The 144,179-nt window shown below is 39.2% G+C and overlaps 2 protein-coding genes across 2 annotated transcripts; both read left to right on the plus strand.

Annotated features, from left to right (window-relative positions):
* Positions 1–36,329: 36,329 nt before the first annotated feature.
* On the plus strand, positions 36,330–91,014 carry LOC149753673 (uncharacterized). Its single transcript, XM_089930360.1, has 2 exons — positions 36,330–37,641; positions 90,859–91,014. The coding sequence occupies exons 1-2, from the start codon at positions 36,577–36,579 to the stop codon at positions 91,012–91,014; spliced, it is 1,221 nt and encodes a 406-aa protein (XP_089786486.1). The 5' UTR covers positions 36,330–36,576.
* Positions 91,015–112,080: 21,066 nt separating this feature from the next.
* Positions 112,081–113,238, plus strand: LOC148703737 (uncharacterized). Its single transcript, XM_089930351.1, has one exon. It carries the CDS (start codon positions 112,244–112,246, stop codon positions 113,102–113,104), a length of 861 nt encoding a protein of 286 aa, XP_089786477.1. The 5' UTR covers positions 112,081–112,243; the 3' UTR covers positions 113,105–113,238.
* Positions 113,239–144,179: the final 30,941 nt, after the last annotated feature.

Here is a 144,179-nt window from a genome sequence, read left to right on the forward strand (position 1 = left end):
ACTTCCTTACTTGGTGTTTTCTTAGTCTTCTGCTTCTTTGCAGGCTTCTTCTTCTTTCAAATAGACTCTCTCTTGAAAGTAGAAACCAACTTGACAGTGAAAACGATGCTCCTTGAACTTCTTCAAGGTCCCTAAGGTAGTTACCAATTTATTTAACAATTCTATTTTAGTGCATACAACCTTGTTCATATGGTAGTTTACTATAAACTATTCATATGAAGCTGGAAGAGATTGCGGGATCAAATCCGTTTGCAATTCCTTGTGCATGGTCATGCCAAGCTTCTCAAGCTTCTCTAAGTCCTTTATCATGGTCAAACCATGATCATGGACAGACTGCCCATCGTGCATCTTGGCTTTGAAGAGCCTCTTAGACACTTCAAACTGAGCTGCGTGACTCTGATCACCATACAACTCTTGCAGGTGATTTAATATGTCCCTGGCAGTCTTCATGTTCTCATGCTGGCATTGTAATGCATTGGACATGGATGCCATTGTGCAGCACCTAATTTTATTGTCATTGTTCGTCCACTTAACAAGCGTTTTACGCTGATCAGTGATCGGACGGATTGGTAACACGGGGATTCCATGGTCTAGCATATACCCGAATTTCTCACAATTCAAAACTATTTTGAAATTTGCTGAGCCAATCTTTATAATTGGGTTTGGTCAAACGGTTGTTCTATAGGATATGATTTAAGAGTCTAGAAGCTGACTTTATAATCCTCAGAGAGTAAAGATTCTAGTTAGACTTTTGTACTTGATCCTCATCGGTTCTAAGGTCTTTTAGAACAAATGTAACTCCCACTATTTTCTCAAATTCCTCATACTCCCCTGGTAGGAAAACGGAAATCCCACACGACTAGGGTTTCTAGTGGGTACTGTGGTCCCACCGATTTACATGCCACCTCACCTAACAGTTATTGGTGACACATAGATTGATGAATGTACAACTCTTGTACAATGCTTCTCAAGCATGTTGCAGTGTAACTTGGTCTCTAAGCCATGAAGACCTCACCTAACAGTTATTGGTCCCATTTCTTAGTTAAGTCAGACCCACCGTATAACCGTAGGAATAAAGTCGTCATTGGGTCCTCACCTAACAGTTATTGGTGCCCAACCCCACCTTTACCCTACAACATCTCATGTCTATAGAGAGGTCCAGCCCCTCGATGCAACTTGACCACTGTATCCAGCCGAGACAAATCAACATCAGAAAGGCCTTAGCAGCTCTACTACAGTGGAAGACCTATTGACTTAATATTGGTTAATCAGGTCTTAGTGTTTGCAACTTGAGCTCTTCATAAGAGGTAATCGAACAATTGGCCAGGTAAGCAGGTGGGAGGCTCCCCTCACTCAGAGAGTAAGGTTCTAATTAAGTAACCACCTTTCATGCTTTCCTAGACACCAATTAGATCAATTAATCTAATATGACTTGCTCATGTCGGTTCACTCTCGACTTGATTGAGGAGGTTTTTAATTTAGGTCTCAATTGGGTTTGTTACATCACATGTAAACCTATCTACCCCTCTTTCATTCACATCACATGCAAATGGCACATCACAGGCAGTTATAATCGCAGCATCAAAATAAAGCTAAACTTTAAATAGGTGATGATCATGGATTCTAATTAGGTCGTATTACAAGCACATGCACGTCAATCGATCAACTGGTCTTCAACTCTTGAATTGGTTCCAAGCCTCCTTGATTCGATCCTTGACCAACTCTTGATCCAATCGCCATCAACCGCTTAGACCCCTGTTCATCTCATGCCTTGTCTTCAACTTGATCGTTGACGTACATCACATCACAGAAATACAACCAGATGTAAAATAAAAATAATAATAAATTACATCTTCTTTTAGGAGGCACGTAGGCCTCTCAAAACATCCAATAAGATGCATGCAAGCATCTGAAAAATTACATGACATCACAGATCACATCGCAGGTCATTACATTTGATACCAAAAGGGTTTGAATCCTATGATCATCACCATATGCAGCAATTATAATTTTCAGATCTGAAAACTAACTGATTATCTCATGACATAGGTTGCTGATCATGCTAATCATGATTCTAAACTTTGTAATCTCATTAACAATGCAATTAGAATCATCATCTTATCATATAAAAATCAGCATGCAAAAATCAGCATCCTAGAAAAAATCTGCATGCAGAAAATTTTCAGCATGCATAATCTTTCAATTTTCAGATCTAATAAGCCTATTAATAATTAATCCTTACCTTAATCTACGAAGCCTAGGCTCTGATACCACTGTTAGAAAACCCCGATCATGCCGCTGAAATTTTAAAAAATTCAGATGTAGCGGAAGAGGCATGCGCGGGATGAACCATTCATCACATGAACGTTGTTCAAAAACCGTTCGTAGATAGATAAGGATTAAAAACTTTTTAAAAACATTAGAAGATCAGATCTTCACCTTGTGCGGGTAGATGATCACCGCAAACTGAAGTTCGTGGTTTAGGATGAAGGTTCGCTTGAAGCCGTTCAAGTGCCCGGCCTCTACAGGTATCCACATGAAGCAAGATCCGATCCAAGCTCTCTATCTCACCGGGGTGCTAGCTCCCTTGCAGAGATAACTTTTAATGGCTGATCTCCTCTCTTTCTTTCAACTCTTGAATGTACTTGAGAGGAGGAAGAAGAAGGATGCAAGAGGATGAAGAATCAAAAGGTTGCTTGCAGCCTTTTCAATTTCCCTTGCGTTGGAAGAAGGAAGGGAGGAAAGGAGTGCCGCCAAGCCTTCTTTTTCTTCTTCTTTGCTTGCGGCTGAAGACCAAGGGGAGAAGGAGGGTGGCCATGGCTGCAAGGAGGAGAGCATCATCCCATTAGGGCGTCAGCCCCTTTTCACCTCCTTTTAAAGCATCTAGGGCTCCTACAAGTTAGGAGCCCTAGACTTTTTTCCAAGAGGGGCGCCGGCCCCTCTTGTGTTGCCGCACCAATGAAGCAAAGGAGGAGGGGCTTGAGCCCCTCCTTCTTGTGTTGCCCTAATCCTCATCTAATGAGGATTGGAAGCCCCTAATATGGTTTAGCCCTAATCCAATTAGGCTTAGCCCAAGGGTGAACCAATTTGGATCCAATCTAGGTAAGTCCTAATCCAATTAGAACTTAAATCAATTTTGACTCAATTGAACTCTTCAATCCTAATCCAATTAGGAGTCTTATTGATTCATTTGATTAATAATTAATTGTGACTTAAGAAACCCTAATCCAAATTAGGATATATTTAATTTTAGTCCTAATCCAATTAGGACTCTAATTTGAATCCGAAGTCCTAATCTGATTAGGACTCTAGGAATCCTACTCCAAGTAGGAATCCAATTTTAATTCAAAACTCCTAATCTAATTAGGATTGTAGGAATCCTATTCCAAGTAGGAATCCCAGTCCTACTCCAACTAGGATTCCCAGTCCTAATCCAATTAGGACTCTAGGGATCCTACTTGAAGTAGGATTTGTGTTTAAGTCTAATTAATTAATTCCCTTTGTTCCTTCTTCAACTTAATATCAATCTAATTGATTACTTGTGATTCCTAATCACGATTCAACCATCGGATCGATCAATACTTCTAGTGTGTGTGACCCCATAGGTTCTACTTTGACTGGTAGTGAGATATATTATGATCTCTATCACAATATCATTGAAAACTCCTTTCAATGGATTGGAACGATTCCAACTCTACTCATTAGGGTTTATCGATCATCGAGATAATCCCTGTGAGTCCCACCATCCACCAGTGACACCTAGCAGCATGTAGTGGCTACCCAGTAGAATAGAATGATGAACCTCTAGGTGCAGTTATCATGTGATACAGTCCTACTATCGTGGATCCCTACAGGACGGAGGTCATGGATAACTCGTCAAACCCCTTCGTCTGTCATATGTCAAGATTTATTCGACTCGAGTTCGTTAGTGGAAAACTCATTCTCCACTTTATATTACTGCCCTGGCCAAGGTCTTAGAACTCCGTCTAACAAATCACATAGGATCACTCCTCTTCTATCAAGGTCGATAGATTCTATGTAAGTGCATACCCTACTCCTACAGTGAACTTACTGCAGCCAATCTACACTACAAGGACCCATATGACCAGAGACCATGTATACGTGTAGTCAAACTACAATAACCTCACTGTGAGTAGCTGAAGCACCGCAGGTCAAAGGACCAGTCATACTACTGCAACATCAAGCAAGTCACTGACGAGTGGATAGACATCCAAGTGACTTCTTGTCTTGGTCACGCTCAGTACCCTTGTTCTCTAACAAGCACCTGCACTATCACTTCAGTGTCCCTACACTGTGGACTCAAGTCTCGTCCATCCAGAAGGAAAGTGATCTGTGCACTGATCGGATCAATCACCATCCTCGTGATGATCCATTGATCAGGAGCATTTAGAAATTAATCACCAATGATACATGGCTCAAATTCTCAACTCTTGAGAATATGCATCATCATCTTATTAATTTCTTGGACGATTCATAGACACATAAATAATATGAATGAAAAGATGCCTTTTATTTATTCAATAATAAAGAGTCAAGTACAAAATTATGTCCCTAGAATTAACAATGTGTCAGCCAGATTGGCTTCTAGGGCATACATCTAACAGTACCTACTCACTACTCCTAGTGAATACGCCACATCTGGTCTAGTACATGTCATAGCATACATAATAGATCCCACAGCAGAGGCATATGGAATTCTACTCATACGTTCTCTTTCTTGAGGAGTTGTCAGGCAATCTCCTTTAGAAAGAGTGATTCCATGACCTATCGGAAGATAGCCTTTCTTGAAATTTTCTATGCTGAATCGTTTCAGCACAGTATTTATGTACGTGGACTGGGATAACCCAAGCAACCTTTTAGACCTATCCCTATAGATCTTCAACCCTAGGATGTAGGATGCATCTCCTAGATCTTTCATGGAGAACTGTGATGACAGCCAGATCTTTATTTCCTATAGTGCAGGAATGTCATTTCCTATTAAAAGAATATCATCCATATACAGGACAAGAAACATCGCTACTGAACTATTTACCCACTTATATATGCAAGGTTCCTCTCCATTTCTAACGAAGCCATACGTCTTGATCACCATATCAAAGCGTATGTTCCAATTCCGAGAAGCCAGCTTCAGTCCGTATAAGGACTTCTGAAGCTTGCATACCTTAGATTCATCTGCAGAAATAAAACCTTCAGGCTGTATCATATACACCTACTCCTCTAAATCTCTATTCAGAAAAGTGGTTTTAACATCCATCTGCCAAATCTCTAAGTCCAGATGTGCAGCTATCGCAAGCATGATCCGAATGGATTTCAGCATTGCCACAGGAGAAAACGTCTCATCATAGTCTATGCCATAACGTTGGCGAAATCCCTTGGCAACCAGACGAGCTTTGTAGGTTTCCACATTTCCGTCTGCGCCTCTCTTCCTCTTGAAGATCCATTTACACCCAATGGGTTTGATTCCTTCAGGTGGATCAACCAATGTCTATACATCATTGACCTCAATGGACTCTATTTCGAATTTCATGGCATTAAACCATTTCTCAGAATCAAACCTTTGCATAGCATCCATGTAGGTGACGGGATCCTCTGTGTTCTTATCGAGACCAATAGGTTCACCGTCCTGGACCAGAAAACCATAGTATCTGTCCGGCTGATGCGGTACTCTACCAGATTGCCTCACGAATGTCTCTATAATGGATTCTGGATCTGATCTAATTAAATCCGGTTCTTTAGTCTGTACTGGTTCTTCTATACGTTGAACTTCCTTAAGTGCAACATCAGAGCTGTTCGCTCCTTCACGAAGGAACTCCTCAAGGAAAACAGCCCTATTACATACAAACAACTTTTGCGTATCAGTATTATAGAAATAATACCCTAAGGTTTCTTTTGGATATCCGACGAAAAAATAATTATCAGACTTGGATTCCAGCTTATCTGCTTTCAAACGCTTGACATAGGCCTTACACCTCCAAACTCTTAGGTGAGTGATCCCTGGCTTACGCCCAGTCCACATCTCATGTGTTATTTTAATTACAGATTTACTAGGAACCTTATTTAAGATATATTAGGCAGATTTTAGAGCATATCCCCAAAAGGATAAAGGCAGGCTAGCGAAACCCATCATGGACCGGACCATGTCTAACAGAGTCCTGTTCCTCCTTTCAGATACACCGTTATGTTGAGGTGTTCCAGGAGGGGTCCACTGAGACAGAATCCCATTCTCTTCCAGATAAGTCAAGAAATCACTGGAGAGATATTCTCCTCCTCGATCAGATCGAAGAATTTTAATATACTTTCCAGTTTGTTTCTCTACTTCATTACAGTATAATTTGAACATTTCAAAAGACTCGAACTTATGCCTCATAAGAAACACATGCCCGTACCTAGATAGATCGTCTATAAATGTAATGAAATAGCTGTACCCTCCTCTGGCACTTGTACTCATAGGTCCACATACATTCGTATGTACGAGTCCTAGAGTATCTATGACTCTCTCACTTTTTCCAGTAAAGGGTGATTTGGTCATTTTACCAAGAAGACAAGACTCACAAGTTGGAAATGATTCAAGGTCATTAATATTCAGAATACCCAACTTGGCCAACTTGTTGATCCTGTTCTTGTTAACATGTCCTAGCCAGCAATGCCATAGGTAGGTATCAGAGACATTATCTATCCTTGGTCGCTTACTTGATGTGTACATTACACTAACAGGATGTGATATTGTGTAAATACCATTTATTAATTGTCCATCAACCATAATAATACCATTCACAATGATATTACAAGAACGATTCTTTATTGATATTTCATAACCGTTTTGGGCTAAAAGTCCTACAGAACTGACGTTCATTAAGAACGACGGACAAAAGTGACAGTCACTTAAGGCGATTACATGATAATTGAAAACTAACTTAAGATCTCCCAATGCTAGAACTGGAACAGTCCTTCCATCTCCAACATTTAGGAACCTCTCATTATCCTCAAATCTCTTATTGACATGTAGTCCCTATAATGAATTGCAAATATTATAAGGACTTCTGGTATCCAATACCCAGGTCAATTTATCACATATGGAGAAATTACGAGGAGTTATCATATAAGTACCTTGCCCAGCAACTGTTTGCTCATTTCTCCTGGGCCTATTTGGATCAAGGGTGGCTACATACAGAGGATAGTTCCTTTTCTAGTGTCCCGATTTCTGACAGTGGTAGCACACCGCCTTTCTAGGGTCAGCCCACTTTCTTATCATCTGATAAGATGTCCCGACACTTAGCACCTTTCTCTTCCTTTCATTTTTATTTTTAGTTTTATTTTTGTTTTTCCCTTTCCAAAAGGGACAACGTCCTGCCTCACCACCAACCACATTAACCGGCCCTTTCCTGAGCTGGTTATCCTTCTCAAAGTTCTGCAACAACCCTAAAAGACCATGGAAGTTGAGTACAGGCTTTGTCATTCTATAATGAGTGAGGAATGGTCGGTAGGAATCAGGCAGGGAATTCAAAATCGCACCTTTCTCAATTGTTCATGCAGGAAAAAGCCGAGTTTGCTCAGGCGATCTATCAACTCGATCATGTACAGTACATGGTCCGTAACAGAGGCTCCTTCCCTGAGTTTGGCGTTGAAGATACAGCAACTGGTACTATACCTTTTATCATCATCAGGGACGCCAAATGATTCATTCAACACTTGAATGATCTCGTTCGACTGAGCACTCTCGAATCTCTGCGAGAATTCATCGCTCATTGCTGCTAGCATAATGCACCGGACAGTGATTCGATCACTCGTCCATTTCTGGTAAGCGTCACGGACTGCTACCCGTGCATTAGCAGGAGGCAATTCAGGTGCTGGATCAGTAATTATATACATGGTCCTCTCATGTTCCAGGACGATCTTTCCAGGACAATCTTAAGCTTTCTAAGCCAGATTGAAAAGTTGGAACCGGTCAATTTATCATTATCTAATAATGACCTAAGTGACAATTAAGTGGCCATTTCTACAAAGAATGACAACAAAGCCTAATCAGTAAATGAATCAATATAATCAAGAAATTTGGATTTTAGTCCAAAGATCCTCCCACCATTTTGTACGAATCAATAGCCTCTACTTTAATCCGAAGAATTACTCCTAATTCTTTAGTGGGTATCAAAATCCACATAGACTACAGATGGGCCCGAGTGTGTCTCGGCTAACCCATCTATTTTTAAGGGTTGGTTCATAACCAATTGTTTCACCAAACAACTCCCAGTAATATCCTTTTGCCACAGGCCACTTCAGCAGGTGTGTGTCACCTCCACTGAAAAACCTGGTCAGGTCCAACCATCAACTTGCTGCAATAAGTTCATCACATTAGTAGATGACCAAGCCCGAGTGTGGCTCGGCTCACCTGACCACCTATTTAATGGATGCAACCGATTCAACATTAATTGAGTGACAATCCCAATAGCCGATGAGCACCAGGCGTGTATCGCCTCCAATGATCATAAACATATTGGACTCATTATCATTTCAACGCAATGGGAGGCTATGACATGGTCATCTTCCATTAACCGCACCATTTTTAAGAACCTGATAATTTAGAGGATTTTTATGAAACAGAAAAAGTTGACTAACCTTGATCCTCCCACTGACTTCTTCAAATCAAAGGTTAATAAGAACAGGTTTGAGTCAGTGCACCTAAATCAGTCCGACCGATTTTCTTATTTGGCATGGGTCAACAAGAGTTAATCAGAGATCTAATCAAAAGAGATTTACCTAGATAGCCAGGTAAGTGAAGTCAGCGGAAGGGTATGCCATTAACTTGACTGGACCAAAACCCAGCAAGTAGCTCCCAATTAAAAACCTACTGATAACAGTTGCCTTAGGCACCAACTGGTTCATCAATTTCAATTCGATCAATATTAAAACTCAGTGCTTAACTGCGGAGCCCAAATCAACATCCATTTGGTCTTATCAAGAGACATGGACTTGATCAACTACAACTATTGCAAAGATCAAGAGTTACCTTGATCGAATCCAAAGTAAACATTTTAAATTAGATTTGACTAGTTATTCTTCCATATTTTGATTTTGACCATTGGGTCTAACCCAACCAGATTTGATTAGATAACCAATTACCCCCATGATTTGTGCAATGTCTTAGATGTTTAAATCATATTTAAAATCTACATCAATACTTAATTCACAATTAAGTGTATTGCATTATTCATGTCTTATCTTGGTTTTGCATGCATTACAACTTTGAATCATTAAAACCCCTTTTAATGTTCAAGTTAAATGGTTTCCATATGCATACAAACATGTCTATTCATCATATGAATAACATCATAAAATAATATAATCAGTTTACATCATATGTAAAAGATCACATCTTGCATAGATATTTGATATCACAAAGAACCTAGACGGGCTCTGATACCACTGATAGTGTGCGTGCAGAGGGCTAGGCATGAATTTCAGAAAATTTTATGCGGAAAGAACGGGTTAAACATTTTAACCCAAAACATACTTGATATTTTAGATATTTTAACTCTAGTACCAGTCGAAGACAGTTTTCAACTGCACATCACATGTGGCGTGGGCTCAGTCCCAATACATAGGATGATACCACGCATGCCTATCAAAGCACTCATCATATGAGCCCCCGAGTGGAGAGCCACGCTTCGTCATACGATCACGCGTGAGAGTTTCCGAAAATCGGATAGTCTCCACTAATCCTTTGCTTTGACACCAAATATCACAAAGCCCTCAGATCCCGAGAATTGTGTGATTCAAATAAATATGCATAAATCACAACTTCTTGTGATTTGAAGATTGAGATTATATCTCAACCGTAAAAGAGATCAGATCTTTTACCTTTAGAAGGGGGTTCCTTCAAGGATGCTTCGCAGCCGCACAAGCGTCCGGCCTCGATGACTCGTCCACATGAGGCTCCGAAATGATCAGCTTTTCGGGGAGTGCTAGCTCGCAGAAAAGCAGAAGGATGGCTGAAAGGGAGAAGAAGGAAGAAGATGGACCTTCACAGCTCAAGAACTCCTTCTTGGGCTTTCACCTTCAGAGCTACTCTCTCCTCTCACTCTCTTTCTCTGGTGCTCTTCATCTAAAGAAGAAGAAAGAGGGGTGGCCTATTTATAGGCCAAGAAGAGGGTGAGGTGTCCCTATGAGGTGTCCGATGAGGTGTCCTGCCAGGATACATGTCACACATGCAAGAAAAAGAGGTGTCCTGCTCCGCTACGTGTCACGCATGCAAAGGGGTGAGCTGGCCTGGAGGGCGATGTCATGGATGACCTCATGAGGCAGATGAGGTCATGGATGACATCAGGAGGAGTGTGAGGTGTCCAGGCACATGTCACACATGCAAGCAAGAATATGCTTAAGAGCAGGCGGTTGGGATGTGGGTCCCACATACAGTATGTGGATCCCATAAATGCAGGAAGTGGGTCCCACATACAGTATGTGAGTCCCATAAATGCAGTACTGTGGATCCCACAAATGCAGGATGTGGATCCCACAAATGCAGTACTGTGGGTCCCACAAATGCAGGATGTGGGTCCCACATACAGTATGTGGATCCCACAAATGCAGGATGTGGGTCCCACAAAGAAAAGGGATTCCTAGTTATACTAGGATCATAATTGATTTCAATCTAATTTGACTCAAGCCAAATCTGATTTGGTTGGGACAAATTAGATATTTTCGCCAAACTAATTTTGGTATTAATTACGGTTTTACCAATTTCAAATCATATTTGAATTTGGTCAAGCCCAATCTCTATTACTCAATCAAATTGAGTCTAATCAGTGATCCAATTACCAATTAACTTCTCCAAGCAACAATTGCTTAGGGCAATCAGTCAATCACATTGACTATTTTATCTCTAGACGATTCTCAATCGTCAATCAGCCATTTGATCAATCCAGAAACTTATAAGCGTGTGACCTCACAGGTTCGAACCTAAGCCGGTAGTACAAGAATACTTCCTGCACTAATCGAAGTAACCATCTAGCAATGGGACCCGACAACCGAATAGGCCGAATAGATGCAAAGCAACATTCTAGAACCTTTTGGACTATGGTTACCGCATAATTTATCCTCTTGACCAGATATTGTCCAGAGTGGGTTCAGAGTCTGTCTACCCTAAAACGATCCATCCGGAAATATGTTTCAATTCAATAAGTCAAATGATAGATATTTGACTTTTTCTGGCCAGGGTACTACTTAATTGAAAACACAAGGCATTCACCCTTATTCCTAAAGGAGGTCAATCCCATCTTGATCTGCTACTGACTACCACAAGTACTTGATTGGACCTAGAAACCTTTCTTCGCTGGATTAGAAATCTAGGTAGTCCGGCACCAAAGTACAGTGAGTTGCTTGCAAGCCACCGATTGCAATCTTAGGTCTAAAGGATACATATACCCATATCCACTCGGAACAACTCTTGACAAGAGAGAGTCCGTTAATTGGTCACGTTCAGTGAACGTACACTACCATTCACCTGTATACCATACTAGTATCTCTATGCTCTTTGGTTTGGAAGACAACCAACAATTATGATACACAATGACCTACGCCTGATAATACTATCGTCCTATTAATAGTATATCATACGGTCATGAACATTTAAGGACTTGTGTGACAAAATCATATTTAATTACACAAAGCAGTCCTAAGGACTTCATCACATCGGAGTTTGTGAAGATATTCTGGTGATGAATAGATACCATGTTATTTATAATTGATACAAATACATTTACAATCAACAATTGATTGGATTTAGGACATAATTCCCAACACTTATTTCACAAGTCTTTAACTATCATGAGTTTATAGCCCACCATTAGCATATCCCATCTCATTCATTATTATCATGAGGTGTTGACACTAGTAATACTTTTGGATAGTTTAGATTTCCTTTTCTTATTATCAATTGTTAAAAATAGTTCATTATTACTTCTACATTTCTTACATATCCATATTTCTATTTCATATCTTGATTTTCATTTTTGCCCTTTTCTTAGTATCCCCCCAACTATAATATTTAACTTGTAAATATAAGTTCATTGTCTTTTCTTGAACTGAAAATAGAAGAAACTATTATCTTGTAATCTTGTCTTTTAACTTGAAGATGCATGATGAATTTATCTCAGTCAAACTAATCTAGATTTGAGATTCCAGTACATGAATTCCTTAAATTCTTTCTAATTTGTGTATTTTAGTAATTGATATTTATTCAAAATATTAAGTATCATGGCCACATATGCTATCTTGCACAGAAATCTAGATTGCCTGCAATTGGTCCCAACACGAGAGAAATTAGAAAAAATCCAATAGGTCTCCCTACAATTTTTAGGATTATCAGCTAGTGATAGGAAGAGGGTTCAAAGGTTTTATGGACAAAAAGAATTATAATGTGTTTTTGAACCTATTTTAAATTTGGAAGCCATATGCATTATTCAGAAATCACTCATAGATTGCTTGCAATTATGGTGAAAAAAAAAGCGTGAATACATGGTTAGTGTATCTTGAGATGACCAATCTAAAGAACTATGGAAAGCAATTATCAAACCAAAGTAAAATATTCAACGCATTTTGCCATGATGTTGATAAATTAGTAAATTAGTAAATCAAAAACATAAGAACATGCAAAACTAGGAATTAGTTTGTGATCGCAATTTGATGAAATTGCTAATTGCCAGATATAACTCTTTATATTGATCTTGCAAGAATTCTAGACAAGATCTTTGCATAGTAATTGTTGCTGCCGATCCTAGGTGCTGATGTGAACCACCTCTGTAGATCTGTAACGCAACAGACAAGGGTCAGAGAGCTCACCAGATTGGCTTTGGTTGGGCCCTCCAATGTTTAATTCAAAGAGAGTTTTTTATGAGAAGTACAGAAAAAGGATGAAGAATCAATGAGGTAGAGTGCTACTCCATTAGAGAGTAATTTTTAAAATACCTCTCTTAGAGAGGCTTTAGGCCTCTTTATAGCTGGGATTCCGCATCATCAGTAAATCCTATCATAACAAACTTAGGGTCATGATGTAATAAACTATTGAGGTCGTGTAACAATCCAAGGACATGCCATAACCGCCTAGCCCGTTATGGAATTTCCAGAGCTATCTACACATCCAGGTGCTTGAGTCACCACATAAACGATGAGCTGGATGAATTGGCCTGGAGCTTAGTCACCTTAGCTCGGTCCTCAGCAACTCTTGGCTTGGCCTTCACCTTAGCCACCTTCCAATTGGTATTAGCATCCAAGGGAACCATCACAATTGCTAGCCTTCTTTGGAGGAATCCCAATTTGGCCTCATCCTCGACCACCTTCTTGATGGCCCTTCGGAAAGCCAGCTAGAGCACCTCAACATGATGTTGAAGACCTCCTTCCCATGGAAGATCCATGAGAGTGTTATCCTATAAAGAAAGAGGAAGATCCGCAAGAAGAATCGACCTCCTTATGGAAGAAGAAGGAGAAAAAGCTATAGAACCACCACACTAAGATGGTCAAGGATGATTTAGCAAGCTGGCTTTGAGAGAATCTTTCAGAGCAATTGAAAGAGCGCTCAAAACTTTTATAGTAGTGGCAGATTCACAAGAGGCCATCTTTCTCTTTTTATAAAGTTTTTGACAGCTCAAATCAATCCATCCAACTGGATTAGCAAACGTGTGTCGCATTTTCCTTGTCCTTGACGATCAATGACCCCTTAGGAGACTTAGAGTCAAGGCTTGCCCTTCGGGGGACCACCACCTATGAGTTAATGTGCTTCTCGAAATAGCTGGCAAAATTGGTTACTTCTTTCATTTGAACCAAGAAAGATGCTTCGGACTTGAAAGTGAGGGGGGCTACTATTGTGGCAATAAATGATCAAGGTGATGTGGCATGATCAGATTCATCTAGTTGATCATTTATGTGGTGATCTAGGTACCCACAAAAATTTTCCAAGGCATTTTGATCGATACTTTGAGTCAACCTAAAAGTTGAGATGAGCAAACCATAAGCAAGCAACTTGCAAAGCTGAAGTCTCTTAGCTTGATCGGTTCAGCGACCTCGCCGACCAACCCAACCATACTAGAACCACTACGTGGTAGAGTCGACTAGGTCCTTTCACCTAGATGGCACATGTAGCTCCAAGAATTCCATCACATATGAGATGGTTGTGGCACATCCTTGAGTTGTTACTCCATGTTAGCAGTTTATTACAGTATGACCCCAAGATGGATAGGATATGATTTGTTGAAGGCATAGAATCATAGCTATAAGTAGGCCTGAAGCCCCTTTAAGAAAGGCAATCAAAAATTCTCTTTAATGGAGCGGCATTCTACCTCATTGATTTTTCATTTTTCTTCCTTACTTTCCACCAAAAATTCTCTGACTTAAGCATCAAAGGGCTCGACCGGAGCCAATCTGATGAGTTTTCTAACCCTTGCCTCTTGCCTTGCAGTTCCACAGAGGTGGTCTGTGTCGGCATTTCAGATCAGCCGCAAAGTAATAAATAAGTAGCTCTGATTTTATTTAGGAAAGAGATGAGAAGGGGCATTTTGAAGTTAGTTATGAAGAAGTCATAATATGTTATAGTTAGTGGTTGAGGAATTGCTTTTGGATTTTGCTAAATTTTCTTGAGTATTGTTGGGTGAAATTAGGTAAACAAGCTACATATATGGATTCTTATTATGATAAATCATAGAAAAGGATATAGATAGTTCCACATTTTAAATTATGCTATCATATCTATAAAGATCAAACTTATCCTACTACTTCTTGTGCTAGAGTGAATTGTAATGATTCCTCCCCTATGCACAACTAATATAGGACTGAATGCATGATGGTTTTCCTACGCATATTGTATATTTTGTTGTCCAATGATGGATAGGCTAGAGACCATCAAATATATATATATATATTGGTTTCTAGACATTTTTAGTAGTATGGATTATGATTGATGGTTTAGATCTTCAATTCGGATGCCCGATTATTGATTTTGAATTCAAAAAGAGTACTCTCTCCTCCCGAGAGGAACAAAGTCTATTACTTGTTTATTTATTTACTCATTTATAATTTAATCGCCACCATTTAAACTAGTTATAGTTTCTCTAGGGAGGTATCACATATAACCATCAAATCATAACTATTTGAGTTCAAATTTATGGATTCTCATTAACTAAGCAATCCTATTAAATACATTATCATATGTTATTCAACCCTATCCATATTATTTTCATAACCTCCATCTAGGCTAACTTAGTCCTTTCTCTCTATTTTATATATCCTTCAACCCAACTTAAAGTACTTTTTATTAGAGTCTCTTCATAAGTTTGTTATACATGGCCTACCATCTTAATTGATCCATGTTTACTTTGTTCTTAAATTATGCAATGCCTATAACTCCTCTTAAGAGGTGCAATAACCAAAAAAATGTCACAAAACTTTTTTTTATAAACATATATCATATGAGATGCTTGGATATCCAAGTTTACTTTGCTAAGATGAATAACTGTATTTCTTTTCTTTAATAGAGAAAATAACCTTGTTGAGCTATAAAATGTTGTGATATATCCATAATTTTAATAGAGGAAAATAATAGCATGAAAGGACATTCTAAAGAATAAAAAGAATAGAAGGGTAAAAATGAAAGGAGAAGAATGAAGAGAAAAAAAAGGTTCATCAATTGTTTTACCAAAACTTTATTTTTTCCTTACATAAACAATAAAAGGAACGAACAAAAACTTAAGGCTAAATAAGCTTCAACATGTTGCTATTATCAACTCCTAATATTTGTTACATTTTCTATAATGGTGTATGCATGGACTTCTTTTAAGAAATTTATGTTCAATTTATCAAAGGTTTCTATATCTAAGTTTAAAATAATAGTTGAAAACAAAGTTTTTGAATTGTTTACCATGATATCAAATTGACTTACCTAATTTTATATTATTTGAAACTTTTGTTTGTTAACAGTATGAATATTCTTGGATGGACAATTATGGTTGCTATGGGAGCTAATGCGGCAACAAGGCTTGAATCTAACTATGATTTGTAAATCAAATTATTTTATAAAATTTATGATTAATTTAATTATGCAGATAATTTTTTTTTTCTTTTGCAGTGTTAGGGTGTCTAATGAACTTGGGGCAGGTCATCCAAGGACGGCAAAGTTTTCTGTTGTTGTAGTTGTTATAACTTCATTCTCAGTAGGTGTTCTCCTTTCTCTTATTTTGATAATTACAAGGAAGCAATATCCATCTGCATTTACAAATAGTAATGATGTGAAAAGAGTGGTTTATGCTCTCACTCCATTGCTTGCAATATCTATTGTAGTCAATAATGTTCAACCCGTTCTCTCAGGTATTTAACTCACTTTCTCAATTTCAAAATTTTTTAGCTTCCTTTTACTTGCAAATTATGTGACAATTTCTTATGCTTATGCCATCAAGTTTTTACTAATATTAACCTTAGACTTTGCAATAAAAGCATCTTTGAAAGATAGTATGAACCATATCCATAAACATACCAAAATCCAAAAATATGAGAAGTAAGTAGGATGTACAACATGTTCACAGTAATCATAAAATTACTTGACACTTTTTTTTAAACTATGTTCAATCAAGTGAACAGTTTGCTAGGAACATGAAAAGCCCTCAGTAGTGTTTGAGTTTATAAATAAATATTCAAGTTCTAGATAAGTTGTAAGGCAAGTGCAATGCCCATTGGTGACGAAGGTGAGGAAAAAAGAATATAAGTGAAATTCTTTCTATGTGCATGGAACACTAATCTATCATCATTAAAATTTATCAGTATATTCATCTTCTATCATGATTCCATTTGAATGATCAAATTTTAACATCACTATTATAATCGTTGCAAGATAAATATTGTTAATAGAAAAACTAGAGAAATGTAAATTACCAAAATTGCTTTACTTTGACTTGATTAATGCCATGGACTAAAAGGAAATAAAATATAATAATCAAAATGTAGAGTATGCTTTTTCATATGTCTCCAACTATTTTTGATCATCAAAATGTAATAAGTAACAGAAAAAATATTTCTAACACATAGTAATTCACTTTTTAGTGATAAATTCAAATCTTACACTAAAAAATAACTACCTTTAGATTTGGTTAGGATATAAAACTGGAATTTGCATATTTAAATGACTTATTCGAGTATTCAATTTGAGTATAAGACCTTCTAATATGTGTGTGTCAGGGTTGCCAATGCTTAACCATCTAAACCATTTAACTTGATTCGATCCATTGTAAGTTGGATTAGGTTAATTGTTTAATAAAATGGTCAGGTTGAAGTCCTGATTTTTGAGCCGTTTAATAGATAAGCCGGGTTTGGGTTGATAGATGTCTGATCTATCTTATATCTGACTTGATCCATATCAAATCCTTCCTGACCCGATTAACTCCCCTAGCGTGTGTAGACATCATAATATTTCTTCTTGATTTTCTTATACTAATGATTGTTTTTGGAAGCCACTAGATTTTGATCTACTACTTTTTATCAGATGCCCATATATTACTATTATGTTGCTCTATTTAAGCATTTCCAAAACAATGCTCAGTTGGCTGTATTAAACTATAACATTGTTGCATAAGATATATTGCAAGCTCTAGAATTTTTTAACCTCTTGCATAACTATTATGAGTTTTTTGCAACCCCTGTGGTCAATGTTTTGCTTGTCAAATTCTTTATAGCCTATGATGTATACTAAATTCCATTTTCCTTATCTAAGTATATCTTCAATAAATTTATTTAGTTATTCACTCAAAAAATTTTCTTGCAGCAAATCTGAAAATAATTGGTAAGAATTGGTTAAGTACTTATAGTATTAATAATGTGGTTAGCATAATCAAAGAGTTAAGCAAGTTCATGATTGAAACAACATTATTTTGAGGATAAAACAAGACATTATTGAGATCTTAAAATAATGCCTCTACTTGACACTTATTTAAGTACATCAAGTTTAGGAAGAATTTATGGATGGATGATAAAACTAGTCTCCTTGACTAGACATAATTTGTTGACAATGATAATCTTATGGAGTTGTAAAACTTATTGATTAATGCATTTTCTTTGCCCAAGTGTGTTAAAATAAGATTAAGAAAGTTAAGAGTTGCTGGAGGAAAATTTTAACCATTGGATGATAACATTGGTCGCTTGAGAAATTTAGGCAATATAACGGATTTTTTGTTATCATAATGATAGATATTAATAAATCTCAACATGATATTTGTCACCAATGTAATGGTAAGAAAATTGAAACTAATCTTACACTGGTTGAAAGGTATAGGTTCTAGCATCATTGATCTTGCATTAACATGTCAAAAAATTATAATATATAGATACATACCTATACATACATAATATATGTATTTATATGTATGTATACCTATACACTTGACACAACATAATTAGGAACCTTATATGCAAGGTAAATTGATAAGTCCTTGGTAGAAATATTTAGCGGTATGCAATTCATTAGGTGGCGAGCCCCTGTTCAAATAACACTGTAGAGATCCAATAGAGTTTAACAAATTGATATAGAAATGGATAGCAAAGTGATGGTAGGGTCACCTCTACCTTTACAAAGCGCAAACTATGGTTGTCTTGAACCAAGAATAGAACAAAGCATCTTGAAAAAAATTGGTAGTCCATAATCAAAAAAATTGGCTGCAAGTCATTTAGTTCACATAGAATCTCTATCAACCATCTGAAAAAAATAAAAAAATCGAAGAAGGTTAAGAAACTGTAAGTTTCATCCATCTTTATAAAAATTTTGGAGCAGCTCGACATGGATGCTAATAGCCTTTGTTATGTACCATATTTATTCAGTCCTAACTAGAGTCAGATTCTCTTTTAGTTAACAAAGATTGGTTCAACTACATATTTTAGACATCCACATTGGGAGTGAGTGTGTGAAAGGATATGGGTGAAAAGAAGTGACACTTTAGGAAAATTCGGGGTTTGCGATTGTATGAAATGAGATTTCTAGGAAATTGCAAAGCAAGTGCAGCACCTTTCCTAGAAGATTCAATCCAGTAGGTATAAATAGAAGGATGGATTTACTATATGCAGTAAAAGGGTGCGCTTTTAGGTGAAATCAGCTAGGGTAGCTAGATGACATTTTTGTCCACTTTCATTTTTGTACTATCCTTGAATCCCTTCTAAATTAGGAACTGTGTTCCAATCAAACTTAAAAATGTATAATGAGTTGAGCTTTGATAAGCATTTTACGACAACAATCTAACCCAATTGTGATGAAAATAGCACCAACAGGTTTGCAGAATTGATGCTGTCATGTTGCTCATTGAGGTCACTAATTGATACCTAGGATGTCAAAATCAGATGTCGTGTAATAAAGTAAAGGTTTCCGAAATATGCACTAGTGATAAAGGGATTGATGTGCTACCTTGCTTTTGGACCAGATCTGAATACGAATGATGTATACTAATGGATTGAAAATAATATGATTCTCCTAGATCAGATTATTACACTGTTAGTTATTTAAAGTAAGCAGTAGAAGATTGAATTTACAGTATTACACTTTGTTATGTCATATCTGATGCCACTCATGTAGGGAGCCTCATAACCCTTTTTCAATGAATTTTATTGCTAAAATCTTCAAAAGCAAATTGCAAATCGCTGTTTTGATCTTCATGTTTTTCGTACTTTGATATGTAGGTAATATCCAACTAGGAAAATCATTCATCAGAAGAAAATTAAAATACAAGGAAACTCCAAATTAATCATTTTATCTTATTTTATTTGGGATGAAGAATTTTAGTACATATATGTAAGAGTGAAATAAAAAGATATTCATACGACGCACAAAACTGATTTTCCAGCTTTATTCTAATCTTATCAAATCCAAGAGGACCAAGATGTTATAGTCACTAACAAGCAAATGTTGGAGAGCTTTGCTGAACAAAATGGATTAAAATGACATGGTGAATTGGTTAAACAATATTATCTGGTAGTAAAAATATATTGATGGGGATATAGATGAACGTGCAAATACATGGGAGGTTTGCTTAGATAGAAAGTTAATGGTTGCTAGCAGTTTTCCTTCAAAGATCTGAATATAGATAAATGGCTTTAGAAATACTAGGATCGGTAATGATTGAATTGTAGTGAAATGTGTTTTGGGAACAAAATAGCGTCATACAAACTATCCCAAGAGATCTTGAAGGGTTATTTCATTGGGCTGCTATATTTGCATTAATAAATAAGTATTGTAGCAGTTGGTCATCAAGCAAGATATAAATGGTTAACTGATGAGACTGCATGATAGATGTGATATGTTAAAAGAGCTTCAAACAAGTACTTAACAAGATTATCTAGCCTATGTTGAACCAATATTATTGACCTTTTCTTTGCATCACATGGGTGCACCTTTGTCTCTTGCAAACTTATTGTGCATGAGAGTATTTCTTGTACTAAACTTTGACAATCTAACTCATTTCTTGACATATTGATTAATCTCTTTACTATCAGATTGAGCTATTTATAGAACTGTTCAAACCATGTAGTTCTCTAATGAACATTTGTTTTAAAACGATAGTATTCGCAAATTTGTTGAGTTTCTTATGTAGATATCATCCATGTTTTCCTTTATTCATTAAAAAATATTCATATAATTACCTAATGATAGCAATGACCGATCATAACAGGTGTGGCCATTGGAGCAGGATGGCAAGCGTTGGTTGCATATGTGAACATTGGTTGCTATTATATATTTGGTATTCCCCTAGGCCTTATAATGGGTTATAAGCTTGAAATGGGAGTTCGGGCAAGTACTCTTCTCTTGCTCTGATTGATGCAAATGGCTATTAGCTGTCACAACCAGCATTAGTAGATTTCAAGATTGAACATATTAGCTATGTGCACGGTTGAGCCTCTAGCTCAAAGTTTCTGAGACATGAAAGAAAACTAATGATTGTTACCCCAAAGAGTTTCCATATTTATACCTTATTCACATCACTTTAATTTTGAGGCATATACCTGTATTTTCTTATTTTTGCCTTTGATTAACTTCAATTTCAGGGCATTTGGTATGGAATGTTATCAGGCACTATGGTACAAACACTAATCCTATTCTGGATGACTTATCGGACAAATTGGAACAAAGAGGTATATAGGTTATATGTTTTTTTGTATTATCAATACTTAAAAAGAGTATTCACACGACGGGTGTTCTTTAACATCCTGCCAAGAAATATGCAATTTGAGATCTTATCCTAGTAGCAGATCCAGTAATAAGAAGAAAAAAACTCATAAAGTTTATTCAAACCTAGGTGATTTAGTTTGGCCCTCTAAGCCAGCAATGTCTGGTTTCTTGCACAATTAATGAAAGTAATCAATAAATTGTTCTATTTATGCTCATATTTCATTACCATTTCTCACTAAGATATCAGGTTTTGTAGAATCTCATGTTTACCAGCTATACGTATCATGAAAAATGATATTGCATCGCAGGCTTCAATGGCTGGGATAAGGATAAAGAGATGGGGTGGTGAACCAGAAGTGAAGACAACGTTTTAGAGAAGTAAAATAGTGGGCAAAATACGGCACACGGCCGGTAGCCTTCAGGAGTTCTCTTTAAAGCTTTAATTATTTTATTTCTAGGAGTAGCAAACAATGTTTAACAAACTTTTCATTCCGAATTCTTGAAAAGGAACAACTTCCAAGTATCATTACTTGTAGATTGTGTATTGCTTATTAACTGTGATTTTTTGGTATCAATAACTTGAGATTTTTTGGACTTAATTGATGGAAAGATTAATCTTAATGAATCATAAACCATACCTTGACTCGCTAAATCCATCTTGAATTAAACTCTGAGATGCGTGCAATCTAATCCGCAGCAGCGATCAACCGAGATTTGCTCTGATCTGGACAGAGATTAGCGAGAGACCTTCTAGAGAGAGAGCTCCTAATACGTGTATTAGAAAAGGGGTATAACAGGCTATTTATAGCCCTCTCCAGGGACCAAATGCTGCAGGTGGTTACACTCGTGAAGAGTCACCCCTCATCAAGGTAACCTTTTACTGCTGCGAAATTACCTCAATGCCCTTGTGAATATCAGGATTTACAAGTGACACTTGTCAAGATATGGGTTCTAATTAAACGGAATCAGGGTTTAATTAAACGGGATCCAATATTCTCCCACTTGGACCATATTGACACCATTTGTCAATGTGGGCCACAACTTGACGGGATCCCAATATTTTCCCACTTGGACCAGATTGACAAGTGAAATATTCGTAGCACTTGAATTTTATAATCTTTATACGCGTATTCTTTCTATTCTGATATCAATTTGGGCAAACTTTATGTTTGACTACTTTGAGAATAATAATACAAACCATGGCGAAAATAACACCTATTTGGTTAGCATATAACCTTCCATGATCACTAAATTACTAAACCATCATAACCAAACCCTTATGAATGAACTTCTGATGAAATCCATTCTTTGGTCACAATTTCTGCTACCATAGTATGCATAAACCATATGAATTCATTAAAGCAGAAAATACAACAAATATGATTTACAACCATCTAAAATGTTTACAATAATACATCAATTAATTTATACAGAAAGGCCCATTTGACCGACATGGTCCTTATGCAATCCTGGGGCTATTGCTTTGGTCAAAGGATCTGCCAACATAAATACAGTATTGATGTATTGAACTGAAACTTTATGGTCATCACATTTTTTCTTTATAACAAGATATTTCACCTCTAGGTGCTTATTTTCATTGAATATCTTGTTATTCTTTATTAAGGAAACTGTTGCTAAATTATCACAATATAACTTTATGGGCCTTGAAATAGTATCCACGATCTGTAGGCCCATGATAAAGTTCCTCAACTAAATAGCCTGTGTAACTGCATCATAGCATGCTAATAACTCAGCTTCCATTGTTAAAGCAGTTGTCATCTTTTGCTTCGAACTCTTCCACGAGACTGCACCACTAGTTAGTAGAAAGATATAACATGATGTTAACTTTCTACTATCTGGACATCCCGCAAAGTCTGAGTCTGAGTATCCAACTTGTTGCCCAAGAAGACAACCCAAGAGGGGGGGTGAATTGGGTTTGGATTAATTCTCGACCAATTAAAAACTATGATTAGTAATTAACTAATTCTATTGCAAGCAAACTAGTTAAGTTACTAGATGAAATGAATAAAGAGAGAGAGAGAGGACAGCACCAATACAAACACAAACCAATTTATAGTGGTTCGGAGCTAACCCTTGCTCCTACGTCCACTCTCCAAGCTTCACTTGGGAGTTCACTATAATTTCTTGGATTACAGCTGGTTGTTTTACAAGTTCACAACCCAACTTGTTATTTTCGCGAGATCACAACGAATTCGGTCGGTTTTCATAGGCTCACCGACTAGAACCATCCGATTGTTTTTCCGGGATCACAATCGAACCCTTACACCGTTGGTTTTAACTTCGGCTCACCAACAAACCTTACAACCCTTGATTCAATCCCCTGATTGAATCAAGTAAGAAAACAGTTTGAAAAAAGTTACAAGGAAAGCTTCTTTATAAGCAAATATTAATCAATATGAATAGAGTAGAGTTAGAAGCCCTCAAACAGATTTTGAAAGAGGAAGAAGGGGCTTCTCGAACTCTGAGTCTCCTCTTTGAGTGCACTTGAGATCTGATGTCAGAGGAACAGTCCCACTTGAAAAATAGCCGTTAGACACTGATTTGTGGCTGTTCTACACAGTCTACACCTTCTGACAATGTATCCGTTGGGGTCGGAGTCGACTCGCTCGATCTGGAGTCGACTCGGCTGTTGCTGGAGTCGACTCATACTTTACTGGAGACGACTCGCCCACTATTCAGGATTTGAATTAAAGTGCTGTCCCATCCTGGAGTCGACTCGGGCCAAACCTGGAGTCGACTCGCCAAGATCTGGAGAAGACTTGGCATGTTGGAGATTCTCAGGATTCCAGAGATCTATTTTTCTGCATTTCTTTCTCGAGTCGACTCGGATCATCTTGGAGTCGACTCGACTCTCAGAGCCCGAAAACTGATCCTCTGTCTTTTGAGTTGAACTGCCTCGGAGTCGACTCGGATTATCTTGAAGTCGACTCGGCTGACTTGGGATCGACTCTCGTATTTTCGGAGTCGACTCGTTCACAGAGTCACTTTGTTTGATTTTCTGCCTTTCAGTCTGCTTTTCTCTGAGAGTCGACTCTTGCTTGTTTAGGAGTCGACTCGAATTCTTCTGGAGTCGACTCGGTAACAGGGTCCAAAGAACACTTCTCTGTCTTTCTGTCTGTTACTCCTTGGAGTTGACTCGAAACTGTCGGGAGTCGACTCGGCAAGCATCGGAGTCGACTCGAATCCTTCTGGAGTTGACTCAGTTACAGGGTCTGAAATTCATCTTTCTGTCCTTCTGTTTGTTCTCAGTCGGAGTCGACTCGTAGTGTACCGGAGTCGACTCGAGCTTATGCCAGAACCTCTGAAACACTTAGAGTCGACTCGCACTCTTTCGGAGTCGACTCGAGCTTCAGACTATGGCTTAATTTAGTTCAACACTTAGCCAAATGACTTAAAACAAAAGCTCGATGCTCTTAAAGATAAATTCACATATATTTGCCTGAAACACTAGATTGAATTCATTAGTACAACATGAAATATACTCAAATACTTTGAGCTTATCAAAATTAAATAGGGGTATAACCAATCACTCCACAATCTCCCCCTTTTTGATGATGACAAAACATTGAGTATTTATAAAGTGAATTGCTCAACCAAAAGAATATTTATAGTAAAGTTTTGAAATGAATTCAAATGTCTAGTCATTTAATTTATCCAAAATTGAAAGGTATGAATCAGTAAATCCTGAAATTAAAGCTCCTCCATTCATTTGGAATTATATAAGCCTTTATATCATGCAATCAATTGTTTGGCTTATATGTGTTTAATGAATTTGCTTTCTTAAGATTTCAGATTCTCCCCCTCAACATATGCATTCAATTTTGTTTAGGTTCTCTGAATTTTCTTTTAATGTCTTGAGTTTAAATTCTTACTTTCAGAGAAAAAATCTGTCAATTTGTTCTTGAGTATGATTCAACTAATCTCCGAATATCCCTTGAATAGATTCTGGAGATTACTTCTTGAGGAGCCCCAACAGAGAGATAATGAGCCTCGAGGTATCGAATCCACTAAGAACAAATTACTTTTTGCTTTAAGGATTTTCTTTTTAGTGATTCCCTTTACATTTCAATTCATCATATTTTCTCCTGCTTTTTGTCATCATAGCAAAAAGGCACAAAACACAGAAAAGTATGCATAATTTTGAAAGAAAATTTCTACTCATTGTATTAAATTCAAATTTGAGTACAAGTGTGATTACATATTAGAAAAAGTCCTCAGGGAACTGTACATCATAAAATCAAATAAAAATACACTAGGTTTTCTTTGTAGTGGAGGATGTGGCTCCTGTACTCAGTCTAGTATGTTTGATGACCATGCTTAGCCCCTCAGAGATGTTCCCTAGTTGTTCGATGATCTCCGAGGTGGCCCTAGACTGTATCGAAGTGAACTGGGTCAGACTTTCTTGGAGGGTGTTAAGCTTGGAGATCAAGGCATTTGCTAGCCTTTCTGTGCCCTAACCTTGGCTACCAAGCTCGTTTCTGATGCTACCTCGCATCTTCCTGGTGTCATCCTTTACGTCGCTAATATTCCAGTATTGAGCTTGGACTAGGCTCCTGATGTTGTAGATTTCCTCCTTCAGGTCTGCAACCATCTTGGACACGGCTGCTAAGGAGGGAACAACATCAGAGGAGGGAGCACTGAGTGGACCTCGGAGCTCTCTCGACAAATCATCTCTCAGCTCCCTCACAATCTTCTGTCTCATATCCCGGAGCTGCTCAGTGCTGATCCGGACTTCGAAAGGTTGCTGAGGTGGTGGAGCTGTAGATGGTGCAGCAGAAGTAGATGGGAATGATGGACCAGATGTGGAAGAAAAAGTGGGAGGAGCTATGTAGTGGTCCTGGTCATGATCAGGACTAGGTGAGTGATGAGTGGTAGGGTCGGATGGTGTGGATGAAGAAGTTTTCCTAACCCAGACATTTTCGACTTTATGAAACCCCATTCTGTGGAGAGTCCCCTCACCCATGTGATCAATATTTCGAAGTGAATGAGAGGGTTCCCCCTCAGGGATAGGGACCTCTAACTCCCTAAAGAAGAGTGTGAATAGCATGCCATAAGGGAGACTCAACCTAGGTTTATCTAGGGGTTCACAGATATATTTGTAGATGAGTTTTGGAAAGTTGATGGGAGTGTCTTGGAGAATGTGGAACAGCAATGCTAGGTCTCTCTTGGAGATGAAGTCAAACCTACCTGTTTTAGAAAAGAGAGTCCTAGAAATGATACTTAGGAGGAGCTACATTTCAGCTAAAAGCTGATTTGCAAACACCTCCTCTATTGGGGATTGAGGTGGGTTCCCTAAGATGGCCGTAAGGGCCTTAGTCCTATCATGGGGATGAGTGGGAAAGATCCCTTCTCGGAAGAGATGGAGGATTCGAGCAATGAAGTCCTCCGAGATAAAAACAGGGGCACCCGCTACGGTTCCCTGGATACCACCACTACCTCGGGCTACAGTCCCATAAAATTTCCTAACTAACCCTGGGTAGGTAGGGAGGTCTAAAGAACAGAACAACTCTAACCCTTGAGCCCTAAGATGATGCCCTAGGGTGAACCCTTCTCGGAAGAGGAAGTCAAAGTTGACTTTCCTCCCGGTAGAGACTGCCCTCCCGGCGCACGGACGCGAGGGAACCGGCCTAGGCGGGGAAGGAACCGGAGGTGGTGGCCTCACGGGTTCGTTCCGTGCCTTGGACCGTCGCTCGGCGCCGCTCGCGGAGAGAGGTCTCTTCCGGCTCGGGACAACGGCTTTCCTAGGCATTTTGACCTAAAAACCGAGGGATGGACAAGAGAAATGGAAGAAAACTCGAGGAAGAGGACCTAGAACGGGTCGGAGACGAGGTCGGAGACGACTCTAGGGTTTTGGAATAGTGGCGGTCGAGAATAGAAATGAGGAATAAACGTTTTGATTAGGGTTAAAAATTAGATTCCCGACCTCGAGTCGACTCCGGTAAGTCGCGAGTCGACTCGCCTATGAGCCGACTCTAAAATCTATTTGAGTCGACTCGAACTCTAGCACATAACCAAAAAACTTGTTATTACCGTGCCAAAGGAGAGAGTTATGAAAATATCTAAGATTTAAGAACTGATTTGATGACTATAGATAAGAAATTCTATGTCTAACATAAGCTATTCATCAAAATCAATCAATTAGAGGGGAGTATCACAAGAATGGATCAATCACTCCTAACCCTCTTCTAAGAATACAAAATCGATCTTCACTCAAGGGTTTTGTGAAGATATCAGCAAGTTGATCATCAGTGCAAACAAATTCAAGCATTACATCACCATTTAACACATGATCTCTTATGAAGTGATGTCTTATCTCAATATGTTTAGTTCTTGAGTGTTGAATTGGATTTTTAGTTAGATTTATGGCACTTGTATTATCACAATTTATGAGAATCTTATCTTGTTTAATGCCTTAATCTTTAAGTTGTTGCTTGATCTATAAAATTTGAGCACAACAACTCCCAGCAGCAACATATTCGGCTTCAGCCGTAGATAGTTGTTGCCCAAGGTGACAAGCCAAGAGGGGGGGGGTGAATTGGTTTCTCTTAATTTTTACTATCTTACTTTAGTCAATTGATGAGTGAGTGAAATTAGAACAATGCACAATACAAACACACAAGAAGTATAGTGGTTCGGTGCTCTCCTAAGCACCTACGTCCACTCCCCAAGCGACCCCTTGAAAATTCACTATAATCCCGCGAATTACAGTTGGATTGTTTTCCGGGCTCACAATCCAAAAATCTTTACACTTTGGTTTTCCGGGATCACCAAGAACCTATGTTGGTTTTACGGGCTCACCAACGAACCTTCACAATTGGTTTTACGGGTTCACCAATAAACCTACATCGTTGGTTTTACAGGCTCACCAACAAACCTTTACAAGGTGATTAAAAAGAAAGAAGAATGTTGAAACTCCTAGATGAGCAAATATAACATTTATAAGCTACAAAGAAGAGTTTAGAGAATAGTTATCGCTTGATGAAACTTCTCTCTTCTTTGTTGGGAATGCTTCACTCTTCAAGGGTGGATGGAGCTCTTAATATCTCTTGGAATCTGCTCAACCACTTCCTTTTGACTCTTGAATGAAGCACTTGGATGAAGAAGATTAGGGCATTTGTCTTTCTTGTGTAAGCTTTGATATTTTGCAAAAGGATGTTTCCTCTGATGAATAGTGTCACTTTAAATAGTTTCCTTCATCCATTGGACAAGCCCCAATGGTTAGAATTCAAAAACTAGCCGTTACTCACTATTGGAAGGTCTGAAAGTACTTCTGCAGAACTAGCCGTTATGCTTCTGTCCGTGCTTGGGTCGACTCAACTTTTACTGGGGTCGACCCAACTTTCACTTGGGTCGACTCAAGCAACATTGGGGTCGACCCTCTCAGAAACCACAGAATCTTGTATTTCAGCCTTCCTTCACTTAGGTCGACTCAACACTTTTTGGGTCGACTCAAGGTTCAGTTGGGTCGACTCAACTTCCACTTGGGTCGACCCTCTCAGGGTTTCCAGAGAACCTATTTTTGAATGTCATTGCCTTTGGATCGACTCATGTTAACTTGGAGTCGACTCAAGTTTGGGTCGACTCAAGTTTCATTTGGGTCGACCCTCTCAGGGTTTCCAGAGAACTGTTTTCTTGAGGCTTGAGGATTGGGTCGACTCATCCTTTGCTTGGGTCGATCTAAGTACTGTTCATCCGTGCCATTTTTGCAGAAGTGTGCCAGATGGTTTCTTGATGTGCTGGGGTCGACTCAATCAATCTTGGAGTCGACTCAATCCACACTTTGCTGCAACTTAAGGTTAGATTCATCCATATAATCAATGAAATAAATTTTAAACAATTTTGAATATATGTCATGGTAGTGCTATCCCTTTCCTATCATAAATTTTATCTCATTAATAATCACTGAAATACATCTTAATCTCATTATACTAATGTATCGAGAGTGACGGACTTATTAATGATGTATCGAATTAACTTGTAACATACTCTTAATCATTGTATTAATCATCAAAATACCACTATCATCCTCAATAGTGCAACCGAGTTTTGTTTCTTGCTAAACCATGAAATTAGGTTTTCTCCTAAAAATTGACAAGACCCGCTGGTGCTTTTTCTATCAAGTTTACAACCAGCGAAGTTTGAATCAGTGTACCCTATTAAATTTATGCTTGATTCTTTAGAGTACCATAGACCTATGTTTTTTGTTCCTATGAGATATTTAAAAATTCTCTTAACTGCAATTAGGTGTGATTCCTTAGGATTAGATTGATATGTAGCACATATGCATACACTAAATATAATATCAGGTCTACTTGCTGTAAGATATAGTAAATATCCTATCATACCTCTATACAGCTTTTGATCTACTGATTTACCTGATTCATCTTGGTCTAGTTTGCATGATGAGCTCATGGGGGTGCCAATTGACTTATTTCCATTCATATCAAACTTCTTTAGCATTTTCTTGATGTATTTAGTTTGATTGATGAAAATTCCTTCCTTGGATTGTTTGATTTGAAGTCCGAGGAAGTAGTTCAATTCTCCCATCATGCTCATCTCAAATTCACTCTGCATTAACTCAGCAAACTCTTCGCAAAGGCGATTGTTAGTAGCACCGAAAATAATATCGTCTACATAAATCTGCACTACCAACATATTTTTGTTTTCCTTTTTCAAAAATAGAGTTGTATCAATATTTCCTCTAGAAAATTCATGGTCTAATAGAAATTTGCTAAGTCTTTCATACCACGCTCTAGGGGCTTGTTTTAAACCATAAAGTGCTTTGTTTAGTTTATAAACATGATTGGGGTATTGATGATTCTCAAAACCAGGAGATTGTTCTACATAAACTTCCTCATTAATATACCCATTCAAGAAGGCACTTTTTACATCCATTTAGAATAATTTGAAATCTTTATTTCATGCAAATGCTAGTAACAATCTAATTGCCTCAAGTTTAGCTACAGAAGCAAAAGTCTCATCAAAATCTATACCTTCTTCTCGATTATAGCCCTTTGCTACTAGTCTAGCCTTGTTCCTAATCACTTCCATTTTCATCAAGTTTATTTTTGTACATCCATTTAGTTCCTATTATTGAGTATTCAGTGGGTCTTTCAACTAAGTTCCATACTTTATTTCTTGTAAATTGGTTAAGTTCCTCTTGCATAGCATTTATCCAATTTACATCACTTTCAGCTTCTTCTATACTTTTAGGTTCTAAATGTGAAACAAATGCAAGATGATTATTTAAGTTCCTAAGAGAGGCTCTAGTTCTAACAGGTTGAGATGGATCATCTAAGATTAATTCTTTAGGGTGGCTATGAGCATACCTCCAAGCCTTAGTAAGCCCATGATCAACAATTACCTCTTGGTTTGTTGATGTATCTCCAATCTATTTCGGTTCATTTTCTTGTAATGTCATGTCATTCATCTTTTCCTCAAATATCCCTGCATCATCATTAAGAGCTACTCTCTTGCTAGAAGAGACATCATTAGTATCATCAAAAATAACATGTATAGACTCTTCAATAACAAGGGTTATTTTGTTGAAGACTATAAGCTTTACTTGATGTAGAATATCCCAAAAAGATACCTTCATCAGATTTGGAATCAAATTTGCCTAAGTTATTTTTGCCATTATTATGAATGAAACACCTACACCCAAAAACATGAAAATATTTTACTTTGGGCTTTCTATCTCTCCAAAGTTCATAAGGTGTTTTCTTTATAATTGGTCTCAATAAAACTCTATTTAATATATGACATGATGTGTTAATGGCTTCTCCCCAAAAATACTTAGGGAGGTTACTTTCACACAACATGGTTCTAGCAATTTTCTCTAGGGTTCTATTCTTTCTTTCCACAACTCCATTTTATTGTGGCGTCCTAGGTGTAGAAAAATTATGAGTTATCCCCTTTTTACTACAGAATTCATCAAATAGATGATTTTCAAATTTCATTCTATGATCACTCCTAATAGCTATAATTGAAGCATTTCTTGAGTTAGTTACTTCCTTATGAAATTTCTTAAATACTGAAAATGCTTCATCTTTATGAGCTAAAAATATGACCCATGTGTATCTAGAAAAATCATCTACAATGACAAGACCATACTTGTTTCCACTAAGGCTTGTGGTTCTAGTTGGTCCAAAAAGATCCATGTGAAGTAGTTCAAGGGGTCTAGCAGTAGAGACCCAATTTATGGATTTAAAGGAACTTCTAGATTGTTTGCCATATTGACATGCTTCACAAATTTTATTTTTCTCAAATTTTAGTTTTGGCAAACCAATCATAGAATCTCTTTTAACTAATTTTGATATTATATCTATACATGGATGACCTAATTTACGGTGCCATAACCAACTTGCATCATTGACTTTAGAATCACTAGCTACTAGGCAACGACTATTATTGGCGAGATCTTCAAGATCTACTACATAAACATTGTCATGTCTTATTCCTTTGAATACTAAGCTATTGTCAATTGAGTTGGTTATGATGCATAGAGATGGCTTAAACAGAACATCAAAACCTCTATCATATAATTGACTAACGCTAAGTAAGTTATGCTTAAGATCATCTACAAATCGTACATTATCAACGAAGGTTGAAGAGATGATTTGTACATTACCTATGCCAACGATGTGACCTTGGTTATCGTCTCCAAAAGTCACAGCACCTTCCTTTTTAGGCTCTAGGGTGAAGAATTGCTCCTTGTCACCCGTCATGTGTCTTGAGCAGCCACTATCCAAGTACCAACAGTTTTTGTCGACCTTGGCTACAAGACACTCCTACACAAGAAAATCATACAATTTTAGGTACCCAAGTTTTCTTGGGTCCTTCAAGGTTAGTAATGTTGGTTCCTTTTGAAATCCAAACCTTTTTAATTTTTCTTTTAGCTTCTATTTTCCTATGGTCACATACATTAGCTTTATGTCCTACTTTTTCACAGCAAAAACATGTTATATTTATAGTTTTACTTTCCCCAGCTTTTACAAAAAAGTTTTTAAGAAACTTTTGTTTATTCTTAGGCTTATACCCTAAACCAGCTCTATTAAACACAGCTCGTTGATTATTTAGGATCATCTCCAATTTTTCAAAACTATATATAAACTTTTCTACAATAGGCTTGTATTTTTCTAGTTCTTTTGTTAACTTCAGTTTTTCTATTTTTAGTAAGTTCAAGTCTTTTGTAAGATTATCTTTTATAGTTTGGTTACTATTTTTAAGTTCTGAAACTTCCTTAGTTAGTCTTTTGTTATCTTTAATTAAGGTATTAATTTTTTAAGTTAGCAATTGGTTGCTTGTTTTAAGTTCTAAGTTTTCTTTGATGATAGAATCCTTGTCCTTAATTAATTTATCGTACTTATGAGTGTGAGATTGAGTAGTTAGTTTTAATTCTTTATTTTTAAGGTTTATTGTCTTATATTCATCCATTAGTTCATTAAAAGCATCATACAATTCATCAAAGGTAAAATCTAAATGTGTTTCAGATATTACCTCATTATCATTCGCCATGAAGCAAAAATTTTGGTTTTTCCTCTTGTTCCTCATCTGATGATGATGAAGTTTGATCGAAGTCTGTCAAGGTGGAGACAAGAGCTTTCTTCTTCTTGTATTTGCTGTCCTTCTTCAGCAAAGGATAGTCGATTCTGAAATATTCCGGCTTCTTGCATTCATAGCAACCGATTCCCTCACTTTCCCTTTCCTTACCTTTGTCCTTGTTGTAGAAACTTGAGGAACCACTCTTCTGATGAAAGAACTTCTTTCGGTTGATGAAGCTTCTGAACTTTCGCACTAGAAGAGCCTCATCTTCATCTCCCTCATTGTCTTCTTCTTCACTGCTGCTATTGCAAGAGGGATTCTTGTTAGAAGAAGTAGACTTAAGGGCAATTACCTTTTTCTTATGGGAGGACTCTTCTTCACTTTGTTGCTTCATTGTGAGCTCATGTGTCATCAAAGATCCAAGGAGCTCTTTGAGTGCCAGCTTGTTCAAGTCTTTGGCTTCTTGGATCGCCGTTACCTTGGCTTCTCATGACCTTGGTAAAGATCGAAGAACTTTCCTGACAAGGTCACTGTTAGTATAACTTTTGCCAAGGCTTTTTAGGCCATTGACAATATCAGTAAATCTAGTAAACATACAAGTGATAGTTTCTGACGCGCTCGAAAAAATGTTTTCGCGAAACTAATCTTCCAAGTATAGGAAAATCGTACAAGTAGTAAATTCTCGGAAGTCCGAGGTCGAATCCTCAGAGAATGAAATATATATAAGATTATTTAATATAATTTTAGATTAATTAATTCAATGAATTTACGGCTTAAAATAATGTTTTGCAAATAGAAAATAAATCAGTAAACAGAGAATCAAAGTTGGATAGATTAAGATGGTGTAGGGATCTAGAATCCCCCTTGATGATATTATTTTCAACAATTAAATTCCGTGATTCTTGATTAAGGATCAATCAGATAGAATAGTTCTAATCATGGAGTATATAATTTGAAAACATGAATTCAAAATCTAAGTATTTATTGTGCCGATTACGTCTATGACAAATCAAACATCATAACAATCCATGAATCAAGAAATATAAATCATAAAAGATCTATCTCATAAATAAGCATGCAAGAATCAAAAACATTTTAATAGATGTAAAGCAAAGAGATCAATGTTCAGAATTTACTTGAAAGAAAATAAGACATCAAAGGTTCCTCCATCACCCTTCACAAGATATCAGCCCTTCATTAAAATATTAGCCTCTCTTTTTTTTTTATTTCTTTTCGGAAGAACAGGGGATGCCTTGTTTCTTCCTCTCTTTCTTTTTCTTTCCAAAATGGCTGAGGCTCTGTTTTTCCGAATGAAGGATGATTTCCTTCCTTCCCAACCGAGAGAGAGATAACCCCATCGCCTTCGACCTCCCCTGATCGCACGCGGTGGAGACACGTCGGCTGGATGAGGCTGTGGATGCGGGAGAATCGGATGCGAAAACCTGACTGGGACTCGGATGATTGCGAATCCGGGAGGCTGCTGGGATGTGCTGTGATCGTAGATGCTAGGGATTGGTTAGGATGCGTGGAAGCTAAACCGTGGATGGCTGGGAAGCTCTGGGATGCAGGCGCGGAAGCTTGAACGCGGACGGATGCGGATGAGATGCTTCATGGGATGCTGAACGGCTGGGCTTGATCGTTGGAACTGGGACGCGTGGATGGCATCTAGATCTTTGCTGGGGACTGAGATGCGGATGAAATCGGATGCTGGGAAGACGCTCCACGGGATGCTGGGGGATCTGATGCACAAAATCATCACGGACGGCTGGATTTTGCACGCGGACGCGATGGAGGAGGCTGATAGCAGAAGATTCACACGCGGACGTGATGGTCTGGGACTCGGATGATACGCTGGATGGTTACCGAGCTGAAGATGAAGCTTGGACTCGTGAGGCCTGGACGAATGAAGCTTGATCTTGAAGAGTGTTGGAGCGTGGAAGCTTCGGAATGCATCACGGGAAGGAGCTAACGGACGGAAGCTGAGATTCAGGATGTTGGGAGGCTTCGTGGATGCACGGGAGAAAGAACTGATCGCGGGTTCCAAGAGATGAAATCGTTGGGGAATCCAACGCTGAAGAGGCAGATGGATCGGAAGGGAGGAGCGTGGACGCTGGGATGAAGTCGTAGACGGTTGCACGGGCTATTTGGAATTGGCTACGGTGAACCTGAAAGGTTGAACTTAACCTCCTTCTAGTATGCAACTGGGGTTGACCCATATGGTTGGTTGGTCACCTGCAGTGATGCATATTTTTGAACCCGATGCACATTTTAACTTTGATTTATGTTGACCCCCTAATGGATTTTGATGAATACAAAACACTAGAGTATAATTCCCTTTATATTAACAACTTATTTGAGGATTTCAGGTGTTTAACTAAGAATATTGTTAAGAATTGTCAAGGCATGTTCCCATATTTTTCAAGAATTTATTGAAGATTTTTTGAGATAAAGAAAATAGATTAGGGACAGCCGAGACGTCTCCGATTTGTCCCAGAGACGTCTCTGGCACGTAGAGGAAGAACTGGCACGTCTGGAGACGTCCCCGGCACCTGGCGAGGTGTCTCGCAGGGTCGGAGTCGACTCCCGACTCTGCGGAGTCGACTCTCTCAGAGATGGCAGAAAGGCCGATTTCAAGGGATGCGCGCGAGTCGTCTCCGAAGGACGCGGAGTCGTCCCCACGCATAAAAAGCAAACATCCCGAGACGTCCCCAGAAAGCACGGAATCGACTCTCTCAGGGATTCCAGAGGACTTGTTTTTCGTTGATAAAACTACGGAGTCGTCCCCGACGTCGCGGAGTCGTCCCCATGCATAAAGCACAAACATCCCGAGACGTCCCCGTAAAGTGCCGAGCCGACTCTCTCAGAAAAATAGAAAAACAAGAAGTCGAGCTGTTCTTCTTCAGAGTCGACCGCAAAAAGCGCCGAGTCGACTCCAAACATCGTCAAAAGAATTTTTATATAGCCGAGACGTCTCGCGGTCAAGCGGAGACGTCTCCGGAGCGCCTGGGACGCGACTGACACACTTTTGCAGGTTTGTTTGAATTTCAAACGGTAATATCTTTGTGTCTATCGGATCTATTGCTTGTAGGGCTATAAAAGGAAGCTTTTAAGTGCCTTTAAACAACTTCTCACCAACCAAACACAAGATCATTCAAGAGAGAAGAAAGAAAAAGAAGTTCAAGGGAGTTGGTGCTTTCAAGAGAAGAAATCAAGTGCATTCAAGTTTTCTTCATCTGATTTCGTGCTCAACTACTCACTCCCACTCGGCATTCAAAGCTCGCATTCAAGCCAACGTGATCCACATCGGAAGAACCACTATTACCCATGCTTCCAACGGCAAAAAGGGTTCTTCCGGTTTTGTTGCTTTTCATTGTTATATTTGCTTTCATAAGAGCTTTTAAATCTTTGTAAAACTTGGAACAAGGGATAGGCGTCCCAAGCCTAGGTTAAATTGGGGAATTGTTGGGTTCGTTGTTAGCCCGGGGTAAAACAACGAGTTGGGTGGTGCACTCGGAAAACTACCGGACTATAATCGCTGATTATAGTGGAAATTCCCAAAGGTGTTTGGGGAGTAGATGTAGGAGTAGTGGAAGCTCCGAACCACTATAAATCTTTGTGTTTGCGATTGACTGTGCTTATAACTTTATTTTTACTTTAGCACATACACTTGTGTGTCTTGTTTGGATTAGACAAAAAGTTTTAAAACACCCAATTCACCCCTCTCTTGGGTGACCATCTCTGGGCAACAAGTGGTATCAGAGCGGGTGCTCTGTGTATTCTTGAAGACTTAACCGTCTTTGCCAAAGATCAAGATGGCAACACCCTTCAACAATGTCCCTGCTGAGGGGCAGGCAACCAATAGACCTCCACTCTTCAATGGGACAAATTATTCCTATTGGAAGACTAGAATGAGAATTTTTATTCAAGCACAAGATTATGCCTTGTGGAGGGTTATAATCAAGGGACCACACGAACCATCTCACATAGTTAATGGCATTCAAGTTCCCAAACCTAAGGAGGATTGGGATGAGAATGATAGTAGGATGGTTCAACTCAATGCTAGAGCCATGAACTCATTGTTTTGTGCTCTAGATGTAAATGAGTTTAATAGAGTCTCCACCTGTAGTTCCGCCAAGGAAATATGGGATAGGCTTGAAGTTACCCACGAGGGTACCAATCAAGTCAAAGAGTCTAAAGTGAACATTCTAGTTCACAAATATGAGTTATTTAAGATGGAACCCAACGAAACTATTTCATGCATGTTCACACGCTTCACTGATATAATAAATGGTCTAAAGAATTTGGGTAAAACTTACACTAACTCAGAACTTGTGAGGAAAATTCTCAAGTCCTTGCCAAAAGTTTGGGAAGCGAAGGTCACGGCGATCGTAGAAGCTAAAGACCTCAACACGTTGGCACTTGAACAACTATTGGGCTCATTGATGACGCATGAGCTTACAATGAAGCAACATGAAGAAGATGTGCCAAAGAAGAAGACAATCGCCCTCAAGGCTACTTCAAGTGTTTGTGAAGAAGAAAGCAGTGAGAGTGAAGAGGAAAGTGAAGATGAAGACTTGGGATTAATAGTAAGGAAGTTCAAAAAATTCATGAGAAGAAAGAAACCCTTCCCAAGAAAGAAGTTTGGAGGGAGAAATGATTGGGAAAAGGAAAAAGAAAAAGAAAGAGACCCAATTATATGTTATGATTGCAAGAGACCGAGACACATCCGCTCCAAATGCCCTCAACAGAAGAAGCACTATGGAAAGAAGAAGAAGAAGGCGTTGAAAGCAACTTGGGATGATAGTGACATATTCTCCTCCGAGGAAGAGAAGGAAGAGACCGCCAACTTGTGTTTCATGGCATTCGATGACGATGAGGTATGTCAAAGCTCAACTACAGATTTTACTTTAGAAGAATTATATGAAGCTTTCCAAGAGCTCATGAGTGATTGTAGTATATTAGGAGCAAAAAATAAAGAATTAAAGGCCTCCAATCAAAAACTAAAGGATGACATTAAAAACCTATTGATTGAGAAGGAGAGCTATGAAAATGATAACATCATTGACCTAAAGAATAAAAATTCAAAATTTAGCATTGAAAATGAAACGGCAAAAACACTCATTAAGGAATTAAGTCTAAAAGTCAAATTTCTACTCAATAGTAATACCTCACTTGCACAAAATGTTGAATCCCTTAAAAATGATAAGGAAGAATTGGCTAAAGAAAATTTGGACCTTAAAGATGAGGTACACAAGTACAAACCAATTATGCAGAAATTTACACATAGCTCTGAAAAATTAAATCTTATTCTATCCAATCAAAGAGCTGTTTTTAATAAAGCCGGATTAGGATACAAAACTAGCAAACAACAAAAATATCTAAAGAACTTTTTTGTGAAAGCAAAAGATATCAAAACTGAAAAACCTACATGCTTTCATTGTGGAAAAAGTGGACATAAAGCCTATTCTTGCATTCAAATTCAAACTAACAAGAATACATTTGTAAAGCGTAAAAACACAACTAAAATGTGGGTGCCTAAGGGAACCAACTACACTAACCAAGAAGGACCCAAGAAAACTTGGGTACCTAAGAGCTTCACATGATTATTTTGCAGGTATGCCTTGCAGCCGGGAGCAAAAAGAGAATGTGGTATCTTGATAGCGGTTGCTCAAGGCATATGACCGGTGACGAGAGTCTTTTCGTCACCTTGAAATCAAAAGAAGGAGGAGTAGTCACATTTGGAGACAATGCTAAAGGTCAAATCATTGGCGTTGGTAAAATCTCCATATCACCCTCCTCATTTATTGACAATGTATTGTTAGTTAATGGATTAAAACATAATTTATTAAGTATAAGTCAATTTTGTGACAAGGGGTTTAAAGTGTCATTTGAATCTTTTCTATGCATAATTAGTAGTCCAATTGACAATGAGATCATACTTATGGGACATAGGCGTGGAAATGTTTACATGGTAAATCTTGATGATCTCACCATGAAAGATGGCCAATGTCTTGTAGCCATGGATGCCAAGGTCAATGAGACTAGCTGGTTATGGCATCGTAGGTTAGGGCATGCTAGCATGGATTTAATTTCTAAATTGATTACAAAAGATCTAGTCAAAGGACTACCAAAAATAGACTTTGAAAAGAACAAAATTTGTGCTGCATGTCAACTAGGAAAACAAACAAGAAGTTCTTTCAAGTCTAAGAACATAGTTTCAACATCAAAACCCCTAGAACTAATTCACATAGATTTATTTGGACCCACTAGAACTGCTAGTCTAGGGGGTAAGAAGTTTGGTCTTGTAATTGTTGATGATTTTTCACGTTTTACATGGGTTTCATTTCTTGCCCACAAAGATGAGTCTTTTTCCGCTTTTATCAAGTTTCATAATAGGATTTCGAATGAACTTAATCTTAAACTAAAAGCAATTAGGAGTGATCATGGTACCGAGTTTGAAAATCAGCATTTTGAAAAATTTTATGAAGAAAACGGTATCAATCACAATTTCTCGGCTCCTAGGACACCCCAACAAAATGGGGTGGTAGAAAGGAAGAATCGCACACTAGCAGATATAGCTCGTACCATGTTGTGCGAATCGGATCTACCAAAGTACTTTTGGGCTGAAGCAATAAATACTGCTTGTCATATCTTAAACCGTGCTTTAGTTAGATCTATCTTAAAGAAAACACCTTATGAGTTGTTGAAAAATAAGAAGCCCAATATAAGCTATCTTCATGTTTTCGGTTGTCGCTGCTTTATTTTAAACAATGGAAAGGACAATCTAAGTAAATTTAGTGCTAAATCAGATGAGGGGATCTTCTTAGGTTATTCCTCATCTAGTAGAGCATACAGGGTCTTCAACAAGAGAACTCTCGTTGTTGAAGAATCCATTCATGTTGTTTTTGATGAAGCTAATGGAGATTCTTCTAGAAAAGAAGAAGATGGTGATGCAGGTATACTTGAAGACAGAATGAAGGAATTCTCCATACAAGACAAACAACATGAGGATGAAATCAAAGAAGATACAATTCAGCAAGATGAAGAAGATCAATCTCCAGCAAGAAATCAAGATCTTCCTAGGGAATGGAGGTATGCACATGGTCATCCAAGGGATCTAATCCTTGGTGATCCTTCACAAGGGATAAGGACAAGATCCTCTTTAAGAAACACTAGTAATTATCTTGCATTCGTTTCACAGATAGAGCCTAAATCACTAGAAGAAGCCGAAAAAATGAAAATTGGATAAATGCTATGCAAGAGGAATTAAACCAATTTGAAAGAAATCAAGTTTGGACTCTAATGAAAAGACCCCCTAATGTTTCAATTATAGGCACCAAGTGGGTATATAGAAATAAACTAGATGAAGATGGAATAGTAATAAGAAACAAAGCTAGGCTAGTAGCCAAAGGATATAATCAGGAGGAAGGAATAGATTTTGATGAAACTTTTGCTCCTGTTGCTAGGTTAGAGGCTATTAGACTACTTTTGGCATATGCATGCTTCATGGATTTCAAACTCTATCAAATGGATGTAAAAAGTACCTTTTTAAATGGTTATATAATGGAGGAAGTTTATGTAGGACAACCTCCAGGTTTTGAGAACCACTTACATCCAGATTATGTTTTTAAATTGCATAAAGCATTGTATGGACTTAAGCAAGCCCCTAGGGCATGGTATGAAAGATTAAGTAATTTCCTAATTGAAAATAAATTTAAAAGAGGAAATGTAGACAAAACACTCTTCATTAAAAGAAAAGAGAATGACTTATTGCTTGTGCAAATTTATGTGGATGATATAATTTTTGGTACTACTAATGATAGTCTTTATCAAGAGTTTGCTAAGCTTATGCAGGGAGAATTTGAAATGAGCATGATGGGTGAGCTCAACTTCTTCCTTGGGCTACAAATAAAACAATCAGAGGAAGGCATCTTCATCAGTCAGTCCAAATACATCAAGAAAATGTTGGAGAAGTTCAAGATGAAGGATGCAAAGGAAATCAGCACACCCATGGGCTCAAGTTGCAAGCTTGACAAAAATAAAAAAGGTAAAAGTGTAGACTGCAAATTGTACAGAGGTATGATAGGGTCTTTACTTTACCTTACTGCTAGTAGACCAGACATATTATTCAGTGTTTGCATGTGTGCTAGATACCAAGCATGTCCTAAGGAATCACACTTGCAAGCTATTAAAAGAATATTCAGATATCTAGTAGGGACATCTAATGCAGGCTTATGGTATTCTAAACAATCTGATTTAAATTTAATTGCTTATTCCGATGCTGATTTTGCCGAGTGCAAACTCGACAGAAAAAGCACAAGTGGTACTTGTCAATTCTTGGGTGCTAACTTGGTTTCTTGGTTTAGCAAGAAACAGAATTCAGTTGCATTGTCCACAGCTGAGGCTGAGTACATTGCGGCCGGAAGCTGTTGTGCCCAAGTTCTTTGGATTAAGCAACAACTTGAAGATTTTGGTATCAAAATGGACAACATACCAATTAGATGCGATAATACAAGCGCAATTAATTTAACAAAAAATCCTGTCCAACACTCTAAATCAAAACACATAGAGATTAGGCATCACTTTATAAGGGATCATGTGCTGAAAAATGATGTATTGATTGAGTATGTATGCACTGAAAATCAATTGGCCGATATCTTTACAAAGCCCCTTTGTAAAGATAGGTTCAATTTTTTAAGGAATGCTTTGTGCTTGTATGATCCTAACAAATAGATTGAACTTGTAATGCAATGCTTTGTAAGCTCTAGAGATACATATGAATGCTACTCAAACTAATAATACACTTCAAGGTCACATATAGCAAACCTAGTGCCTAATAAGTGAAAACATGAATCTATCAAAGTTAGATGACGAATTGTTTGACTTTCCGGAGGATGGTTACCCTCCCTTGGACTCTTCATGGAGATATTTTCAGAGCCTATTTCATAGGCATTCGAAATTTGGTCAAACATTCCTCATTTCAATATTGATAATTCAAAAATCATTATCAAACTTTTATAGGATGTATTATTAAGGGGAAGGATCACAAGCAAGCTCACTCTATATTCACCAAAAGAAATCACACTGATTATTGTAGTTGAATAAAACAAATTGGGAAAAGATAGAAATCATTCTGAAATTTTTCAGTGCCGGAGACGTCTCTGGCAAATCACAGAGACGTCCCCCCGGAGAGACGTCTCGCATTAGTCGCGGAGATGTCTTGGGGACCGAATGAAAGTTTTTAAAATAGGTCGAAATAGCTCGAGCCATCCCGAGCTGCCTTCTTTCGTCCCCAACGAAAACCGAAACCCTAGCCTCCATCTTCTCTCCACCACAAACCAAACCAAAATCTCTCCCCATTTCCCTAGATTTCCAATCCATGGCACCTAAGAAAGCTAGGCGAACGGGTGGGAGGCATCCTAGGGTAGCAAATGACGACGAAGAATGGAGGGAAGAGCCCTCCGCGCCGTCTCCTCCGGTTGCTCCGCCAACCGTGACCCCCTCCTGTGCGAATCGCACAGTAACCACAGGTAGATACATAGATTTTCAGTTTCTAGCTAGTGAGGGGTTCTCTATTGGAGAGAGACTCCGTGCCCAAGGTTGGGAACATCTATGTTCCCTAAATATGTCAACCTATCCCGGCCTAATGAGAGAAATTTTTAGCAATATGGCCTTAGGGAACTCGGGGTACACCGGATATGTCCGAGGCACATTGGTAGAGATCAATGAAGATATTTTATCTAGTGTGTTACAAATACCCAAGTACGGTGAGGCTCCGACCTCACATCCCCAAAGGGAGATTGCCCTAAACCTAATTTTAGGTAGAGAGGACTGTGGTCCTCTTGACATAGTTAAGTCCCAAGACCTCAATGCCGAAATGAGATTGCTTTTGAGCATAGTTAACCGGGTCTTGTTTCCAAAAATCAGTCGCTTCGATTTCGTTTCGGAGCGAGACTTAGCCATCATGCACCACATCTTGCTAGGGATTCCCCTAAACCTCCCTAGGCTCATGATGAACTACATCTCCATATGTCATAGGTATTCTAGATTTAGCATCCCATATGGGATGGTCTTCACCCTACTGTTCAAATACTTTAAGGTTCCAATCCCTGAAAATGAGCCAGAAAAACCTTTAAGAAACACTGATTATTACAATGAGAGCACATTACATAGGATGGAGTTTCACAAGAAAGATGGGTCTTGGGTTAAGGTCTCTAAAAGAAAATCCCAAACCATAGAGCCTGAGATCCAACATCAGGAGCCTGACCACCTCTCTCCTCCACATAGCCCTATGGCCTTTCCTGATGTACCTTCCAGCTCGGCTGGACCATCCACTTCAGTGCCTCCTCCTCCAGCTAGTGGATCATTGTCCTTATCAGATGAGCAGATGCACACCCTAGCATCCGTGATGTGCCAGCAGATGAGGGAAGAGATGAGATCAATAATCTCTGCTGAGTTAGCTCCCATCCGCACCTCACATGAAGCACTCCTAGAACAATTGAAGGAGATCAAAATTCAGATGGAAGCTATAGGGTCAGAATTGGTTCGTGTGGCAACAAACCAAACTATAAGATCAATGGAGATACAGGCTGAATTGAAGATCATATCGGATGGTCTTCAAGAGTTGACGAGCCCTGAAGGCAATGTGGGCAGTGTGGCTGCCCAACTTAGAGGAAGGATTGACAGGGCAACTCATGAGTTTGAAGCACTAGTGACAGCCCTCAATCAATCTCAGGGAGATCACTTCAGAAGCCTAATGGATGCAATAAATGGATTTATAGAGGCTGCTGCTAGGGCTATTGAGCGTGGTCGCCGGTGAGGGACATTTTGTGGACATCTAGGGTTTATCTTTTTGTAAAACCCTAGGCTTATTTGAAACTTCTTCTTTTGTATTAGCAATCAATACTTGTAATGGCCTTTTATTCTTGTAATGGTTTTCTTTTTATCCTTGTAATGACTTCAAATGATTGCAATGATATATGAATGTCATACACTTCCTTTTGAATCTTGGTGCATATTTCTAATTCTGTGATGTGCCATGAGAATGTTCAAATTTGACAATGTGCAACCACTTTACTATTTTGCCAACTTGTCAATGCATATGAAACAGGGGGAGCACAACTTATATTCACTGCATTCAAAAGGTCTGAAATGAATTCCAAACCAAAGGGGGAGTAAAATGAATGCTGAATTCATGGATGGCAATAACTTGGAAATCATTGATTGTTTCATTATAATATGAATGCTGAATTCTAATAGGCATCGTGTTTTAGGCACCCAAGGAAAATTTGTCCCCTTCATTGTTGATGACAAAAAGGGAAGTTGAAATAGAAAAGATAAAATTGAAGAATATTGACTTTAAGACAATTGCCCTTCTGGAAAAGAAAAGGGAAGTCAAAAGTATTTAGCTTTCAATTGTCTTATTTCATTAATTTATATTTTAACTTGATTCAAATCTAGTTGATATGCCAAAATTGCTCAAGAGCTACTAAGATCATTACTTATGCATAAGGATAGAACTGAAAGTTGACTATATTGAATTATGCATACTGTATCTAGCTCTAACCAAAACACAATACTTGTACAACTGAACAAATACTGTGTATATGTTTAAATTTTAAATTTTGCATATACTCAGTGTTTTGTCATCATCAAAAAGGGGGAGATTGTTGACCCCCTAATGGATTTTGATGAATACAAAACACTAGAGTATAATTTTCTTTATATTAACAACTTATTTGAGGATTTCAGGTGTTTAACTAAGAATATTGTTAAGAATTGTCAAGGCATGTTCCCATATTTTTCAAGGATTTATTGAAGATTTTTTGAGATAAAGAAAACAGATCAGGAACAGCCGAGACGTCTCCGGTTTGTCCCAGAGACGTCTCTGGCACGTAGAGGAAGAACTGGCACGTCTGGAGACGTCCCCGGCACCTGGCGAGGTGTCTCGCAGGGTCGGAGTCGACTCCCGACTCTGCGGAGTTGACTCTCTCAGAGACGGCAGAAAGGCCGATTTCAAGGGATGCGCGCGAGTCGTCTCCGAAGGACGCGGAGTCGTCCCCACGCATAAAAAGCAAACATCCCGAGACGTCCCCAGAAAGCGCGGAGTCGACTCTCTCAGGGATTCCAGAGGACTTGTTTTTCGTTGATAAAACTACGGAGTCGTCCCCGACGTCGCGGAGTCGTCCCCATGCATAAAGCACAAACATCCCGAGACGTCCCCGTAAAGTGCCGAGCCGACTCTCTCAGAAAAACAGAAAAACAAGAAGTCGAGCTGTTCTTCTTCAGAGTCGATCCCAAAAAGCGCCGAGTCGACTCCAAACATCGTCAAAAGAATTTTTATATAGCCGAGACGTCTCGCGGTCAAGCGGAGACGTCTCCGGAGCGCCTGGGACGCGACTGACACACTTTTGCAGGTTTGTTTGAATTTCAAACGGTAATATCTTTGTGTCTAACGAATCTATTGCTTGTAGGGCTTTAAAAAGGAGCTTTTAAGTGCCTTTAAACAACTTCTCACCAACCAAACACAAGATCATTCAAGAGAGAAGAAAGAAAAAGAGGTTCAAGGGAGTTGGTACTTTCAAGAGAAGCAATCAAGCGCATTCAAGTTTTCTTCATCTGATTTCGTGCTCAACTACTTACTCCCACTCGGCATTCAAAGCTCGCATTCAAGCCAACGTGATCCACATCGGAAGAACCACCATTACCCACGCTTCCAACAGCAAAAAGGGTTCTTCCGGTTTTGTTGCTTTTCATTGTTATATTTGCTTTCATAAGAGCTTTTAAATCTTTGTAAAACATTTGATTATTGTGCTTGTTCGAGTCAAGGGACTTGGAACAAGGGATAGGCATCCCAAGCCTAGGTTAAATTGGGGAATTGTAGGGTTCGTTGTTAGCCCGGAGTAAAACAACGAGTTGGGTGGTGCACTCGGAAAACTACCGGACTGTAATCGCTGATTATAGTAAAAATTCCCAAAGGTGTTTGGGGAGTGGATGTAGGAGCAGTGGAAGCTCCGAACCACTATAAATCTTTGTGTTTGGGGAGTGGATGTAGGAGCAGTAAATCCCAAAGGTGTTTGGGGAGTGGATGTAGGAGCAGTGGAAGCTCCGAACCACTATAAATCTTTGTGTTTGCGATTGACTGTGCTTATAACTTTATTTTTACTTTAGCACATACACTTGTGTGTCTTGTTTGGATTAGACAAAAAGTTTTAAACACCCAATTCACCCCCCTCTTGGGTGACCATCTCTGGGCAACAATTTACGATCACCTGCACCCGACAAAAATATAATATTAATGCAGCATTGTTATCATTATTTATTAGCAATAATGCTAATTTGAGTGATGTGTAGATCGCACTTTTGTGCTCTCATCACACCCCCCAACTAGCTTATTGCTAATCTCTAGCAATTCAGAGTAAACAATAACATGAGAGTACAAAAAGTGTTGGTTGATCCTTTGATGTTTTATTAGAACTAATTGCATAAAATTAAGATAAGCACTCACTTTCGTAGGAATCACGATTGCACTTAGCACGTGCAACAAGCTGCTAAACCCCTAGGTTACCCTAGTGGACGAGTATTGTCTCGTGAAGGTTTTCAGGGATGTTACCCACAAACATCATGAATTATATGACATGAGATTCTAATAAAAATATAAAATAAATCTTAAGCTAATACACATGTAATTAATTGATATATATTTTCAAGTATGGCAACTGTCAAAGCAAGAAAATATAAAAGTGTAGTGTGCATCAAATCGCATGACTTTCTCAAAATACTAATACCTCCACCACAACAGGGCACCGCCTGAGTTTTAGGTGCACTACTCAAGTTCACAAGTATTTTCTACAATTTGTTAGAACCTGATCCATCAAATTTTCAGAATATCACATGTTGTCTAAATTTGTCAAGAATGGTTAGCATATAAAGAAAGAGCTATCAATCCCAACTAAATAACCCGGGTACATAGAGGTCCAACATAATGGAGTCAAACCAGTCATTACCACATGTCACTAGGTTCAGTACGACCAACCTTATTCATGCTTATTTTTATTTTTAAACACACATGAAGATTACAATAGTCCAACCCCATTAGGCTCTAGTAAGGTCCATGTAGCGAGCTTTCAGCCAATGACCCCCGATCCAGTTAGCTCAAGACATTAGGTGAAACACCCCTCGGGCTTAATTACTCGAACCAGACTACGCCACGAGGCCAGACTTGTCATCATAAGAATTTTTTTTTTATATATATATATATTTATATTTTTGATTCATGCAAGAAAAGAGATGGTAGATTGAACCATATAGATATTTTTATTATATACGTGACTGCATCGTGACTATAGGTCAACCAAGGTTGGATCATAAGACATTTAAGTAATCTAGCCGGGATATTCAACTTCTATCTTTATGTGAAAATCAAATCATGAACCTTATGGTACAAACAAGGATACTCGTACTTCTTTTACAGATAAGGCTAACAAAAATGCAGTTAACAAATGTGAACTCCTAAAGCTTTCCTATTGTCATTAAGTACACATGTGGGGATCTAATAATAGGTCTCTGATCAATCATAGTATGCATGTGTTCCTTGCCTTAATAGTTGCACAAACTCAATATGAAAATACATGTGCATTTGCTCAGAAAAGAAAGTAATAGAATAAATCAAATGTAAAAACATTTTTTTTTTTGTTTTTTTAAAGATATTTCCCTCCCCCCAACTTAAACATTGCATTGTCCTCAATGTAAAAGATATAAGAAACGATATATGAAAGACAATAGAGAAAATAATATTGGAGAGAAGAGTAATACCTTAGCTATTGATATCCAGAAAAGAAGACCTACAAAATAAGAAGAAGACTAGAAATAAAAGAAAAATATAATTCTAACTAATATACACATACCTTTGTCGTCAAGCTCAGTCATAAGAAAGCTCCTCCAAGGAAAAGGAGTCCTCTTCATCTGCAAAATTCTCAAGAAAAGGTTTTAATCTTTGTCCATTTACCTTAAAAATTGTGCCATCCTGTGGATTTTCAATTTCAACTGCCCCGTGTGGAAAAACAGTTTTTACAATGAAAGGACCTATCCATCTTGATCGTAACTTTCCAGAAAACAGATGTAAGCGAGAGTCATAACAAAGAACTTTCTGTGCAGGTTCAAAAGATTTTCTTAGAATTGATTTATCATGCCTAATTTTCATTCGTTCTTTACAAAGTCTAGCATTGTCATACGCATCCCGTCGAATTTCATTCAACTCACTTAGTTGTATTTTTCTGGCTAAACCAGCATCTGACAATTCAAAGTTTAATTTTCTAATGGCCCAATACGATTTATGCTCTATTTCAACAGGTAGATGACATGCTTTTCCATAGACTAGCCGATATGGGGACATACCAAAAATAGTTTTATAAGCAGTACGGTAAGCCCATAATGCGTCAGAAAGTTTTAAAGACCAGTCTTTGCGTGATGGATTCACCATTTTCTCTAAAATTTGTTTAATCTCCCGATTGGTTAACTCTACTTGGCCACTAGTCTGCGGGTGATAAGGAGTTGCAATTCTATGAGTAATACCGTACTTTCGTAATAGGATCTCAAAAGGCTTATTACAAAAATGTTTTCCCCCATCACTAATTATAACCTTGGGCATCCCAAACCTAGAAAATATATTTTCTTTAAGAAATTTTAAAACTGTTTTGTGGTCATTTGTTCAACAAGGCACAGCTTCTACCCATTTGGATACATACTCAACACCAACTAAAATGTACTCATATCCAAAAGACGGTGGGAATGGGCCCATGAAATCGATGTCCCACATGTCAAAAATTTCAATAGCAGTAATGGGCTGAAGAGGCATCATTTGCCTACGAGTTAGACTTCCAACATATTGACATGGGTCACATGTCCTACAGAACTCGTGGGCATCTTTAAATAGTGTAGGCCAATAAAAACCACATTGTAACACCTTAGCTGCCGTTTTCTTAGATGCAAAGTGTCCTCCGCAAGCACTGGTATGACAAAAAGAGAGTACACTTTGTATCTCATGATCCGGTATGCATCTTCTAAAGATTTGATCATTGCAATACTTGAACAAATAGGGGGCATCATAATAATAACTCCTTACTTCACGCAAGAAATTATTCTTATCATTCGATCCCCAATGCTTCGGCATCCGGTTCGTGACAAGAAAGTTTACAATATCAGCATACCATGGCATAGTAGAAAGTGCAAACAATTGCTCTTCAGGGAACGAGTCCTTGATGGGCAACTGTGGCACCAAATCATGAACAACTAGCCGTGATAAATGGTCAGCAACCACATTCTCTACTCCCTTTTTATCTTTGATAGTGATGTCAAATTCTTGAAGTAGAAGTATCCATCGTATTAAGCGTGGTTTGGCCTCTTTCTTATCCAGTAAATATTTTAGCGTTGCATGGTCCGTGAAGATAACAATAGGAGCACCAAGGATATAAGAGCGAAATTTGTCTAATGTAAATACTACTGCAAGCAATTCCTTCTCGGTGGTGGTGTAATTCATTTGAGCATCATTTAAGGTTTTGCTTGCATAGTAGATGGCATATGGCTTATTATCCTTGCGTTGTCCTAGGATAGCTCCTATCGCATAGTCGCTAGCATCGCACATGATCTCAAAAGGTAATGACCAATCAGGTGGTCGCACGATGGGTGCTATGCTAAGCATAGACTTCAACTTTTCAAATGCCTCTTGACAGGTTTCAGTCCAATTGAATGGTGTATCAAGGGATAGGAGGTTACATAATGGTCGAGCTATGACACTAAAGTCCTTGATGAACCTCCTATAAAATCCGGCATGACCCAAAAATGATCTAACATCTCTAACTGTCTTGGGTGCCGGTAGCTTGGCGATTAGGTCAATCTTAGCTCTATCAACTTTCATGCCCTTCGATGAAACAATATATCCTAGGACAATTCCATTTGGCACCATGAAGTGGCATTTCTCCCAATTCAGTATCAGATTATTTTCTATACACCGAGCTAAGACAGCTTGTAAATGTAATAAACAATCATCAAAAGAATCGCCAAAAATAGAGAAATCATCCATAAACACTTCTAAAAATTTCTCGTTCATGTCTTCAAAAATACTGAGCATGCATCTTTGGAATGTTGCAGGTGCATTACACAACCCGAATGGCATCCAACGGAAAGCAAATGTGCCAAAAGGACAAGTGAAGGTAGTCTTCTCTTGATCCTCAGGTGAAATTTCGATTTGGTAGTACCCGGAATAGCTATCGAGAAAACAATAGAATTTGTGTCCTGCAACTCTTTCCAAAACTTGGTCTAGGAAGGGTAGGGGAAAATGATCTTTCCTAGTGACTAAATTCAATTTTCGGTAGTCAACACACATGCGCCAACTCGTTGGAACACGAGTTGGAACTAGTTCACCCTGATCATTTTTGACTACCGTCAGACCTGCTTTCTTGGGCATGACTTGAGTAGGACTCACCCACTTGCTATCGAAAATTGGGTAAATAATACCCACGTCAAGCAACTTGAGGACTTCTGCTTTAACCACATCTCTCATCGTAGGATTCAACCTGCGTTGCATTTGCCTTGTGGTTTTGGCATTGTCCTCCAAATATATCCGGTGCGTGCAAATTAAAGGGCTAATCCCCTTCAAGTCGGCAATAGACCACCCTAAAGCTCCTTTATGATTCTTTAGAACACCAAGTAATTTTCTTTCTTGGGCATGATCAAGATCAGATGAGATGATTATAGGAAAAGTGTCCTCGGGTCCAAGAAAGGCATACTTGAGTTCCTTCGGTAAAGGTTTCAACTCGAGCTTAGGTGCTTGTTCATGGGATGGTACTATCTTTGCTTCTCGAAATGGCAACTCTTCAAATTCCTCTATTCTTGGTCTCCACCCATTGACCATCATAACATCCGAATTATCTAAAACAGGTGGGACCACATCATCAGCAGTACCTTCAGAACACCAATCTATCAAACCATTGTCGGCCGATTCAGTAAATGTTTCTTTTAACAGATATTCTTCCGCAATGGTTTCAACCCATTCAACTTCCTTACTTTCTTCATGATCACTGGGTTGTTTGCCTATACTAAAGACGTTCAGTTCCAAGGTCATATTGCCAAACGAAAGCTTCATGACACCATTCCTACAATTGATCAATGCATTAGAAGTTGCAAGGAATGGACGTCCTAAGATGACCGGAATCTGAGATGGTGAATTGGAAGCCGGATGTGTGTCCAGTACGATAAAGTCAACTAAGAAAATAGAACTTGTCTACTTGGACCAACACATCTTCGATAATCCCTCTAGGAACCTTCATTGACCTGTTAGCTAATTGTAAGGTCACAGTTGTTGGCTTCAACTCACCCAAACCGAGTTGCTCATATATCGTATATGGCAACAAGTTCACACTCGCTCCTAAATCTAGCAATGCTCGCTCAATCCTAAAATTGCCAATGATGCACGAGATAGTTGGGCAACTTGGATCTTTATGTTTAGGAAGAATGTTATGCTGTAAAATTGCACTAACATTTTCAGCCAAAAATACCTTCTTCTTGACATTTAAACAACGCTTGACAGTGCACAAATCTTTCAAAAATTTTGCATAGGAAGGCACTTGTTTGATTGCATCAAGAAGAGGTACATTGATTTTTATTTGCTTAAAAAGCTCAAGAATTTCAGAGTTTGGTTCAAGCTTTTGCAAGGGCTTTAATCTTTGTGGAAATGGTGCAGGAAAAGGACATTTAATTTTTTCAGTTGATGTTGGTGCTTCGGTTTCTTCGGTATCCTTTTCTTTTGTCTTGGGAGGGTCAAAATCAAGTATGACTTGTGTTTGTTCTGGGACTGGTCGGTCAATAACCTTTCCACTTCGCAAAGTTATTATACTCTTCGCTTGTTCTTTATGCGAAGTTGAAGATGATGCATTATTACCACCATAGACTTGAGGATTAGGTTGTGGTTGAGCTGGTAGCTTACTTTTCTCTTGAGCACTTAAAGCAGTGGTCAGCGTTGCCAGTTGATTTCTTAATTCATCATTGATTTTAGCTTGACCTTGCATGAAAGATTGCAAAGTTTCTTCAAGACTGGGTTTTTGAGGGGGTGCATGTGCATAATGAGGGTGCGGAGGTGGAGGAGTTGGGTTATATACTTGTTGAGGTTGGTCATTCCTTCACCTGAAATTTGGATGGTTCTTCCAACCAGGGTTGCAAGTACCCGAAAAAGAATTATTGAAAGATTTTTGATAGGTATTCATAACATTGGCCTGATCGTGCAAGACTCCTTGAATGCGGATATTGTGGGGCAATCAGTGGTGAGATGGCCAGGCATCTCGCAAATCCTACAACACTCGCTGTTATGTTCTACGGTCTTGACGGGTTCAATCCTTCTAAGTTCAATTTCCTCTACCTTCCTAGTAAGGACTGCCATTTTAGCCTGAATATCATCCTGAGTACTAAGGTTGTAAAGGCCCCCGTGTCCAATGCTAGTAGGCTTAGGCAAAGGTTTATTCACCCTATCTCCTGTATCCCATAATTGTGCAGTCTCTGCGAGAGAGTCTAAATAGTCCCATGCCTCATCGGGTTGCTTTTCCAGAAATAGACCATTGCACATAGTCTCTATAAATTGTTTCAACTGTGGAGACAACCCTTCGTAAAAGAAACTAATGGTTCTCCATGTTTCAAACCCGTGATGAGGACAAGAGAGAAGCATCTTTAAATCTCTCCCAGCATTCATAAAATATTTCATGGTCTTTTTGTTGGAAGTTACTAATGTTCCTTTTCAAAAAGTTAGTCCTTTGTGTGGGAAAGAATTTTTTCAAGAATTCTCTTTGCATATCATGCCATGTTCCTAGCGATCTAAGTCTCAAGGAGTTCAGCCATGTTTTAGCTTTATCCTTTAAGGAAAAAGGAAACAAGGTCAATTTAAGGACGTCTTCTGATACATTTGGCACTCTAAATGTGATGCTAATTTCCTCAAAATCTTTAAGGTGAAGATAAGGATTCTCGGATTCCATCCCATGATACTTTGGCAGCAATTGAATTACCCCTGGTTTGATTTCAAAGCGTCCTACGTTTTTAGGAATAATCATGCATGAAGGTTGACTAGTCCTAGTGGGGTGTAAGTATTGTCGAAGTATCATAACTGGAGGTCTACCTTCATCACCGTGGTGACTTCCTACATCATCATCAGCCATCTCACCAGATCTGAGATTTTGCGAAAGAGTTTTAATAATATGATCTAAGGAATTGTCAAAAGTTTTTCGATTCAAACGCCCAGTGTTGTCCCTGTTGCCCAGATAGACAACCCAAGAGGGGGGGGGGGGTGAATTGGGTTTTAAAATAATTTGAATAATTAAAACGATGTGGTTGACTAATTAAAGACTATTGCAAGTTATCTAATTAATGTTAAGTGCTGTGAGTGATGTGAGGGGAAGAAGAATAGAGACAATCCAACACAAACACAAGGTTTTATAGTGGTTCGGAGCTAACCCTTGCTCCTACGTCCACTCCCCAAGTCTCACTTGGGAATTCACTATAACCCCCTTGGATTACAGCCGGTTGTTTTCCAAGCTCACAACCAAACTTGTTGTTTTACGAGCTCACAACGAACTCGGTCGGTTTTCCCAGGCTCACCGACTAAAACCGCCCCGATTGTTTTCCCGGGATCACAATCAAACCCTTACACACGTTGGTTTTAACTCGGCTCACCAACCAACCTCAATCCCCTTGATTCAATCCCCGATTGAACTAAGTAAATACAAGTTGTAGAAAGAAAACAGAAAATGAGCTTCTCAAAAAGCAGATGAAAACAATATGAACAATGAATGAAGTTAAGAAGCCTCAAACGCTTTTAGATTGGAGATGAGGAATGGCTTCTTAAACTTCTGGTCTCCTCTTGAAAGAGTAGTCGACTTGAATGCAGGAGAAGGAGGCTTTAATTGCTGGGAAGATGTAGTTGGAAGCAATAAATGCAGATCTTCCTCTTTTTCGTTGAAGAGCACGTTGCAGAGCTTGAGTGCTTGATTAGTTGGAGTGAAATGGTTGTTCTCTACTTTGCTACAGTCTTCTGTGGCTATTTAAACCAACCCCACGGAAACTAGCCGTTAGACACCTTTTTCTGCCCGTTCTGCACACTCTGCACAGCCTGACAATGTGTCCGTTGGTGGGTTGGAGTCGACTCGCGCGATCAGGAGTCGACTCGGCTGTAGCAGGAGTCGACTCGAGCTTTTCCGGAGTCGACTCGGCAACTGTTCCCAGTTTGAATTAAAGTTGCTGTCTTGACTGGGAGTCGACTCGTCTTGACCCGGAGTCGACTCGCCAACTTCTGGCGCTGACCTGGCAATTTTGGAGTCGGCTCATCCTCTGTAGTCCGTGGATCCAAATTTGAATTTTGTCCACTCGAGTCGACTCGACTGTCCTGGGAGTCGACTCGAATCTCAGAGCCCGAACTCCCGATTCTCTGTCTTTTGGCTCATCCAGTCTTGGAGTCGACTCGAACTTCCTTGGAGTCGACTCGGCTCTCAGTTTCCGAAAGTTGGTCTTCTGCCTTTTGACGTGAAGCTTGTCTTGGAGTCGACTCGAGCTGTCTGGGAGTCGACTCGAATCTCAGAGGCAGTAACTTGGTTTTCTGTCTGTCTTGGGGTCGCGGTGTCTTGGAGTCAACTCGCGTATTGCGGGAGTCGACTCGAATCTCAGAGTCCATAAAATGCTCTCTGACTTTTTTTTTGTGTACCGCTGAGAGTCGACTCTTGCTTTCTCTGGAGTCGACTTGCCACCTATCGGAGTCGACTCGCGTTCCACTGGAGTCGACTCGAATCTCAGACCCGAAAACTGTTCTCTGACTTTTCTGCCTGTGACTGCTTGGAGTCGACTCTTATTTCCTTGGAGTCGACTCGGTGAACATCGGAGTCGACTCGCGCACTTCGGGAGTCGACTCGCTGACAGGTTCTGAGTTAAAGCTTTCTGTTCTTCTGTCTGTTCTCAGTCGGAGTCGACTCGTACTTATCTGGAGTCGACTCGAGCTCGTGCCAGTGAACTTGATACGCTTGGAGTCGACTCGAGTCTCAGACATTGGTTCAAACAGACTCCTTAACTTATCCAAAAATTATGAACCAAAGTCCTGGGACACTTAGACAGGATTTTCACTGAAACACTCAATTGAATTCATTAGTAATCAAAAGATATACTCAAATGCTTTGAGCTCATCAAAATCAAATGGGGTTTTAATCAATCACTCCACAATCTCCCCCTTTTTGATGATGACAAAACTTTGAGTATATGTAAAATGAATTGCTCAATAAATAATGAATTAAAATCCATAAATGAATTCAAATGTCTGGTAATTCAATTTATCCAAGCTTTGAAAGGAGTGAAATAATAAATTTCGGAGTTAAAGCTCCCCCTTTCATTTGGAATTCTATAAGCCTTCATATTATGCAATCAATTGTTTGGCTTATATGTCATTAATGATTTAGTTTGATTAAAATTCAGATTCTCCCCCTCAACATATGCATTCAACTATGTTTTGATTCTCTGAATTTCCTTTTAATGCTTTGAAGTTTTTGAACTGAATTTTTTGTATTTAGAGGGAAAATCTGTCAATTTGTTCTTGAGTAGGATTCAGCTAATCTCCGAATATCCCTTGAATAGATTCTGGAGATTACTCCATTAGGAGCCCCAAAAGAGAGATAATGAGCCTCGAGGTACCGAATCCACTTAGAACAAATTTGTGTGTTTTAAGAGTTTATCTTTCCATTGATTCCTTTTACATATTTTATGCATATTTCTCCCCCTTTTTGTCATCATATCAAAAAGGAGGTAATCAGAACACACAATCAAACAGAGATCAAAAGGCACAGTATTGAAGAAAAATGCGGCTACTCATTGTATTAATTTGTATGTAAGTACATTTCAGAATACAATAAGTAAAGCAAAACAATACATGTCAAAACAAAACACAAAAAAAGTAGCTATGGTCTCCTCGAGGATGTAGCTCCTCCTCTCGAGGATGTGGCTCCTCCTCTCGAGGATGTGTCTCCTCGAGGCATGCGCTCCACGAGTGATTGGACCGCATTGGTGACATTCTCGAGCTGGCGAATGATGGCCTGGATGGCCCTGCTCTGTGTCGTATCCAGCTCGAGCACCGACTTCTGCAGTTCGTCCAGTTTGTAGATGAGCACATTCGACAAGCGCTCGGCCCCTGCGGTGGTGGTGGACATGTCACGGCCGATGTCATCCCGCATCTGTCGAGTGGTGCTCGTGACCTCACTCATGCTGTGGAACTGGGCCTGTATCAAGGTCCTCATGTTGTATATCTCTTGCCGCACCTCAGCCGTCATGTCTGTCACGGCTGTCAGGGAAGGGACCAATGCGGAAGATGTGGGCGCAGGAGAGGGAGTAGGCACCGAACCTCGGAGCTCCCGAAGCAACTCATCCCTCAGATCTCGGACTATCTCCTGCCGCAGCTCCCGGAGCTGCTCAGGATCAATGCGGACCTCCATGGGTGGTGGAGCCGAGGAGGAAGGTCCAGCGGAGGTGGTAGGAGCAGGAGTGGATGGAAGATCTGGTAAGTCTGGAAAGTCAGAGTCTGGCTCAGGACTGGGGGAAGGTCTGGTGGTCTGTGTGGTGAGGGTAGACTTCCTAACCCAAATACCCTCTCTCTTCCGAAACCCCATCCTGTGTAGGGTCCCCGGACGCATGCGATCAGTCCATCGCAATGCGCGAGAGGGTTCCCCCTCAGGGATAGGAATCTCGTACTCCCTAAATAATAATGTGAAGACCATGCCGTAGGGTAGGGTGAGCCTAGGTCTGTCTAGTGGCTCACACATGTATCGATATATGAGTTTGGGGAAGTTGATTGGGGTGTCATGAAGCATATAGAACATCAGAGCTAGGTCTCTCTCATTTACAAAATCAAATCTCCCTGTCTTAGGGAAGATGGACCTAGACAATATACTCAAGAGGATCCGCACCTCAATCGGTAGTGAGCTAGCGGATACCTCGTCTAGAGGTGACTGGGGTGGATGTCCTAGAACGGCCGTAAGGGCCTCAACCCTATCCTCAGGGTGTGCGGGAGCCACCCCTGCTAATGGAAGGTGGAGGATGTGGGCAATAAGATCCTCCGTGACACGCAAAGGAACACCGGCTACTGTGCCCTCGATACCCCCATCTCCCCGATGGACGGTACCGTAAAACTCTCTAACAAGGCCAGGGTAAGTGGGGAGATCTAAGGTGAGGAAATACTCTAAGCCCTGGGCCCTGAGTCTATCACCTATAGTGAACCCTTCCCGGGAGAGATAGTCGAAGTCGACATATCTCCCGGTGGTGACGGCCTTCCCGGCTAATGGCCTCGCGGGAACCGCCCTAGGCGGGGAACGAGCCGGAGGTGGTTGCCTCGCGGGATCGTGCCGCGCCTTGGAGCGCCGCTCGGGACCGGCCTCGGGTCGGGACCTCTTCCTAACTACGGTCTTACGCGGCATTTTGACCTAAACAGAGAGGAAAAAACCTAGAGGACGGTGAAAGACCGACGGAAAAGACTCGGAACCGACCGGGAATGACCTAGGAAGGGAGGAGAACTCAATGTCCGGTGAAGAATCGATGGGAAAATGGCTTGGAGACGATCGGGGACGACCTAGGAGTCGGCTCTAGGGTTTTTTGAACAGTGGTGGCTTGAAAGAAAAGTGTTTTCGAAACGACAAATCTAGGGTTAAAAAGTCGGATCCCGACTGCGAGTCGACTCCACTGAGTCGCGAGTCGACTCGACCTCGAGTCGACTCCAGAATATGCGCGAGTCGACTCTCCTTATGCCCCTGTGGACCTTGAGTCGACTCCCGACAGTATGCGAGTCGACTCCCCCTCTGCTGCCATCTTTGCGAGTCGACTCCCGCCAATGCGCGAGTCGACTTCCCCTTAGGAGCCGGCTCTGAAACTTACTCGAGTCGTCTCTAACTTTGGCACGCACCTAAAAATCATGCTACATTCGTGCCAAATGAGGGAAAAACACTAAAGTATGATCTGATTTGATGATCAGGGAAAAGAAACTCTATTTTAACCACAATCTAATCATCAAAATCAATGAATCTAGTGGAAACTACCACTAGGATGGATCAATCACTCCTAATCCCCTCCTAAGCACACTAAACCTCTCTTCACTTAGAGGTTTTGTAAAAATATCTGCTAATTGATCATCAGTACAAACAAATTGGAGTGTCACATCACCATTCAATACATGGTCTCTTATGAAGTGATGTCTTATCTCAATGTGTTTAGTTCTTGAATGCTGAATTGGATTTTTAGTTAGATTAATGGCACTTGTATTATCACAATTAATGGGAATTTTATCTTGCTTAATGCCATAATCTTCTAGTTGTTGTTTAATCCACAAGATTTGAGCACAACAACTCCCGGCTGCAACATATTCAGCTTCAGCAGTAGATAATGCAACCGAATTTTGTTTCTTGCTAAACCATGAGATTAAGTTTTCTCCTAGGAATTGACATGACCCGCTGGTGCTTTTTCTATCAAGTTTACATCCAGCAAAGTCTGAATCTGTGTATCCTATTAAGTTTAGGCTAGATTCTTTAGAGTACCATAATCCTATATTCTTAGTTCCTATTAAGTATTTAAAAATTCTCTTAACTGCAACTAGATGTGATTCCTTAGGATTAGCCTGATATCTAGCACACATGCAGACACTAAACATAATATCAGGTCTACTTGCAGTAAGATACAATAAAGATCCTATCATACCTCTATACAGTTTCTGATCTACAGATTTACCTGATTCATCTTGGTCTAATTTGCATGATGAGCTCATGGGGGTGCTGATTGACTTGTTTCCCTCCATTTCAAACTTCTTGAGCATCTCCTTGATATATTTGGCTTGATTGATGAAGATGCCTCCTTCAGACTGTTTGATTTGAAGCCCAAGGAAGTAGTTCAGCTCTCCCATCATGCTCATCTCAAATTCACTCTGCATCAATTCAGCAAATTCTTCGCAGAGGCGATTGTTAGTAGCACCGAAAATGATATCATCAACATAAATCTGTACTAGTAGCATATCTTGGTTTTTCTTTTTCAGAAATAGTGTTGTATCTACATTACCCCTAGAGAACTCATGTTCTAGTAGGAATTTGCTAAGCCTCTCATACCATGCTCTAGGTGCTTGTTTTAAACCATAAAGTGCTTTGTTCAGTTTATATACATGATTAGGGTATTGATGATTTTCAAAACCAGGAGGTTGTTCTACATATACCTCCTCATTTATATACCCATTTAAAAATACACTTTTTACATCCATTTGAAATAGTTTGAAGTCCTTAGAGCATGCATATGCTAATAATAATCTAATAGCCTCAAGTCTAGCTACAGGAGCAAAGGTTTCATCAAAATCTATACCTTCTTCTTGATTATAACCCTTTGCTACTAGTCTAGCCTTATTCCTTATAACAATTCCATTTTCATCAAGTTTATTTTTATAAATCCATTTAGTACCTATAATCGGATATTCAGACGGTCTCTCTACTAGATTCCATACCTTGTTTCTAGTAAATTGGTTTAATTCTTCTTGCATTGCATTTATCCAATTTACATCTTTTTCAGCTTCTTCTATGTGTTTGGGCTCAAAATGAGAAACAAAGGCTAGATGATTATTTAAGTTCCTAAGGGATGCCCTAGTCCTAATAGGTTGAGATGGATCATCTAGAATTAATTCCTTAGGATGCCCGTGAGCATACCTCCAAGCTTTAGTTAGTCCATGATCCACAATAGCCTCTTGGCTTGAAGATGCATCTTCAATTAATTTTTGATTATCATCTTGTAATGTCATCTCATCTATCTTTTCTTCAAGAATTTCAGCACCATCATCAAAATTAACTCTCTTGCTAGAAGTGATGTCACTAGAATCATCAAATACAACATGTATAGATTCTTCTATAACTAGGGTTCTTTTATTAAAGACTCTATAGGCTTTGCTAGTTGTAGAGTACCCCAAGAATATAGCCTCATCAGATTTTGAGTCAAATTTTCCTAGATTATCTTTCCCATTATTATGAACAAAACACCTACATCCAAAAATATGAAAGTAGTTTATCTTTGGTTTTCTATTTTTCCAAAGTTCATAAGGTGTTTTCTTTATAATGGGTCTCAATAAAACTCTATTTAATATATGACAAGAAGTATTAATGGCTTCTCCCCAAAAGTACTTAGGGAGGTTACTTTCACATAACATAGTTCTAGCCATTTCCTCTAGAGTTCTATTTTTCCTTTCCACAACTCCATTTTGTTGTGGTGTCCTAGGTGCAGAGAAATTATGAGTTATCCCCTTTTTACTACAAAACTCATCAAATAAATGATTCTCAAATTCGGTTCCATGGTCACTTCTAATAGCTATGACTGAAGTATCTCTAGCATTTGTTACTTCTTTGTGAAATTTCTTGAAGACTGAAAATGCTTGATCCTTATGATTTAAGAACATGACCCAAGTGTATCTAGAATAATCATCTACAATAACTAGACCATATTTATTTCCACCTAGACTTGTGGTTCTAGTTGGTCCGAATAGGTCCATGTGTAGTAGTTCTAGAGGTCTAGAGGTAGAGACACAATTGATAGATTTAAAGGAGTTCCTTGATTGTTTGCCAAATTGACATGCTTCACATATTTTATTCTTTTCAAACTTTAGTTTTGGCAAACCTATTACGGAATCTCTCTTAACTAGTTTTGATATTGTGTCCATGCTTGCATGACCTAACTTACGGTGCCATATCCAACTAGCATCATTGTCCTTAGTTTCATTAACAACTAAGCATGGGTTGTGTTTGGCAAGATCCTCAAGATCTATAACATACACATTCCCACGTCTTATTCCTTTAGAAACTAAACTATTGTCATTTGAGTTGGTTATGATGCATAGTGATGGTTTGAACAAAACATCAAAACCTCTATCACACAATTGACTAATGCTAAGTAAATTATGCTTAAGACCATCAACATATCTAACATTATCAATAAAAGTAGAAGGGGTGATTTGAACTTTACCAATACCAATGATGTGACCTTGGTTGTTGTCTCCAAAAGTCACAGCACCTCCCTTCTTAGCTTCAAGGGTGAAAAATTGATCTTTGTCACCCGTCATGTGCCTTGAGCAGCCACTATCCAAGTACCAGCAGTTTTTGTTGACCTTGGCTGCAAGACACTCCTACACAAGCAAATCATGTCATCTTAGGTACCCAAGTTTTCTTGGGTCCTTCATGGTTAGTCAAGTTGGTTTCTTTTGGAACCCATACCCTTTTAATTTTCCTTTTTGTTTTATTTTTTCTAAAATTACACACATTCGCTTTATGACCTATAGTACCACAGCAAAAGCAAGTTATTTTCTTAGTTTTAGTTTTCCCAGCTTTAACAAAGAAGTTACTAAGAAGTTTTTGTTTATTTCTTGGTTTGTACCCTAAACCCGCTTTATTAAATACGGCTTGTTGACTATTAAGTATCATGTTTAATTTTTCAGAACTATATGTAAATTTTTCAACTAAGGGTTTGTATTTGTTAAGTTCTTTAATTAGAGTTTGATTTTCTGCTTTTAGGTCATTAAGTTCTTTTGTGAGATCCTTATTTAAGATTTGTTTATGATTTTTAAGTTCTGACAGTTCCTTAGTTAGTTTTTCATTATCTTTAGTTAAGGTACTAGTCTTTTGAGTTAAAAGTTGGTTGCTTGTCTTAAGTTCTATATTTTCTTTGATGATTAAATCCTTATCCTTAACTAATTTATCGTATTTATGTAGGTATGATTGATTAGCTATTTTTAGTTCTTTATTCTTAAGATTTATGGCCTTATATTCTACCATTAATTCATTAAATGCATCATAAAGTTCATCAAAAGAAAAATCAGGATGCGTATTGAAAGTTACCTCGTTTTCATTTGCCATGAAGCAGAAATTGGCCTTCTCTTCTTGTTCATCATCTGATGAGGAGGATGATGAGTCGGGGTCGGATAGTGTTGTGACAAGAGCCTTCTTCTTCTTGTACTTACTCCCCTTCTTCAGTAAGGGGCACTCAGCTCTTATGTGACCCGGCTTCTTGCACTCGTAACACCCAATCCCCTCATTTTCCCTTTCCTTACCTTTGTCCTTGCGGTAGGAATTTGAGGGGCCTCTCCTTTGATGATAGGACTTCTTGTGGTTGATGAATTTCTTGAACTTGCGCACAAGAAGAGCCTCACCATCATCTTCCTCATTCTCTTCTTCGTCACTGCTGCTACTGCAAGACAAGTCCTTGTTAGATGAAGTAGACTTAAGAGCTATTACCTTTTTCTTGTGGGAGGACTCCTCCTCGTTGTGTTGCTTCATGGTTAGCTCGTGCGTCATTAGGGATCCAAGAAGCTCCTCAAGTGGTAACTTGTTCAAGTCCTTGGCTTCTTGGATTGCCGTCACTTTAGCTTCCCATGACCTTGGTAGACAACGAAGGATTTTCCTGACAAGCTCACTGTTAGTATAGTTCTTGCCAAGGCTTTTTAGGCCATTGACAATGTCAGTAAACCTAGTGAACATGCATGTGATTGTTTCATTAGAATCCATTTTAAATAGTTCATACTTATGAACCAAAATATTTATTTTGGATTCTTTGACTTGATTCGTGCCCTCATGGGTCACTTCAAGTCTGTCCCAAATCTCTTTTGCAGAATTGCAAGTTGAGATCCTATTGAATTCATTTCTATCTAAAGCACAATAAAGCACATTCATAGCTTTAGAGTTTAGTTGTGCCTTTCTCATGTCATGTTCATCCCAATCCTTTTCTAGTTTGGGTACCGTGACATCCTCTACATATATGGATGGGATGTATGGCCCATTTACTACAATGGTCCACATCTCATAATCTTGGGCTTGGATGAATATTCTCATCCTAGCCTTCCAATATGAGTAGTCGAATCCATTAAAGAATGGGGGTCTTTGGGTGGACTGACCCTCAATGTGGGAAGATCCAAATGGGGTTGTCATTTCGATCTTTTACTCTTGGGTAGAAGAGTTTAGGCTCTGATACCACTTGTTGCCCAGATAGACAACCCAAGAGGGGGGGGTGAATTGGGTTTTAAAATAATTTGAATAATTAAAACGATGTGGTTGACTAATTAAAGACTATTGCAAGTTATCTAATTAATGCTAAGTGCTGTGAGTGATGTGAGGGGAAGAAGAATAGAGACAATCCAACACAAACACAAGGTTTTATAGTGGTTCGGAGCTAACCCTTGCTCCTACGTCCACTCCCCAAGTCTCACTTGGGAATTCACTATAACCCCCTTGGATTACAGCCGGTTGTTTTCCAAGCTCACAACCAAACTTGTTGTTTTACGAGCTCACAACGAACTCGGTCGGTTTTCCCAGGCTCACCGACTAAAACCGCCCCGATTGTTTTCCCGGGATCACAATCAAACCCTTACACACGTTGGTTTTAACTCGGCTCACCAACCAACCTCAATCCCCTTGATTCAATCCCCGATTGAACTAAGTAAATACAAGTTGTAGAAAGAAAACAGAAAATGAGCTTCTCAAAAAGCAGATGAAAACAATATGAACAATGAATGAAGTTAAGAAGCCTCAAACGCTTTTAGATTGGAGATGAGGAATGGCTTCTTAAACTTCTGGTCTCCTCTTGAAAGAGTAGTCGACTTGAATGCAGGAGAAGGAGGCTTTAATTGCTGGAAAGATGTAGTTGGAAGCAGTAAATGCAGATCTTCCTCTTTTTCGTTGAAGAGCACGTTGCAGAGCTTGAGTGCTTGATTAGTTGGAGTGGAATGGTTGTTCTCTACTTTGCTACAGTCTTCTGTGGCTATTTAAACCAACCCCCACGGAAACTAGCCGTTAGACACCTTTTTCTGCCCGTTCTGCACACTCTGCACAGCCTGACAATGTGTCCGTTGGTGGGTTGGAGTCGACTCGCGCGATCAGGAGTCGACTCGGCTGTAGCAGGAGTCGACTCGAGCTTTTCCGGAGTCGACTCGGCAACTGTTCCCAGTTTGAATTAAAGTTGCTGTCTTGACTGGGAGTCGACTCGTCTTGACCCGGAGTCGACTCGCCAACTTCTGGCGCTGACCTGGCAATTTTGGAGTCGGCTCATCCTCTGTAGTCCGTGGATCCAAATTTGAATTTTGTCCACTCGAGTCGACTCGACTGTCCTGGGAGTCGACTCGAATCTCAGAGCCCGAACTCCCGATTCTCTGTCTTTTGGCTCATCCAGTCTTGGAGTCGACTCGAACTTCCTTGGAGTCGACTCGGCTCTCAGTTTCCGAAAGTTGGTCTTCTGCCTTTTGACGTGAAGCTTGTCTTGGAGTCGACTCGAGCTGTCTGGGAGTCGACTCGAATCTCAGAGGCAGTAACTTGGTTTTCTGTCTGTCTTGGGGTCGCGGTGTCTTGGAGTCGACTCGCGTATTGCGGGAGTCGACTCGAATCTCAGAGTCCATAAAATGCTCTCTGACTTTTTCTTTGTGTACCGCTGAGAGTCGACTCTTGCTTTCTCTGGAGTCGACTTGCCACCTATCGGAGTCGACTCGCGTTCCACTGGAGTCGACTCGAATCTCAGACCCGAAAACTGTTCTCTGACTTTTCTGCCTGTGACTGCTTGGAGTCGACTCTTATTTCCTTGGAGTCGACTCGGTGAACATCGGAGTCGACTCGCGCACTTCGGGAGTCGACTCGCTGACAGGTTCTGAGTTAAAGCTTTCTGTTCTTCTGTCTGTTCTCAGTCGGAGTCGACTCGTACTTATCTGGAGTCGACTCGAGCTCGTGCCAGTGAACTTGATACGCTTGGAGTCGACTCGTGATACTCGGGAGTCGACTCGAGTCTCAGACATTGGTTCAAACAGACTCCTTAACTTATCCAAAAATTATGAACCAAAGTCCTGGGACACTTAGACAGGATTTTCACTGAAACACTCAATTGAATTCATTAGTAATCAAAAGATATACTCAAATGCTTTGAGCTCATCAAAATCAAATGGGGTTTTAATCAATCACTCCACAGTCCCTATTCCAACCTAGCATACAAAATTTAATTAAATTTTTTTATGTTTTTTTTAAAATAAATATAAATATAAGTACCAACTAAAGATACCCTAAAACGACACCCTAAAACAAAAATCTATTCACAATCAAACATGCAACAAAACATTACACCTCAATTTCTAATGTTTTTCTTAAATTTCTAGACAGCTCCTAACTGGTTTGAAGAGGGCACCTAAGCCTCCATTCCGGTCTAATGAACCGATTTGACAAGGTAAGCTCCCAGGTAAGTGGAGGGGTCACGATGCGTTTGCAAAGATCCCACTTAAAATCCACTTGCCTCGAACAGATGAACTGTCTCCCTTATAGGGACAAAGCTTGCCTAGACATCAACTAAGCCATAGAGCGAAATTGGTGCAACTTTCGGTGGTCTTCGTCCTATTGAGCTCGAATGTCCTTAGGGGCCAACGTCTAGTTGATTTTAGTTAAGCTTAGGATATTTATGCAATGGGATAATTTTTGGGCTAAGGACGAGTGATGAAATCCCGACCTTATCTTTTTAAATGGGTTCAGCCCTTAGAATATTTTATGCTGATGCCTTATACTAAATGCAACAATCAAGAGATTTTTTTTTAATGTTTTATGACATGACATTAAATTTCATTGAATAGGTGATCAATCAAATTATTTATTTTTTTTTAATTTTATTAGTTGAAGTTTGAAATTTGAATTTTGAAATTTGAAATTTGAAATTTTAGGTTTTTCCTCTTTTTTTTAATTTAATTTTTGAATAATCACCCTCGATCTTTTCTTAAAGTTTTTTTTTAAATTTTCAATTAGCAACAAGGGTTAATGAGATATAATAACAATAAAATTCTGATTCTAAAATAATTAAATGCAGAAAATTCAAAACAGAAAGCAGCAAGGTTTCGTATTAATCTAATAGTCTTAAAAGTTTCAGAATGTCAATCAGAAGTCGAATAGTAAATTCTCAGGAGTCCGAAGTCGAATCCTTAGGAAACGAAATATATATGAGATTATTTAATATAATTTTAGATTAATTAATTCAATGAATTTACAGCTTAAAATAATGTTTTGCAAATAGAAAATAAATCAGTAAACAGAGAATCGAACTTGGATAGATCAAGATGGTGTAGGGATCTGGAATCCCCCTTGATGATATTATTTTCAACAATTAAATTCCATGATTCTTGATTAAGGATCAATCAGATAGAATAGTTCTAATCATGGAGTATATAATTTGAAAACATGAATTCAAGATCTAAGTATTTATCGTGCCGATTACTTCTACGACAAAATCAAACATCGAAACAATCCATGAATCAAGAAACATAAACCATAAAAGATCTATCTCATAAATAAGTATGCAAGAATCAAAAATATTTTAATAGATGTAAAGCAAAGAGATCAATGTTCAGAATTTACTTGAAAGAAAATAAGACATCAAAGGTTCCTCCATCACCCATCATAAGATATCAGCCCTCCATTAAAATATTAGCCTCTCTTTTTTTTTATTTCTTTTCGGAAGAACAGGGATGCCCTGTTTCTTCCTCTCTCTTTTTTTCTTTCCAAAATGGCTGAGGCTCTGTTTTTCCGAATGAAGGATGATTTCCTTCCTTCCCAACCGAGAGAGAGATAACCCCCTCGCCTTCGACCTCCCCTGATCGAACGCGGTGGAGACACGTCGGCTGGATGAGGCTGTGGATGCGGGAGAATCGGACGCAGAAACCTGACTGGGACTCGGATGATTGCGAATCCGGGAGGCTGCTGGGATGTGCTGTGATCGTAGATGCTAGGGATCGGTTAGGATGCGTGGAAGCTGAACCGTGGATGGCTGGGAAGCTCTGGGATGCAGGCGCGGAAGCTTGAACGCGGACGGATGCGGATGAGATGCTTCATGGGATGCTGAATGGCTGGGCTTGATCGTTGGAACTGGGACGCGGTGATGGCATCTGGATCTTTGCTGGGGACTGAGACACGGATGAAATTTGGATGTAGCTGTAGATCCGGAAGAATCGGATGCTGGGAAGATGCTCCACCGGATGCTGGGGGATCTGATGCACAAAATCATCACGGACGGCTGGATTTTGCACGCGGACATGATGGAGGAGGCTGATAGCGGAAGATTCACACGCGGACGCGATGGTCTGGGACTCGGATGATACGCTGGATGGTTACCGAGCTGAAGATGAAGCTTGGACTCGTGAGGCCTGGACGAATGAAGCTTGATCTTGAAGAGTGTTGGAGCATGGAAGCTTCGGAATGCATCATGGGAAGGAGCTAACGGACGGAAGCTGAGATTCGGGATGCTGGGAGGCTTCGTGGACGCACAGGAGAAAGAACTGATCGTGGGTTCCAAGAGATGAAATTGTTGGGGAATCCAACGCTGAAGAGGCAGATGGATCGGAAGGGAGGAGCGTGGACACTGGGATGAAGTCTTAGACGGTTGCACGGGCTATTTGGAATTGGCTACGGTGAACCTGAAAGGTTGAACTTAACCTCCTTCTAGTATGCAACTGGGGTTGACCCATATGGTTGGTTGGTCACCTGCAGTGATGCATATTTTTGAACCCGATGCACATTTTAACTTTGATTTACGATCACCTGCACCCGACAAAAATATAATATTAATGCAGTACTGTTATCATTATTTGTTAGCAATAATGCTAATTTGAGTGATGTGTAGATCGCACTTTTGTGCTCTCATCAGTTTCATTAGATTTCATTTTAAATAGTTCATACTTATGAACTAGCATGTTTATTTTGGATTCCTTGACTTGATTCGTCCCCTCATGGGTCACTTCAAGTCTATCCCATATCTCTTTTGCAGAATTGCAAGTAGAGATTCTATTGAATTCATTATGGTCTAAGGCACAAAATAGTACATTCATTGCTTTGGCATTTAGTTGTGCCTTCCTTCTATCACTATCATCCCAATCTTTTTCAAGCTTGGGTATAGAAATGTTATCTACACAGATAAAAGGAATATATGGTCCATTAATTATGATACTCCAAACATCATAGTCTTGGGCTTGGATAAATATCCTCACTCTAGCCTTCCAATAGGTGTAGTTAGTTCCATTAAAGAATGGAGGCCTATTGGTGGACTGCCCCTCACTAAGAGAAGATCCAAAAGGGGTTGTCATTTTGATCTTTTACTCTTTTAATATAAGAGCTCCGGCTCTGATACCACTTGTTGCCCAAGAAGACAACCCAAGAGGGGAGGTAAATTAGGTTTGGATTAATTCTCGACCAATTAAAAACTATGATTAGTAATTAACTAATTCTATTGCAAGCAAACTAGTTAAGTTACTAGATGAAGTGAATGAAGAGAGAGAGATAGGACAGCAGCCAATACAAACACAAATCAATTTATAGTGGTTCGGAGCTAACCCTTGCTCCTACGTCCACTTTCCAAGCTTCACTTGGGAGTTCACTATAATTCCTTGGATTACAGCCGGTTGTTTTACAAGTTCACAACCAAAATTTTTGTTTTCGCGAGATCACAACGAACTCGGTCGGTTTTCCCAGGCTCACTGACTAAAACCATCTGATTATTTTTCCGGGATCACAATCGAACCCTTACACCGTTGGTTTTAACTTCGGCTCACCAACAAACCTTACAACCCTTGATTCAATCTTCTGATTGAATCAAGTAAGAAAGCAGTTCGGGAAAACTTACAAGGAAAGCTTCTTTATAAGCAAATATTAATCAATATGAATAGAGTAGAGTTAGAAGCCCTCAAACAGATTTTGGAAGAGGAAGAAGGGGCTTCTCGAACTCTGAGTCTCCTCTTTGAGTGCACTTGAGATCTGATGTCAGAGGAAGAGCCTTGAATGCGAAGGGAAGACTTGTAGGAATGTATTGAATGCGTTTCTTCCTTCTTTTACTTGTCTTTTCTCTCAATTGACTCCTGGTAGATGGAAAATACTTAATGCACAAATGGAGTAACTCTCTTGATGTCTACTACTGTTCAATCTGGCTATTTAAACAGTTTCACTTGAAAAATAGCCGTTAGACACTGATTTGTGGCCGTTCTGCACAATCTGCGCCTTCTGACAATGTATCCGTTGGGGTCGAAGTCGACTCGCTCGATCTGGAGTCGACTCGGCTGTTGCTGGAGTCGACTCATGCTTTACTGGAGACGACTCGCCCACTGTTTAGGATTTGAATTAAAGTATTGTCCCGTCTTGGAGTCGACTCGGGCCAAACCTGGAGTCGACTCGTCAAGATCTGGAGAAGACTTGGCATGTTGGAGACGACTCGTTCTCAGGATTCCAGAGATCTATTTTTCTGCATTTCTTTCTCGAGTCGACTCGGATCATCTTGGAGTAGACTCGGCTCTCAGAGCCCGAAAACTGATCCTCTGTCTTTTGAGTTGAACTGCCTCAGAGTCGACTCGGATTATCTTGGAGTCGACTCGGCTGACTTGGGGTCGACTCTCGTATTCTTGGAGTCGACTCGTTCACAGAGTCACTTTGTTTGGTTTTCTGCCTTTCAGTCTGCTTTCCTCTGAGAGTCGACTCTTGCTTGTTTAGGAGTCGACTCGAATTCTTCTGGAGTCGACTCGGTAACAGGGTCCAGAAAACACTTCTCTGTCTTTCTGTCTGTTACTCCTTGGAGTTGACTCGAAACTGTCGGGAGTCGACTCGGCAAGCATCGGAGTCGACTCGAATCCTTCTGGAGTCGACTTGATTATAGGGTCTGAAATTCGTCTTTCTGTCCTTCTGTCTGTTCTCAGTCGGAGTCGACTCGTAGTGTACCGGAGTCGACTCGAGCTTGTGCCAGAACCTCTGAAACACTTAGAGTCGACTCGCACTCTTTCGGAGTCGACTCGAGCTTCAGACTTTGGCTTAATTTAGTTCAACACTTAGCCAAATGACTTGGAACAAAAGCTCGATGCTCTTAAAGATAAATTCACATATATTTGCCTGAAACACTAGATTGAATTCATTAGTACAACATGAAATATACTCAAATGCTTTGAGCTCATCAAAATCAAATAGGGGTATAACCAATCACTCCACAATCTTCCTCTTTTTGATGATGACAAAACATTGAGTATTTGTAAAGTGAATTGCTCAACCAAAAGGAGATTTATAGTAAAGTTTTGAAATGAATTCTGATGAGAGCACAAAAGTGCGATCTACATACCACTTAAATTAGTCTTATTGTTAACAGATGATGATAATATCGCTGAGTTATATTATATTCTTTGTTTCGCATAGTTTACCGTAAATCAGAGATAAAATGCACATTTGATGCAGGAAGATGCATAGCCCAAGCCGTGCGCACCCAATCTCGCCATGGCCTAGTCGAACCCATCATTTATCAAGCTCACAATTATGGGCAGCAGTCAAGCCTGATCATGTTAGAGCAACACTTGGCGACCATCCACATGGAATGCACAACGAAACATCCAAATCCCAAGCCGTCTGCGATCCGTCCCAGCATTCGTGAAGCGCCCAATCCTCTCCACGTTCCAGCTTTTGGAAATTGAGCGTCGGCGTCCCAGCCACCCCGCCTTCACTGCATCCCAATCGAGATCAGCGCGTTCCAGCAGCCCGCGATCGCCTCCCAGCATCCCGCGGCAGTCTTCTTCGTCAGCAATCCCAGCTCCCGTGCACAATCCCAACGTCCAACTCTTCACCGTCCGTGAGCCAGCGTCCGCCTCCTCCACTGATTCCTCACATCCCAAATCCCATGAATGGTCCCAGCGTCCGCGAAGCACCCGCGATCAACTCCCTTCTTCGTCCGCGGCTTCCAGTAATTTTCTCAGATCCACATCGTCCGCCCGCCACTTCCGCCCGTCCAACTTCCGTTTCAACATTCTCCCTGCATCATAGCCGGAAACAGCATCCGAGCAACCTGCGGCCAGCCGGGATCCGCCTCCCTGATGACCGTTTTCTCCCAGATTTCATGATCCCTTCCCGCATCTCCTCCATCGTCTGACTGATCCTCCCACGTCTTCTCCGCGTGCGATCCAGCCATCCAGCATCCCCACGATCTTCCATTTTCGAGCCTCAAATCCATTCCTCCATCTCTGTTCTCAGCACCGCAGCAGCCGCGATCACCGCCCAGCCGTCCGCGTCCTCCTCTGTTCCAACGCTCGTGAGCATCTTGGCTGGGATGCGGTGAAGATTGTTATAAGAGGGGAGGAAGAAGAGTGTAGCGGGCGGCTGCAGTAGAAAGAGAAAAAAAAAAGAGAAGTAGAAAGAAACAGGGGATGCCCTGTTTCTGTTATTAAAAAAAAGAGTGAGAAAGAGAGAGGAAGATGATGAGCTAAAGTCCTTGGTGATGGATGAAGGGAGATCCTTTGGTGTACCGAGTTCATGATGTAAATTCTAATCCTTTGCTTTATACGATCTATCTTTTGATTATGTTATGATTTATATATGTTCTTTTATGATTTATGCTTATTGATACATGTCTTCCTCAATTATTTGATTCATCGTAGACGTTCTAAGGCACGTTGAATGCTTAAAAAGAGAATTCATGTTATCAAGAACATACCCAATATTTAAATTTTATCTGCTTATAATTTTTAAAAGAAAACAAAAGAATCATAGAATTTATCGCATGAACTTGATATTATTAAAGGAGATTCTGGATCCCTACACCATCTTAATCTATCCAAACTTCGATTCTCTATTTACCAGTTTATTTTCTATTTGCAAACCATCATCTTAATCCACAAGTTTATTGAATCAATTAACCTGAAATTAAGCTAATAACCCATAAATCGTTCCTTGAGGAATCGACCTTGGACTTCCGAGTTATACTACTTGTGTGATTCTCCTGCACTTGGGATAGCAGTTTTATTTTTGCATCAAGTTTTTGGCGCCGTTGCTGGGGAACGATTGAGTTATTAGCATAATTTTAGATTTAATTTTTACCTTAGTAGTTAGTATTTTTCTTTTGAAAAAAAAATAAATCTTTACTACTATTTTTAATTCCCTGCACAGTTTGCATCAAACTCTGATATCATAGAAATTAGCCGTCTGATTTGACTCAAATTTGGTCAGTTAGTGCAAGACACATTGTTCAAATTTGACATTCTGAGACTTTTAAGACCATTAGGTTAATACGAAACCTTACTGCTTTTTGTTTTAAATTTTCTGCATTTAATTTTTTTTAGAATCAGAATTTTATTGTTATTATATTTCATTAACCCTTGTTGCTAATTGAAAATCAATTAAAAAAAAAACTTTAAGAGAAGGTCAAGGGTGATTATTCAAAAAGTTAAAAAAAAAAGGGGAAAACCTAAAATTTCAAATTTTAAATTTCAAATTTCAGAATTCAAATTTCAAACTTCAACTCATAAAATTTAAAAAAATAAGAATAATAATTTGCTTGATCACCTATTCAATGAAATTTGTCATGTCATAAAACATTAAAAAAAAAATCTCTTGATTGTTGCATATAGCATAAAGCATCAGCATAAAATATTCTAAGGGCTGAACCCATTAAAAAAGATAAGGTCGGGATTTCATCACTCGTCCTTAGCCCAAAAATCACCCCAGTGCATAAATATCTTAAGCTTAACTAAAATCAACTAGACGTTGGCCCCTAAGGATATTCGAGCTCAATAGGACGAAGACCACCAAAAGTTGCACCAATTTCGCTCCATGGCCCAGTCGATGTCTAGGCAAGCTTTGTCCCTCTAAGGGAGACAGTCTCTATTCGAGAAAAGTGGGTTTTAAGTGGGACCCTTGCTAAACGCATCGTGACCCCTCCACTTACCTGGGAGCTTACCTGGTCGACTAGGTTACTAGACCGGATTGGAGGCTTAGGTATCCTCTTCAAACCAGTTAGGAGCTGTCTAGAAATTTAAGAAAAACATTAGGAATTGAGGTGTAATGTTTTGATGCATGCTTGATTGTGAATAGATATTTGTATTAGGGTGTCGTTTTAGGATATCTTTAGTTGGTACTTATATTTATTAAAAAAAAAGGAGAGGGAAATATTTTGCATGCTAAAGTGGAATAGAGACGACACCGGTCGATTAAGTCGTACAACTTTAGATCATCCCTTAGGACACATTCCTGAAATTCCTTCGCACTATCTCACACCTTGTGAGATGGATGATTTAAATGAAGATGCGGGGAGTCACCACAATCGAGAACGAGAACCCCATGTTATGACTCTAAGATAATACCTACAACCGGCTAGGACTAGTCAGCCTTCATGCATAATTTTTCTTGATAATGTAGGACATTTTGACATCAAACCAGGGGTAATTCAATTGCTACCCAAGTTTCACGGGTTAGAGTCCGAAAGTCCGTATCTTCATTTAAAGGATTTTGAAGAATTGAGCATTACATTTAGAGTGCCGAACGTCACCGAGGATGTCCTCAAGCTGACATTATTCCCTTTTTCTCTACAGGATAAGGCCAAAACATGGCTAAACTCCTTGCGACCTAGATCAATAAGAACTTGGCAAGATATGCAGAGAAAATTCTTAAAGAAGTTCTTTCCCACACAAAGGACCAACGTTTTGAAAAGACATATCAGCAATTTCCAACAAAAAGATAATGAAACATTTTATGAATGTTAGGAAAGATTTAAAAACCTTCTTCTCTCATGCCCTCATCATGGGTTCGAAACTTGGAGAACTATTAGTTTCTTTTATGAAAGTTTATCTCCACAGTTGAAATAGTTTGTAGAGACCATGTGCAATGGTAGATTTTTAGAAAAACAACCTGATGAGGCGTGGGAGTATTTGGATTTCCTTGCTGAGACTGCCCAAGTTTGGGATAACGGGGATAGAAACAATAAGTCTTTACCTAAGCCTACTAGCTCTGTACAGGGAGGCCTTTACAACCTCAGAACTGAGGATAATCTTCATGCTAAAATGGCAGCCCTCACTAGAAAAGTAGAAGAAATTGAGCTTAGGAAGGTTGAGCCTGTCAAGACTATAGAGCTTAGAAACGAGTGTTGTGGTATCTGCGATATGTCGGGTCATACCACTACAGATTGCCCCACCATACCGGCATTCAAAGAAGTCTTGCACGATCAAGCAAATGCTATGAACTCCTACCAAAAGCCTTATAACGATCCATACTCGAATACCTATAACCCTGGTTGGAAGAATCATCCAAATTTTAGGTGGAGAAACGATCGTCCTCAACAGTCACACCATTCAGCTCCTCCACCTGCACATCCTACTTTTGCATCACCACCCTCCCAAAAGCCGAATATCGAGGACACCTTGCAATCTATACAAACTTTTCTACAAGGTCAAGCGAATATCAACGCTCAAAATACTCGAAATTTTGAAGATATAAGGAACCAATTGTCAATGTTGACTACCATCCTAAGTACCCAAGAGAAGGGTAAGCTTCCAGCTCAACCCCAACCTAACCCACAAGTGCACGGTAGTAATAATGCAGCTCCTTCTAGTTCGCATACAGAACATGCAAAGAGCATCATGACTTTGCGTAATGGGAAAGTCATTGATCAGACCGTCCCATTGAGACCGCAGGTCACTTCTATTCTAATGCTCCCAAAGTCGATGAAAGGGACAAAGAAAAAGTTGAGGTTCCAACTTCTACCGAGAAAGTTGAATGTCCTTTTCCCCCACCTTTTCCACAACGGTTAAAGCCGTTGCAAAAGCTCGAACCTAATTCTGAAATTCTTGAGCTTTTCAAGCAAGTAAAGATCAACATACCTCTTCTTGATGCAATCAAACAAGTACCCTTATATGCCAAATTTTTGAAGGACTTGTGTACTGTTAAGCGCCGATTAAATGTTAAGAAGAAAGCATTTTTAACTGAAAATGTGAGTGCTATTTTGCAGCACAATATTCTCCCTAAATTTAAGGATCTAAGTTGCCCAACCATCTCATGCATCATAGGCAACTTTAGGATAGAGCGAGCATTGTTAGATTTAGGGGCAAGTGTGAATTTGTTGCCATATTTTGTATATGAGCAACTTGGTTTAGGTGAGTTGAAGCCAACCTCCGTCACTTTGCAATTAGCTGATAGGTCAGTTAAAATTCCAAGGAGGATTATCGAGGATGTATTAATCCAAGTAGACAAGTTCTACTTTTCTGTCGATTTTATCGTATTGGACACACATCCGGCTTCGAACTCACAATCTCAGATTCCAGTCATTTTAGGATGTCCATTTCTTGCAACTTCTAATGCATTGATTAATTGTAGGAATGGCGTCATGAAGCTTTCTTTTGGTAACATGACGTTAGAACTGAACATTTTTAATGTGTGCAAACAACCTAATGATCCCGAAGAGAGTAAGGAGGTTGATTGGGTTGAAACCATCGCAGAAGAATATTTGTTAGCTAAAGCAATTAATGATCCATCCGATGATAGCTTAATTAATTGGTGTCCTAATGGAACAGATGATGATGATTTGTCAGTCACACCTATTGTGGATAATCTGGATATCAAGATGGTCAATGGATGGAGACCAAAAGTAGGGGAATTTGAGAGGTTGTCGCCTCGAGAGGTGAAAATAGTACCATCCCATGAGCAAGCACCCAAGCTCGAATTGAAATCCTTACCAAAGGAACTTAAGTATGATTTTCTTGGACCCGAAGACACTTTTTCTGTAATCATCTCGTCTGAACTTGATCATACCCAAGAAAGAAAATTAGTTGGTGTTCTAAAGAATTATAAAGGAGCCTTAGGATGGTCTATTGCCGACTTGAAGAGAATTAGCCCATTAATTTGCACGCACCAGATATATTTGGAGGACAATACCAAAACCACAAGGCAAATGCAACGAAGGTTAAATCCTACGATGAGAGATGTGGTTAAGGCAGAAGTCCTCAAGTTGCTTGACGTGGGTATTATTTACCCAGTTTCCGACAGCAAGTGGGTAAGCCCTACTCAAGTCGTTCCTAAGAAATCGGATTTGACGGTAGTAGAAAATGAACAAGGTGAACTAGTTCCAACTCATGTCCCGACGAGTTGGCGCATTTATGTTGACTACCGAAAGCTGAATTTGGTCACACGAAAGGATCACTTTCCTCTACCCTTCCTAGACCAAGTATTGGAGAGGGTTGTAGGGCATGATTTCTATTGTTTTCTCGATGGCTATTTGGGATATTATCAAATTGAGATTTCACCAGAAGACCAAGAGAAGACTACCTTCACTTGTCCTTTTGGCATATTTGCTTTCCGACGAATGCCATTTGGGTTGTGTAATGCACCTGCAACATTCCAAAGATGCATGCTTAGCATTTTTGAAGATATGAACAAAAATTTTTTAGAAGTGTTCATGGACGACTTCTCCGTTTTTGGCGACTCATTTGATGATTGTCTGTCACATTTACAAGCAGTCTTAGCTCGATATATGGAAAAGGATTTGATACTGAATTGGGAGAAATGCCACTTCATGGTGCCAAAAAGAATTATCTTAGGACATATTGTTTTATCGAAGGGCATGGAAGTAGATAGAGCTAAGACTGATTTAATTGCTAAGCTACCTGCACCCAAGACGGTTAGAGATGTTAGATCATTTTTGAATCACGCCGGATTTTATAGGAGGTTCATCAAGGACTTTAGTGTCATAGCTCGACCATTATGTAACCTCCTATCCCTTGATACACCATTCAATTGAACTGAAACCTGTCAGGAGGTATTCGAAAATTTGAAGTCTATGCTTAGCACTGCACCCATCGTGCGACCATCCGATTGGTCATTATCTTTTGAGATTATGTGCAGCGCTAGCGACTATGCAATAGGAGTTGTCCTAGGACAACGCAAGGATAATAAGCCATATGTCATTTACTATGCAAGCAAAACCTTAAACGATGCTCAAATGAATTACACCACCACCGAGAAGGAATTGCTTGCAGTAGTATTTGCCTTAGATAAATTTTGCTCTTATATCCTTGGTGCTCCTATTGTTATCTTCACGGACCATGCAGCACTAAAATATTTGTTGGATAAGAAAGAGGCCAAACCACGCTTAATACAATGGATACTTCTACTCCAAGAATTTGACATCACTATCAAAGATAAAAAGGGAGTAGAGAATGTGGTTGCTGACCATTTATCATGATTAGTTTTTAATGATTCGGTACCACAATTTTTCATCAAGGACTCATTCCCTGAAGAGCAGTTATTTGCACTTTCTACTATGCCATGGTATGCTAATATTGTAAACTTTCTTGTCATGAACCGGATTCCGGAGCATTGGGGGTCGACAGATAGAAAAATTTTCTTGCGCGAAGTAAAGAATTATTACTATGATGAACCTATTTATTTAAATATTGCAACGATCAAATCTTTAGACGATGCATACCGGATCATGATATACAAAGCGTACTTTCTTTCTGCCACACTGATGCTTGCGGTGGACACTTTGCCTCTAAGAAAACTATTGCAAAGATCTTGCAATGTGGTTTCTATTAGCCTACTATGTTCAAAGATGCCTACGAGTTCTGCAGGACATGTGATCCATGTCAACGTATCGGAAGTCTAACTCGTAGGCAAATGATGCCTCTTCAACCCATTACTATTATCGAAATTTTCGATTGTTGGGGCATCGATTTTATGGGCCCATTCCCACCATCTTTTGGATATGAGTACATTTTAGTTGGGGTCGAGTATGTGTCCAAATGGGTAGAAGCTGTCGCTTGTAGGACCAACGATCACAAACCTGTCCTGAAGTTTTTAAAAGAAAATATTTTTTCACGATTTGGGATGCCGAAGGTTATAATTAGTGACGGTAGAAAACACTTTTGTAATAAGCCTTTTGAGACATTATTAAAAAAGTATGGTGTCACCCACACAGTTGCTACCCCATATCACCCGCAAACTAGTGGCCAAGTAGAATTAGCCAATAGAGAAATCAAGCGTATTTTAGAAAAAACGGTAAATCCATCACGAAAAGATTGGTCCTTGAAACTATCATATGCATTATGGGCCTATCAGACTGCATACAAAACCATTCTTAGCATGTCTTCCTACCGGCTAATCTACGGAAAAGCATGTCATCTGCCTGTAGAAATAGAACATAAATCGTATTGGGCAATTAGAAAATTAAATTTTGATTTACAAGATGCCGGTCTAGCTAGAAAATTGCAATTGAACGAGCTTAATGAGATTCGCAGAGATGCTTATGACAATGTTAAAATTTGCAAAGAACGAATGAAGATCTTACATGATAAATCAATTTTAAAAAAATCTTTTGAACCTTTGCAAAAAGTTCTTTTATATGATTCCCGCTTACATCTGTTTCCTGGTAAGTTGCGATTGAGATGGACAGATCCTTACATTATAAAAACTATTTTTCCACATGGGGTGGTTGAGATTGAGAATCCACGGGATGGTAGAATTTTTAAGGTAAATGGATACAGGTTAAAACCTTTTCTTGAGAATTTTGCAGATAAAGAGGACTCCTTTTTCTTGGGGGAGCCTTCTTATGACTGAACACGAAGGCAAAGGTATGTGTATATTAGTTAGAATTATTTTTCTAGTTTTGTAGGTCTTATTTTCTGGATATCAACAGCTCAAGGTATTCCTCTTATCTCCAATATTTTTTTCTTGTATCTATTACATTGAGGACAATGCAATGTTTAAGTTGGGGGGAGGGAAATATTTTGCCACCAAAAAAAAAAAGCAAAAAAAAACTTGTTTCTGCATTTGATTTATTACCAATGCACATGCATTTTCATATTAAGTTTGTGCAACTATTAAGGCAAGGAACACATGCATACTATGACTGATCAGGGATCTATTATTAGATCCCCCCACATGTACTTAATGATTATAGGAAGGCCTCAGGAGTTCACATTTGTTTAATGCATTTTTATTAAGCCATATATGTAAAAGAAGTATGAGTATCCTTGTCCGTACTATAAGGTTCATGATTTAGTTTTCACATAAAGATAGAAGTTGAATACCCTGGCTAGATCACCTAAGAACCTTATGTTCCAACCTTGGTTGACCTATAGTCACGATGCAGTCACGTTATATGGTTCAGTTTACTTACTCTTATTATTATATAAAAAAAAAGAAAAAAAGAAAGAGATGACAAGTCTGACCTCGTGGCGTAGTCTGATTCGAGTAATTAAGTCCGAGGGGTGTTTTACCTAATGCCTTGAGCCAACTGGATCAGGAGTCATTGGCCGAAAACTCGCTACATGGACCTTACTAGAGCCTAAGGGGGTTGGACTATTGTAATCGTCATATTTGATAAAATAAAATAAAATAAAATAAAATAAAATAAAACATGAATAAGGTTGGTTGGACTGAACCAGTAACATGTGGTAATGGCTGGTTTGACTCCATTAAATTGGAACTCTGTGTACTCTAGATATTTAGCTAGGCTTGATAGCTCCTCCTTTATATGCGAACCATTTTTGACAAATTTAGACAACATGAGATATTCCGAAAATTTGAAGGATCAGGCTCCAATAAGCTGTAGTAAACACTTGTGAACTTGAGTAGTACACCTAAAATTCAAGCGGTATCATGTTGTGGTGGAGGTATTATTACTCTGAGAAAGTCATACTATTTTATGCACACTACACTTTCATATTTTCCTTGCTTTGAAAGTTGCCATGCTTGAAAATATATATTAATTAATTACATGTGTATTAGTTTAGGCTTTATTTCATATTTTTAGGATCTCGTGTCATATCATTCATGATGTTTGTGGGTAACATCACTGCAAACCCTCACGAGACAACACTCGTCCACTAGGGTAACCTAGGAGTTTAACGGCTTGTTACACGTGCTAAGTGCAATCGTGAGTCCTACGAAAGTGAGTACTTATCTTAATTTTATGCAAATAGTTCAAATAAAACATCAAAGGATCAACCAACACTCTTTGTACTCTCATGTTATTGTTTACTCCGAATTGCTAGAGACTAGCAATAAGCTAGTTGGGGGGTGAGGAAAATATTTTGCCACTAAAAAAAAAAAAGCAAAAAAAAACTTGTTTCTGCATTTGATTTATTACCAATGCACATGTATTTTCATATTAAGTTTGTGCAACTATTAAGACAAGGAACACATGCATACTATGACTGATCAGAGATCTATTATTAGATCCCCGCACATGTACTTAATGATTATAGGAAGGCCTCAGGAGTTCACATTTGTTTAATGCATTTTTATTAAGCCATATATGTAAAAGAAGTACGAGTATCCTTGTCCATACTATAAGGTTCATGATTTGGTTTTCACATAAAGATAGAAGTTGAATACCCTGGCTAGATCACCTAAGTACCTTATGTTCCGACCTTGGTTGACCTATAGTCACGATGCAGTCACGTTATATGGTTCAGTTTATCTACTCTTATTATTATATAAAAAAAGAAAAAAAGAAAGTGATGACAAGTCTGACCTCGTGACGTAGTCTGGTTCGAGTAATTAAGTCCGAGGGATGTTTCACCTAATGCCTTGAGCCAACTGGATCAGGAGTCATTGGCCGAAAATTCGCTACATGGATCTTACTAGAGCCTAAGGGGGTTGTGAAAGAGTAGATGCCCTACAAGCCAATCGCAATATGTATTGTGAAGGATTTTCTTTTGATTTTCCAAATCATGTACATGACATTTAATATAAATAAAGGCATTGTATTTTATCATATGTTGTTGATTATATTTGTGATGAACCCCTTAGATTAAGGCAATGATTTTGAGGCTATGATGAGATCATACTAGTGAGACCTAAAATCCTAAAATCCTAATCTTAAATATTCTCAGTCATTGGTACATTGAGTCGGGGATCAATGTTTACGGAAAGACTGGCACATCTTATGTATGCTCGATGCAGAGGGTGATTGATCTCACAATCACTTGTGTGGAGACACTAATACAAAGACGTGGGTGCTCATTAGAGAAATGAGTTCACTGAATTGACCTACAAAGAGAAATCTTATGAAGTCTTACTTACATGTCAAAAGATGATTCTCTTAGTGGGAGTTGTGCAACTGATCCTTTGACCTGAGATCATCATAGTATCTTGTGCACATAAATTCATATTTTGGTTTCCACTCATTCATGACAATAAGTTATGTACGAGGTCTTCTGGATATGGTGGATTATGTACGAAGGTTATAAGTAGGTCAACAAGGAATTAATCACTTCTAGTAAGAGAAGATCGCATCCTATTTATTCTAATCATATGATAATTCAGAAAACCTTTGATCAAAGCACAATAAAAATTAGAAAGAGTTTCTAATATTTCATTATTCGAATTATCATTAGAAGATTGAGAAATATATGAATATGAAATTGAGTTTGACATATATTCATACTCATATACATATTCGGGATGCAGTTTGATTAAAGGATTGAATTGCATGGTAACTTGCCACTGAAGGGTATTTTTGGTATTTCCACCAAATTTCATATTTTTTGGATAGACATGACACGTTGCTAGACGTCAATCTTGTCTTATAGGTTTGATCGAATTAAAGAGTTTAATTCGATCACCAATTAGAAAGGATTCTAATTGTTAAGTTCGGGTTCGCGCAGTTTGGACTTAAATCGATTAGAAGAGTTCTAATCAAGTTGGGTCAACTCGCACTCACACCTATTGCTGGCTAAGTATGGAACCCAATGGGTCACACACAAGAAAACTTATTAAGGGTCTAATTGGATTAGATCTTGTTTGCAAGATAGACATCCTAGCAGGTGTTGCAAACCCTTAGCTCTTGATTCGAATTGGATTCGAATCTGATTCTTAATTGATCTAATTTGATTAGATCATGTTCTAATATGGGTTAGCCAAGAGTTGGCACCTAATTGGCTTGGTTTGAGTCTAATTGGATTAGATTTAATAAATCATTCAATCTAGACCGTTAGATCTTGATCTACCGTTGGATGAAGACATAATGGAGAGTTGGTTTAACCCAATTGGATTGGGTTAGAGGATGGCTATCATAATTGACCATTGGATCTTAATCCCACCATTGGATGAAGACATAATGGGTCAAGTGAATGGCGCCTTGCATTGGAGCCCTTGGATCATCATCATGAAAGATCAAGAGGTGAGGCATGATGGACATGTGATTAGCATGTGATGTTGACTTGGCCAAAATATGGCACCACATGAAAGGACATATCATTTGATACACCTCCTCACTTGATCTGCACCTCCTCTTATTTGATATGGCCCTTTAGATGATGCCCTTTCATGAGAGGATGTGTGGATGGGATGCATCCCTTGAAGATGCATCCCTACACCTATTATAAATAGGCTAGCACTCCATGGGTTTCATCATTCCAACTCCACCCCACTCCTCTCTTCTTTCTTTCTTACATTAGTTTGTTTCTTTCTAGCATTGCTTCTAGTGTGTCCTAAGCCAAGACAAGGTGGTCTTCTTTAGGACAAAATGATTAGAAGTGATTTTAGAAGGTTAAAGAAAAATAGAAAGAAAGGAAAGCAAGCCATTAGAGTTCTTTAGAAGAATTCTGCATTAAGGATCAAAGTCTTTGGAGCTTAAGACTTAAATCAAGTTTTCGTGTGGATCAACGTTGGAGGGTGAACACTTGGGTACCAGTGAAAATTCTGCACATTGGATTAGTGTTAGAGGTATTCTTCTATTTCTGCATTTATATTATATTATTTGATTGCTTCCATTAAGGTGATCTTGGCTTATAAGGATTTTATGTTAAGGAACTTTATCAAGAAATTTTTAAATTTCCTAGCTTCCGCTGCCCATTATAGCATGATAGAACCTTTCAGTGGTATCAGAGCCACCCTTAATTGGTTCAATCAGGTGATTATGCATGATGTATGATTGTTAAATTACTATGAGATAGTAATGTCATATGTTTAGAGGAATGCTGAATTATATGATTCATATATGATATGATATATAATAATTTGTACATGCTATGAGATAGCCATGATGTATATATGCTATGAGATAGTATTATGTTATAAATTTCATGATATGAATTTTCATATGAGGATATGTTAATTGATTTAGTTAATTGGTAATAATTTATACATGCTATGAGATAGCTATGATGCATGATAGTTGGTTATGATTTATATATGCTATGAGATAGATATATAATTTGTTATAGCATATACAAAGACATATGTTCAATATGTTATAATTATAGAATGTGCATGAGACCAGTAAGCTCTCCATAACATTATATTAAGTCATAGTGTTGAAAAACTTTGAGCTGACCCATTCTAGAATAATTAATCTAATTGGTGTCTAAGGAAAGCACTAAAGGTGGTTACTTAATTAGGACCTTACTCTCTGAGTAAGGGGAGCCTTCCACCTGCTTACCTGGCCAATTGTTTGATTGCCTATTATGGATAAGCTTAATGTTGATAAAATACTACTGATATCCTTCCTTCATGCCTCGACATTATTATGTCAAGATCCATGCTAGTTTGTTGTGCAACCACAAGACTTGCAATGAGGACTGATGTTATACTGTCTTGGCATATTTTAATATGTTGCTTTGTTGTGCAACCACAAGGGCAATATTATTTGAATATGACTATATGGAAATGAAGGGTTTGACTTAACTAAAACATTATAGTTTGTTGTGCAACCACAAGACTATGAGTGTTTTAAGAGGATAGGATAAAGTTGAGAATTGCATGAGATGCAATTGGAAAGAGTTTCCTACCTTTGAACTCATAAAGGTTTGTTGTGCAACCACAAGGCTTTTATGATGAATTAGGATCTCAACCCTACTAAGAAAAATTAGATTTTCTCGTTTATCATAGGAGAGGGGTATGATATTCGATAAAATAGTAGGAGTAACAATTAGATAAAGTCCTTGTCTAATTGTATATATGTCATCATGATTGGTTTGTTTATGATAGTTTTGTTCTTTGCTTATGTAGAATTAATTCTGAATTTAATGGCATCTTCACTATCACTAAGAGGCATCTTGGATGCCAACAAGTTGGCCGGTCCAAACTATGTAGACTGGTTGAGGAATCTTAAGATTGTACTCACTTAGGAGAAAATTTTCTATATTCTTGAAACCCCTGATCTTGGAGATCTAGGGAATGATGCTACAGAAGAGGAGGTAGCCACACATAAGATGTGGAAGAATGACAGTTTAACTGTCAAATGTATCATTCTTGCCTCCATGAGCAATGAGCTATGGAGACAACATGAGAACATGGAGACTTAATCCATACTTCTTAATTTAAAGGAGTTGTACGGAGAGCACAGTAGAACCGCTAGATATGAGATATCTAAGCAATTGTTCCGTGCTAGAATGAATGAAGGAACGTCCATGCAAAACTATTGTCTTATGGTTATAGACTTGATCACCAGATTAAATCAATTAGATTTTGCTATGGGTCAAGATTTGATCCTGCAATCACTACCTAAATCATTCTCTCAGTTTGTTGTGAATTTTCACATGAACAAGCTGAATGTCTCACTGCCTGAGCTGTTAAATATGTTAAAGAAAACTGAAACCCATATCAAAAAGGACAAGGATCCGATCCTTCTTGTTGATAGGGGCTCAAGGAAGAAATCAGGCAATGAGGGTTTTAAGAAAAGGTTGAACCCTAATAGTAGCAAGATCAAGAAGAAGAAAGGAAAGAAAAACTCCAAACCCAGTACCTGTTTCCACTGCAGCAAGGAAGGCCACTGGAAGAGAAATTGCAAGAGTTTTCTTGCAAGTATGAAGACCGATGCAAGAGTTGCATCGAAAGGTATGTTTATGTTACATGCCAACTTATCATTAAGTTCTTCAAATTCAAATTCATGGATATTGGATACCGGCTGTGGTTCTCATATTTGCAAATCTTTGAATGGACTACAGAAAATTAGAATTTTGAAGAAAGGTGACTTCGAGCTGTATGGCGCTGGAGGAGAGTTCATCCAGGCTGAAGTTGTTGGAACCTACCATTTGGAGTTGCCTTCGGGAGAGCTCCTGGAATTAGAAGATTGTTATTATATGCCCAAAATTATTAGAAATGTAATTTCCGTTCCTTTGTTGTTAAAGAAAGGATATGAAATTAATATAAAGAGCAATGGTTGCTCAATTTCTTTTTCTAATAAAGTCTATTGCAATGGCATTATGGAAAATGGTCTTCTTGTTCTATTACTTAATGACAATGTCTTTCATATTGATAAAAGCAATAAAAGAAAGAGAGAAGAAGTAAATAACACCCTTCTTTGGCATTGCCGACTTGGTCATATAAGCGAATCAAGAATCAACAAGTTGTACAAAGAAGAGTTCTTTGATCCTTATGATTATGAATCATTAGGAACTTGTGAATCTTGTCTTATGGGTAAAATAACTAAGTCTCCATTCATTGGACATGGAGAAAGGGCAAGAGAGTTATTAGGACTTGTGCATACAGATGTATGTGGTCCTATGACAACTCCTGCTAGAGGTGGATACTTTTATTTCATCACATTTACTGATGATTTATCAAGGTTCGGATATGTGTATCTTATGAAACATAAATCCGAAGCCTTTGATAAATTTAAAGAGTATCAAAGTATGGTTGAAAAACAAATTGGAAAATGTATTAAAATCCTTCGATCTGATCGAGGAGGTGAATACCTTTCTAATGAGTTTTTAAATCATCTTAAAGAAAAGGGCATTCTCTCTGAATGGACACCTCCGTATACGCCACAATTAAATGGCGTAGCTGAACGAGGAATCGTACTCTATTAGATATGGTACGGTCCATGATGTGCTTTACAGATCTTCCTATTTGCTTCTGGGATTTTGCCCTAGAAACTGCTGCACTTATATTAAATAGGATACCATCAAAATCTGTATCTAGTACTCCATATGAGATATGGAGAGGAAAGAAGCCTAATCTTAAGTATCTTAAGATATGGAGCTGTAAAGCTTATGTCAAAAGAAATTTTGGACATAAGCTAAGTGCTAGATCAGATAAATGTACTTTTGTAGGTTATCCTAAAGATAGTATAGGATACATCTTCTATCATCCTACCGAACAAAAGATCTTTGTAGGTAGACATGCCACTTTCTTAGAGCAAGAGTTTATCTTAGAAAAAGGTAAGGATAGGAGAATTGAACTTGAAGAAGTTCAAGACCTACAAATGGAAACACAAGATATTCCTCAACCAGATGTACCCATTGATGAAGTACAACCATAGCACACATCTCCTCTCCAAAGGTCAGATAGAGTGCGAAATGCACCTAAGAGGTATGGGTTTATCATTGAGAATGATGATCCTCTGACCTATTTGGGAGCTATCATGAGTAATGACTCTAACAAATGGTTAGAAGCTATGAAATCCGAAATAGACTCTATGTATACCAACCAAGTATGGACTTTGGTTGATGCACCAGAAGGTGTAAACCCTATAGGTTGCAAATGGGTCTATAAGAAGAAGATTGGAGCAGATTGCCAAGTAGAAACCTACAAGGCTAGATTGGTGGCAAAAGATTTCAGGCAAAAGCAAGGAATTGACTATGATAAAACTTTTTCACCAGTTGCCATGCTTAAATCTATTCGGATTTTGCTTGCAATAGCTGCATACTATGATTATGAAATTTGGCAGATGGATGTCAAAACCGCCTTCCTTAATGGTTATCTTGAGGAAGAGGTTTACATGACACGCTAGAAGGATTTGTCTCAAGTGGGAGAGCAAATCAAGTATGCAAGCTTAGGAGATCCATTTATGGATTAAAGCAAGCATCGAGGAGTTGGAACATCCGTTTTGATACAACAATCAAAGAGTTTGGTTTTATCAAAAATGTGGATGAACCATGTGTGTACAAGAAGACTAGTGGGAGTGTCGTTGTCTTCTTAATATTGTATGTAGATGACATACTAATCATTGGAAATGATATTCCAATGTTAATCGGTCAAGACTTGGCTATCAAAATGCTTTTCCATGAAAGACTTAGGAGAAGCATCCCATATACTTGGTATAAAGATCTATAGGGATAGATCTAAAAGGATGCTAGGCTTGTCCCAGTCTAAGTACATAGATCGTGTGCTGAAAAGATTCAGCATGGAAGGAAGTAAAAGAGGTTACTTACCTATGAGTCATGGCATACGTCTCTCTAAGAAAATGTCTCCTAAGACATTTGAAGAGAGGAATAGAATGAATTCTATGCCCTATGCTTCGGCAGTAGGATCAACTATGTATGCTATGCTATGTACTAGGCCTGATGTTGCTTATACCTTAGGCATAACAAGCAGATTCCAGACTGATCCAGGAGAGAATCATTGGATAGCTGTGAAAAATATTCTTAAGTACTTAAGAAGGACTAAAGATATTTTTCTAGTTTATGGAGGATCTGAGTTAAAATTAGAAGAATTTTCTGATTCTAGTTTTCAATCAGACCCAGATGATAGCAAGTCCACTTTAGGGTATGTCTTTACCCTAAATGGTAGTGCAGTGAGCTGAAAGAGTTCCAAGCAGCAAACTGTAGCTGACTCAACTACTGAGGCAGAATACATCGCTGTAAGTGAAGCCGCTAAGGAAGCTGTCTGGATGAAGAAGTTCATCTCTGAGTTGGGAGTAGTTCCTGAGATTGCTGGACCAGTTCCAGTTTATTGTGACAACACTGGAGCTGTTGCTCAAGCAAAGGAACCAAGATCTCATCACACATCCAAGCACATTCTAAGACGCTTCCACCTCGTTCGAGAGATCGTCGAGAGACAAGACATAGTCATTGAACGAGTAGACACAAAGAACAACTTAGCAGATCCGTTCACTACAGCTCTACCACAACAGCAGTTCGATCGCCACCTCGATTGTATGGGGATGAAATATAAGGGCGATTGGCTTTAGTGCAAGTGGGAGATTGAAAGAGTAGATGCCCTACAAGCTAATCGCAATATGTATTGTGAAGGATTTTCTTTTGATTTTCCAAATCATGTACATGACATTTAATATAAATAAAGGCATTGTGTTTCATCATATGCTGTTGATTATATTTGTGATGAACCCCTTAGATTAAGGCAATGATTTTGAGGCTATGATGAGATCATACTAGTGAGACCTAAAATCCTAAAATCCTAATCTTAAATATTCTCAGTTATTGGTACATTGAGTCGGGGATCAATGTTTACGGAAAGACTGGCACATCTTATGTATGCTCGATGCAAAGGGTGATTGATCTCACAATCACTTGTGTGGAGACACTAATACAAAGATGTGGGTGCTCATTAGAGAAATGAGTTCACTGAATTGACCTACAAAGAGAAATCTTATGAAGTCTTACTTATATGTCAAAAGATGATTCTTGTGCAACTGATCCTTTGACCTGAGATCACCATAGTATCTTGTGCACATAAATCCATATTTTGGTTTTCACTCATTCATGACAATAAGTTATGTACGAGGTCTTCTAGATATGGTGGATTGTGTACGAAGGTTATGAGGAGGTCAACAAGGAATTAATCACTTCTAGTAAGAGAAGATCGCATCCTATTTATTCTAATCATATGATAATTCAGGAAACCTTTGATCAAAGCACAATGAAAATTAGAAAGAGTTTCTAATATTTCATTATTCGAATTATCATTAAAAGATTGAGAAATATATGAATATGAAATTGAGTTTGACATATATTCATACTCATATACATATTCGGGATGCAGTTTGATTAAAGGATTGAATTGCATGGTAACTTGCCACTGAAGGGTATTTTTGGTATTTTCACCAAATTCCATATTTTTGGGTAGACATGACACGTTGCTAGACGTCAATCTTGTCTTATAGGTTTGATCGAATTAAAGAGTTTAATTCGATCACCAATTAGAAAGGATTCTAATTGTTAAGTTCGGATTCGCGCAGTTTGGACTTAAATCGATTAGAAGAGTTCTAATCAAGTTGGGTCAACTCGCACTCACACCTATTACTGGCTAAGTATGGAACCCAATGGGTTACACACAAGAAAACTTATTAAGGGTCTAATTGGATTAGATCATGTTTGCAAGATAGACATCCTAGCAGGTTCTGCAAACCCTTAGCTCTTGATTCGAATTGGATTCGAATCTGATTCTTAATTGATCTAATTTGATTAGATCATGTTCTAATATGGGTTAGCCAAGAGTTGGCATCTAATTGGCTTGGTTTGAGTCTAATTGGATTAGATTTAATAAATCATTCAATCTAGACCGTTAGATCTTGATCTACCATTGGATGAAGACATAATGGAGAGTTGGTTTAACCCAATTGAATTGGGTTAGAGGATGACTATCATAATCGACCATTGGATCTTAATCCCACCATTGGATGAAGACATAATGGGTCAAGTGAATGGCGCCTTGCATTGGAGCCCTTAGATCATCATCATGAAAGATAAAGAGGTGAGGCATGATGGACATGTGATTAGCATGTGATGTTGACTTGGTCAAAATATGGAACCACATGAAAGGACATATCATTTGATACACCTCCTCACTTGATCTGCACCTCCTCTTATTCGATATGGCCCTTTAGATGATGCCCTTTCATGAGAGGATGTGTGGATGGGATGCATCCCTTGAAGATGCATCCCTACACCTATTATAAATAGGCTAGCACTCCATGGGTTTCATCATTCCAACTCCACCCCACTCCTCTCTTCTTTCTTTCTTACATTAGTTTCTTTCTTTCTAGCATTGCTTCTAGTGTGTCCTAAGCCAAGACAAGGTGGCTTTAGGACAAAAGGATTAGAAGTGATTTTAGAAGGTTAAAGAAAAATAGAAAGAAAGGAAAGCAAGCCATTAGAGTTCTTTAGAAGAATTCTGCATTAAGGATCAAAGTCTTTGGAGCTTAAGACTTAAATCAAGTTTTCATGTGGATCAACGTTAGAGGGTGAACACTTGGGCACCTAGTGAAAATTCTGCTCATTGGATTAGCATTAGAGGTATTCTTCTATTTCTGCATTTATATTATATTATTTGATTGCTTCCATTAAGGTGATCTTGACTTATAAGGGTTTTATGTTAAGAAACTTTATCAAGAAATTTTTAAATTTCCTAGCTTCCGCTGCCCATTATAGCATGATAGAACCTTTCTGGTTGGACTATTGTAATCGTCATATTTGATAAAATAAAATAAAATAAAATAAAATAATAAAAAAAGACATGAATAAGGTTGGTTGGACTGAACCCAGTAACATGTGGTAATGGCTGGTTTGACTCCATTAAATTGGAACTCTGTGTACTCTAGATATTTAGCTGGGCTTGATAGCTCCTTCTTTATATACGAACCATTTTTGACAAATTTAGACAACATGAGATATTCCGAAAATTTGAAGGATCAGGCTCCAATAAGCTGTAGTAAACACTTATGAACTTGAGTAGTACACCTAAAATTCAAGCGGTATCATGTTGTGGTGGAGGTATTAGTACTCTGAGAAAGTCATACTATTTTATGCACACTACACTTTCATATTTTTCTTGCTTTGAAAGTTGCCATGCTTGAAAATATATATTAATTAATTACATGTGTATTAGCTTAGGCTTTATTTCATATTTTTAGGATCTCGTGTCATATCATTCATGATGTTTGTGGGTAACATCACTGCAAACCCTCACGAGACAACACTCGTCCACTAGGGTAACCTAGGGGTTTAACAGCTTGTTGCATGTGCTAAGTGCAATCGTGAGTCCTATAAAAGTGAGTACTTATCTTAATTTTATGCAAATAGTTCTAATAAAATATCAAAGGATCAACCAACACTCTTTGTACTCTCATGTTATTGTTTACTCCGAATTGCTAAAGACTAGCAATAAGCTAGTTGGGGGTGTACCTTTGATGTACCAAGTTCATGCGATAAATTCTATGATTCTTTTGTTTTCTTTTAAAAATTATAAGCAGATAAAATTTAATTATTGAGTATGTTCTTGATAACATGAATTCTCTTTTTAAGCATTCAACGTGCCTTAGAACGTCTACGATGAATCAAATAATTGAGGAAGACATGTATCAATAAGCATAAATCATAAAAGAACATATAAGAATCATAACATAATCAAAAGATAGATCGTATAAAGCAAAGGATTAGAATTTACATCATGAACTCGGTACACCAAATGATCTCCCTTCACCCATCACCAAGGACTTTAGCTCATCATCTTCCTCTCTCTTTCTCACTCTTTTTTTTTAATAACAGAAACAGGACATCCCCTGTTTCTTTCTACTTCTCTTTTTTTTTTCTCTTTCTACTGCAGCCGCCCGCTCCACTCTTCTTCCTCCCCTTTTATAACAATCTTCACCACATCCCAGCCGAGATGCTCACGAGTGTTGGAACGGAGGAGGACGCGGACGGCTGGGCGGTGATCGCGGCTGCTGCGACGCTGAGAACGGAGATGGAGGAATGGATTTGAGGCTCGAAAATGGAAGATCGTGGGGATGCTGGACGGCTGGATCGCACGCGGAGAAGACGTGGGAGGATCAGTCGGATGATGGAGGAGATGCGGGAAGGGATCATGAAATCTGGGAGAAAACGGTCATCAGGGAGGCAGATCCAGGCTGGCCGCGGGTTGCTCGGACGCTGTTTTCGACTATGATGCTGGGAGAATGTTGAAACGGAACGAAGAAGGGAGTTGATTGCGGGTGCTTCGCGGATGCTGGGACTATTCATGGGATTTGGGATGTGAGGAATCAGTGGAGGAGGCGGACGCTGGCTCACGGACAGTGAAGAGTTGGACGCTGGGATTGTGCACGGGAGCTGGGATTGCTGATGAAGAAGACTGCCGCGGGATGCTGGGAGGCGATTGCGGGCTGCTGGAACACGCTGATCTCGGCTGGAATGCAGTGAAGACGGGGTGGCTAGGACGCCGACGCTCAATTTCCGAAAGATGGAACGTGGAGAGGATTGGGCGCTTCACGAACGCTGGGATGGATCGCAGACGGCTTAGGATTCGGATGTTTCGTTGTGCATTCCATGTGGATGGTCGCCAAGTGTCGCTCTAACATGATCAGGCTTGACTGCTGCCCATAATTGTGAGCTTGATAAATGATGGGTTCGACTAGGCCATGGCGAGATTGGGTGCGCACGGCTTGGGCTATGCATCTTCCTGCATTAAATGTGCATTTTATCTCTGATTTACGGTAAACTATGCAAAACAAAGAATATAATATAACTCAGCGATATTATCATCATCTGTTAACAATAAGACTAATTTAAGTGGTATGTAGATCGCACTTTTGTGCTTTCATCAAATTCAAATGTCTAGTAATCCCACAACATATGCTATATCAGGTCTGGTACAGACTTGAGCATACATTAAAGTTCCAATTAGTGAAGCATATGGAAATACTTTCATATGTTTCCTTTCAATGTCATTTCTCGGAGATTGTGATTGGCTCAACTTTTCGCCTTTAGTAATAGGCACTGGGCTTGGTTTGGAATTTTTCATACCAAATCTCTCCAACATTTTCTTAATGTAGACTTTTTGAGATAGACAAACTTTTCCCTTAGATCTATCCCTATGAACCTCAATGCCGATGATATATGAGGCTTCACCCATATCCTTCATATCAAAATTACTGGAGAGAAATTGCTTAGTCTCCCTAAGCAATGCCAAATCACTACTAGCAAGCAAAATTTCATCTACATATAGGACTAGAAAAATAAATCGACTCCCACTGATCTTAAGATAAATACATCTATCAACAACGTTTTCTATAAAGCCAAATGTAGAAATGACGTTATTGAACTTAAGATACCACTGTCGGGATGATTGCTTGAGTCCATATATAGACTTATTTAGCTTGGAAACTTTTTGACTCTGACCTTCTGAAACAAAACCTTCAGGTTGTTTCATGTAAACTTCTTCCTCTAAATCTTCATTAAGAAATTCAGTTTTCACATCCATTTGGTGCAGCTCTAAGTCAAAATGAGCCTCCAAAGCCATAATTATTCTTAAAGAGTCCTTCTTTGAAACTGGAGAGAAGGTCTTATGATAATCAATACCCTCCTTTTGAGTAAATCCTTTGGCAACAAGTCTGGCCTTATGTCGCTCTACCTTGCCCTTGGAGTCTCTTTTGGTTTTAAAAATCCATTTGCAGCGTACTGCAGTAGCTCTAGGAGGTAGTTCAACTAGATTCCAAACATTATTTTTAGCCATAGAATCTATTTCATCTTTCATAGCATCTAGCCATTTGGAGGAATTTACTGAATTTATGGCTTGTGAGAAATTTATTGGATCATCTATATTCTCGATGTCATAATCGCTTTCTTGAAGGTATACTATATAATCTGGTGGAATTGGAGATCTCCTTACCCTTGATGACCTTCTTAAAGTTGCTTCTTGATCCACTGGTTCTATAGGTGGAGCAACATTCTCAGTGATAACTGGCACAAATTCAACTGAAACATTGATAGTAGACTCATCCTCCTCCAAATCATTATCAATGATAGGTGGAGGAATCATTGGCTGCTTATTTGAATCTTGCACACCATACGGAGTTTGCTTTTCCTCAAAATTAATTTCTTGAGGTTTTATACTCCCACTGATTTGGTCATTTTCAAGGAATCTAGCATTTTTTGTCTCCATAATCCTCAAAGTATGATTAGGACAATAAAATCTGTATCCCTTGGACTTTTCTGAATAACCAATAAAATAACACCTAATGGTTCTAAAGTTCAACTTTTTCTTTTATGGGTTGTACACCCTAGCCTCAACTTGACACCCCCAAATGTGTAGATGTTTTAAACTAGGTTTCCTACCTGTCCAAACTTCATAGGATGTTTTTGGGACAACTTTAGTAGGAACCCTGTTTAGAATATACGCAGCGGTTTTTAAGGCATCACCCCACAGAGAAATTGGGAGAGTTGAATGACTAATCATACTTCTTACCATCTCCATTAATGTTTGGTTTCTTCTTTCTGCAACTCCATTTTGATCAGGAGTACCAGGCATAGTGTATTGTGCAACTATACCTTGCGCTTGAAGAAATCGAGCAAATGGACCTAAATCTTGTCCAGTTTCAGTATACCTACCGTAGTATTCACCATCTCTATTTGATCTCACAACTTAAATCTTTTTTTCAAGTTGGAACTCTACCTCTGTTTTGAAAAGCTTAAAGGCATTTAATGCCTCAGCCTTGTCATACAACAAGTAGAGATACCCATAGCATGAGTAATCATCAATAAAGGTGATAAAATATTTATGACTAGTAAAACATGGGGTCGAAAAGGGCCCACATATATCTGTATGTATGAGATCCAATAAATTTGTGCTTCTTATGGCACCTTTCTTAAACTTCTTAGTCTGCTTTTCCTTGATGCAGTCTAAACAAGTTTCAAAATCACCATAGTCAAGAGTTGGTAAAATTTCATCATTTACTAATCTCTTGATTCTTTTTATGGAGATATGACCTAATCTTCAGTGCTATAACATAAAGAATTTTTCGTTTATCATACTACGCTTTAATCCATAATGATCTTTATTTTGCAGGGATAAAAGGGATAGCTCAAAGGATGTATCAAGGTCTAATTTGAATAAACCATCCTCTAACAAGCAATTACCAACAATAATATTATTCAAGGAAAGGTTTACAAATGACCGTCCAAATGAAACGGTATATCCAAAGGAAACAAGTTTCAAAATAGATATTAGGTTTCTAGAAAATCTAGGTACATAAAAGGTATTTTATAGGTACAAAATATGGCCAGTCTTTAAGGTCAATTTGAACGTTCCAATAGCTTCCACATGTGAACACATCTTATTTCCCATTATGATGCTTCATTCACTTTTCGTTGAAATTCTTTTGTTCAACAATCCCTGCAAAGTTTTACATATATGGATAGTAGCAGCAGAGTCAATCCACCATGTGTTATGAGGTACATCAATAAAATTTGATTCATAACACACTAAGAAAAGAAAAATACCTTTCTTTTCGAGCCATTTCTTGTACTTGGTGCAGTCCTTTTTCAAATGTCCTTATTTCCTACAGAAGAAGCACTTTATTTGTCTTTTGTCAGTCACTTTGGCTTACACTTTCATTTTCTTCTTCTTAACAGGAATATGATGACTGGTACCACCGACCTCTTTATGTCCTTTTCCCTTATGAGAGGTGAGATAAACACTCTCTTGCCTCTCTTGTTTTATTCTCTGCTCCTCATCAACACACATGGCTAGAAGTTGATTCATAGTCTATTTTTCTATATGTGTGTTGTATGAGATCTTAAATGGTGCATACTCCATAGGCAGAGAATTAAGAACAAAGTGTACAAGAAAAGTCTCAGACATGTCTACTTCCAATGATTTTAATTGGGAAGCGATGTCACGTAATTTCATAATGTGCTCACGTATGCCACCATTATCATTATACTTCAAGGAAGTAAACCTTGAGATTAAGGTGCTGGCTAGGATTTTCTTTGAACTCACAAATTGCTCTTCTACTGCTGTTAAGAATTCTTTTGCATCAGGAATTGAGCCCCTTATTTTTCAAGAGATATGATTTTGTATGGGTAAAAGACTTAAGCGGTTTGACCACTCCCACCTCTCATACAACTTTTTCTCCTCTGGCGTAGTTTCGTCCGTGGGGACAGGTGGCATGTCCTCACGAAGTGCTAGACAATATCCATGCATCCTAAAGTAAATGTCAGTCTTTCTTTTCATTCCGAGAAATTTGAACCATTAAGTATTGAGATGCATGATGTGGATTGTGAAAAAACTGTCGGAAACAAAGCTGCAAAATATATGCTTACTATCAATATGCATGCTATAATTATGCTAAAACCATATCTAAATTACTAACCCATATTAGCAATTTAGTGAGTAAATCAAGATTAACTTTACATAATTTACCCCTTTACGATAAAAGTAATGCATTAAGTATGATATTTAATGAACTTTATATATCTAGTTGGAAAAATCTAAAAAATAACAGCCAGATCAGCTCCAGATCGGTGGTGGAGCACTAGGCTTACTTAAATACCAGCCTTTCTTGGGCACGTATGCTTTTTTGACAAGCTTTTTTTGGACACCGTTATTCAATGGATAAATTTTACTAGATATTGTTCAATATTAATGAAGAATTCAAGGCCTTTGGGTAACAAGATTTCATCATAAATATCATACTAATAACATTATTTCATCCCATCATTAACCTTGTATAATAACTTTTCTTTAGGGCCGGTTCATTATATATGATGCAAGTATTCAATTTCATGAGATGGTAATAAAATACTCTTTATTGATTAAATTAAAGCATTCTAAGATTCATGGGATGCTTTGGCTTGTCACTACAAATATGCAAAAAAATTAATCATTTTTTGTATCTTTTCCTACATAAGATGCTTTGGCTCGTCTCATGCATATATCACCCTTTTAATCATAAAAATTATGAATAATTTAAACAATCATATATTATAAGAAAGCATCTAAATTGATCATTTATATAATAAATTCATTACAAGGATCAATATGTAATAATCAGTGTACCATTCTATAATGAATCCTAAGTACAGGGATCAAATAAATATATTTCAAGACCTTTGTGTAATTTTACTTTCAGCTGGGGACCATATATGAATTTCTAAGCCCTTTTTTTCGAATAACATGTTGTCAGGGGTTTCACTGTAAAAAGCACACTTTAAGTCAAAAGGATTCGGGTTCCGGGTTGCGGGTCGCAACCCAATAATCCAGAACCTGTTAATCCTTCACCCTTTTTTTTATTTAAATGGATTCGGATTTCAGGTTGGATTCCATGCCCGAAACCCGAAACCCATCTCTCTTCATGTTCTTCCCCAAATCGTGATGGGAAAAGAGGGAGGGCCAAATCCGGCAGCCCATCCTCTCCCAAACGACGCCGGCGGCTGCTGGTGCTCACACCTCCGATCGTCCAAATGACGCCGGCGCCCCTTGCTGTTGGCCTCTCCGGCCACATGGGAGGAGGAGGGGAAACGACGGCGTGAAGACCTGTCCCCTTTCTCCTTGAAAACCCACAGGAAGAAGAACCCCCCTTTGTACGGCGGCGCGGCCGCTAGCCGGCCCATGCAGCCACCGGTGGCTTCCCCAACCACCTCATGGGAGGAGGGTATGGCGGCAGAAGCTAGAGCGCCGCTATCCTTCCTCCCATTTTTTTTTTAATTCTTCGCCCGTGGTGGCCATGGCGACCACGGCGGGTCGCAGCCGCTGCCGGCTCACCGGTGGGGCAGGCCGTAGCGGCGGCCGGGGACACGGTGGCTGGACGGTGGCTAGAAGGTGGTCCTGTTGGCCACCGGTTAGGACGGGGAGGGCCGCAACCGAGACCTGTCGCAGCAGCGGCCATGGCAGCGGCTCTCCCTTCCTTGTTTACTCAAACAACGGTGGAAGAAGGGGAAAAGAGATGAAGATTTTAGTCCCACATCGCCCAATGAAAACAATTCTTTGCTTTAAGTAATATGGGCAAAAACCTTTCATCCCCACATAGGAGTTTAGTCCCACATCGGCTAGCCAAAAATCTTTCACATGTTTATATAACATATGCTCTTAAAACTGTAGCACCAACAGACCATTCGGGCATAATTTATTTTGGAATATTTTGGAATCCACCAGATACCATTGATGGAATGATTAATCTTAATGAATCATAAACCATACCTTGACTCGCTAAATCCATCTTTAATTAAACTCTGAGATGCGTGCAATCTGATCCGCAGCAGCGATCAACCGAGATTTGCTCTGATCTGGACGGAGATTAGCGAGAGATTTTCTGGAGAGAGAGCTTCTAATGCGTGTATTAGAGAAGGGGTCCAACAGGCTATTTATAGCCCTCTCGAGGACCGAACGCTGCAGGTGGTTACACCCGTGAAGAGTCACCCCCATCAAGACAACCCTTCACTCCTGTGAAATTACCTCAATGCCCTTATGATTATCAGGATTTACAAGTGACACTTGTCAAGATGTGGGTTCTAATTAAACGGGATCCAACATTAATCTCCTCCATCTACTGGTAGACAATAAACTAATATGTTCATAATGTATATACCCTAAATGCTCCATTTTTTCTAATCTTGTCCTAGTTATTTGATGTGGAACAAGGACCCCTAGTTTTTCGATAAAAATCCGTAGCTGATGTTGCGAGAAAATTTGTGATAAAAGCCTCAAGAGATTCAGATAGAAGACCCAAGACTGCAAAATTCAAGATATTATTATGGCCACATTGAAAATTAATTATACTGGAACAAACCTAAGCCTCAAGATCTATCACCTGACAATTAGTAAAGGTGACATGATCATAAAAGCCTGATGAACCTTAGCTTGCTAAGAGCTCAAGTTTTGTAGAAGAGGGTAAAGAGTTGCTTAGTGAATTAATTCATTTCAGGAGACAGAAATGCAACACATCAGTCCCAAATATGGATTCGTGGAGATTACCATAGATAAACTTTTTGTATCAGACAGTTCCATTGTATTTGCTATTTATTCAGCTTTGCAATGCATTTGGAATAACCACTTGGTGTTGCAACAAGGATCAATGTTGTCAAATCAGACTGCTGTAACCATGGCATCTGGAATAACTGGATGTCACAATTCCTACTAGCTATCTGATTTGATGCCATTAACAGTGCCATAGTTCAGAATCTGCTGCACTGGTGCTCTTTTAGGTCTGGGAGCCATCTGATGGCACTTCCACTGTTGTTAAAAGGTTCTGACAACATCAGAATGGTTGTTAGCTTGGAAAGCACGTAACTGTTTTATAACTGACAAAATAGCTGGGAAAGCCATTCTTTCTTCACTGGTGTGTATTTGTTGAATTTTTTAGGAACCCATGAGATATTATAAGGGGTGCCAGAACACCGTAAATACCTTTCATATGTATCAAATCATCATTTAATCAAGCTATTATAATTTTGAGTGCACTTTCTATGTTTGTCTATCATGTAATGTACTGCGCGCATCCTTTTTTGGATTTTGAAGCAGCCATGGTGAATCTCAAGGACAATTTGATTACACGTTGGTGGATTCCAGGAGTTGTGAACAACCTTTATAAATCTTGTTGGATTCCAAGTGCCAAAGAAGACACTTGGAAGGGAGTAGAGCTACTATTTATCCTTTTCTATCTGTGTAGTCTTTAACTTGTTTATTTTAAAATCAAGATTTAATTTATGCAAACTGTGCCACTATTATCCTATTCTATTCAGTTAGGGCCTTGCAAGGTTCTACTATTATCCCGATAAACTATAATCAGAACCGCATGTTTTGCTCATTCTTACACATCTTGAATCAAGCACCTGCAACCCTCATTCAAATGAAAACCTATTCTAGCATGCACATAATCCTTGGAGGGCCTACTTAGTGTGAACTCTGCAGGTATTAATTTGTCTTGCTATGTATGCAATATATGATTTCTGGTGATTTATAAAAAAAAAAGGGGATCCAATCCCTATTCTTCTGTTGCATCTCTTTTGTTGGATTTCATAGAAATCCACCGCCGTGCCCAACTATACTCTTGGACCTTACGCTAGCTCCCATAATTAGTAGTAGTAGTCCTTGACCTTGTCTATCTTTAAGCACTAAGTATCCCAAACTTTTTGTTGCCCAGAAGACAACCCAGGGGGGGGGGGGGGGGGGGGGGTGGGGGAGGGGGTGAATTGGGTTGTAATTAAAATTAGATTCTTTAAATTTATCTATTGAGGATTATGAAAGCTTTTTTGATTTTAAGCAAATGTTATTAAGTAATCTACAAGAAAACAGTAGAGCAATAAAGCAAGATAAACCACAACACAAACACAAGATTTTTATAGTGGTTCGGAGCCAACCCCTTCCTCCTACATCCACTCCCCAAGCTTTGTTAGAAGTATGCCCTAGAAGCTAAGATAGTTGACGTATATTTATAATCTGGGGCATAAATTTGTAATTTGACACTTATTAATAAATAAGATTGGGCAATTTATTTTTCATTCATATTTGTATGTGCCCATTAATCGTCCAAGAAATTAATAGATGATGACACATATTCTCAAGAAGTTGAGAATTTGAGGCATGTATCATTAGGGATTAATTTTTAAATGCTCCTGATCGATGGATCCATCACAAGGGATGGTGATCGATCAGTTAAGATTAGTGCACAGATCACTTAGTCAGATGGATGAGTCTCGGGTCCACGGTGTAGAGACATTGGAGTGATTATGCAAGTACTTGTTAGAGAACAAGATAATGAGCGTGACAAAAGAAAGTAGTCACAGGGATGTCTATCCACTCGTTAGTGACTACTTATGCTGCAGTTGTATGACTGATCCATTGACCTGCGATACCTCAACTATTCACTATGAGGTTACTGTAGTTTGACGAGCATGTGAAATTGGGCCCTAGCCATTCGGATCCTTATAGTGCAGATTGGCTACAGTAGGTTTATTTTGGAATAGGGTTGCATCTAGATGCGATCTATCGATCTTGATAGATTAGGAGTGATCCTATGTGATTTATGAGACTGAGTTTGATAAATTCCTGATCAGGTATTTTGGAAAAAGAGTTTTCCATATTTCGAACTGGAATTCGAATAAATCTAACATATGACGGACGATGGGGTTTAACGAGATATCCATAACCTCCGTCACGTCGGGATCCATGATAGATGGACTGTATCATATGCTAACTGCACCTAAATTCCATTCTACTGGGTTGCCACCACATACTGCTAGGTGTCACTAATGGATTGTGAGACTCGAATGTATTCACTTAGTGATCAGTGAACCCTAAGAGTAGAACTAAAATTATTTCAGTCCACTAAAAGGAGTTTCAGTAATATTGAGATGGAGATCTTAATATGTCTCACTATCAGTCAGAATAAAACCTACGAGGTCACACACATAGAGAATTTAATTAGTCAAACTATCATAATTGTGATTTGAAATCACAATAGAAATCAATCATCAATATGATTGGTGGTGGTTGAATTACCTACTAAGTATTAGTGAGTTAATGGAAGAAGAATTAAGTGGAATTGATTGCAATTGAATTGCAATTGGGCTAATTTAATGAGCCAAATCAAATTGGGTTCGACCCAAATTGATTTGGGTTCATGATTGGGTCAATTTAATTAAACCAGAGTTTGTGCGGATTTTAAATACCACATGTCATCGTAGGATGAATATGACTTAAGTCGTGTTCACACTATGCGGACTTTAAAGACCACATGGCGTCGTAGGATGCATGCTCCCAAATTAATTATCCTAATGTGATTAGGAGTTAGCCTAAGTCCTAATTTGATTAGGAATTAGGCTTGTCTAAGAAATTAATCAATTAATTCTCCTAATGAGATTAGGAGTCCTAATGTGATTAAACTTTAATCAATTGATTAAGTAGACACATGTCATGCATCTATGAGCACAAGGATTGGACGCTTGGCATTAATCCAAGGGTGGGTTATAGTCCCATACTCCTAATAAGATTAGGAGAAGCCCTAAACCCAATCTATAAAAGGGGAGGCATATGCATTGAATTCTTCATCCTAGACCCCCACACCTCCTCTCTCTCTCTTCTTCCTTCCTTCTCCACGGTAGCAAGGGGACCTCGTCTTCCTCTTCATCCACGGGAGCAAGGCAAGGAAGATCCATGCTTAAAGCTTCATCCCTCATCTTCCTCCATTGCGAGCAAGGTTGAAGAAGAAAGCGTTCTTCTTCAAAGAGGTATGCTGCAGATTTTTATCTTCCAATATTATGATAGTCATGAGAGGTCTTTGCAAGGAGTTAGCACTCCAGTAAGACCCTATCTCAGATGATTAGATCCTCGTGTGGATACCTGTAGAGGCCGGACACATGTGTGGCTTAACCAGGAACCTAGAAAGATCATCAGGCTATGGTGTTCTACACCTGCAGAATTTTTGAAGATGAGATCTTTAAATTAATAACTTCTGATTTTTGTTTCAGTTTTATGAATCTTAATCAACCCTCCTCAGATTCTATTCCTCCTTCCTAATGAGTTCAAAGATCTTCTGAATTTGGATCTAGAAAATGTTTTGAATTCTACGATCCGAGGCGCGTTTATACAAAAATGAACAACGTTTCGTTTGAATTCCGCTGCGAACGTTGCATCGAACGGGGTGTATTTCAGCAGTGGTATCAGAGCCATGATTCTAGGAAGCATGATTAGGACTTAAGAAATGATTGCCACATTTTTAATCGAAATTTTAAAGGAATTATGCTTGCTAGATTTTCTGCGTGCTGAAATTTCAGGTTGCTGAAATTTTCAGCATGCAGATTTTTATTTGCTATGATCTTGCAAATTATTTTAGAATTACAATTAGATTACAATGTTTTAAATCAAGTAACGCATGATCTGAAATCCAGAGAATAGCATAATAGGTTTAAAATTTCAGATATGAAAATATACATGAGATGCATATTATAATTATAATGTTCATACTTGTTTAAGGTTATGTTTAAAACAATGTATGCATGAAATGTATGTATTAGTTAAACAAAATTTATTTGCATGAGATGTAAATAAAATTCTTAAACAATAGGATATTTACATAAGATGTAAACTGAAATAATTATGTCATTTACATAAGATGTAATCACATAATATATGAAAGGGTTTCATAATTACATAGGATATAAACTTGAACCAATGTGACATTTACATAAGATGTAAATCGAATGATATATGGTATGGGGTAGATTGTTACATTAGATGTAAATCCCAAGAGACCTAAAACCTTCCTAAATCAATCGAAAGTGGACGATATATTGAGCTAGCCATATTTGATTAATTGATCTAATTGATGTCTAGAAAAGCTCAAAGAATTAGGACCTTACTCTCTGAGTAAGTGGAGCCTCCCATCTGCTTGTCTGACCAATTGATCGATTACCTTATATGGAAAGCTCAAAGTTGGAATCACTAAGATCTGATTACCCAATATTAAGTCGATTGGTCTTCTACCGTAGTAGAGTTGTTAAGATCTTTCTGGCGTTGATTAGTCTTGGCTGGATACAGTGGGTTAGTTGCATCAGAAGATTGGATCTCTCTATTAACATGAGATGTTGTGGGGTAAAGGTGGGGTTGGGCTCCAATAACTGTTAGGTGAGGACCCAATCATAACTTTATTTTTGCGGGATATATGGTGGGTCTGACTTAACCAAGGAACGGATCCAATAATAGTTAGGTGAGGTCCTTATAACTTGGAGACCAGGTTAGCTCAATATGCTTACGAAGCATTGTATAAGAGTTGTACACTCATCGTCTAATTGTCTCCAGTAACTGTTAGGTGAGGTGACATGGAGATTGGCGGGACCGCGGCACCCCACTCGAAATCCTAAATTGCAGGTTTCCGTATCATTACCAGAAAAGTATGAGAGATCCGAAAAATAGTGGGAGGATTTGATCCAATTTTGCTTTTAAAGTTCCTAAAATAAATTAATGTCAAATGCAAATTTCTAATTGTTGGGAACCCGCCCATGCCGCTGATATTTCAAAAATTTTTCAGATGGCAGCGGAATCGGCATGCACGAGTTCGACGTTCATCGCATGAACGTTGTTTCGAGACCTTTCGTAATTAGGTAAGAATTAAAACTTTTAAAACTAATAGGAAGATCAAATCTTCACCTTGCGCGGGTAGATGATCACCGCAAATCTGAATTCGTGGTTTTGGAAGAGGGTTCGTTTGAAGCCGTTCAAACGTCCGGCCTCTACGGGTATCCACACGAAGCAGGAACCGATCCAAGCTTTCTATCTCACCGGGGTGCTAGCTCCCTTGCAGAGATAGCTTTGATGGCTGATCTCCTCTCTTTCAATCAACCCTTGATTGTACTTGAGTGGAGGAGGAAGAAGAAGGGATCTTGAAGAAGAACAAGAAGGCTAGATGCAACCTTTGCTTTCCCTTGCTTCGAATCCCAAACGAAGGAGGAAGAAGAGGACCGCCAAGAGATCTTTCTTGCTCCCTTGCTTTCGGTTGAAGACCAAGGAGGAAGAGGAGGAGGCCACGGCTGCAAGGAGAGGGATGGATTCATCTAGGGTGCCGGCCCTAGCCTCCTTTTAAAGGGAGTGGAGCTCCTAACATTTAGGAGCTCCATGACAACTTACCTAAGAGGGGGCGCCGGCCCCCTCTCTTCATGTCGCCCTAGCCATGTGGAGAGGGGCTGATGCCCCTCTTACTTGGTTAACCTAATCCTCTTCCAAAGAGGATTAGGTGCCTCTCTCATGGTTTAATCCTAATCTAATTAGGATTCGCCAAATTGGGTTCAATCTATGCTAGTCCTAATCCAATTAGGACTTGAATGAACCATGACTCAATTGAACTCTTCAATCCTAATCCAATTAGGAGTCATGTTGATTCATTAGATTAATAATTAATTTAGACTTAAGGAATCCTAATCCAATTAGGATGTATTTAATTTTAGTCCTAATCCAATTAGGACTCTATTTGAATCCGAAGTCCTAATCTAATTAGGATTTCTAGGAATCCTACTCCAAGTAGGAATCCTATTTTAATTCAAAATTCCTAATCTCATTAGGATTGTAGGAATCCTATTCCAAGTAGGAATTCCAGTCCTACTCCAACTAGGATTCCCAGTCCTAATCCAATTAGGACTCTAGGAATCCTACCCGAAGTAGGATTTGTGTTTAAGTCCAATTGATTAATTCCCTTTGTTCCTTCTTCAACCGAATATCAATCGAATTGATTTCTTGTGATTCCTAATCACGATTTCAACCATCGGATCGGTCAATACTTCTATTGTGTGTGACCCCATAGGTTCTATTCTGACTGGTAGTGAGATATATTGTGATCTCTATCTCAATATCATTGAAAACTCCTTTCAATGGGTTGGAACGATTCCAACTCAACTCATTAGGGTTTATCGATCATCAAGATAATCCCTATGAGTCCCACCATCCACCAGTGACACCTAGCAGCATGTAGTGGCTACCCAGCAGAATGGAATGATGAACCTCTAGGTGCAGTTAACGTGTGATACAGTCCTACTATCGTGGATCCCTACAGGACGGAGGTCATGGACAACTCGTCAAACCCCATCGTCTGTCATATGTCAAGATTTATTCGACTTGAGTTCGATAGTGAAAAACTCCTTTTCCACTTTATATTACCGCCCTGGCCAAGGTCTTAGAACTCAGTCTAACAAATCACATAGGATCACTCCTCTTCTATCAAGGTCGATAGATTCCTTAAAGGTGCATACCCTACTCCTACAGTGAGCCTACTGCAGCCAATCTACACTGCATGGACCCATATGGCTAGAGACCATGTATGTGTGCAGTCAAACTACAATAACCTCACTGTGAGTAGCCGAAGCACCGCAGGTCAAAGGACCAGTCACACTACTGCAACATCAAGCAAGTCACTGACGAGTGGATAGACATCCAAGTGACTTCTTGTCTTGGTCACGCTCAGTACCCTTGTTCCCTAACAAGCACCTGCACTATCACTTCAGTGTCCCTACACTGTGGACTCAAGTCTCGTCCATCCAGAAGGAAGGTGATCTGTGCACTGATCGGATCGATCACCGTCCTCGTGATGATCCATTGATCAGGAGCATTTAGAAATTAATCACCAATGATACATGGCTCAAATTCTCAACTCTTGAGAATATGTATCATCATCTTATTAATTTCTTGGACGATTCATAGACACATAAACAATATGAATGAAAAGATGCCTTTTATTTATTCAATAATAAATAGTCAAGTACAAAATTATGTCCCTAGAATCAACAATGTGTCAGCCAAATTGGCTTCTAGGGCATACATCTAACACTAATTAGAATCTTTACTCTCTATAGATGTAAATGGCTTTCAACCCGATAGCTCGAATCCTAGATAACAATAGGTTGACCGGACCAAACTACAAAGATTAGCTCCACAACTTAAAGATTGTCTTGAGTTGCGAAAATATAGCTTATGTTCTTGACTATAAACTCCCGGTGTTTCCAGCCTGTGCAACAATGAGCAGCGTGAGACGCATGCAAAATGGTTGGATGACGACAATAAGGTTAGGTGCTACATTTTGGCATCCATGTCCAACGAATTGCAATACCAGCATGAGAGCATTAAGATTGCTAAGAACATACTTGATCACCTACAAGAGTTGTATGGTGATCAGAGTCGCGCAGCGAGATTTCAAGTGTCCAAGCGGCTCTTCAAAGCCAAGATGCACGATCGGCAGTCCGTCCATTAACATGGTTTGACCATGATCAAGGATCTTGAGGAGCTTGAGAAGCTTGGCATGACCATGCACAAGGATTTGCAAATGGATTTGATCCTACAATCATTGTCATTTTCATATAGACAGTTTATTGTAAACTACCATATGAATAAAATTGAATGCACCAAGCTTGAATTGTTGAATATATTAGTGACAACTGAGGGAGCCTTGAAAGGTTCAAGGGGCATAGTTCTCGCTGCTGAGTTAGTTTCTACTTTCAAGAGAAAGTCTACTGAGAAGAAGAAGAAGCCTGTGAAGAAGCAGAAGACCGAGAAAAAGGCGAAGAAGAAAGTTCCCAAGAAGAAGGCCGAACCCAAAGGAAAATGTTTTCATTGCAATGAAGACGGCCATTGGAAGAGAAACCATCCTATCTACCTGAAAAATATAAAGAGCAAGAAGTGTGACACGCCTTCTGAAGGTATGTCTAATATGTTTATCATTGAAACTAATCTAACAGTTTCTTCTATTTTCAGTTGGGTTATAAACTCTCGTTCTAGTGTTCACTTGTGCACTACCATGCAGGGTTTAAAGAAAAGTAGAAGACTTACAGAAGGAGTGGTAACCCTATGGGTTGGCAATGGAGCAAGAGTTGCTGCTGTTGTTGTGGGTATATTTTCTTTGCATTTACCGTCAGGATTTAGTTTGATACTTAGAGATTGTTATTTTGTACCTAGTGCTAGCAGAAATCTGATTTTTATATCTTATCTAGCACAGGAATATTATGAATTCAATTTCAATAAAGACTACGTTTCCATTTATTTGCGAAATAAACTGTTTGGATGTGGTTTTATGATTGACGGTCTCTATCACTTACATATGGATGTATCTGTGAACGTATCCGAGCATACAGTGAGTACCATAGGATCTAAAAGATTTAGAGATAAGATAAATCAAAAATATTTATGGCACCTCAGACTTGGTCATATAGGAGAAGACAGAATTAACAAATTGGAGAAACATGGACTTTTGAGTTCATTGACTTCTGAGTCATATCCGATTTATGTATCCTGCCTTCAAGGAAAAATGGCCAAATTATCCTTTATAGGACACGGGGAGAGGTCCATTGAAATACTTGCTCTAGTACACACTGATGTGTGTGGCCCATTCGATGTGCAAGCTAGGAGTCAATTTTTCTACTTTATTACTTTTACCGATGATTTCTCACGGTATGGTTATGTCTATCTTATGAGACATAAATCTGAAGCATTTGAAAGGTTCAAAGAATTCAGATTCGAAGTAGAAAAACTCATTAAGTTTTTTCGATCAGATCGAGGAGGAGAATATCTTAGTGGAGAGTTTCGCGATTATCTGAAATGGTATAGTTTCACAATGGACACCTCCTGGAATACCTCAACTCAACGGAGTGTCAAAAAGGAGGAATTGAACCCTATTGGATATGGTCAGGTCCATGATGAGCTTCACTGATTTACCCTTATTCTTGTGGGGAGATGCCCTACTTATAGCTATCTACATATTGAATAGAGTTTTCTCTAAGTTCGTTCCTACCACACCGTATGAGATATGGCATGGTAAGAAACTAAGTCTTGGTTATCTCAAGATTTGGGGATGTCCGGCCCAAGTCAAACGACAACAAACAGACAAGTTAGAGGCTAGAACAATTGGTACTCATTTCATTGGATATCCTAAAGAGTCATTTGGATATAATTTTTACGTCCCAGAAGATCAAAAAGTGTTTGTAAGCCGACATGCCATCTTCTTGGAAAAAAAGTTTATTCCTGATAGAGGCAGTGGAAGGAAAATTGAGCTCGAAGAGAAAGTCTCTGAAGAGCAACGAGCAATTGAGCCCTGAACCTATTCACATTGAGCCAATACATGAATAACCTCGTTCACTTCGTAGATCCAGTAGGATATCCCATCCTCCTGAAAGATACTTAGGTATGCTTACAGACAAAATAAAGGAAGAGTTTCTCATGGGATAAAGAGATCATAGTGATGATCCCAAGACCTACAATGAAGCGATGTTAGACATCGACTCTAAAAAATGGATGGTAGCGATGAAATCAGAAATAGACTCCATGCACTCCAGCCAAGTATGAACCTTAGTAGATCCGCCTGAAGGTATAGTACCTATTGGACGTAAATGGATCTACAAAAGGAAAATAGGTTCGGATGGCAAGGTAGAGACTTATAAGGCAAGGTTGGTGGCAAAAGGTTATAGTCAGCGTGAAGGCATTGACTATCGGGATACCTTTTCACCGGTAGCCATACTAAAGTCCATTCGAACATTGCTTGCCATTGCAGCTTATCATGACTATGAGATATGGCAGATGGATGTGAAAACTGCATTCCTTAATGGATATCTTGAGGAAGATATCTATATGGAACAACCTCCGGATTTCACTTCCAATGATGGTGATCACAATGTCTGCAAGCTGCAAATATCCATTTATGGACTAAAGCAAGCATCTCGGAGTTGGAACACTCGTTTCGATGATGTGATCAAATCGTTTGATTTCATCAAGAATAAAGAGGAACCATGTGTGTACAAAAAGATCAGTGGGAGCGCTATAGTATTCCTTCTATTGTACGTGGATGATATACTCCTGATTGGGAATGATATTTCTATGCTCACATCGGTCAAGTTTTGGTTGTATAAGAAGTTCTCTATGAAAGACCTAGGTGAAGCATCTTATATTTTGGGGATTAAGATCTATAGAGATATATCTAAGAGGATGCTTGGCCTATCATAGAAAATGTACATAAAGAAAGTGCTGAAGAGGTTCAGTATGGAAAACTCTAGAGAGGATTGTTACCCCTAAGGCATGGGATAAATCTCTCCAAAAAGATGTGCCTCAAAACATCTGAAGAGATTCAGCGCATGAGTAGGATCCCTTATGCATCGGTAATAGGGAGCCTTATGTATGCCATGCTATGTACTCGACCTGATATAGCATATGCTGTGAGTGTCACGAGCAGATATCAGTCAAATTCAGACGAGGAGCACTGGATAGCTGTGAAAAATATCCTTAAGTACTTGAGAAGGACTAAAGATATGTTTTTGGTCTTTGGAGGAGGCACAAAGTTAAAGGTAGAAGGATATACTGATTCAGACTTCATGACTGACCCTGATGATAGAAAGTTTACATCAGGATATGTATTCTTATGCAATGAAGGATCGATAAATTGAAAGAGTTCCAAGCAACCGATTATTGCAGATTGTACTATGAAAGCAGAGTACACTGCTGCATCGGATGCTGCAAAGGAAGCATTCTGGTATAATAAGTTTGTCGAAGAGCTAGGAGTCATGTCATCAGATGCCATAATCCTTTTTTGCGACAACAACGGCACCATAGCACTGGCAAAGGAGCTGAGGTCTCACCAAAAGTCCAAGCACATAGAGCGGCGATTTCATCTAATTCGCGACTACCTCGAAAAGAAGTACGTAGAGGTGCAGAGAGTAGACTCCACTGATAACGTGGCAGACTCATTCACTAAGCAGCTGAGTTAGAAAGAATTAGAAGTTCATCTTGAGAAGATGGGACTTAGATACATGTCTGATTGGCTTTAGTACAAGGGAAAGATTTTTAGAAGTATAACCTAGAAGCCAAGGTGGCGACGCATATTTATAATCTGGGGCATAAATTTGTAATTTGACACTTATTAATAAATAACATTGGGCAATTTGTTTTTCATTCATGTTTGTATATGTCCATGAATCGTCCAAAAAATTAATAGATGATGACACATATACTCAAGGAGTTGAGAATTTGAGGCATGTGTCATTAGGGATTAATTTCTAAATGCTCCTGATCGATGGATCCATCACGAGGGGCGGTGATCGATCCGCTGATATTAGTGCACAGATCACTTAGTCAGATAGACGAGTCTCGAGTCCACGGTGTAGAGACACTGGAGTGATTATGCAAGTACTTGTTAGAGAACAAGGTACTGAGCATGACCAAAGAAAGTAGTCACAGGGATATCTATCCACTCGTCAGTGACTACTTATGCTGCAGTTGTATGACTGGTCCTTTGACCTGCGATGCCTCAGCTATTCACTATGAGGTTGCTGTAGTTTGATGAGCATATGAACTTGGGCCCTAGCCATTCGGATCCTTGTAGTGCGGATTGGCTACAGTAGGTTCATTTTGGAATAGGGTTGCATCTAGATGGGATCTATCAACCTTGATAGATTAGGATTGATCGATCCTATGTGATTTATGAGACCGAGTTCGATAAATTTCTGGCCAGGTATTTTGGAAAAGGAGTTTTCCATATCTCGAACTGGAAGTTGAATAAATCTAATCTCCGTCACATCGGGATCCATGATAGAGGGACTGTATCATACACTAACTACACTTAGAGGTTCATATATTCCATTCAGCTGGGTTGCCACCACATACTGCTAGGTGTCACTAGTGGATTGTGAGACTAAAAAGGCATTCACTTAGTGATCAGTGAACCCTAAGAGTAGAACTAAAATTGTTTCAGTCCACTGAAAGGTGTTTCAGTGATATTGAGATGTAGATCTCAATATGTCTCACTATCAGTCAGAATAGAACCTACGGGGTCATACACATAGAGAATTTAATTAGTCAGACTATCATAATTGTGATTTGAAATCATAATAGAAATCAATCATCAATATGATTGGTGGTTGAATTAACTCACTAAGTGTTAATGAGTTAATGGAAGAAGAATTAAGTGGAATTGATTGCAATTGGATTGCAATTGGGCTGATTGAATAAGTGTCAACCCTAAAGGATAAATTTTGATGATTACAAAACACTTGAGATAATATTGTGTACTAATGATATTGGCTTAATTGTGAAGTTTTATAAGTCAAGAAAAATCAGAAGAAATGAAGCACTGCAAAATCATAAGTTCTTCGCAAACATCTCATTGGACATGTTCTAAAAGGAAATGATCTTAATCTAATCCATGAAGATGAGAGATGAAGTCTAAAGTTTTCTGTTTGAAAAACTTGAGTCAACCCCTAAGCAAAAAGGATAAGTTTAAGTTGATTCTGGTATATTTTACTCAAGCAGCATAGTCAATGAGTCGATCCCCACAAAACATGAGTCGACCTTTGTGTAATTCAAATTAGACATAAAGCTTTTACCTTCTGAGACAAAGTCTGAAGAGTCGACCCTTGTTCAAAATGAGTCGACCCTCGAAATTGAAGAGTTGACCCTTGCGTTTGAAGAGTCGACCCCAGCTCAGTTTCAGCGTCAGCTGAAAAACTATAGTATGAGTCGAACCTTGTGTTTAAAGAGGCAACCCCTGAAGAAAATGAGTCGACCCTTAAGGTTAAAGAGTCGATCCTTTGAAAATATCACAGCATGAGCCTTCTCAACATCTTGAAGTGCTGATCCAGAATGAACATGAGTCGATCCCTGAGTTACATGAGTCGACCCTTGTACTGCTGGGACCACAACGGGAAGCTTTGAACGACTTTTATCTTCTTCTGTAATAGAAAAAAGATTCTCATCAGAACAGAAAGAAAGAAATTCAAATTCTGCCGAAGAAGTTGTCTATAAATACGAGGGAACCTCAGAAGGAAAACAATAAGAAAAGAAAAAAGATTCCATTGAAAATAGAAAGGTTTCCACTGAGAAAAAGAGAACAAAAAGCTTAACTGTTCATCATCCTCACCAGCACTCATCTGAAACTTACTCCTATGAGAAGATCAGTCGAAATTTCACACTAAATCGAGAAGAGCTGCTGCTCAAGTATTGGGACATTATTCCACAGCCAACTTCTTCATCGGCTTCAGCTTTATTTTTATTGATTCATTCTAAATATTCTGAAGCTTTAAGTTTTCCAGTTACAGCTTTCATTTATTTGGATTAACTGTTTCTATAACAGTTTCATTCATTTGAAACTTGTAAAGGCTCTTCTAAGCCTTGATTGGAAGTTGCTGAATCGGGAGTATTCAGTAAGGGAAAAAGTTTTTACTTGGTTTCTCTGAAAACCAACTGGATTGTTTGTGAGCCCGAAAAAACAAACGGTGTAATATTTTTGGTTGGTTTATCTGAAAACCAACTGAGTTGTTTGTGATCCCGGAAAACAAAAGGTTTTCGGTTGGTTGTCTGAAAAAACCAACTGGGTTTTTGATTGTAAGCCTGGAAAACAATCAGGCTGTAATCTGCTGGGTTATAGTGAAATCTCAAGCTAGGCTTGAGGAGTGGACGTAGGTGCTGGAAGCGCACCGAACCACTATAAACCTTGGTGTTTGTGTTTATGGTTTTCTCTCTTTCTTCACTGCATATTTCTGATTGCTTTCCTCTTCTTATTCACTGATTCATTTGTGCAATTTTATTTCCGCTGCTAAATTTGCAAGTTATTGAAAGATAATAATAGCTCACACTCTTCACACGTTTATTTTTAAAAGATCCAATTCACCCTCCCTCTTGGGCTGCACCTCTGGGCAACAAGTGGTATCAGAGCCTGGTACTCACAGTAACTTTTTGATCTAATAATCAAGAGTTAAAGATCATGGCAGCCACTATAGGATCCTCTGTTGCCAAAGGGCAATCTACCAACAGACCACCTCTTTTCAATGGCACAAACTTTGCTTATTGGAAAGGTCATATGCGTATTTTTATTCAAGCACTTGACTATGATTTATGGACTGTTATTGTCAATAAACCTCACATGCCAACTAAGATTGTAGATGACATCACCATATTCAAATCTGAGATTGAATGGGATGACCATAATAAAAGAATGGCTCAGCTGAATGCAAAAGCCATGAATGTTCTTTACTGTTCTTTAGATGCAAATGAGTTTAATCGTATATCTATTTGCATGACTGCTAAAGAAATCTGGGATAGACTGGAAGTTACATTTGAAGGCACTAACCAGGTCAAAGAATCTAAAATCAGTATGCTAGTGCATAAGTATGAATTATTTAGAATGGAAAACAGTGAATCTATAACTAAAATATTTACTAGATTCACTAATATTATAAACGGCTTGAAAAGCCTTGGTAGATCTTATTCTAACAGCGATCTTGTTCGAAAAATTCTTAGGTCTCTTCCTAGAGCTTGGGAAGCAAAGGTCATTGCCATTCAAGAAGCCAAAGATCTCAACTCACTCCCACTGGAAGAACTGCTGGGTTCCTTAATGACTCATGAGCTTTCAATAAAACAGAACCTTGAGGATGACGAACCCAAGAAACGCAGAACCATTGCTCTTAAGTCCACACTACATGAAGATGAGAGTGAGGATTCTGAATCTGACAACAGTGAGAAAATGGCCCTGATTACAAGAAGGTTCAGAAAATTCTTCAGAAGAAATCGAGAAAATTTCAAAAAAAAAGCCTGTAATCAAGGAGGAGCAAAGCAAAGAAAATAACCATAAGGAGCAATATGTTTGTTATGAGTGCAAAAAGCCTGGACACTTCAGAACAGACTATCCTCTATTAAAAAAGGCTTCGAATAGGTTAAGGAAGAAAGTTATGCTGGCTACTTGGAGTGACAGTAATGAATCTAGCTCTAGAGAAGAAGAACAGCAACAAGAAGTTGCAAATCTGTGTCTAATAGCACACGAAAGTGAGGTATATTTAAATACTGAATATGATTTCACTTTCAATGAACTTCAAGATGCTTTTTCTGAGCTTATGATTGAATATAAAATGCTTAGTTCAAAGAATAAGGAGTTAAATATTAAAAACCAATCATTGGAAAAAGAAAATGCTCTGCTTCTGGATAATAAGAAGGAACTGCATGAAAAAAATCAGGAGTTAGCTAAAGAAGTTGGAAAACTGAAATCTAAAGTAGATAAATTTACCCTAAGCTCTAAGAAATTAAATCTAATTCTAGAAAGTCAGAAAGCTGTCTATGATAAAGCTAGTTTAGGATATAATCCTGGGAGAAAACAGAAATCATTGAAAAATATATTTGTGAAGCCGACTTATGTTCAACCGAAATCTACATTGTTTAAGTTAGATAAATAGAAACAAGAATACACTGCATGCAATCCTAAAAGCTAAAAACTTGTAAGCAATATTTCAATTAAGAAAATATGGGTTCCAAAGGAAATCATCATTGCTAACATTCAAGGACCCAAAAAATCTTGGGTACCAAAGATAAAGAATTAAATTTCTATTTTGCAGGTGTGTCTAGCATCCCAAGCATCAAACAGAAAATGATATTTGGACAGTGGGTGCTCTAGTGATGCAGGAGCATCCCCCTTGGGTGTGGAGTATTGGGTCTAGTCCCTTGGGCATGGAGATTGAATTCCCTTCTTGGGTGTGCACCAAGTTTCATGGGGTTCAAGGAGTTCCAATATCAATCATGTTGAGCCCAATTGAATCATGGGGAGAGCGTAGAGATGAAGCCCAACCATGAAGCACCACCCTCATTCTAATGGCGTGGGACATTGGGTGAAGGAGTGGAAAGAATTTTAGTCTAAGCTGAGTCCAAGCTGAAATTAGATTGAGTCCATGCAATAAGTGATTTGATTCACAATGGGTTAGCCTCTTCAATATCAATTAGATTGAGTCCAAGGCATGAATGGGTCCATGGCTAATTAGAAGTGGTCACATGTCAAAAGAAAGAGAAGTTCAACCATGAAGACCTCTCACATGTGGAAGAAATTCAGAGTTCAGATCCAGTTGAAATCCGTGATAGATTGAACACCATATAGTATTTTGAATATTTTTGGAGCTATAGAAGTCTGATTAAGTTGATTCAATTTTTTTTAGAAAGTAGACATCCGTAGCTTTCCAATGACTATAAGAACATAAATTTTGGAGATCGGATGAAATTTGAGAAGTCTCCTGAACTTCTTGCTGATGTTGGTACCCAAGAAGGAGTTCCACCTAGATAAATATTCATGGCATGCGGCTGAATTCCTTTTGATGGGTTTCAATCCATATGCCATAGATATGGATCTTAGGTGTCAAGGTATTTGATTGGTCAATTAGAAGATTTGAATTTTAAAAGAGTCCTCATGTGATTAGGAGTCCAATTTAAAATTCTGTGTAGTCCTTATCCTTTACCAACCTTTCTTTCTACATAAAGGAGAGTATGATGAATGAAATTAGTTTTGGATTTCGAAATTGTTATTTGTTTGCGTGAAGAGAGGCTACTCCTCTTGCTGGTGCGATGCCAATGGGGCTGAGGGAAGGTGGGATGCCTCCCCTTCACGCCATTTGAAGTTTGAGTTGGTTTGGATGAGATTTCCATAACCAACTCTAACTCCTAGTCCTTATCCAATTCCAACTTTGATCCATGCCTTAGATCCATTGTGCAAGCCATCTCCTCTTGCCACATCAGCCTTTTGCCTCTCTCCCTCATGCCAAGACTCCATCCCCACATCCTCCTCTAAGTCCTATTGCCATTAGGAATCCACAAAACCCAAATCAGCCTAGTCAATTGGTCTAGCCAATTTTAGCCGCCCATCAATCTTGGTGCCTAATTTTGGTCCATTAGCTGAACCTCCTTGAACCCAATCTCACCATCCAGCAACCCATCTTCTTCCTCTTCCCTTCCCCCACAAAGAAACTTAGCCTCCATTTCCATTGCTTAGAAAAAAAAAAAATTTCAGCCACCATCATCAAGGGAAAATTTCTGCAGCCCACCCCGATTGCGTCAATTGGTATCAGAGCGAATCCTTGTCGCCATGAGTACCAGAAGTGGTCGCCCCTACAATAATGAATGACAACGTGTTGAGATGATGGCCAAGCTGATCCAGCAAGTGGCGGCCTTGAATCAGAAGGTGGAAGTTGTTTGGGATCGTCTCTTCCCCGAGCCAAACAATCTTGAAGATGAACATGCTGTCCCCGCACAACCTGAAAATTCAGAAGTGCCATTTGGAGGAGACCCCGACGTTGAAGCATTCTCCCCTGGGTGTCTATCACCCCAAAGGCCTGTTGAGTTACGCCCTGTTCAATGCAACGTTCGCAGCGAAATTCGAATGGAACATCGTTCATCGTATGAACGTGCCTCAGATCGTAGAATTCAAAAAATTTTCTGGATCCAAATCCAGAAGATTTTTGAACTTATTAGGGAGGAGAGATTAGGATCTGAGGAAGGTTGATTAAGATTCATAAAACTGAAATAAAAATCAGAAGTTACAGATTTGAAGATCTCATCTTCAAAAATTCTGCAGGTGTAGAACACCGCAGCCTGATGATCTTTCTAGGTTCCTGGTTAAGCTGCACATGTGTCCGGCCTCTACAGGTATCCACACGAGGATCTAATCATTTGAGATAGGGTCTTACCGGAGTGCTATCTTCTTTCAAAGACCTCTCATGATTATCAAATAGATTTGAAGAAATCTGCAACATACCTCCTTGAAGAAGAACCCTTTCTTCTTTGATCTTACTCGCAATGGAGGAAGAGGAAGGAGGAACCTTTGCGCGTGGATCTTCCTTGCCTTGATGCCATGGAAGAAGAGGATGCAGAGGACCCTTTTGCTGCCGTGGAGAAGGATGAAGAATGGGCTTGGGCGTAGAGGAAAGAACTCCTTCTTTCCTTGGGCGAATTGATCTCTTCCTAGGTTCTTCTTCTTTCTTTCTTTCCAACACTTGGAAGAAGATGAACTTGATCTCCCTTGCTGTCGTGGAAAGAAGAGGGGAAGCCTCTTGCTACCATGGGAAGGGAGAAGAAAAGAGAAAAGAAGGCGTGGAGAGTGAGGATGATAGTGGTATTTTGATGATTAATACAATGATTAAGAGTATGTTACAAGTTAATTCGATACATCATTAATAAGTCCGTCACTCTCGATACATTAGTATAATGAGATTAAGATGTATTTCAATGATTATTAATGAGATAAAATTTGCGATAGGAAAGGGATAGTGAATTCTAAATTCTAATTTGGTAAAGTTTCAAGTGAAACATACTCTTAAGTGGACAATAGTAATTTTCATTGTTTGGAGTATGTAGCACTACCATGACATATATTCAAAATTGTTTAAAGTTTATTCATTGATTAAATGGATGAATCTAACCTTAAGTTGCAGCAAAGTGTGGATTGAGTCGACCCCAAGATTGATTGAGTCGACCCCAAGATTGATTGAGTCGACCCCGGCACATCAAGATACCATCTGGCACACTTCTGCAAAAATGGCACGGATGAACAGTACTTGGGTCGACCCAAGCAAAGGATGAGTCGACCCAATCCTCAAGCCTCAAGAAAAGAGTTCTCTGGAAACCCTGAGAGGGTCGACCCAAATGAAACTTGAGTCGACCCCAAGTTAACATGAGTCGACCCAAAGGCAATGACATTCAAAAATAGGTTCTCTGGAAACCCTGAGAGGGTCGACCCAAGTGAAAGTTGAGTCGACCCAAGTGGATGTTGAGTCGACCCAAAGAGTGTTGAGTCGACCCAAGTGAAGGAAGGCTGAAATACAAGGTTCTGTGGTTTCTGAGAGGGTCGACCCCAATGTTGCTTGAGTCGACCCAAGTTAAAGTTAGGTCGATCCCAGTAAAAGTTGAGTCGACCCAAGCACGAGCAGAAGCATAATGGCTAGTTCTGCAGAAGTACTTTCAGACCTCCCAACAGTGAGTAACGGCTAGTTTTTGAATTCTAACCATTGGGGCTTGTCCAATGGATGAAGAAAACTATTTAAAGTGACACTATTCATCAGAGGAAACATCCTTTTGCAAAATATCAAAGCTTACATAAGAAAGACAAGTGCCCTAATTTTCTTCATCCAAGTGCTTCTTCAAGAGTCAAAAGGAAATGGTTGAGCAGAATCCAAGAGATATTAAAAGCTCCATCCATCCTTGAAGAGTGAAGCATTCCTGACAAATAAGAGAGAAGTTTCATCAAGCGATAACTATTCTCTAAACTCGTCTTTGTAGCTTATAAATGTTATATTTGCTCATCTAGGAGTTTCAACATTCTTCTTTCTTTTTAATCACCTTGTAAAAGTTTGTTGGTGAGCCCGTAAAACCAACGGTGTAGGTTTATTGGTGAACCTGTAAAACCAATTGTGAAGGTTCGTTGGTGAGCCCGTAAAACCAACATAGGTTCGTTGGTGAGCCCGGAAAACCAAAGTGTAAAGGTTTTTGGATTATGAGCCCGGAAAACAATCCAACTGTAATCCGCGGAATTATAGTGAATTCCCAAGGGGTCGCTTGGGGAGTGGACGTAGGTGCTTAGGAGAGCACGACTTAAGTCATATTCATCCTACGACGACATGTGGTCTTTAAAATTTGCATAATTCTTGGTTTAATCAAATTGACCCAATCATGAACCCAAATCAATTGGGTCGAACACAATTTGATTTGGCTCATTAAATCAGCCCAATTGCAATCCAATTACAATCAATTCCACTTAATTCTTCTTTCATTAACTCACTAACACTTAGTGGGTTAATTCAATCACCAATCATATTGATAATTGACTTCAATTGAGATTCTAAATCATAATTATGATAGTCTGACTAATTAAATCCTCTATGTATGTGATCTCGGAGGTTCTATTCTGACTGGTAGTGAGACATATTGAGATCTCCATCTCAAAATCACTAAAACATCTTTTAGTGGACTGAAACAATTCAATTCTACTCTCAGGGTTCATTGATCACCAAGTGAAAGCTTTCGACTCTCACAATCCACTAGTGACACCTAGTAGTATGTGGTGGCAACCCAGCAGAATGAAATGTCTGAACCTCTAGGTGCAGTTAGCGTATGATATATTCCCTCTATCATGGATCCCGACGTGACGGAGGTTATGGATATCTCGTCAAACCCCACCGTCCGTCATATGTCAAATTTATAGGACTTACAGTTCGAGATATAGAAAACTCTTTTTCCAAAATACCTGGCCAGGAATTTATTGAACTCAGCATCATAAATCACATAGGATCACTTCTAATCTATCAAGGTCGGTAGATCCCATCTAGATGCAACCCTATTCCAAAATAAACCTACTGTAGCTAATCCACACTACAAGGACCCGAATGGCTAGGGTCCAAGTTCATATGCTCGTCAAACTACAGCAACCTCACAGTGAATAGCTGAGGCATCGCAGGTCAAAGGACCAGTCATACAACTGCAGCATAAGTAGTCACTGACGAGTGGATAGACATTCATATGACTACTATCTTTGGTCACGCTCAGTACCTTGTTCTCCAACAAGTACTTGCATAATCACTCTAGTGTCTCTACACCGTGGACTCGAGACTCGTCCATCTGACTAAGTGATCTGTGCACTAATCTCAGTGGATCGATCACCTTTTCTTGTGATGGATCCATCGATCAGGAGCATTTAGAAATTAATCCCTAATGACACATGCCTCAAGTACTCATCTTTCCTTGAGAATATGTGTCTGTTGAGTTACGCCCCTTTCGATGCGACATTCGCAGCGGAATTCAAACAGGACGTCGTTCATCGCATGAACGCGCCTCGGATCATAGAATTCAAAAAATTTTCTGGATCCAAATCCAGAAGATCTTTGAATTCATTAGGAAGGAAAGATTAGGATCTGAGGAAGGTTGATTAAGATTCATAAAACTGAAACTAAAATAAAAAAAAATTAATTTGAAGATCTCATCTTCAAAAATTCTGCAGGTGAAGAACACCGTAGCTTGATGATCTATCTAGGTTCCTGTTTGAGCCACACAATTGTCCGGCCTCTACAGGTATCCACACGAGAATCTAATCATCTGAGATAGGGTCTTACCAGAGTGCTAGCTCCTTGCAAAGATCTTTCATGACTATCATATAGATTAGAAGATAAAAATCTGCAACATACCTTCTTAAAGAAGAACCCTTTCTTCTTCAACCTTGCTCGCGATGGAGGAAGAGGAAGGAGGAACCTTGCACGTGGATCTTCCTTGCCTTGCTACCGTGGAAGAAGAGGAGGATGAAGACCCCTTGCTGCCGTGGAGAAGGAGGAAGAAAGAAGAGGAGGCATGGAGAGGAAGAAGAGAGAATTAATTCATAACTTCTCCCTTGCTACCCTTTTATAGATTGGGTTTAGGGCTCCTCCTAATCTTATTAGGAGTATGGGACTATAACCCACCCTTGGATTAATGCCAAGTATCCAATCCTTGTGCTCATAGATGCATGACATGTGTCTATTTAATCAATTGATTAATTTTTTAATCACATTAAGATTCGTAATCACATTAGGAGAATTAATTGATTTGGGAGCATGCATCCTACGACGTCATGTGGACTTTAAAGTCTGCATAGTGTGAACATGACTTAAGTCATATTCATCCTACGACGATATGTGGTCTTTAAAATCCGCACAAACCTTAGTTTAATCAAATTGACCCAATCATGAACCCAAATCAATTTGGATCAAACCCAATTTGATTTGGTTCATTAAATCAGCCCAATTGCAATCCAATTGCAATCAATTCAACTTAATTCTTTTTCCATTAACTCACTAACACTTAGTGGGTTAATTCAATCACCAATCATATTGATGATTGATTTCTATTATGATTCCAAATCATAATTATGATAGTCTGACTAATTAAATCCACTATGTGTGTGACTCCGTAGGTTCTATTCTGACTGGTAGTGAGAAATATTAAGATCTCCATCTCAATATCACTGAAACTCCTTTCAGTGGACTGGAACGATTTCAGTTCTACTCTTAGGGTTCACTGATCACCAAGTGAATGCCTTCGAGTGTCACAATCCACTAGTGACACCTAGCAGTATGTGGTGGCAACCCAGCAGAATGGAATATCTGAACCTCTTGGTGCAGTTAGCGTATGATATAGTTTCTCTATCATGGATCCCGACATGACGGAGGTTATGGATATCTCGTCAAACCCCATCGTCTGTCATATGTCAAATTTATATGACTTCCAGTTCGAGATATGGAAAACTCTTTTTCCAAAATACCTGACCAGAAATTTATCGAACTCAGTCTCATAAATCACATAGGATCACTCCTAACCTATCAAGATCGATAGATCCCATCTAGATGCAACCCTATTCCAAAATGAACCTACTGCAGCCAATTCGCACTACAAGGATCCGAATGACTAGGGCCCAAGTTCACATGCTCGTCAAACTACAGCAACCTCATAGTGAATAGCTGAGGCATCACAGGTCAAAGGACCAGACATACAACTGCAGCATAAGTAGTTACTGATGAGTGGATAGACATCCATGTGACTACTATCTTTGGTCACGCTCAGTACCTTTTTCTCTAACAAGTACTTGCATAATCACTCCAGTGTCTCTACACCGTGAACTCGAGACTCGTCCATCTGACTAAGTGATCTGTGCACTAATCTCAGCGGATTGATCACCGTCCCTCGTGGTGGATCTGTTGCCCAATAGATACAACCCAAGAGGGAGGGGGTGAATTGGGTCTTTTAAAACTTTTAAGCTACTTCTAACACTTTTCAATTAATTATGCTAAGTTGTATAGTTGCACAGTGGAATTTAAACTTAGCAATAGGTTGATTTATTGAATGAGACTTGATTAAGTAAATTGAATATGCTTGCAACTAAAGGATGCGCGGATAAGAGTTAAGCAGGCAATTTATCTAGGTAAGTAAGTGAGCAAGATAGACAATGACAAAAAGCATCACAAACACAACAAACATATAGTGGTTCGGTGCACCCCAGCACCTACATCCACTCCCCAAGACCTCTTGGGAATTTCACTATAATTCTACAGATTACAGCCGGTTGTTTTACAAGCTCACAACCCAACTTGTTGTTTTGCGAGATAACAACGAACTCGGTCGGTTTTCACAGGCTCACCGACTAGAACCAACCGATTATTTTCCCGGGTTCACAATCAAACCCAGTTGGTTTTCCCACAGGCTCACCAACCACAACCTTACAACGATTGTTTTTCGGGTTCACAATCAACCCAGTTGGTTTTCCCAAAGGCTCACCAACCACAACCTAACACCGTTGGTTTTCTCCTTTGGCTCTCCAACAAACCTTAACCCCTTGATTCAATCCCTTGATTGAATCAAGTTACAAGATATTAAAACAAAGGTTTAAAACAAATCAAAGCTTCTTAAACAAGCAAATATAACAATATAAACAAATAGAGTAAAGAGAAGCTCTTAAACGAGTTTTGAAGATGAAGGAGCTCGGCTTCTTCTTTACTTGACCCTCTTCTAATTTGGCACGAAGTAGAGGATCACCGAGGCAGCACACGGATGGAGAGGAAGCTTTGGGATTCACTTGGATGCTCTTCTTCTCTCTATTTTGCTTTGAATGGCCCTTTTGTGCTTATGGGAGATTTTCCTTGTAATCTCTTTGAAATCTCTTCCTTAAATGTTCTCTCCCACTTCCATGCCTTCTCCCCTAGCTCTCCTCTTGATTTTATAGCTTTTGATGGCGTGGAAACAAAAACTAGCCGTTAGAGACAAAAATAGAGCTGTTGTCCACAGTCTGCAACTCCTGACAAAGTTTCCGTTGGGATCGGAGTCGACTTGCGCGATCTGGAGTCGACTCGACTGTAGCAGGAGTCGACTCATGCTTTTCTGGAGTCGGCTCGGCAACTGTTCCAGATTTGAATTAAAGTGATCTTCTCGACTGGGAGTCGACTCGACTTAACTCGGAGTCGACTCGCCAAAATCTGGAGCTGACCTTGCACTTTTGGAGTCGGCTCATCCCAAGGAATCCATGGATACATTTTTCAACTTTGCTTACTCGAGTCGACTCGGAAATTCTGGGAGTCGACTCGGTGCTCAGAGTCCGAACTCCCGAGCTTCTGTCTTTTGGCTCGTGCTGTCTCGGAGTCGACTCGAACTGTCTCGGAGTCGACTCGGCCCTCAGTATCCAAAAAACAGTCTTCTGTCTTTTGGGGTCGCGCTGCCTTGGAGTCGACTCGAACTGTCTTGGAGTCGACTCGCCTCTCAGAGACGAAAATGCCGTCTTCTGTCTTTGGGGTTGCGCTGCCTCGGAGTCGACTCGGATTTTGCGGGAGTCGACTCGGCTCTCAGTGTCTGAAATTGGCTCTCTGACTTTTTGCTTGTTTTCCTCTGGGAATCGACTCTAGCTTCCTTTGGAGTCGACCTGCCAACCATCGGAGTCGACTCGAGTTCCTCAGGAGTCGACTCGGCTCTCAGGGTCCAAAATAGCTTCTCTGTGTTTCTGCCTTGTTACTCCCTGGAGTCGACTCGTACTATCCAGGAGTCGACTCGAGGACTATTCTTTTGGATTTTCCTTTGAATTTGCTCTTCCAACTTGAGTCCTTTGAACTTGAAACTTGGGTCAATAAATTGTAGCTTTCTTCCAACTTTTCTTGAGAGCTTTGGAGGCCTTCTTTTGTTCTTCCAACTTGCTATATTCCTTGCAAAATAACTATCTTTCTCCTTGCAACACAAATGTTAGTATTTATACTTCAAGGTTTTGTGATCATCAAAATCAATCTTTAAATCAATCTTTGGGTCATCAGGATCCATCGATCAGGAGCATTTAGAAATTAATCCCTAATGACACATGCCTCAAATACTCAACTCCTTAAAATTATGTGTCATCATCTATTAATTTTTTGGACGATTCATGGATACATACAAATATGAATGAAAAATAAATTATCCAATCTTATTTATTAATAAGTGTCAAATTACAAATTTATGCCCCAGATTACAAATATGCGTCAGCCACATTGGCTTCCAGGGCATACTTCTAACAATCTCCCACTTGCACTAAAGCCAATCAGACATATATTTAAGTTTCATTTTTTTAAGATGGACTTCTAATTTCTTCTGACTCAGCTGCTTAGTGAATGGGTCCGCCACGTTATCTGTGGAGTCTACGCTCTGCACCTCTACATATTTCTTTTCGAGGTAGTCGCAAATTAGATGAAATTGCCGCTCTATGTCTTGAACTTCTGGTGAGACCTCGGCTCCTTAGCCAGTGCTATGGCGCCGTTGTTGTCGCAGAAAAGGGTTATGGCATCTGATGACATGACTCCTAGCTCTTCGACAAACTTTTTGTACCAGAACGCTTCCTTCGCAGCATCCGATGCAGCAATGTACTCTGCTTCCATGGTAGAATCTGCAATAATCGGTTACTTGTAACTCTTCCAATTTACCGATCCTCCATTGCATAAGAATACATATCCTGATGTAGACTTTCTATCATCAGGGTCAGTCATGAAGTCTGAATCAGTATATCCTTCTACCTTTAACGCTGTGCCTCCCCCAAAGACCAAAAATAGATCCTTAGTCCTTCTCAAATACTTGAGGATACTTTTTACAGCTATCCAGTGCTCCTCGCCTGGATTTGACTAATATCTGCTTGTGACACTCACAGCATGTGCTCTATCAGGTCGAGTACATAGCATAGCATACATGAGGCTCCCTATTGCCCATGCATAAGGGATCCTACTCATGTGCTGAATCTCTTCAGATGTTTTGGGGCACATCTTTTTGGAGAGATTTATCCCATGCCTTAGGGGTAACAATCCCCTCTTAGAGTTTTTCATGCTGAACCTCTTCAGCACTTCTTCTATGTACATTTTCTGTGATAGGCTAAGCATCCTCTTAGATCTATCTCTATAGACCTTAATCCCCAAAATATAAGATGCTTCATCTAGATCTTTAATGGAAAACTTCTTAGACAGCCATAACTTGACTGATGTGAGCATGGGAATATCATTCCCAATTAGGAATATATCATCCACGTACAATATGAGAAATGCTGTAGCCCTCCCACTGACCTTTTTGTACACACATGGTTCCTCTTCGTTCTTGATGAAATCAAACGATTTGATCACATCATCGAAATGAGTGTTCCAACTCCGAGATGCTTGCTTTAGTCCATAAATGGATCTTTGCAGCTTGCAGACCTTGTGATCACCATCACTGGAAGTGAAACTCTAAGGCTGTTCCATATAGATATCTTCCTCATGATATTCATTAAGAAAAGCAGTTTTCACATCCATCTGCCATATCTCATAATCATGATAAGCTGCAATGGCAAGCAACGTTCGAATGGACTTCAGCATGACTACCGGTGAAAAGGTATCTTGATAGTCAATGCCTTCACGTTGACTATAACCTTTTGCCACCAACCTTGCCTTATAGGTCTGCCATCCGAACCCATTTTTCTTTTGTATATCCATTTACACCCAATAGGTACTATACCTTCAGGCGGATCTACTAAGGTCCACACTTGGTTGGAATGCATGGAGTCTATTTCTGACTTCATCGCATCCATCCATTTTTCAGAGTCGATGTCTAACATCGCTTCGTTGTAGGTCTTGGGATCATTACTATGATCTCTTTTTTTTCATGAGGAACTCTTCCTATATTTCCTCTATAAGCATACATAAGTATCTTTCAGAAGGATAGGAGATCCTATTGGATCTACGAAGTGGACAAGGTTCTTCATGTATTGGCTCAATATGAATAGGTTCACTAGGCTCAATTGCTCGTTGCTCTTCAGAGACTTTCTCTTCGAGCTCAATTTTTCTCCCACTGCCTCTATCAAGGATAAACTGTTTTTCCAAGAAGATGGCATGTCGGCTCACAAACACTTTGTGATCTTCTGGGATGTAAAAATTGTATCCTAGCGACTCTTTAAGATATCCAATGAAACGAGCACCAATTGTCCTAGACTCTAACTTGTCCGTCTGTTGTCGCTTGACATGGGCTGGACATTTTCAAATCTTGAGATAACCAAGACTTGGTTTCTTACAATGCCATATCTCATACGGTGTAGTAGGAACGGACTTAGAGGAAACTCTATTCAACATATAGATAGCTGTAAGTAGGGCATCTCCCCACAAGAATAAGGGTAAGTCAGTGAAGCTCATCATGGATCTGACACTTCGTTGAGTTGAGGTGTTCCAGAATGTGTCCATTGTGAAACTATACCATTTTGTTTGAGATAATCGCGAAACTATCCACTAAGGTATTCTCCTCCTCGATCTGATCGAAGAACCTTAATAAGTTTCTCTGTCTATTTTTCTGCTTCAAGTCTGAATTCTTTGAACCTTTCAAATGCTTCAGATTTATGTCTCATAAGATAGACATAACTATACCGTGAGAAATCATTGGTGAAAGTAATAAAGTAGAAAAATTGACCTCTAGCCTGCACATCGAATGGACCATACACATCAGTGTGTACTAGGGCAAGTATTTCAGTGGACCTCTCCCCATGTCCTACAAAGGGTAATTTGGCCATTTTTCCTTGAAGGCAGGATTCACAAATCGGATATGACTCAGAAGTCAATCAACTCAAAAGTCCATGTTTCTCCAATTTGTTAATTCTGTTTTCTTCTATATGACCAAGTCTGAGGTGCCATAAATACTTTTGCTTTATCTCATCTCTAGATCTTTTTGATCCTATGGTACTCACTGTATGCTCAGATACGTTCACAGATACATCCATATGTAAGTGATAGAGACCGTCGATCATAAAACCACGTCCAAACAGTTTATTTCACAAATAAATAGAAATGTAGTCTTTATTGAAATTGAATTCATAATGTTCCTATGCTAGACAAGATACAGAAATCAGATTTCTGCTAGCACTAGGTACAAAATAATAATCTCTAAGTATCAAACTAAATCATGACGGTAAATGCAAAGAAAATGTGCCCACAACAACAGCAGCAACTCTTGCTCCATTGCCAACCCTTAGGGTTACCGCACCTTCCGTAAGCCTTCTACTTTTCTTTAGATCCTGCATGGAAGTGCACAAGTGAACACTAGAACCAGAGTCTATAACCCAACTGGAAATAGAAGAAACTATTAGATTAGTTTCAATGATGAGCATATTAGTCATACTTTCAGAAGGCATGCCACCCTTCTTGCTCTTTATGTTTCCTATGTAGATAGGACAGTTCCTCTTCCAATGGCCGTCTTTATTGCAATGAAAATATTTTCCTTTGGGTTCGGCCTTCTTCTTAGGAACTTCCTTCTTTGGCTTTTTGTCGATCTTCTGCTTCTTCGCAGGCTTCTTCTTCTTCCAGTAGATTTTCTCTTGGATGTAGAAGCTAGCTCAGCAGCAAGAACAGTGCCCCTTGAACCTTTCAAGGCTCCCTCAGTTGTCACCAACATATTCAACAATTCAAGTTTGGTGCATTCAATTTTATTCATATGGTAGTTTACAATAAACTGCCCATATGAAGATGGAAACGATTGTAGGATCAAATCCGTTTGCAAATCCTTGTGCATGGTCATGCCAAGCTTCTCAAGCTCCTCAAGATCCTCGATCATGGTCAAACCATGTTCATGGACGGACTGCCCATCACGCATCTTGGCTTTGAAGAGCCGCTTGGACACTTCAAACCTTGCTGCGCGACTCTGTTCACCATACAACTCTTGTAGGTGATCAAGTATGTCCTTAGCAGTCTTCATGCTCTCATGCTGGCATTACAATTCGTTGGATATGGATGCCAAAATGTAGCACCTAACCTTATTGTCGTCATCCAACCATTTTGCATGCATCTCACGCTGCTCATTGGTTGCACGGGTTGGTAACACCGGGAGTTCATGGTCAAGAACATAAGCTATCTTTTCGCAACTTAAGACAATCTTCAAGTTACGGAGCCAATCTTTATAGTTTGGTCTGGTCAACCTATTGTTATTTAGAATTCGAACTATCGGGTTGGAAGCCATTGAATCTGCAGAGAGTAAAGATTTTAATTAAAAATTTGTATTTGACATTAATTTATGCTAGGAACTTTAAAAATAAAATTGGATCAAATCCTCCCACTATTTCTCGGATCTCTCACACTCCCCTGGTAAAGATACGGAAACCTGCGACTTAGGGTTTCGAGTGGGGTGCTTCGGTCCCACCAATCTACATGTCACCTCATCCAACAGTTATTGGAGATACATAGACAATGAGTGTACAACTCTTGTACAATGCTTCGCAAGCATATTGAGCTAACCTGGTCTCCAAGTTATAAGGACCTCACCTAAGAGTTACTGGACCCGTTTCTTGGTTAAGTCAGACCCACCATATATCCCGTGAAAATAAAACTGTAATTGGGTCATCACATAATAGTTATTGGAGCCCAACCCCACCTTTACCCCACAACATCTCATTTTAATAGAGAGGTCCAATCCCCCGATGCAACTAGCCCACTGTATCCAGTCGAGACCAATCAATGCCGGAAATATCTTAGCAACTCTACTACGGTGGAAGACCAATCGACTTAATATTGGATAATCAGATCTTAGTGATTCTAACTTTGAGCTTTCCATAGGAGGTAATCGATCAATTGGCCAGGTAAGCAGGTGGGAGGCTCCCCTTACTTAGAGAGTAAGGTCCTAATTAAGTAACGACCTTTGAGCTTTTCTAGACACCAATTAGATCAATTAATCAAATATGGCTAGCTCAATGTATCGTTCACTCTCGATTGATTTAGGAAGATTTTAGGTCTCTTGGGATTTGCATCTAATGTAACCATCTACCCCATACCATATGTCATTCGATTTACATCTTATGTAAATGTCACATTGGTTCAGGTTTACATCCTATGTAATTATGAAACTCTCTCATATATTATGTAATTACATCTTATGTAAATGACATAATTGTTTTAGTTTACATCTTATGTAAATGTCCTATTGTTTAAGGGTTTTATTTACATCTCATGCAAATAAATTTTTGTTTAACTAATACATACATTTCATGCATACATTGTTTTAAACATAACCTTAAACAAGTATGAATATTATGATTATAATATGCATCTCATGTATATTTTTATATCTGAAATTTTAAACCTATTATGCTATTCTCTGAATTTCAGATCATGCATTACTTGATTTAAAACATTGTAATCTAATTGCAATTCTAAAATAATTTGCAAGATCATAGCAAATAAAAATCTGCATGCTGAAAATTTCAGCAACCTGAAATTTCAGCATGCAGAAAATCCAGCAAGCATAATTTCTTTAAAAATCAAATTAAAAATATGGTAATCAATCCTTAGATCCTAATCATGCTCCCCAGAACCATAGCTCTGGTACCACTGCTGAGTTATGCCCCATTCGATGCGACATTCGTAGCGGAATTTAAACGGGACATCGTTCATTGCATGAACGCGCCTCGGATCATAGAATTCAAAAAATTTTCTGGATCCAAATACATAAGAACATTGAATTCATTAGGAAGGGAAGATTAGGATCTGAGAAAGGTTGATTAAGATTCATAAAACTGAAACTAAAATTAAAAGAAATTAATTTGAAGATCTCATCTTCGAAAATTCTACAAGTGAAGAACACCGTAGCCTGATGATCTTTCTAGGTTCCTGTTTGAGCCACACAATTGTCCGGCCTCTACAGGTATCCACACGAGAACCTAATCATCTGAGATAGGGTCTTACCGGAGTGCTAGCTCCTTGCAAAGACCTTTCATGATTATCATATAGATTAGAAGATAAAAATCTGCAACATACCTCCTTAAAGAAGAACCCTTTCTTCTTCAACCTTGGTCGCGATGGAGGAAGAGAAAGGAGGAACCTTGCACGTGGATCTTCCTTGCCTTGCTACCGTGGAAGAAGAGGAGGATGAAGACCCCTTGCTGCCTTGGAGAAGGAGGAAGAAAGAAGAGGAGGCATGGAGAGGAAGAGGAGAGAATTAATTCATAACTTTTCCCTTACTACCCTTTTATAGATTGGGTTTAGGGCTCCTCCTAATCTTATTAGGAGTATGGGACTATAACCCACCCTTGGATTAATGCCAAGTGTCCAATCCTTGTGCTCATAGATGCATGACATGTGTCTATTTAATCAATTGATTAATTTTCTAATCACATTAGAATTCCTAATCTCATTATGAAAATTAATTGATTTAGGAGCATGCATCCTACGACGCCATGTGGACTTTAAAGTCCGCATAGTGTGAACATGACTTAAGTCATATTCATCCTACGACGACATGTGGTCTTTAAAATCCGCACAAACCTTGGTTTAATCAAATTGACCCAATCATGAACCCAAATCAATTTGGATCGAACCCAATTTGATTTGGCTCATTAAATCAGTCCAAATGCAATCCAATTGTAATCAATTCCACTTAATTCTTCTTCCATTAACTCACTAACACTTAGTGGGTTAATTCAATCACCAATCATATTGATGATTGATTTCTATTATGATTCCAAATCATAATTATGATAGTCTGACTAATTAAATCCACTATGAGTGTGACCCCGTAGGTTCTATTCTGACTGGTAGTAAGAAATATTAAGATCTTCATCTCAATATCACTGAAACTCCTTTTAGTGGATTGAAACGATTTCAGTTCTACTCTTAGGGTTCACTGATCATCAAGTGAATGCCTTCGAGTCTCACAATCCACTAGTGATACCTAGCAGTATGTGGTAGCAACCCAGCAGAATGGAATATCTGAACCTCTTGTTGTAGTTAGCGTATGATACAGTCTCTCTATCATAGATCCCGATGTGACGGAGGTTATGGATATCTCGTCAAACCCCATCGTCTGTCATATGTCAAATTTATACGACTTCCAGCTCGAGATATAGAAAACTCTTTTTCCAAAATACCTGGTCAGAAATTTATCGAACTCAGTCTCATAAATCACATAGGATCACTCCTAATCTATCAAGGTCGATAGATCCCATCTAGATGCAACCCTATTCCAAAATGAACCTACTGCAGCCAATTCGCACTACAAGGATCCGAATGACTAGAGCCTAAGTTCACATGCTCGTCAAACTACAGCAACCTCATAGTAAATAGCTGAGGCATCGCAGGTCAAAGGACCAGTCATACAACTGCAGCATAAGTAGTCACTGACGAGTGGATAGACATCCATGTGATTACTATCTTTAGTCACACTCAGTACCTTGTTCTCTAATAAGTACTTGCATAATCACTCCAGTGTCTCTACACCGTGGACTCGGAACTCGTCCATCTGACTAAGTGATCTGTGCACTAATCTCAGCAGATCGATCACCGTCCCTCGTGATGGATCCATCGATCAGGAGCATTTAGAAATTAATCCCTAATGATACATGCCTCAAATTCTCAACTCCTTGAAATTATGTGTCATCATCTATTAATTTCTTGGACGATTCATGGACACATACAAACATGAATGAAAAATGTTGCCCAGAGATGGTCACCCAAGAGGAGGGTGAATTGGGTGTTTTAAAAACTTTTGACTGTTTAAAAATAGAACTCACAAATGTATGAGCTAAACAAAAATAAAGCTATGAAGACAAGCAATCGCAAACACAAGCTTTTATAGTGGTTCGGAGCCTCCACCGCTCCTACATCCACTCCCCAAAGCATCGTTGGGAATTTTCACTATAATCCACGATTACAGTACGGTAGTTTTTGCGAGTTCACTACCCAACTCGTTGTTTTACACCGGGCTAACAACAAACCCTAAAACCCCCAATTACACTTAGGCTTGGGACGCCTTTCCCTGGTTCCAAGTCCCTTGACTGGAACAAGCACCACAATAGAAGATTTTACAAAGGATTAAAAAAGCTCTAAATAAGCAAATAAGACAATGATGAACAATAGAACCCAGAAGAATCCTTTTGCCGTTGGAAGCGTAGGAAATGGTGATTCTTCCGATGTGGATCGCGTAGGTTTGAGTGTGAGCTTTGAATCCCGAGCGCGCGAGAGTGGTTGAGCTTGAAATCGCTTGGGAAGCTTGAAAGCACTTGACTTCTTCACTTGAATGCACTCACTTCCTTGAACTTCTCTCTCTTGCTTCTCTCTTAAATGATCTAGCTTTTGGGTTTGTGAAGAGTTGTTGAGAAGCACTTACGTGGTCCCTTTTATAGACCAAAAAGCAAATATAGTCGTTAGAGATAAAGTTAGAGAGATTTGAAATTCAAAACAACCTGCAAAAAGTTGTCAGTCGCGTCCCAGGCGCTTCGGAGACGTCTCCGCTTCAACGAGAGACGTCTCGGCTACAAGATTTTACTTTTTACGTTGTTTGGGGTCGACTCGGCGCTTTACGGGGACGTCTCGGCTTGTTTGCACTTTCTGCATGGGGACGACTCCTCTCCCTCGGGGACGACTCCGCTTCTTTATCTCAGAAAAAACATGTCTTCTGAAATTCCCTGAGAGAGTCGACTCCGCTCTTTCAGGGGACGTCTCCGCTGCCTTATCACCGAAAAAATCATTCTCTGGAAAACTCTGAGAGAGCCGTCTCCGCTATCTTGGGGATGACTCGGGAAGTCTGCTTTTTACTTGCGGGGACGACTCCGCGTACAGTGGGGACGTCTCGCGCATATCTCTTGAAAAACTGTCTTTCTGCCGCCACTGAGAGAGTCGACTCCGCTACTGAGAGAGTCGACTCCGCTATCGCGGGGACGACTCGGCAGGTGCCGGGGACGTCTCCCAACGTGCCAGTTCTTCCTGTTTGTGCCAGAGACGTCTTTGAGACTATCAGGAGACGTCTCGGCTTTCCCTGATCTGTTTTCTTCATCTCAAAACTTCTTTAATAAATTCATAAAAATTATGGGAACTTGCCTAGACATTTCTTAACAATATTCTTAATAAAGCACATGAATTCCTCAATTAAATTGTTAAGATAAATGAAATTATACTCTAGTGTTTTGTATTCATCAAAATCCATTAGGGGGTCAACAATCTCCCCCTTTTTGATGATGACAAAACACTGAGTATATGCAAAATTCGAAATTTAAACATATACACAGTATTTGCTCAGATGTACAGGTATAATGTTTTGATTAGAACTAGATACAATGTGAAATGAAATATTGATGCTAAAGATAATTGAAAGCTAAGTTCTTTTTGACTCCCCCTTTCTTTTCCAGAAGGGCAATTATCTTAAAGCTAATATTCTTCAATTTTATCTCTTCTAATTCAACTTTTAATCATGAATTTTGTATTTTGCATTCCAATGTATCCATATTGGTTCTACTCCCCTTATCCATATTGGTTCTATGGTTCTACTCCCCTTATCTATATATCTACTCCCCCTTTTTGTCATCAACAATGAAGGGGACAAATTATCTGTAGGTGCTTAAAGCATACTTCCTAGTAAGATTCAGCATATTTCCATGAACCACTCAAGGATATTTAAGTTGTGCTCCCCCTGTCCAAGTCATTTCTATTAATGAATTCACTCCCCCTTAGTTTTGGAATTCATTTTAGACTCATCTTTTTGTTTAACGTTGTTATCACAAGATGTGCTCCCCCTGTTTTATGTGCATTGTTTCTTTGTATCAAATTTGAACACTCAAGGTATGTGATAAGATTTTTATGGCACATCACAAAATCACATACACAATCACAGAAACATATACACAGAGTTGGCAATGTACACAAAGTTTTCAAAAGAGATTGTATTCATGTATCATTGTGAACCTTTGAAGTCAGTACATAGTCAAGAGAAGAAATCATTACAAGTATTGATTTCTTAATACAAGAAGTGTTTCAAAATAGCCTAGGGTTTACAAAAAGAAGATCCTACAAGATGTCCCTCATCGGCGACGTTGCTCGTAAACCCTACAAGCTGCATCTATGAATGCATTGATGGAATCCATTAGGGTCTTAAATTGATCTCCCTGTGACTTGTGGAAGGCTGCCACAAGTGCTTCAAATTCTATGGTTGCCATTTCAATTCTTCCTCTGAGTTGGGCAACCAAGGTGCCCACGTTGCCTCCTGGGCTTGTCAACTCTTTGAGACTCTTGGAAATGGTCTTCAAGCTGTCCTTGAGCTCAATTGTCCTGCAGGTTTGGGTGGCACCCACACCAATTATTTCTTGCGTTGTAGCTTCAATTTGAGCTCTAACTTCCTTCAGCTCTTGTAGAAGCCCTTCATGTGAAGCTCTGATGGGGGCCAACTCAGTGGAGATCATGGATCTCATCTCCTCCCTCATCTGCTGGCAAATGACAGATGCTAAGGTGCGCATCTGATCCTCTGATAGGAAGGAAGGCCCACTGACTGGAGGAGGTGGTGGCATGGATGTGGAAGGTCCAGCTGAGCTGGAGGGTATATCAGGGATATCCATGTGGCTAGGTGGAGGAGAGTGGTGGTCAGACTCGTGATGTGGGATCTCAGGCTCTAGGGTTTGTGCTTTTCTTTTTGAAACTTTGACCCAAGATCCATCTATCTTATGAAACTCCATTCTTCTCATTGTGCCCTCATTGTAATAGTCGGTGTTTCTCAAGGGCTTTGCAGGTTCATTTTCGGGAATGTGAACCTTAAAGTGTTTGAATACTAAGGTAAAGATCATGCCATAGGGTATACTAAACCTAGAATACCTATGACATAGTGCAATATAGTTTAACATAAGTCTAGGGAGGTTTAGAGGAATCCCTAGTAGGATATGATGCATAACAACTAGGTCTCGCTCCGAAACAAAATCGAAGCGGCCGGTTTTAGGAAACAAGACCCTGTTGACAATACTTAGAAGTAATCTCATCTCTGCATTTAGGTCTTGGGAATTGACAACATCAAGAGGGCCGCAGTCCTCTCTTCCTAAAATTAAATTTAGGGCTATTTTCCTTTGGGGATGTGAGGTTGGAGCCTCACCGTCCTTAGGAATTTGTAAAACAGTGGATAGGACATCCTCATTGATTTCTACTAATGTCCCCCGGACATATGCAGTGTACCCTAAGTCCCCTAATGCCATATTGCTAAAAAGTTCTCTAACTAGGCCGGGGTAGGTCGAGGTATTGAGGGTGCAAAGGTGCTCCCACCCTTGGGCTCGGAGTCTCTCTCCAATAGAGAACCCCTCATTATCTAAAAAGGCAAAATCTATGTACCTACCGGTCGTGACTGTGCGATTTGCACATGAGATGGTCGTGGTTGGCGGAGCAACCGGAAGAGACGGCGCGGAAGGTTCTTCCCTCCGTTCCTCACCGTCGGCCGCTGCCCTAGGTCGCCTTCCACCGGTCCTCCTAGCTCTTTTGGGTGCCATTGAGTGGAAATCCTAGGAAAATGTGGAGAAGGAGGCTAGGGTTTGTGATGGAGAACAAGCGGAGGCTAGGGTTTTTGGTTTTGGTCGGGGATGAGAGAAGATAGCTCGGGTCGGCTCTAGCTGTTTCACTTATTTTAAAAGACCTAGTTCGGTCCCCGAGACGTCTCCGCGACTAAGGCGAGACGTCTCGCCTGGGGGGACGTCTCTGTGATTTGCCAGAGACGTCTCCGGCACTGAAAAATTTCAGACTGAATTCTATCTTTTCCCAATTTTTGTTTAATCATCCTAATCAACATGATCTCTTTTGACAAACTCAGAGTGAATTTGTTTGTGATCCTCCCCCTTAATAATACATCCTATAATAATTTGATAATGATTTTTGAATTATTAATATTGAAATGAGGAATGTTTGACCAAATTTCGAATACCTATGAAATAGGCTCTGAAAATATCTCCATGAAGAGTCCAAGGGAGGGTAACCATCCTCCGGAAAGTCAAACAGTTCGTCATTTAGCTTAGGTGAATTCATGTTTTTCACTTATGTTCACCTTGAGGTGGATTACTAGTTTGAGTAGCAAAGCAATGCAATACAAGTTCAATTCATTTGCTAGGATCATACAAGCTCAAGGCATTCCTTAAGAAGTTGAATCTATCTTTACAAAGGGGCTTTGTAAAGATATCGGCCAATTGATTTTCAGTGCATATATATTCAATCATCACATCATTTTTCAGCACATGATCCCTAATAAAATGATGCCTAATCTCTATATGCTTTGACTTAGAGTGTTGAACAGGATTTTTTGTTAAATTAATTGCACTTGTATTATCACACTTAATTGGTATATTATCCATTTTGATACCGAAGTCTTCAAGTTGTTGCTTAATCCAAAGAACTTGGGCACAACAGCTTCCAGCTGCTATGTACTCAGCCTCAGCTGTGGACAAGGCAACTGAATTTTGTTTCTTGCTAAACCAAGAAACCAAATTAGCACCCAAAAATTGACATGTGCCACTTGTGCTTTTTCTGTCGAATTTGCACCCGGCAAAATCAGCATCGGAATAAGCAATTAAATTTATGTCAGATTGTTTAGAATACCATAAGCCTACATTAGATGTCTCTACTAGATATCTAAAAATTCTTTTAACAGCTTGCAAGTGTGATTCCTTAGGACATGCTTGGTATCTAGCACACATACAAACACTGAATAATATATCTGGTCTACTAGCAGTAAGGTAAAGTAGAGAGCCTATCATACCTCTGTACAATTTGCAGTCTATACTTTTACCTTTTTCATCTTTGTCAAGCTTGCAACTTGAGCCCATGGGTGTGCTGATTTCCTTTGCATCCTTCATCTTGAATTTTTCCAACATTTCCTTGATGTATTTGGACTGACTGATGAAGATGCCTTCCTCTGATTGTTTTACTTGTAGCCCAAGGAAGAAGTTGAGCTCACCCATCATGCTCATTTCAAATTCTCCCTGCATAAGCTTGGCAGACTCTTGACAAAGACTATCATTAGTAGCACCAAAAATTATATCATCCACATAAATTTGTACAAGCAATAAGTCATTTCCTTTTCTTTTAATAAAGAGGATTTTGTCTACATTTCCTCTCTTAAATTTGTTTTCAATTAGGAAATTACTTAATCTTTCATACCATGCCCTAGGGGCTTGCTTAAGTCCATACAATGCTTTATGCAATTTATACACATAATCTGGATGTAAGTGATTTTCAAAACCTGGAGGTTGTCCTACATAAACTTCCTCCATTATATAGCCATTTAAAAAAGCACTTTTTACATCCATTTGATAGAGTTTAAAATCCATGAAGCATGCATATGCCAAAAGTAGTCTAATAGCCTCTAACCTAGCAACAGGAGCAAAAGTTTCATCAAAATCTATTCCTTCCTCCTGATTATATCCTTTGGCCACTAGCCTAGCTTTGTTTCTTATTACTATTCCATCTTCATCTAGTTTATTTCTATACACCCACTTGGTGCCTATAATTGAAACATTAGGGGGTCTTTTCATTAAAGTCCAAACTTCATTTCTTTCAAATTGGTTTAATTCCTCTTGCATAGCATTCATCCAATTATCATCTTTTTCAGCTTCTTCTAGTGATTTAGGCTCTATTTGTGAAACGAAAGCAAGATAATTACTAGTATTTCTTAGAGAGGATCTAGTTCTTATACCTTGTGAAGGATCACCAAGGATTAGATCCTTTGGATGACCATGTGCATACCTCCATTCCTTAGGAAGATCTTGATTTCTTGATGGAGGTTGATCTTCTTCATCTTGTTGATTTGTATCTTCTTTGATCTCATCCTCATGTTGTTTGTCTTGTATGGAGAATTCCTTCATTCGGTCTTCAAGTATACCTGCATCACCATCTTCTTCTTTTCTAGAAGAATCTCCATTAGCTTCATCAAAAACAACATGAATGGATTCTTCAACAACGAGAGTTTTCTTGTTGAAGACCCTGTATGCTCTACTAGATGAGGAATAACCTAAGAAGATCCCCTCATCTGATTTAGCACTAAATTTGCTTAGATTGTCCTTTCCATTATTTAAAATAAAGCATCGACAACCGAAAACATGAAAATAGCTTATATTTGGTTTCTTACCTTTTATTAACTCATAAGGTGTTTTCTTCAAGATGGACCTAACTAATGCACGGTTCAAAATGTGACATGCAGTATTTATTGCTTCAGCCCAGAAATATTTTGGTAGATCCGATTCGCACAACATGGTACGAGCCATATCTGCTAGTGTGCGATTCTTCCTCTCTACCACCCCATTTTGTTGGGGTGTCCTAGGTGCCGAGAAATTATGATTGATACCATTTTCGTCACAAAACTTTTCAAAGTGCTGATTTTCAAACTCGGTACCATGATCACTCCTAATTGCTTTTAGTTTAAGATTGAGTTCATTCGAAACTCTATTATGAAACTTGATAAAAGCGGAAAAGGACTCATCTTTATATGCAAGAAATGAAACCCATGTAAAACGTGAAAAATCATCAACAATTACAAGACCAAATTTCTTACCCCCTAGACTAGCAGTTCTAGTGGGTCCAAACAAGTCCATGTGAATTAGTTCCAAGGGTTTTGTTGTTGAGACTATGTTCTTAGACTTGAAAGAGTTTCTTGTTTGTTTCTCTAATTGACATGCAGCACAAATTTTATTCTTTTCAAAGTCTATTTTTGGTAGTCCTTTAACTAGATCCTTTGTAATTAATTTAGAGATTAGATCCATGCTAGTATGCCCTAACCTACGATGCCATAACCAACTAATTTCATTGACTTTGGGATTCATGGCTACAAGACATTGGCCATCCTTCATGGTGAGATCATCAAGATCTACCATGTAAACATTTCCATGCCTATGTCCTGTGAGTATGATCTCATTGTCAATTGGACTACTAATTATGCATAGTGATGATTCAAATGACACTTTAAAGCCCTTGTCACAAAATTGACTTATACTTAATAAGTTATGTTTTAGCCCGTTAACTAACAATACATTATCAATAAATGAGGAGGGTGATATGGAGATTTTACCAACACCAATGATTCGGCCTTTAGCATTATCTCCAAATGTGACTCCTCCTCCTTCTTTTGTTTCCAAGGTGACGAAGAGACTCTTGTCACCGGTCATATGCCTTGAGCAACCACTATCAAGATACCACATTCTCTTTTTATTTCCGGCTGCAAGGCATACCTGCAAAATGATCATGTGAAGCTCTTAGGTACCCAAGTTTTCTTGGGTCCTTCTTGGTTAGTGTGGTTGGTTTCCTTAGGCACCCATACTTTAGTTATGTTTTTAGCTTTCACAAATGTACTCTTGTTAGTTTGGATCTTTCTTTGAATACAAGAGTAGGCTTTATGTCCATTCTTTCCACAATGAAAGCACTTAGGTTTTTCAGTTTTTACATTTTTTGCTTTTACAAAGAAATTCTTTAGATATTTTTGTTGTTTGTTAGTTTTATATCCTAATCCGGCTTTATTGAAAATAGCTCTTTGATTTGAAAGAATAAGATTTAATTTTTCAGAGCTTTGTGTGAATCTTTCAACAATTGGTTTGTACTTATGTACCTCATTCTTAAGATTCAAATTTTCTTTAACTAGTTCTTCCTTATCTTTTTTAAGAGATTCAACATTTTGTGCAAGTGAGGTATTATTATCGAGTAGGAATTTTATTTTTAGATTTAATTCCTTAATTAGTGTTTTTGCCTTTTCATTTTCAATGCTAAGTTTTGAATTTTTGATTTCTAGGTTAGTAGTGTTAATATTTTTAACGCTCTCCTTTTCAATTAATAGGTTTTCAATATCTTCCTTCAGTTTTTAATTGGAGGCTTTTAATTCTTTATTTTTTGCTCCTAACATACTACAATCACCCATAAGTTCTTGAAAAGCTTCATATAATTCTTCTAAAGTAAAATTTATAGTTGGGTTTTGACATACCTCGTCGTCTTCGAACGCCATGAAGCATAAATTGGCGGTCTCTTCCTTCTCTTCCTCGGAGGATGATGTGTCACTATCATCCCATGTTGCCTTCAATGCCTTCTTCTTCTTCTTTCCAAAATACTTCTTTTGTTGAGGGCATTCGGAACGAATGTGTCCCGGTCTCTTGCAGTCATAGCATATGATTGGGTCTCTTTCTTTTTCTTTTTCTTTTTTCCAATCATTTCTCCCTCCAAACTTTTTCTTAGGGAAGGGTTTCTTTTTCCTCATGAATTTTTTAAACTTTCTAACTATCAAACCCAAGTCCTCGTCCTCACTTTCTTCCTCACTCTCACTACTTTCTTCTTCACACGCACTCGAAGCAGCCTTGAGTGCAATTGTCTTCTTCTTTGGCAAATCATCTTCATGTTGCTTCATCGTGAGCTCATGCGTCATTAATGAGCCCAAAAGTTGTTCTAACCCCAAGGTGTTGAGGTCTTTGGCTTCTACGATCGCCGTGACCTTTGCTTCCCATGCTTTTAGCAAAGACCTGAGAATTTTACTCACAAGCTCCGGATTAGTATAAGATTTACCCAAACTCTTTAGACCATTAATTATATCGGTAAAGCGTGTAAACATGCATGTGATGGTTTCATTGGGTTCCATCTTAAACAACTCATATTTGTGAACTAGAATGTTCACTTTGGACTCTTTGACTTGATTTGTACCCTCGTGGATAACTTCAAGCCTATCCCATATTTCCTTAGCGGAACTACATGTAGAGACTCTATTGAACTCATTTACATCTAAAGAACAAAATAATGAGTTCATGGCTCTAGAATTGAGTTGAGCCATCCTATCATCATTCTCATCCCAATCCTCCTCAGGTTTGGGAACTCGAATGCCATTAACTACGTGTGATGGTTCTTGTGGTCCCTTGACTATAACCCTCCACAAGGCATAGTCTTGTGCTTGAATGAAGATTCTCATTCTAGTCTTCCAATAGGTATAATTTGTCCCATTGAAGAGTGGAGGTCTATTGGTTGCTTGCCCCTCGGCAGGAACATTGTTAAAGGGTGTTGCCATCTAGATCTTTGGCTAAGACGGTTAGGTCTTTTAAGAAATACACAGAGCACCCGCTCTGATACCACTTGTTGCCCAGAGATGGTCACCCAAGAGGGGGGTGAATTGGGTGTTTTAAAAACTTTTGACTGTTTAAAAATAGAACTCACAAATGTATGAGCTAAACAAAAATAAAGCTATGAAGACAAGCAATCGCAAACACAAGCTTTTATAATAGTTCGGAGCCTCCACCGCTCCTACATCCACTCCCCAAAGCACCGTTGGGAATTTCCACTATAATCCACGATTACAGTACGGTAGTTTTTGCGAGTTCACTACCCAACTCGTTGTTTTACACCGGGCTAACAACAAACCGTAAAACCCCCAATTACACTTAGGCTTGGGACGCCTTTCCCTTGTTCCAAGTCTCTTGACTGGAACAAGCACCACAATAGAAGATTTTACAAAGGATTAAAAAAGCTCTAAATAAGCAAATAAGACAATGATGAACAATAGAATCCGGAAGAATCCTTTTGCCGTTGGAAGCGTAGGAAATGGTGATTCTTCCGATGTGGATCGCGTAGGTTTGAGTGTGAGCTTTGAATCCCGAGCGCGCGAGAGTGGTTGAGCTTGAAATCGCTTGGGAAGATTGAAAGCACTTGACTTCTTCACTTGAATGCACTCACTTTCTTGAACTTCTCTCTCTTGCTTCTCTCTTAAATGATCTAGCTTTTGGGTTTGTGAAGAGTTGTTGAGAAGCACTTACATGGTCCCTTTTATAGACCAAAAAGCAAATATAGCCGTTAGAGATAAAGTTAGAGAGATTTGAAATTCAAAACAACCTGCAAAAAGTTGTCAGTCGCGTCCCAGGCGCTCCGGAGACGTCTCCGCTTCAACGAGAGACGTCTCGGCTACAAGATTTTACTTTTTACATTGTTTGGGGTCGACTCGGCGCTTTACGGGGACGTCTCGGCTTGTTTGCACTTTCTGCATGGGGACGACTCCTCTCCCTCGGGGACGACTCCGCTTCTTTATCTCAGAAAAACATGTCTTCTGGAATTCCCTGAGAGAGTCGACTCCGCTCTTTCAGGGGACGTCTCCGCTGCCTTATCACCGAAAAAATCATTCTCTGGAAAACTCTGAGAGAGCCGTCTCCGCTATCTTGGGGACGACTCGGAAAGTCTGCTTTTTACTTGCGGGGACGACTCCGCGTACGATGGGGACGTCTCGCGCATATCTCTTGAAAAACTGTCTTTCTGCCGCCACTGAGAGAGTCGACTCCGCTACTGAGAGAGTCGACTCCGCTATCGCGGGGACGACTCGGCAGGTGTCGGGGACGTCTCCCAACGTGCTAGTTCTTCCTGTTTGTGCCAGAGACGTCTCTGAGACTATCAGGAGACGCCTCGGCTTTTCCTGATCTGTTTTCTTCATCTCAAAACTTCTTTAATAAATTCATAAAAATTATGGGAACTTGCCTAGACATTTCTTAACAATATTCTTAATAAAGCACATGAATTCCTCAATTAAATTGTTAAGATAAATGAAATTATACTCTAGTGTTTTGTATTCATCAAAATCCATTAGGGGGTCAACAAAAAATAAATTACCCAATCTTATTTATTAATAAGTGTCAAATTATAAATTTATACCCCAGATTACAAATATACGTCAGCCACGTTGGCTTCTAGGGCATACTTCTAACAGTGTCATCATTTATTAATTTCTTGGATGATTCATGGACATATACACACATGAATGAAAAATAAATTGCCAAATTTTATTTATTAATAAGTATCAAATTACAAATTTATGCTCCGGATTACAAATATGCATCAGCCATGTTGGCTTCTAGGGCATACTTCTAACAATCTCCCACTTGCACTAAAGCCAATCAGACATGTATTTAAGTCCCATTTTTTTAAGATGGATTTCTAATTTCTTCTGACTCAGCTGCTTAGTGAATAGGTCTGCCACGTTATCAGTGGAGTCTACTCTCTGCACCTTTACATACTTCTTTTTGAGGTAGTCGCGAATTAGATGAAATCGCCGCTCTATGTGCTTGGACTTCTGGTGAGACCTCGGCTCCTTAGCCAGTGTTATGGCGTCGTTGTTGTCGCAGAAAAGGGTTATGGCATCTGATGACATGACTCCTAGCTCTTCGACAAACTTTTTATACCAGAATGCTTCTTTTGCAGCATCCGACGCAGCAATGTACTCTGCTTCCATGGTATAATCTGTAATAATCGGTTGCTTGGAACTCTTCCAATTTACCGATCCTTCATTGCATAAGAATACATATCCTGATGTAGACTTTTATCATCAGGGTCAGTCATGAAGTCTGAATCAGTATATCCTTCTACCTTTAACTCTGTGCCTCTCCCAAAGATCAAAAACATAACCTTAGTCCTTCTCAAGTACTTAAGGATATTTTTCACAGCTATCCAGTGCTCCTCACCTGGATTTGACTGATATCTGCTCGTGACACTCACAACATGTGCGATATCAGGTCGAGTACATAGCATGGCATACATGAGGCTCCTTATTGCCGATGCATAAGGGATCCTACTCATGCGCTGAATCTCTTCAGATGTTTTGGGGCACATCCTTTTGGAGAGATTTATCCCATGCCTTAGGGGTAACAATCTCCTCTTAGAGTTTTCCATGCTGAACCTCTTCAGCACTTCTTCTATATACATTTTCTGTGATAGGCCAAGCATCCTCTTAAATCTATCTCTATAGACCTTAATTTCCAAAATATAAGATGCTTCACCTAGTCTTTCATGGAGAACTTCTTAGACAGCCATAACTTGACCGATGTGAGCATGGGAATATCATTCCCAATTAGGAGTATATCATCCACGTACAATACGAGAAATACTATAGCCCTCCCAGTGATCTTTTTGCACACACATGGTTCCTCTTTGTTCTTGATGAAATCAAACGATTTGATCACATCATCAAAACGAGTGTTCCAACTCCGAGATGCTTGCTTTAATCCATAAATGGATCTTTGCAGCTTGCAGACCTTGTGATCACCATCACTGGAGGAGAAACCCTGAGGCTATTCCATATAGATATCTTCCTCAAGATATCCATTAAGAAAAGCAGTTTTTACATCATCTGCCATATCTCATAATCATGATAAGCTGCAATGGCAAGCAACGTTCGAATGGATTTCAGCATGGCTACCGATGAAAAGGTATCCTGATAGTCAATGCCTTTGCGCTGACTATAACCTTTTGCCACCAACCTTGCCTTATAGGTCTCTACCTTGCCATCCGAACCTATTTTCCTTTTGTAGATCCATTTACACCCAATAGGTACTATCCCTTCAGGCGGATCTACTAAGGTCCATATTTGGTTGGAATGCATGGAGTCTATTTTTGACTTCATCGCATCCATCCATTTTTCGGAGTCGATGTCTAACATCGCTTCGTTGTAGGTCTTGGGATCATTACTATGATCTCTTTCTCCCATGAGTAACTCTTCCTCTATTTCCTCTATAAGCATACCTAAGTATCTTTCAGAAAGATGGAAGATCCTACTGGATCTACAAAGTGGACGAGGTTCTTCATGTATTGGCTCAATGCGAATAGGTTCACTAGGCTCAATTGCTCGTTGCTCTTTAGAGACTTTCTCTTCGAGCTCAATTTTTTCTCCCACTGCCTCTATTAAGGATAAACTGTTTTTCCAAGAAGATGGCATGTCGGCTCATAAACACTTTGTGATCTTCTGGGATGTAAAAATTGTATCCTAACGACTCTTTACGATATCCAATAAAACGAGCACCAATTGTTCTAGACTCTAACTTGTCCGCCTGTTGTCGCTTGACTTGGGCTGGATGGTGCAAAAGTAGAACTGCTCTCCCAGGAGAGTCGCACAAGTAGTATAACTCGGAAGTCCGAGGTCGAATCCTCAGGGAACGGTGTAAGTATTATTAGCGTAATTTCAGATGTAATTTTTAGTTTTCAGAAATCAAAAGCAGAGAATAATAGGTAATTAAACAAAGTTCAAGAATATGAAGATGGCTAGGGATCCGGAATCCCCCTTGACAATATTACGTTCAACAAATAAACTCAACGATTCTTGATTAAGGATTAATTAGATAGAATAGTTTTAATCATGAAATATAA

The sequence above is a fragment of the Phoenix dactylifera genome, chromosome 4 (genome assembly GCF_051530095.1).
Source record: "Phoenix dactylifera cultivar Ajwa chromosome 4, Ajwa_hap1_PhDact_Kaust_v1.1, whole genome shotgun sequence".
NCBI classification, from domain to species: Eukaryota; Viridiplantae; Streptophyta; class Magnoliopsida; order Arecales; family Arecaceae; genus Phoenix; species Phoenix dactylifera.

Excerpts from the sequence above, each read along its gene's own strand:
- LOC149753673 (XM_089930360.1), top strand. The coding sequence starts at position 36,577 with ATGGCAACACCCTTCAACAATGTCCCTGCTGAGGGGCAGGCAACCAAT. Across the intron at positions 37,642-90,858 it reads TGGCATTCGATGACGATGAG|CCGCCCGCTCCACTCTTCTT; the intron begins GTATGTCAAAGC and ends TTTCTACTGCAG.
- LOC148703737 (XM_089930351.1), top strand. The coding sequence starts at position 112,244 with ATGGCAGCCACTATAGGATCCTCTGTTGCCAAAGGGCAATCTACCAAC.